This window comes from Moschus berezovskii, chromosome 12, assembly GCF_049115385.1.
Source record: "Moschus berezovskii isolate FMDL1 chromosome 12, NW_MosBer_1.0, whole genome shotgun sequence".
In the NCBI taxonomy this organism is placed as follows: Eukaryota; Metazoa; Chordata; class Mammalia; order Artiodactyla; family Moschidae; genus Moschus; species Moschus berezovskii.
This window is the reverse complement of record NC_142471.1, coordinates 2,556,430-2,694,012: the sequence shown is the minus strand read 5'-3', so window position 1 is coordinate 2,694,012 and position 137,583 is coordinate 2,556,430. Positions and strand designations below refer to the sequence as shown.

Below are 137,583 nucleotides of genomic sequence, written 5' to 3'. Positions count from 1 at the left end.
TTTCACGCTGCCTGTGCCTGACGGCAGGACGGGGCTGATCTGGGATGGGGGGCTTGGGGGCCGGGGGAGTGGAAGGTGGAGAGAGGGGAGCAGCGTCTGAGGTGGGACTGACTCCACGGGGCAGGGACAGCAGCTGTTTCTGGCCTGGGGGGGTCCTGCAGAATGGACCGTGTCTTGGGAGGACAGGGAGCCCCCACAGTCTGTACACAGAGGCTGTGTTTTCTTTGCCAGAGTGAGGTGGAGCTCAGGGGCAGGCCTGGTGTCCCGTGGGCGGGCAGGGCCTCACCTGCTTTGTCTTGCCCTGTCTTCCTGCCCTGCAGTGCCAGCGTGAGGCTCCCGGCCAGGTTGGCCAAAACAGGCCCGAAATTGGAGCAATACCACTTGGCCATACAGGTGAGCGGGCCGGTCCCTGGAGTGTGCTGGGCGTGCCAGGGGCCTCACCCTCCAGGGTCAGCGGCCTGTGCTCTCTGCTCCCAGAGACCAGAGTCCATCAAGTGTGCAAACCCGTTCCACACTGAGTTCCCCGTGGCTCCCGTGGATGTCACCAGCATGCGCCATCTCTTTGAGAAAGAGGTGGTGGGCCAGAGCCAAGAGGACCCGGCCTCCAGCCACAAGGTGAGTGGCTCTGGCCCACCAGGTGTCTGTAAGCCGCTGAGCCTGGGGTCTGCAGAGCTGGAGCCTGGGCGCTACAGGATATCTCCGTGCTTTCCTGCATCCATCTGGTGGAATTGAGGGCCGGGCCATGACTGTCGCTGAGCCCCCAGCCCAGCTGTGTACACAGATCCAGGGGAGGGTCCCGTGGCCTGGCCCTGTGGATGTGGTGAGGGGGTCCCTCTGGAGATGCCAGCCCGGCCCCAAGGTGTGAGCTCTCTTCTCAGGAGAACTTGCAGCTCTCAGGGGTGGTACGGTCGCGGCTCAACCTGTGGATCAGCAGGACCCAGGAGTCGGCACAGCAGGGCCAGCAGGTACCATACGCACCCTCTGCCCCCGATCTCCCTGCAGGCCTCTCGTAGTGGGATGACCCGTCAGGGGAGGGACAGTCCTAATGCAATGGAGATGCTCTGCACACAGGACAGCTGTAGGGAACCCTGTGGGTCAGAGGGCTGAAGGATGGGGGCCTGGGGTACTCCCCCAGGAAGGGGCAGGCCAGAGGGCTCTGCGGCAGCCTGAGCCTGGTTTCTGTCCCGATGCCCAAACCAGGAGACACAGAGGGAGTTGGCAGCTGGCAGGAGGCCCCAGTGGAGGAAGAAGCCAGAGCCCCTGCTGGGTGCTGAGGTGAGCAGGGGCCCAGGGGCTGGGGCGGCTGTTCCTGGAGTACACAGGCCAGCAGGCACCCACTCCTCCACCGCAGGCCTGGGCTTTTTCCCCAGGGGGGCCTGGGGAAAAAGGGGCATCCCTGCCCCGGGAACCCCCTTGTCCTAACCGCCCTCGGTCCCGCTGGTGTGAGGAGCCAGTGTCAGGCCGGCAGCCACGCCAGTCCCCTCTCCTGCCTGCTTTCCGCCCTGGACCCGGGAGGACGCTGGCCGGCATCCTCCCCACCCTGCTTGGGCAGGCGTGCCCTGTGGCTTGGCCGGCATCTTCCCCGCACCCCTGTGGGGACAGGCGTGCCCCACGCCCTGTCCGGCTGCGGGCACTGCACGTCTGCACACAGCCTCGCCACCCTGTCCACGCAGACTCCTGTTCTTCCTCCTCCTCCAGGACCGTCAGGTCGCACCGGTGTCTCCGTGCACCTCTCCCAGGCTGGCCCCCACCGTCCCTGCGCCACTAGTCAGGCTGGAGGAGCCGCGTTGACCCCTCCCAGGCCCTGCCTCACTCCCCTTCACGCCCCCCTGCTGCCCTGGCCAAGCCGTCCTGTGCCCCCTCCCCACTCTCAGGAAAGAGCTGATACACTCATTCACTTTCAGGTGTGACCAATAGTACCTTAAGAATCATTCTTTCCAGAAGCTTTGCTTTTCAGTGGAGGCTAAATGGTGTGGGGAGAATGTTTTGGCTGTGGGGGCCCGAGGGGGGCAGGCATTCGTCTGCCAGCAGCCTCTGCAGCCACAGCCCAGCACACCTGCCCCCAAACCCGGTTCTCCACTCCCCTGCCCTCCTGGGCCGGGGGAACGCTAAGCTGAGTCTAGACCAAGCAGCCAGAGCCAGCCTGGGGCCGTCAGCCCTGCGTGCTGGGTGTGGCTGAGGGTGTGTGTGGGTGGGGGCGTGCGTGAGTGTGTGCACGAGCGTGTGTTTGGCTCACACGCTTTCCCATCACTTGACTTACATCAGAACCCTGCTCTCAGGTGCCTGCTTGGGTTTCTCTGGAGTCAGTGACACCGCACACCCCCTTTGCCCCAGCCCCACTGTGGGCCTGGTCCCGAGGGAGGCTCCCGTCCCGCGTCCCGGGGCCAGGGACGGAAGGGCTTTGGGGCTCCGCCTGTGAGCCCAGACTGGCCCGCCTCCAGCAGGAGGTCTCACATGGCCGGCCCTGTGCCCGCCCGGAGCTGGGGACGGCAGGAACCGGAGGCCCTGGCCAGCCACGCCCACCCACCACCACACATGCAAGACCGGAGTTCCTGGATGGAGCCAGGAGGGCGGGGCTGGGTACCCCCAGAGAGGCAGGCCCCGCTCTGTGCTGCCCCTCCAGGAACTCGGTCAGCAAGAGACCGAGAGGTTCTGAGCGCTAGCATGCTACACTCGCAAAAGTCCCGGCAGGTGGCTTTGCCCAGCACAGCAGAGCCCTCCCTCCAGCATGGGGGTCTGAGAGGGGCGCGAGGGGTCTTGGCCCACCTGGCCCTGGGGTCTGGGTGTCTGGCGCTGCTGCCTCCGGGGGGAGTCCTCGGTACCTATCGGGGCTGCCTTTTCAGGGTGCAGAGGGCAGCACCACACCAACCACCCCCTTGCACTCGCTCATCCACACATGAAGGTCCTGCCCTCACTCTTCTGGGGAGACGCGTGCCCAGGGCGACCTCAGGGTGACATTTGAGGACAGCACGCAGCCTGGGCACCCGCTTGACAGGGGCCGCCCCGCTCCCTGTGGGGGCAGCACAGGCCCTCCTGCGCCGGACCTCCTGCGGGTCCTCAGGGCTGCGGGCACCGTCTCTGCATTCTCGTCCCTCCTCTGCTGTAAGCTTGCGGAGGTGACTTCACCTCGTGTGCAAGGGCAGGGCGTCTGGGGCAGGCCAGCTGTGGCGGCTGCAGTGACGGCCACCCACACTTTGACTCAGTCCATCCTGCCTTAGGACGGTCTCTGGAGGCCGCACACAGGCCACAGATGCCTGGAACATGCCAGGCTTTTCCTGTGGGGCCTCGAGTACCAAAGCCCTCTCCCAGGCATCCACACAAGCAAGTTCTGTCCCATTTGAAGGACTTTTGAGCTTACAAGGCACCCACTGAAGTAACTCAAGTTAAGGGAAGCTGTAGGAAAAGCGGTTCCTAAATTGTAGGAGATTTTGGGCCAGGAAACAAAGCCCAGCTGGGTCCCTGGGGGCCAGACCAGGAGAGCGGGTGGCAGCCTGGCCACTTACTGTCCCCCGGTGCCGGCTGCTGGCTCCTGGCTTCTACTGGTGCGGAAAGGGCCACTGAGCCTGGAGGAGGCGACTCAGGCCACTGGGCTCAGAGGCCCCTGGGGACTGTGGAAGGAGAGCCTCATCTGGGACCGGGCCAGGTCGATAGCAGAGCAGGTGAGGAGCGTGTGACAGGCCAGGCCTGGGGCTGCCCAGGCAGCGAAGTTGAGGGTGGTCGGGACGTGGGTCAAGCGATGGGGGAAGTGGGGAGAGGCTGTCTTTGCCCACAGAGAAGAGTGTGCATCACCCACAGGCAGCCCTTGGCAGGGCCGGGGCTCAGGGCCCAGGAGGAGTAGGGCAGGACGGGGGCCCAGAGAATTCCGAGAGCAGGCCTCCCCCAGGTTTGCTTCCTCTTCTTTGTCCCGTTCTGAGCAGGTTCCGGGCAGGATGGGCGCTCAGGGCCACGGCGGGACTGCGCCTAGGCCCGCAGAATGCTCGGAGGACCTCGGGCCACGCAGCACAGGCCGCGGCGGGCCCGAAGCCAGACACCTCGGGGGTACTTGGCCCTGAGCAGTGAACACGATGGGGGTTGGAGTGGGGCGAGGGGGGTGGGGTCGGCGGCCCCCGAGCTGGGGAGGGCCTGGAGGGTCCCAGGGTGGGATGGCGACGAGACCTCTGCGCCCCTCACCCCATCCCACACCCCACCCCAACCCCCTGTCCCGCACGCCCTGCTGAAGCCCTGTGGACCCCCGGGCCGGGCCAGGCGGGTGCGCCGGGGTGGCGGGGTGGCGTTGCCGGCCAGTCCGGTCGTGGGTCGTGCGGCCCGCGTGCAGCGCGCGCTCTGTGCAGAGCTGTGACCGGCTAGCCTGACCAGCGGGTCAGAGCGCAAGGCAGGCACAGCACAGGCTTCTTAGGCACCTGGCCGCAGCCGCCTCTGTCTACAACCATACCACCCTGAACGGGCGGATATCGGAAGCTAAGCAGGGTCGGGCCTGGTTAGTACTTGGATGGGAGGCCGTTGGGGAATACAGGGTGTTGTAGGGTTTTTTGCCTCCCCTCTCCTTGAGCCCCCGGCCCCTGGGGTGGCTGACACCGCAAGCTGCACCACCCAGCCAGCTGGCGCCTTCGCAGGCAGTGGCGTCCCAACTTTTGGGTCCCCGCAGCCCCAGCCCCTCCCTGGGCGGGTGCCCGGGGCCCCGACTTACGCCGCAGACCTGGGCTGCCTCCCGCGCCGCCCGCGAGCCCCTCTGCATTCAGCTTCCAGGAAACCAGATGACCCTTGGTCTCCGTCTGGGGCTCCCTTAGCACGCCTCAGGCAATCCCTGGGGCTGCCCCACCCCCAGCCCCATCCTCGCACGTGACCGCGCTTTTGCGCGCGCGAGCACACACACACACAGAAATACACACACACACACACCCCGCCGCCTGACAAGCCAAGAGCCGGAAACCGCAGGTAAGGGAGACGGAGAAAGAGGGAGAGAGAGACAGCAAGAGGACCACACAGGCTTCCCAACCCCAGGCCCCACACCCTCCCCCCTCCCTTCTGGGGATCCACCAGGGCCCCAGTCGACCCGTCCCCACCCTCGCCCACTGACACACTCACACACACCCACACTCTCACACTCGCAACCTCTGGCCTGGGGGCGGGGGATGGGTCTGGCCTTAGGTAGCCAAGCCGAAGGGGACGTCTGAGACCTAGGCTGCAAGGAAGTCTTGGGGACCCCCATGGGTGACTGCCAGCCCCAGGTCACTTATTTAACTTATATGCAGAGTACATCATGCAAAATGCCAGGCTGGATGAAGCACAAGCTGGAATCAAGATTGCAGGGAGAAATATCAATAACCTAGGATGTGCAGATGATACGCTTACAGCAGAAAGTGAAGAAGAACTAAAGAGCCTCTTGATGAAAGTGAAACAGGAGAGTGAAAAAGCTGACTTAAAACTCAACATTCAAAAAACGAAGATCATGGCATCCGGTCCCATCACTTCATGGCAAATAAATGGGGAAAGAATGGAAACAGTGGTAGACGTTATTTTCTTGGGCTCCAAAATCGATGCAGATGCTGACTGCACCCATGAAGTTAAAAGACGCTTGCTCCTTGGAAGAAAAGTTTATGACCAACCTAGACAGCATATTAAAAAGCAGAGACATTCCTTTACCAACAAAGGTCTGTCTAGTCAAAGCTGTGGTTTTTCCAGTAGTCATGTATGGATGTGAGAGTTGGACTGAAAAGAAAGCTGAGTGCCATAGAAATGATGCTTTTGCACTGCGGTGTTGGAGAAGACTCTTGAGAGTCCTTCGGACTGTAAGGAGATCCAACCAGTCCATCCTAAAGGAAATCAGTCCTGAGTATTCATTGGAAGGACTGATTCTGAAGCTGAAACTCCAATACTTTGGCCACCTGATGTGAAGAATTGACTCATTGGAAAAGATCCTGATGCTGGGGAAGATTGAAGGTGGGAGGAGAAGGGGACGACAAGGGTGAGATAGTTGGATGGCATCACTGACTGGTTGGACATGAGTTTGAGCAAGCTGCGGGAGTTGGTGATGGACAGGGAAGCCTGGTGTGCTGCAGTTCATGGAGTGGCAAAGAGTCAGACAGGACTGAGTGACTCAGCTGAACTGAACCTTTTTTTAGCCTCAAGTCTATTTGTCTTATATGAGTTTGGCTACACCCACTTTCTCTTGGTTGCCATTCATTTGGAGTATCATCTTTCACTCCTTCACTCTGAATCTTTGTCTTTAGAACTGAGATGAGTCTCCTGGAAAATGTAGGTAGGTGAGTCTTATTCTTTTTTAGGACTTTCCTGGTGTCTCAGACGGTACAGCACCTGCCTACAATGTGGGAGACCCGGGTTCAATCCCTGGGTTGGGAAGATTTCCTGGAGAAGGAAATGGCAACCCACTCCAGTATTCTTACCTGGAAAATTCCATGGACAGAGGAGCCTGGTAGATTACAGTCCATGAGTCGCAAAGAGTTGGACATTCCTTCACTTTGAATATTTGTTTGTCTTCAGAACTGAGATGAGTCTCCTGGAAAATGTAGGTAGGTGGGTCTTATTATTTTTTAATTCATCCAGCCACTCTGTGTCTTTTGACTGGTGAATTCAGTCTATTTACATCTAGGATGATTATTAATAGATAAGGACCTAGTACTTCCATTTTATCTTTTGCTTTCTGGCTGCTTTCTAGTTCCTCGCTTGTTTTCCTGTGTGTCTCTGCCATTTCGGTTTTGCGGTTTTCGACAATGTCTTCCTCAGTTTTTTCTTTGTGTGTCATGTCTCTGTCCTACATTTGTGTTTTGTGGTTACCACAAGGTTTGTGTGAAAGGTCTCAGATAAAATGGCCCTTTTTCTGATGACAGCATTTCATCTTCATTTGCCTCTAAGGGTTGGTTCAGTTCCTTTTCTCTTCTCCTTTTGTGTTTTGTTGTCTCTAATCATCCCTTTTTATGTTGTGAGTTCACTACCAATTTTAGTGACTTTAGTTTTACTGCCTCTTTCCGCATTTAACCTTTAAGCTCTAAGTGTTTCACAATTTATTCTTATGTAGAGTTGTAATTTTCTGATTTTCTCTGTCACCTTACTCAAAGTTTTATGTACTTTGCAGTTTTCATTTCAGATATAGAGTTCATTTCAACATTTCTTGTAAGGCAGCTTGGTGATAACGAACTCTCTCAGCTTTTGTTTGTCTGAGAGAGCCTGTATTTCTCCTTTGTATCTGAAGGATAACTTCCCTGGTTAGAGTATTCTTTGCTGACAGTTTTAAATATTTTATTATTTGAGCATATCATTCCACTCTCTCTTGGGGCGTTTATGCTCAGAAATCTGCTGATAGCCTAATGGTAGTTACTTTCTTTTTTCCTCTGGCTGCCTTTAAAATTCTTTTCAAAATTGTAACTTTTGACAACTTTAATATAACATGCCTTGGATAATGTCTTTTTACACTGAGGTCCCTAGGAGTTCTCTTAACTTCATTGACACGTATATCCAGTTCCTTCCCCAGTTTGGGAAGTTCTCAACTATTTCTTTCAATAACCTCTCAGCTTCCTTTTCCCTCTCTTCTCTTTCTGGGATAACCATTATCCTTATGTTGCCTTTCTTGATGGAGTCAAATAGTTCTTATAGAACTTCTTCATTAAAAAAAATCTTTATTTTCTGTCATCTTCTACATGAATCATTTCTATATTTCTGTTTTCAAGTTCACTGATTCTATCTTCCATTTGATCTGCTCTATTTCCAATACTTTATAATGCATCCTTCATCTTGTTAAATTCTTTAGCTCCAGAATTTCTATTTGATTCTTTTTAGAGTTCTAATCACTTTGGTTAAGTATTCCTTCTGTTCATTAATTTTATTCCTGAGCTCACTGAACATCCTTTCTGATTTTTCTTGTAACTTGTTAAGTTTCTTCATAACAGCTATTTTGCATTCTCTATCAGTCATATCATAAACTTCTGTGATTTTCAGTTTAACTTCTGGAGAATTGTCATTTTCTTTTTGTGATATAGTGTTGCCATGGTTTTTCATGGTGATTGATGCATTGTTCCTCTGAGGGTGCCTTCGAAATAGCCAAAACCTTTCCTATTTCGGTATCTTTTAAAAATATGCACATATTTATTTGGCTGTATTAGGCCTTAGTGGCAGCACGGGGGCTTCTTGTGGCAGTGGGCTCTTTAGTTGAGGAACCTGGGCAGGGCAGTTGTGGTGCAGGAATTCAGTTGCATTCTGGCATGTGGGATCTTAGTTCCCCCATCAGGGATCTGCGTCCCCTGCATTGGAAGGTGGATTTTTAATCACCGGACCACCAGGGTAGTCCCGGTAAATCCTTTTTCACATTGATGATCACATTTGAACAGCTTAACAATTCGAGGTCTTTCTTTGGTTTTCCAGTAGGTGGCGCTAGAGCACAAGGTTTTGGTTTCCCTACCTGTGCAGCCTCGCACTACATTTGAGAACTGGCACTTTGCACCCTCCCTGACCTCTGCCAGAGGTGTGACAGGTGCCTTTGGTGCTGCTGGTGTCGCTGTTGCCACTGGCATTGCTGCTGAGGGCATGGGATGTCAGGGTCCTCTGCCACACATGGCGTCCCTGGAGGCAGGCACTTCCCCACAGGGAGAGTAGTGGGAGAGAGGGGGACTTGGGGTTGCAGATGCCTTCTCCATGGGTGGGGGACTGGGTTGGCAGGCGCTGCTGAAGCTTGAGGGTCTGGGCCGCACACACTGTGGGCCCTGCCGCCACCACTGCCCAGTTCCCTGTGGCCATTGGTGTGGCTGTATCTGGGGCAAAGGGTGCTGAGCACTGCTGGCGTCTGCCCTCTCCATGTGTTCTATCACCCACCTTCAGATGCAGAGGTGTGAGGAACTCTCCAGTGTCTTGGTGTGCTGGGCAGAGGCACCTTTGTTGAGTTGTGGATGTTTTACTAGTTGTAGGTTGAAGGAGTGAGACAAAGGGAGCTTCTCATGAAACCATGGTGCTGACCCCACTAACACAGTGGTCATGATTAAAGGTAAAAATGTTTTAAACTACTCAAAGGCTTTATGAAATCTTTTATCTTCTAATTATCCATGTTATTCTTACCTGCTATTATGCTGTGTCTCCGACTCTTTGTGAGATGGACAGTCCATAGCGATTCTCTAGGCAAGTATATTAGAGTGGGTTTCTGTTTTCTCTTTCAGGGGAGCTTCCCAACCCAAGCATCAAACTGAGGTCTCTGGCATGCAGGTGGAGACTTTACTGTCTGAGCCACCAGGGAAGCCTGACAATACTGGAGTGGCCAGCCTATCCCTTCTCCAGGGGATCATACTGACCCAGGAATCAGACCGAGGTCTCCTGCATTGCAGGAGTATTTTATTTTTAACAACTGAACTACCAGGGAAGCACCTCCACCTCTACACCAGGGCAAAATATTACAGAAGACCCTGCCTTTCGCCTGCCACCCACTCGCATCCCTCTCCAGTACGAAAGGAAGAATCTATTAGGGCATAGAGACTAGAGATTTTAGTTTCTTGATTAGAGTCTGTGGTTTCTTGTTTTGCAGATGTTCCCGCTCTCTTTTTTTTGGCCTCAGTTCGGTTCAGTTCAGTCGCTCAGTCGTGTCCGACTCTCTGTGACCCCATGAATCACAGCACGCCAGGCCTCCCTGTCCATCACCAACTCCCGGAGTTCACTCACACTCATGTCCATCGAGTCGGTGATGCCATCCAGCCATCTCATTCTCTGTCATCCCCTTCTCCTCCCTCCCCCAATCCCTCCCAGCATCAGAGTCTTTTCCAGTGAGTCAACTCTTCGCGTGAGGTGGCCAAAGTATTGGAGTTTCTGAAATCAGTGTTTACAACATTTGTGGATGTGCCCTGACTTAAGAAAATCTGATATCTTTAAAAATTGAAACTTCAAAAGCAAAATAATTAGGGGCATGAGTATTTACTTAACAAAAGAGTGTTGTTAAAGTTTTTATTGAACAACTCTTACAATATCTAGCTCTCCTGACATTGCTGTGGGTTGGGAAGCACATGGCTGACCTGGAAAGCAGATGCCAAATGTTGCCAAGTCACCTCTGTGTCACTCCCTTCCTCCTTTTCACTAAAAAATACCACTCTTAATTGAAAAAAATCAAGCTTTCCAAATGCATTATAATAAATAACTGAAAAGTTGAATTTATTATTTTTATTTATTTTTTATTTACAAAAATTGAATTTATATATAACTTTGCAGAAGCACCCTCAACCCACATCCAGTGGGGCCTCCAACTACTCATGTAGATTTCACTCAGTGTTCAGTAAGGTGGGCTCAAGGCTTTTTAAATAGGGAAAGTTGAGCAAGATAATCATTGCCTTCAGTTCAGTTCAGTTCAGTTCAGTCGCTCAGTCGTGTCCGACTCTCTGCGACCCCATGAATCACAGCACGCCAGGCCTCCCTGTCCATCACCAACTCCCGGAGTTCACTCAAACTCATGTCCACAGAGTCAGTGATGCCATCCAGCCATCTCATTCTCGGTCGTCCCCTTCTCCTCCTGCCCCCAACCCTTCCCAGCAGAGTCTTTTCCAGTGAGTCAACTCGTCGCATGAGGTGGCCAAAGTATTGCACTTTCAGCTTTAGCATCAGTCCTTCCAATGAACACCCAGGATCGATCTCCCTTAGAATGGACTGGTTGGATCTCCTTGCGGTACAAGGGACTCTCAAGAGTCTTCTCCAACACCACAGTTCAAAAGCATCAATTCTTCGACACTCAGCTTTCTTCACAGGCCAACTCTCACATCCATACATGACCACGGGAAAAACCATAGCCTTGACTAGACGGACCTTTGTTGGCAAAGTAATGTCTCTGCTTTTTAATATATTATCAAGTTTGGTCATAACTTTCCTTCCAAGGAGTAAGCATCTTTTCATTGCCTTCAGTAATAATTAAACCTATGCGTTATTAATCCATGTCTTAATTAAAGCAATAAAGCCATAATCAAAGCTTTTCAGTAGCAACAATTATGAAAATAGGTTTAAGAAAAGGTGTTTTTGTTTATAATTTGAGTTCACACGTGACTTGGGATACACAGCATGGCTTGTTCTCTCATTGTGAACTGGCCTCAGCCTATCCATCTGCCATCAACAATAAGTTTCCAGGCTGGTAAACTTCAAGCCTCTGAGAATTTCAGTTTTATTTGGTCCCAAGATAGGATTTAATTGACTTGCAGTGTGTTAAAGGAAAATATTGAAAGATATTCAAGGAAAAGAAGATTGATAATCAGCTCAACTGTAGAAGTCACGTCATCATTTCAAACTAATAATTGACTTGAGGCTAACTGACAACTGTGCACGCTAAACAAAGCTGATTTTTGGATTATTTTCATGGAGGCATAATTGCCATATCACATTATGTTAGTTTCAGATGTGCAGCATTATGATTTGATATATACATACATTGAAAGATGACCACAGTATACCACAATATACCGAGTTAATCTCTTTCAGCATATGTAGTTACAATATTTTTTCTTGTGATGAGAACTTTTTAAGATCTATTCTCTCAGCAGTTCTCAAGTGTGCAGCACAGTATCATTAACTTTAGTCACCATGCTATACATCACACCCCCAGGACTTATTTTATTAAGTTGGTTAGCTAGACAACACCTTTTGACCACCTCCACCTCTAGGAGCCACCAATCTATTCTATTTCTATGAGTTCACATTTTTTTGTGTTTTTTTTTTTTTAATATTCCACATAAAAGTGAGATGATCAAAGACGATTTTTTCTATTTTCCTTTATTTGTTTAAATTGAAGGGTAGTTAATTTATAATGTATTAATTTCAAATGTACAGAACAGTGATTCAGTTATATAAGTGTACCAATGTATATATATTCTTTTTCAGATTTTTTTCATTATAGTTTATTACAAGGAATTGAGTATAGTTTCCTGTGCTATATAGTGGGACCTTATTGTTCATCAAAGATGATTTTTCAAGTTAACATTACCTATTACAAGGTAATTTTTTTTCCTCCAAGGACTGGTGATATATGAAAGCATTAGAATAATAGGATTTTAGAGCTGAAGGAAAAACAAACAAACAAACAAACTTTTCTACATGAAAGTTCAAAGATTTCTCTCATCTAGTGTCTGTGTTCCACAAATCAGTTTAGGCAAGACCATAAATCTACTCAGTGCCAGACCATATCTCAGAATTTGCAGTTTTGTGTTTTTTCCATTGCTCCACACTGCCCAGGATGAATATTTCCTTCCAGAAACTGTTTGCTCAGCTCCTCAGCTGGGAGGACACCCTCTCCTTGCAGTTCTGAGCTAGGTCTCTTCCCACACGCTGAGTGGATACTCTTACCACCAGCTTCTGCAGCAATCAGGCCAAGAATTCTGGACCTACATGTGGATACAGGAGACCATTCTATTCCTGATCTGTCTTATGATTAGGATAGTGCCCTGTTTTTTGTCTTACTTGCTAAGTGCCGAGTTAGGAAAATTATTTGGCACCTCAGTTTCTCAAGATACGAATAGAAGCAAAATGAGGAATATAAGTTGTAATAAATAAAAGCAAGGGAATATGGCAAGAGCAGGCATTTGGAATTTAAGAAAATAGTAATCAAAAAGCCTGTTTTGAAAAAGCTAACAGTTATAAAGTTGCTTTCCCCTGCTTTTATTTTTCAAAATTTTTGCATTATTGCATGTATTTTATATGAAAACTTAAAAACATGCTTTTAAAAAGCACAATCCCTTGTAAACATTTACTCTGAGACTTCTTCACATCTAAGGAAATTAACTTATGCTCAGCAGAGAGTTCCAAATATTAGATCCTATGTCTTCTTTTCCCCCTATTTCTTAATCATTAGCAGAGTAATTAAACTACAGAGAAAATTTCTATTACATGTTTGTTTGTTTTTTTCTCCCCTTGGAAGAAAGGTGCTCTGTGATCCATTATTTTATATTTGAAAACATTTTGAGTTAGTTGGCTTGTCTTCTTTTCTGTTTCTCTTCTTTCCTGTCTTTCTCCTCTAAATAGTTTACTGTCTGACACACACACAGGTTTTTAGATTTTATCTTTCATCATTCCCACAATATGTTAAAAATGATGTCTGGCATTACAGATGAGTTTAAGTAAAGGAAGTTGGCAAGTAAGAATAATAGCTGTTTTTTAAAAAAGTTTATGTATTTTAATTGAAAAATCATTGATTTGCAATGCTGCATTTCAGGTATACAGCAAAGTGATTCAGTTATACATATATATATATATTATTTTCATATTCTTTTCCATTATGGTTTATCACAGAATATTGAATATAATTCCTTATAGAGTCAGACCTTGTTGTTTATTCATCCTTTATATAATGGTTTGCATTTGCTAACCCCATCCTCCCATTCCATCTTCCCCCAACCCCGTCCCTACTGGGCTACCACAAGTCTGTTTTCTGCATCTGTACTCTGTTTCTGTTTTGTAAATAAGTTTCAGTTCAGTTCAGTCGCTCAGTCGTGTCTGACTCTTTGTGACCCCATGAATCGCAGCACGCCAGGCCTCCCTGTCCATCACCAACTCCCGGAGTTCACTCAAACTCCTGTCTGTCAAGTTGGTGATGCCATCCAGCCATCTCATCCTCTGTCGTGCCCTTCTCCTCCTGCCCCCAACCTTTCCCAGCATCAGAGTCTTTTCCAGTGAGTCAGCTCGTCGCATGAGGTGGCCAAAATATTAATTGTGTCATATTTTAGATTCTACACATAAGTGCCATCATATGGTATTTGTCTTTCTCTGTCTGACAGACTTCACTTAGTATAATGATCTCTAGGTCCATCCAAGTAGATGCAGATGGCGTTATGCCATTCTTTTTCATGGCTGAGTAATAGCCCAGTGTTGTAAAGGAGACAGGGACCAAGACCATCCCCATGGAAAAGAAATGCAAAAAAGCAAAATGGCTGTCTGAGGAGGCCTTACAAATAGCTGTGAAAAGAAGAGAAGCTAAAGGCAAAGGAGAAAAGGAAGGATACAAGCATCTGACTGCAGAGTTCCAAAGAATAGCAAGGATAGATAAGGAAGACTTCCTCAGCCATCAATGCAAGGAAATAGAGGAAAACAACAGAATGGGAAAGATTAGAGATCTCTTCAAGAAAATTAGAGATACCAAGGGAACATTTCATGCAAAAATGGGCTCAATAAAGGACAAAATGGTATGGCCCTAACAGAAGCAGAAGATATTAAGAAGAGGTGACAAGAATACACAGAAGAACTGTACAAAAAGATCTTCACGACCAAGATAATCATGATGGTGTGATTTAGAAAAAAGCATCACTCCAAACAAAGCTAGTGGAGGTGATGAAATTCCAGCTGAGCTATTTCAAATCCTGAAAGATGATGCTGTGAAAGTGCTGCACTCAACATGCCAGCAAATTTGGAAAACTCAGCAGTGGCCACAGGACTGGAAAAGGTCAGTCTTCATTCCAATCCCAAAGAAAGGCAATGCCAAAGAATGCTCAAACTACCACACAATTGCACTCATCTCACATGCTAGTAAAGTTATGCTCAAAATTCTCCAAGCCAGGCTTCAGCAATACATGAACCGTGAACTTCCAGATGTTCAAGCTGGTTTTAGAAAAGGCAGAGGCACCAGAGATCAAATTGTCAACATCTGCTGGATAATAGAAAAAGGAAGAGAGTTCCAGAAAACCATCTATTTCTGCTTTATTGACTATGCCAAAGCCTTTGACTGTGTGGATCACAATAAACTGTGGAACATTCTGAAAGAGATGGGAATACCAGACCACCTGACCTGCCTCTTGAGAAACCTGTATGTAGGTCAGGAAGCAATAGTTAGAACTAGACATGGAACAACAGACTGGTTTCAAATAGGAAATGGAGTACGTCAAGGCTGCATGTTGCCACCCTGCTTATTTCATTTCTTTGCATAAGGCTGGGGAAACTGGAAGAAAGGCCTACAGAAAAGCAGCTTTGGGTTCCAGCTCCAGGACACCAAGCCTGGGCTCCACCTCCGCCCAGAAGAATACCCTCCAGGCAAACCCCTCGAGGGTTCCAATCTGGTCTTCTGAGCTTGGACCTGCCTGGTGCAGGTGGAGAGTCTGCCTGGGATCCAGGTCCAGCCTTGTCCTGGCACCTGGATGAAGTGGCCACCCCTGTCCCCGCCCCCACCCCCCAGTTCATCCAGATTCTGAGCTCCTGATGCTCAGTCCCCGATGTGCAATTCTAGGTTTTCTTACAAATCTTCACAAACAAAGTAAATTAAAGCAATGATTTATCATTATCTTTCATAATTCTGTGGTTAAATATATATAATATACAATATGTCATTTTAACCATTTTAAAATGTGCAGTTCAGTGGCATTAAGTCTGTTCATGTTGTTGTGTAACCATCACCACCATCCATGGATCCACAGAACTTTCCACCTTCCCAAACAGAAACTCTATCCCCATTGTTAACTCCCCATCCCCTCTCCCTCAGCCCCCGACATCCACCATCTGCTTTCTGTCTCTGTGCGTTTGACAGCTCTAGGTACGTCATGTAAGTGAAATTATTGCGCTTCCCAGGTGGTGCTAATAGTAAAGAATCCACCTGCTAGTGCAGGAGACACAGGTTCCATCCCTGGGTCCAGAAGATGCCCTGGAGAAGGAAATGGCAACCTGATCCAATATTCTTGCCTGGAAAACTCCATGGACAGAGGAGCCTGGGGGGGCTACTGCTCCACTGGGTTGCGAAGAGTCGGACATGACTGAGTTAGCAGGCGTCCGCGCATGCACACACACAGAGCATTTGTTCCTTTGTGACTGAATTATTTCCACTAGCATAATGCCTTCAAGATTCATCTGTGTTGTAGCCTGAGTCAGAATTTCCTTCCCCTTTGAGGGTGAATAATTTTCCATAGTATGGACCACAGTTTTTCATCCATTTATCTGTTGATAGGTGGGCTTCCCTGGTGTCTCAGTGGTAAAGAATCTGCCTGCCAATGGAGGAGACGTGGGTTAGATCCCTGGGTTGAGAAGATCCCCTGGAGAAGGAAATGGCAACCCACTGTAGTGTTCTTGCCTGGGGAATCCAATGAACGGAGAAGCCTGGCAGGTTACCGTCCATGGGGTTGCAAAAGAGTCAGACATGACTGCGCAACTAAATAACAGCCATTTGGGTTGTTTCTATCTCTTGACTGTTTTTGGTAATTCTGCTGTGCACACTGGTATGCCAATATCTAGAGGAGTCCTTGCTGCTTCCAATCCCTTTGAGTAATGAATACCCAGGTGTGGGATTACCGAATCATATGGTAACTTTGTGTTCAATTTTCTGAGGACTCACCAGACTGTTTCTTAGCACCCTTTTACACCCCCCCAGCAATGCATCAGGGTTTCAATTTCATCATCAATTCAATTCAGCACCATCAGCCCTGAGACTGTCTCTGAGGCCAGTGGTGCTGGGCGAGGCCAGGGAGCGTGGAGCACACAGTGGATGAGGGAGTTGCTAGCCTTGCTTCAGAGTGAGACATGCAGGAACCACGGGGCACGGAGGTTCCGGGGGGTTCAGGATGGGAACCGAGGGCTGGAGCCCCTTGTGGTCAGGGGAGCTCAGCCTGCGAGAGTGGGGCAAGGGCACAGGGCAGCAGGCATCAGGGGGCGTGAGGTGGGGAGAGCTCTGTGAGAGAGCGGGGCGAGGGCACAGGGCAGCAGGCATCAGGGCCCGTGAGGTGGGGAGAGCTCTGCAGGCAGCTCTGGACGGACGGTTGGCGAGCAGAGCAGCTTGGAGCGGAGTCCACATGGAGGCCAGCTGGCTGGCGTGGCAGCATGGGAAGCAGGGTGGGGGCACCAGGGTCAGGAGGGCATCAGACCCAGGTCATGAGCCTTTCACGCTGCCTGTGCCTGACAGCAGGACGGGGCTGATCTGGGATGGGGGGCTTGGGGGCCAGGGGGGTGGAAGGTGGAGAGAGGGGAACAGCGTCTGAGGTGGGACTGACTCCACGGGGCAGGGACAGCAGCTGTTTCTGGCCTGGGGGGTCCTGCAGAATGGACCGTGTCTTGGGAGGACAGGGAGCCCCCACAGTCTGTATACAGAGGCTGCATTTTCTTTGCCAGAGCGAGGTGGGGATCAGGGTCAGGCCCGGTGTCCCGTGGGCGGGCAGGGCCTCACCTGCTTTGTCTTGCCCTGTCTTCCTGCCCTGCAGTGCCAGCGTGAGGCTCCTGGCCAGCTCGGCCAAAACAGGCCCGAAATTGGAGCAATACCACTTGGCCTTACAGGTGAGCGGGCCGGACCCTGGAGTGCGCTGGGCATGCCAGGGGCCTCACCCTCCAGGGTCAGCGGCCTGTGCTCTCTGCTCCCAGAGATCAGAGTCCATCAAGTGTACAAACCCGTTCCACACTGAGTTCCCCGTGGCTCCCGTGGATGTCACCAGCAAGCACCACCTCTTTGAGAAAGAGGTTGTGGGCCAGAGCCGAGAGGGCCTGGCCTCCAGCCGCAAGGTGAGTGGCTCTGGCCCACCAGGTGTCTGTAAGCCGCTGAGCCTGGGGTCTGCAGAGCTGGAGCCTGGGCGCTGCAGGATAGCTCCGTGCTTTCTTGCGTCCGTCTGGCGGACTCGAGGGCCCAGCCATGCCTGTCGCTGAGACCCCAGCCCAGCTGTACACACAGATTTGGGGAGGGTCCCATGGCCTGGCCCTGTAGAATGTGGTGAGGGGGGCCCTCTGGAGATGCCAGTCTGGCCCCAAGGTGTGAGAACTTGCAGCTCTCAGGGGTGGTAAGGTCGCGGCTCAACCTGTGGATCAGCAGGACCCAGAAGTCGGCACAGCAGGGCCAGCAGGAACCACGCGCACCCCTGTGCCCCCGGTCTCCCTGCAGGCCTCTCGTAGTGGGATGACCCGTCAGGGGAGGGACAGCCCTAACGCAGTGGAGATGCTCTGCACACGGGACAGCTGTAGGGAACCCTGCGGGTCAGAGGGCAGAAGGACAGGGGCCTGGGGTCCTCCCTGGGAAGGGGCAGCCACAGGGCTCTGTGGCAGCCTGCGCCTGGTCTGTGTCTCGATGCCCAAACCAGGGGATGCAGGAAGCTGGCAGGAGGCCCCAGTGGAGGAAGCAGCCAGAGCCCCTGCTGAGTGCTGAGGTGAGCGGGGGCCCAGGGGCTGGGGCGGCTGTCCCTGGAGTACACGGGCCCGCTGGCACCCACTCCTCCACCGCAGGCCTGGGGGAAAAGGGGCATCTATGCCCCATCCGGGGAACCCCCTTGCCCTAAGCGCCCTCAGTCCCGCTGGTGTGAGGAGCCAGTGCCAGGCCGGCAGCCGCGCCGGTCCCCTCTCCTGCCTGCTTTCCACCCTGGACCCGGGAGGACGCTGGCCAGCATCCTCCCCACCCCGCTGGGGCAGGCGTGCCCTGTAGCTTGGCCGGCATCTTCCCCGCACCCCTGTGGGGGCAGGCGTGCCCCACGCCCTGTCCGGCTGCGGGCACTGCACGTCTGCACACAGCCTCGCCACCCTGTCCACGCAGACTCCTGTTCTTCCTCCTCCTCCAGGACCGTCAGGTCGCACCGGTGTCTCCGTGCACCTCTCCCAGGCTGGCCCCCACTGTCCCTGCGCCACTAGCCAGGCTGGAGGAGCCGCGCTGACCCTTCCCAGGCCCTGCCTCGCTCCCCTTCACGCCCCCCTGCTGCCCTGGCCAAGCCGTGTCCTGTGCCTCCTCCCCACTCTCAGGAAAGAGCTGATATACTCATTCACTCTCAGGTGTGACCAATAGTACCTTAAGAATCATTCTTTCCAGAAGCTTTGCTTTTCAGTGGAGGCTAAACGTCATGGGGAGGATGTTTTGGCTGTGGGGGCCCGAGGGGGGCAGGCATTCGTCTGCCAGCAGCCTCTGCGGCCACAGCCCAGCACACCTGCCCCCAAACCCGGTTCTCCACTCCCCTGCCCTCCTGGGCCAGGGGGACGCTAAGCTGAGTCTAGACCAAGCAGCCAGAGCCAGCCTGGTGCTGTCAGCCCTGCGTGCTGGGTGTGGCTGAGGGTGTGTCGGGGGGGGGCGTACGTGTGTGTGTACACAACCGTGTGTGTGTGTGCACGAGCATGTGTGTGGCCCACACGCTTTCCCATCACTAGACTTACGTCAGAACCCTGCTCTCAGGTGCCTGCTTGGGTTTCTCTGGAGTCAGTGACACCGCACACCCCCTTTGCCTCAGCCCCGCCGTGGGCCTGGTCCCGAGGGAGGCTCCCATTCCGCGTCCCGGGGCCAGGGACGGAAGGGCCTTGGGGCTCCACCTGTGAGCCCAGACTGGCCCGCCTCCAGCAGGAGGTCTTGCATGGCTGGCCCCGTGCCCGCCCGGAGCTGGGGGCGGCAGGAACCGGAGGCCCTGGCCAGCCACCCGCACCCACCACCACACATGCAAGCCCGGAGTTCCTGGATGGAGCCAGGAGGGCGGGGCTGGGCACCCGCAGAGAGGCAGGCCCCGCTCTGTGCTGCCCCTCCAGGAACTCGGTCAGCAAGAGACCGAGAGGTGCTGAGCGCTAGCATGCTACACTCGCAAAGGTCCCGGCAGGTGGCTTTGCCCAGCACAGCAGAGCCCTCCCTCCAGCATGGGGGTCTGAGAGGGGTGCGAGGGGTCTTGGCCCACCTGGCCCTGGGGTCTGGGTGTCTGGCGCTGCTGCCTCCGGGGGAGCCCTCGGTGCCCATCGGGGCTGCCTTTTCAGGGTGCAGAGGGCAGCACCTCACCAACCACCCCCTTGCACTCGCTCATCCACACATGAAGGCCCTGCCCTCACTCTTCTGGGGGGACGCGTGCCCAGGGTGACCTCAGGGTGACATTTGAGGACAACACGCAGCCTGGGTGCCTGCTTGACAGGGGCCGCCCCGCTCCCTGCGGGGGCAGCACAGGCCCTCCTGCGCCAGACCACCTGCGGGTCCTCAGGGCTTCAGGCACCGTCTCTGCGTTCTCGTCCCGCCTCTGCTGTAAGCTCGCGGAGGTGACTTCACCTCGTGTGCAAGGGCAGGGCATCTGGGGCAGGCCAGCTGTGGTGGCTGTAGTGACGGCCACCCACTCTCTGACTCAGTCCATCCTGCCTTAGGACGGTCTCTGGAGGCCGCACACAGTCAGGCCACAGATGCCTGGAACCTTCCAGGCTTTTCCTGTGGGGCCTCGGGTTCAGAGCCCTCTCCCAGGCATCCACACAAGCAAGTTCTGTCCCATTTGAAGGACTTTTGAGCTTAGAAGGCACCCACTGAAGTAACTCAAGTTATGGGAAGCTGTAGGAAAAGCGGTTCCTAAATTGTAGGAGATTTCGGGCCAGGAAACTAAGCCCAGCTGGGCCTCCGGGGGCCAGACCAGGAGAGCGGGTAGCGGCTGGCCACTTACTGTCCCCCGGTGCCGGCTGCTGGCTCCTGGCTTCAGTCGGTCCCTCCCCAGATCTACTGGTGCGGAAAGGGCCACTGAGCCTGGAGGAGGCGACTCAGGCCACCGGGCTCAGAGGCCCGCAGGGACTGTGGAAGGAGAGCCTCAGCTGGGATGGGGCCAGGTCGATAGCAGAGCAGGTGAGGAGCGTGTGACAGACCAGGCCTGGGGCTGCCCAGGCAGCGAAGTTGACGGAGGTCGGGACGTGGGTCAAGCGATGGGGGAAGCGGGGAGAGGCTGTCTTTGCCCACAGAAAAGAGTGTGCATCACCCACAGGCAGCCCTTGGCAGGGCCGGGGCTCAGGGCCCAGGAGGAGTAGGGCAGGACGGGGGCCAAGAGAATTCCGAGAGCAGGCCTCCCTCAGGTTTGCTTCCTCTTCTTTGTCCTATCCCGAGCAGGTTCCGGGCAGGATGGGCGCCCAGGGCCACAGCTGGACTGTGCCTAGGCCCACAGGAGGCTCAGAGGACCTCAGGCTGCGGAGCGCGGGACGAGGCGGGCCCGAAGCCAGACACCTCCGGGGCACTTGGCCCTGAGCAGCGAAGGCGATGGGGGTTGGGGGGGGGGCGCCGAGCTGGGGCGGGAGTGGAGGGTCCCAGGGTGGGATGGCGACGAGACCTCTGCGCCCCTCACCCCACCCCACCACCAGCCCTACCACCACTCCTAACGCCCCCCTCCCCGCAGCACGGCCCCGCTGGCCGCTCCGGGTCCCTGAAGCCCTGTGGGCCCCCGGGCCGGGCCGGGCGGGTGCTGGCCGGGGGTGGGGGTGTGCGTGGGGGCGGGGCGGCCTCGGCCGGCCCGGAGTCCGGTCGCGGGTGGTGCGGCCCCTGTGCAGCTCGCGCTCGGTGGAGAGCTGTGACCGGCTGGCCCGACCGGCGGGTCAGAGCGCAAGGCAGGCGCAGCGCAGGCTTCTTAGGGCGCCTGGCGGCAGCCGTCTCCGTCTATGGCCATACCACCCTGAACGCGCCCGATCTCGTCTGATCTCGGAAGCTAAGCAGGGTCGGGCCTGGTTAGTACTTGGATGGGAGACCGCCTGGGAATACCGGGTGCTGTAGGCTTTTTTTCCTCCCCTCTCCTTCAGCCCCCGGGCCCCTCCCCCGCCCCCACCCCCGCAAGCCCCACCCGCCTCGGGCCCCTGGCATCCTACCGCGCTCAGAGCGGGTCGCATGCCTTCCAGCCCCTCCCCTCCCGGCCTGGGTGGCCGGCGCCCCGACTCCCGCTGCAGACCGGGATTGCCTCCGCGGGGCCGGCGAGCCCCTCCACATTCGCCTTCCAGGAAACCAGAAGACCGTCGTGGGGGGTTGGGGGGCGCGGGCTCGGTCTGGGGCTCCTTGGCAGGCCTCAGGCAATCCCTGGCGAGGCCCGCCCCAGCCCCAGCCCCACCCCCCCAGCCCCATCCTTGCAGGCGACCGCGCGGATTCCCGCACGCACGAGCGCTGGCGCACGCACAGCACACACACACACACACACACACACACACACACACACAGCACACACACACACACACAGCGCGGACTCCCGCACAAGCGCTGGCGCACGCACAGCACACACACACGCACAGCACACACACACACACACGCTGCAGCCTAGACAGTTCAAGAGCCGGAAACCACAGGTAACGGAGACGGACAATGAGGGAGAGAGAGACAGCAAGAGGACCACACGGGCTTCCCAAACCCCGGCCCCCACACCCTCCCCCCTCCCTTCCGGGGATCCACCCGGGCCCCAGTCGACCCGACCCCACCCTCGCCCACCGACACACTCACACACACCCTCTCCCACTCGCAACCTCTGGCCTGGGGGCGGGGGCTGGGTCTCGCCTTAGGTAGCCAAGGCAAAGGGGACCTCTGAAACCTAGGCTGCGAGGAAGTCTTGGGGTCCCCACGGGCGATCGCCAGCCCCAGGGCACCGCGTCCAGCCGGGCCCGCCCGGCCCGAGGCTGACGCCCCCTCCCCTGGGGAAGCAGCTGCTTCCGCGCGGCCTCTCTTTGTGGTGTGTCAGGGTCTGTGCCAGGGTGTCTGTGTCGGATCGGATGCCATCCTCTCCGAACCTCTTTAGCCCAGATCATATTTTTAACAGCTTTGCTTTCTTTCTTGGTGCTTCCCAAGGCCAAGCCAGGAGCGAGAACAGAGGCATTGTTTTCTATCTGAGGCAGACAGGAGGGACATTTAAAGGCTGGCTGGGTGATGGGAAGACAGCTGATTCAAGGACCCAGAGCGGGCTCTTTCTCACAAGCTGGTGGAGCATGAAGATGAATGGTGAGGTCAGAGCTGGGGGTTGGTCTCAGGAGGTCTCTCCCCACCCTGGTGAGACAAGTCTCACAGGCTAGGCTGTTCCAAGCAGCGCCTGAGTAAGGCTGTCTGCAAAAGGGGCTTCCAGGGGAGGCAGGAGCCGCCTCACTGCCCTCTGGCACTTTGGAGGAGGAGATGCCACCCGTGGGAACCTCAGTCCCACAAGCATCTCAAACACAAGACCACGTGGAATTAGAGGGTACACTCCATTGTGTCACAAGAGTTGAACATAACTTAGCGACTAAATCACCACCACCATAGAAATATGAGACTCCTCAATAGCCAGGCAATAGAGGCTTGTATGCCACTCAGAGCTAAAAAAAAGGGGGTAGGGTTCTGAGAGTTCAAAAAGGAGAAAGGCAATTCACAGGAAGATGGGAAGCACAAATGTTTGGTAAACAAATGTTTGCTAAGCCTGGGAAGGTTGTTTCTGATATACAAAGAGTTATCTTTGGTAACAGCTCTCTTCCTGGTACAGACTTCCTAACTAAATTCTTTTAGGTACTTAAGTGTTAGCCATTCAGCCTTGTTCGACTTCTTGGTAGTTACAGAGGAGGTAAAAAGTTATTCTCAAGTCTGTTGAATCTTGATTTTCTTCAGCTCAAAATAAGTGGTTTATTTTGGGACAACCTGCACTGAGCTCCATAAATACTTACCTATCATATAATTGGAATAAGATTTATGATGAGGGGAACATTTGAGGGCAAGCATTTGTTCATCATAAAAATCACCATGTTAATAATTACTGATCTGAATGCCAAATATGCAAACGCCTCCGACGTCCTGGGGCAGTCAGATCAGAACCTTCACCAAACATAAAGAGAACACTCGGCTTGTGCAGTGATAATGAGCGAAGTGATTCCTGGAAAGAACCTCCTTTAGCTTCAGGGAAAGGGAAAGATGAGGGTCTGGTGGGGGTGACTGAGAAGGTCAGTGTAGGAGCTTCACGGGCAGACGAGTGGAGGGTGGCCGCCTTCCCCACCGCTGGGCTCCCTGCAGTTACAAAGGTGAGCAGGCCTCTCCTTCTTGTCCCTGGGGCAGTCTCCAGTCTTTGTGCAGTGTCTGGCTGGACGAAGGACTGGAGGGGGAGGGACTTCCTGCCCTCTTTCTTCCGTCTATGCAACTTCTAGAACTTGCGGTCTTAAGGGACTCACTCACCTTCAAAAGTGGCTGATCTCCCTGGGAATTCCTTCCTCTGCTCCACACTGGGGTCAACCTGGGATGAACTCCAAGAGGTGGAGAATGAAGACAGCCAGAGGTGGGAGGAGGTCCCCAGACCTGGAGGGTGATGTGGGCCTGTGTTTCCCTGCTCTGCCCACTACAGCACTGTCCCCTTGAGCCAAGACTATGCTCTTTTTTTTTTTTTTCCTTTTGATGTGGTGCTAATAGTCATTGGGCTTCCCTAGAGACTCAGTGGTAAAGAATCCACCTGCCAATGCAAGGGATGTGGGTTTGATCCCTGGGTGAGGAAGATCCTCTGGAGAAAGAAAAGGCAACTCCAGTATTCTTGCCTGGAAAATCGCACGGACAGAGGTGTATGGCGGGCTACAGTCCATGGGTCACAAAACAGTCAGACACAATTTAGTGCCTAAACAACAACAACGAATATCCATTAATAATGACAGTCCATGAGAGTAACGATTCCTAATTAGAAGACTGTGGTCTTCTATTCACTCCCATCCCCAGTGCCTGGCACAGAGTGGGGCCTCCTCCTCCCTTTGTCACATGCTGAACGTGCGATGTGACCCCAATCTGCCAGGACGCTCCCCTGCTCCTCTTCTGATGTGAAAAACTCCAGCAACCTCACGATGGAAGAGGGAAACACTGGTCTGAAAGCTGGGAGAAGAATGCACTTGTGTGGTTCAGGAGACCGTGATAAACTATGAACTTGTTGCAGGAAGAAGGAGCTAACCCTGCGTGTGACCTTCAGCTCGATACCCAGAGGGCATCCGGATACCCACTGGGGGTTCAGGAATAGGTGCAACGTTGCAGAGGACCGGCCCTTCCCTCCGCCCTTACCAGAAAGCTCTCCTCTTCACCGAGCCGGGCCGCCCACCACCCCAGCCCCAGGCTGTATTTTCGATCCCAGGGGCTGTAAACCCTTTAGGTCTCCCATCCCCCCACCAGAAGCCGGCTGGCATCAGGACCGGACTGGCCGCAAGCGGTGCAGGAGGCAGGGTGTTTGGAACTTGCTGGGTCCTGGGACTCCGGGAACATCGAGGGCAGCGAGGACTGATGGGCGGGGGACCCTAGGAGCGCTGGTCCCCGGGGTCCAACATCCGGCAGAGCTAGCCCGGAAGGACGCCCCACGAGGAGCTTCTTGCACTAGAGGTGTTTCTCACCCTCTGGGGCTCCCTTTCACTCTCCAGTCTTCTCTTCAGCCGCGGACATCCTCCCCGCGTCCGCCCCTTAACCTCGGTCGGTTCCTGCTGCGGCTGGGGAAGCCCCCGAGTCGCGGAGCTGGCTCCTGCGCTTCTCAAATGGCTCCGGAGTTTACTCGTTGCCTAGCAACCCTGGCCGGGCCCAGGACGCGGGGCTGCGCGGCGCGGAAGGAAACCTGGAGCACGTGACCCTCCCAACTCATTAAGCCAGGTTGGAAGCGTCTCTGGTCCCTCCTAAATTAGTCAAGCACCGGTAACGATAAACGTATGTAGGAACTTTGCCAAGACACTTATTCAAGTCCACAAACATGCGTTTGGCAAGATTCTCAGAAAATGCAAAATGTACTCAGCGCTCCTTGGAGTCCTGAGCCCTGGGTGAGAGGCTCTGTTATTGATTTGCTCGTGATCCAGAAGGTCAATTCCACCCCTTCCTTCAGTTTTCTTGTCTGCTACATGGGAATTATAACCCCCAGCTTCCTCTCTGTTACCATAGCCCCTGCACATTGAATAATAAGCTTAAGTCTGAACCACTCGACCAGGAAGGAAACTCCTATAAGGTAGGAGCGGGGTGTTTCCACAGCGTAGCTCTTGGTTGCCGATGAATGAACGAATAAAATGAAATTTCTCCTTAGGTAAGACAATGAGGTGAAATAATGTAAACTAAAAGAACTGGATGTGGGGCTAGAAAACATGGGTTTGAATCCCAGCCAGGGGCTCAGATGGTAAAGAATCTGCCTACATGCAGGAGACTTGGGTTCAATCCCTGTGACAGGAAGATCCCCTGGAGAAGGGAATGGCAAGCCAATCCAGTATTGCCTGGAAAATCCCATGGACAGAGGAGTCTGGTGGGCTACGATCCGTGGTGTCGCAAAGAGTCGGACCGACTGAGCAACTTTCACTCACTCGCTTGGCTGTTTACTAACCAAGTGATGTTGGGCAGTTGCTTTCCTTTTCTGACTCGTGCTTAGTCCCGTGTGTGTGTGTGTGTGTGTGTGTGTGTGTTAGTCGCTTGGTCGTGTCCGACTCTCTGTGATCCTATGGACTGTAGCCCCACCAGTCTCCTCTGTCCCTGGAACTCTCCAGGCAAGAATATTGGGGTGGGTTGCCATGCCCTCCTCCGGGGGATCTTCCTGACTCAGGGATGGAACCCAGGCCTTCTGCATTGCAGGCCAGTTCTTTACCTTGTGTCACCAGAGAAGCCCCGCTTAGTTGCTCAGTCGTCTCTGACTCTGTGAGCCCGTGTACGGTAGCCCGCCAGGCTCCTCTGTCCTTGGGATTCTCCAGGCAGCAATAGTGGAGCGGTAGCCATTCCCTTCTCCAGAGGATCTTCCCGACCCAGGGATCTTCCTGACCCAGGGTGTCCTGGTAAAGAACCCAGGTGGATCCTTTACCGTCTGATCCACCAGACTCAACAATCCTCATTGGCCAAGGGAGGGGGCAGTCGCAGTACTCAGGATAACTGGGAGGACAGCGGAGCTGACGTGGCGGTGTGCCCAGGAGGGAGCTGACCACAGAACCTGCACGGAGGCCAGCTCTGTGCCTCCCACGGCCGGGGAGCTAACTTGAGTTCAGAGATGGCTGTTGGAGATCTGGACCTGGGCGGACCACGTGTCATACAAGAAGTGGGATTTGGGGTTGGAATGGAGCCTTGACAAATGGTTATGAGCTGCAGGGGGGAAGAAGAGGGGAGATGATTCCAGATTGAAGGGGAGGGCAGTAGTGTGAGCCGGGGGGAGGCGGTTGTCATGGAAGAAAGGCATTTTGGGGGGGTCCCTGCTGGGGCAGGGAAAGACGAGTTTACTGCCAGTCTGTGGGGATCTGAGAGGCACTGTAGGTTCTTGGCCAGCTTCTGGGGATTCTGCCAAAGGACAGGAGGAAAGCAAACATCCCTCCCTCAGGCTCCCCAGCTTCTCCGTAAATGTGCTTCACCACTACCTGGCCGGCGCAACAGAATTCCCCTTGAGATGGCGCTTTGCCCAACGGCACCAACCAAAGGCAAGCCCATGGTGACCGCTGCCATCAGCTGTCCCCTGGACTCCCGCCACCAGTTTCTCTGAGCCGAGGAGTCCCTCCGAGTGATGGGGGCTGGGCGCAGGAGCGTCTGAAAGCCCCCACTGAACCCGCTTTGTGTGGTCAGAGGCGACTCAGACACAAAGCGTCCGGAAGAAGCAGATCGGCTCCACCCTGGGGCACTGGCTGGCTGGGGCTGTGGTCACTGATGCCCTCCTCAGCCCTCCCCCAGCTCTGGGACGCTGAGGCTCCCTGCACGCAGGGAGGTGAGGGGGAGTGGGCGGAGAGGAGAAATAGAAAAGTCCAAAGGAAAACTGCAGCCTCCCTTCCCGTGTCATTGCGATGACTTACTGCAGGCTTCTCACCCACCCTCACTCAGAAAGCCTGCTTGCTGCCAACCGCCAGCGGGCAGCTCCGCTCAGTGAAAAACAGGCAGCACCCATGGGCGGGCCGTCTCAGTCACCCTGGGAAACCAGCAAGAGCATATAATTAGAAGTAAGAACGAGGGTCCATTTTTAAAAAACGGCAGCGTCTTCCGGATCTCCACTCAATCACAGCAGATCTGGCAGCTTTTTATATTTGTCGTTAAATGACCCAGTGACTTTAATCACCATCCAGATTCTTATTTATCTGGGCGTGCCACATCCTTGTTGTGGCAGGTGGGATCTTCAGTTGCAGCGTGTGGGATCTAGTTCCCTGACCAGGGATCGAACATGGGCTCCTTGCATTGGGGGCTCGGAGTCTTAGCCACTGGACCACCAGTGAAGTCCCGGCAACTGAAGTTCTCTGCTGAGAGCAGCCCCTGGCCCTGGCCATCCCCAAGGCCAGTCCACATTCCATTGCAATGTTGTCCCACCAACCTCTTTATCCCGTGTTTTATCGTGATAAAGTACACATAAAATCTACCACTTTAACTATTTTTAACTGCTCAGTTCAGTGGTGCTAAGAACCTTCATACTGTTATACAAGCATCACCACCATCTATCCCAGAGCTCTTTTCATTGTGCAAATCGAAACTCTTTTCCCATTAAATAATAAGGCCCTACTCCCCCTCCCCGAATTCCTGGCAAGCACAATCCTCCTTTCTGTCTCTGATTCTGACTACTTTAAGTACCTTGTAGAAGTGGAATCATGGGCCTTCCCAGGTGGTGCTAGTGGTAAAGAACCCATCTGCCAACGCAGGAGACGCAAGGGATGCTGCTTCGATCCCTGGGTTGGAAAGATCCTCTGGAGGAGGGCATGGCAACCCACTCCAGCAGTCTTGCCTGGAGGATCCCACGGACAGAGGAGCCTGGCGGGCTACGGGCCATGGGGTCGCAGAGAGAAAGATGAGACTGAAGCGACTGAGCAGCAGCCGCAGCAGCAGTGGAATCACAGTTTTCTGTTTTTTTGTAAGTGACTTATTTCACTTGGCAGAATGTTTTCTAGGTTCATTCATGTTGCAGCAGATGTCAGGCTTTCCTTCCTTTTTTAAGACTGTGTAAGATTCCATTGTGGACAGAGCACATTTTACTTACCTGTTCATCTATTAGTGGACACTAAGGTTGCTTCCACTTTTTCCTATTGTAACTAACGGTGCTATAAACATGGAGGTACAAGTATTGAGACCATTCTTTCAATTCTTTTGGGAAGTGGAATTGCTGAGTCATACGGCAATTCTATTTAATACAATTTATTAACTTCTAATTAAAAAAAAATTTTTTTAAACCTCCATACTGTTATCTGAAGCAGCCATACCATCCCTCATTCCCACAATGGTGCACTGGGGACCACTCCATCAGCTGCTCCAGAGGAATTGGCGTAAATAACAGCCTCAGGTGGGGTGCCCTCCCAGGCTGGCTCGGGTGTTCGCCGGACACACAAGATGCTGCAAGGAAGGACTGAAGGGCTCTGTGTGTCGTGGGAGCCCGGGCGCAGACAGGCAACCCGTGGAGGCGGAGAGTTTTGGAAGAGGATGCAGCAAAGACCTGCCGCCAAGCTGGGAGAGGTGGCCCGCCCTGTGACCCCACCCCAAGCCCGTGTCACTGCCCAGAGGTGCCCACCCGGGCTGTGAGGTACATACTCCTGGCTCTGACACGTGCACCAGCCAAGTCCTTTCTCTGCACACCTCTGGCTTTTCTATTTACAAAATGACTTGGGACAGTTCCTGGCACTTTGGAGGTTACTCAATAAATGCCATTAGTTATCAGCGACCCTAAAAGCAATCACCTCCAAGGGGAGATTTGGAGACTCAGGAAGAAAGGAGGCCCGACTTTGATTCTGAAGAGCAGCAAGTTGAGGCCCTGTCTCTCTTTATTTTCAACACCCAACCCCGCTCTGACCCCTCCCCGAGTATGACCCAGCCAGTAGGCGCCATCGGTTGCCGTCAGCATTCCTGAAGCGGAGCAAGTTGGACAAAGCGTGCGTTTTGGTACCAGTGGTTTATTTCTTCCCCAGGTGAGGGCGCACCTGTATTAAGCAGAGGCGTGCCCACCGGCTCCTCCAGGAACCACCCAAGGGAATCTAGTTTAGTTTACCTGCATTAAAAATAACTCTAGTGGCCCACGAGGAACGTTAAGAAGCACCACCTCGATGCTGCAGAGTTCCTGTCTGCGACACGGCCTCACGAAGGTGGGGTCACGGTACACGTATGTACAGGGGAATGGGGGAGACAAGAGTCCAGGCGGCCCGGTGGTCCTGTAGTTGGGGAGGCTTGGCTGGGGCCTGAGAACCATTCTGCTGTTCAGCCTTTTGACCAGAAGTGGTGCCCCGGTCCACAGCCACGCTGCCCCATGCCCCTGCTTTGGTGTGGGAGTCTGTGGGCCTCCCGGGCTGTGCGCTCTTTGTCGGCAGGAGGTTGGAAGCGCCAAAGACACTAACGCTGGATCCTCAGCGGAGAGGGTGGTGGGTCATTACTTCTTCCTGGTCCCCAGGCTCCTCCCTCACCCAGCAGGTACCGCTCAGGGGTGGGGACAGGATGGAGGGAGAGGTAGGGAAGATGCCCGTCTGTACATCAGGACACCATTTTGCTAAAACCTTTAGGACCTACTTGGAGATAGAAGCAGGGAGAGCTGATGTGGCTGTGCAGCCGGTCTCCGGGACCAGACTGTTCACGTTCAGACTTCCCTCCTAGAGACTTTATTCTCTCAAGATACGTCCATCCAGGTGGGATGAACACACATCCCCACAACCGGCAGCTAGGGACAGGGTGTCTCACTGACCTCTGTTTTGGTCGACAAATCAGGTGGGAGGGATCAGCCCCACATCTGCTGTAAAAACTGGCTTGTGGGATGAGTTTCAATTCTTTGGATAATCAAGAATCTTTAGAACACTGGCAAGAAAGAGAATCGCTTTTTCAAAGTGTCGGTGAATGCCTGAGACCGCCCCTACTGCCATGAGCAAACTCACAGCGGAGATTCTGGAATGGAGGTGAGGTGACAGAAGGTTGCAGAAAAGACAGGTCCGCCACCGCCACCTGGAAGCCCACCAGGCTGCAAGGCCTTGGAGCTCCTGGCCTCATAGGCAGAACCTGCCAAGGCCTTCCCTCCATGGCCTGGGAAGAGTCCACGGGGCACCAGGAAGCTGAGTTGGACAGTGTCTGGTCTCATCAGGGATGTCACCTTAAAAAGCATCTCCTGATCAGCCCATCTGCCTTTACCTGTGGGTAAATGGTACCCGTCTGAGCAGCCAGGAGGAGAGAGGTGACCCTGAGAATGGTCACCTGGGCTTCCGGCTGTGCCTGCAGGAGGCAGAGTCCTGGCAAGGGACACTTGAGCCTGACCCAGCCCCTCGTCGCTGCCCTTCCCCACCTGGCAAGGGGGTAGTCAGGGGCGAACTGAGCCAGGCTCCTAGCTTAGGGACGGCCAAGCACCTGGGGGCGTTTCCAGTGTGGAGAGGGAGTCAGCGGAGGGAGAGGGCTGGTCCAGCTCCCGGGGCTTCTGTCTGCCCTGGAATGTCAGCCAACCCCAGGCTGACTCTCCCTGAATCTCCAGTCGCTCCCTGGCGCTAGCCGGGAACCCTTCCGATCCTGCAGTCTCTCTATATGCCTTTGGTTTCTGTTAAAGAAACACACTTGCATTTGCCTTAGTTAAAAACCAAAACAGAGCCAGGAGGCAGGAACTCCGGGAAGCGTGTCAGGCTGGAAACTCATTCCCGTAGCGCCGCAGGTGTTCATCCGCCAGGACAGGTAGGTGGCCCGCATGCTGGGCGAGTACTGTGGGATGGGAGGGGGCAGTCAGGACAGGGTCACACGTCGCCCGTCACACCGGACACCGTGCTAGCAGAAGCGCCAGCTCTTCTGGGGGTGCTGGGCCAGCCGGGGCAGCTGGGCACCGAGTTTCAACGTCAAGGCCTCCTGGGGGTTATTGGAGGACAGTGGGGCTGGCCTGGGCAGGCTTCGTGTCTGCTGATGCTTCCAACCCTGGGGCCATCAAGACATCCGCTTCCTGAACTCAAAATGCACACCCGACCAGCCTCCCTAATGCACCGGCGCGCTAAGGAGCCCGCGGAGCCAGCAGGCTGATGGCACAGGCCCACTGACTCCGAGAGCCGGGCTCAAATCCCAGCCGTGCACCTTACTCATCCTATGACCTTGGAGGAGCTTCTCCAATTGCTCCTGCCTCAGTCTCCCCATCTGCACAATGGACCTAAGACGACTCAGCTCTTACATTGAAAGAACGGCCTAATATAAAGCAGGAAGACCCCTAACCCAGGGCTTCTCAAACCTGGCTGTGCATTAGAGACACTGCAGGGGTGGGGCTGGGGAGGGTTCCGAAAACATCCAGATACCCAGGCCGTACCCACCAGTATTTTTTTTTTTTGGAACCACTAGTATTTTTTAAATGCGATAAAATACACATAAAATAAAGCCTTTTGGGACTTCCCTGGGGGTCCAGTGGTTAAGAATCCACCAGCCAATGCAGGGAACAGGGGCTTGATCCCTGGTCTGGGAAGATCCCACACGCTACGGAGCAACTAAGCCTGTGCGCCCTAGGGATGGTGCTGCACAGTAAGAGAAGCACCCCAACGAGGCCCGCTCACCGCAACTAGAGGAAATGCACCCAGCAGTGCAGGCCCAGCGTGGCCATAAATGAATGAATACATACATGAAGCTTTTTTTAAGTGCCGCCTCTAATATTTTTATAATAAGTTCCTCCCAGTGCAGCCAAGTCGGAGAAAGACAAAGTTTGTGTGTTCGCAGCAGATGTTAGCCAGCTACTGCTCAGAAGTTAAGGATGTGGCTTCTGATGTTATTGCATCTCCCGTCAAATGTATGACCTGGGAGTCTGCACGTCTAACAAGCTCCAGGTGCTGCTGGTCTGCTGACTCTGAGGAGCGATGATCTACAGGACCTGACTGTCCTCTGGCCCCAGGGGTTCAAGTCTGAACCACTCACACCGGAGCCGGACAAAAGCTTCCGGCTGGGCGGGGGATGGGGGCCCGAGACTCCTTAACTCCTTGATTGACTGGGTCTCAATTTTGCCCTCCCGGGGACACCTAGAGGCACTTTAGTTGTTCTTCAGTTGTTAAGTCGTGCCCCACTCTTTCTGACCCCATGGACTGCAGCACGCCAGATTCCCTAGACTTCACCATCTCCTGGACTCTGCTCATATTCATGGCCATTGAGTTGGTGATGCTATCTAACCATCTCATCCTCTGCCTCTTCTTCTTTTGCCTTCAGTCCTTCCTGGGGGAAGGTTTATTCTGCCCTTCAGCCTTGCAAATAAGGTCAGTTTTCTGATTATCTCTGCTGAAGGCAGGGAGACTGGCCCTGATCTTTCACAACAGAAGGCAATCTGAAATTCATTTACAGTTGGCATTCCAGGGCCTTGAGTAATTCATGTGTCACAGCATCAGATTTCTCCTAATTACCTGTACTGAGATCAATATGAAAATCAATCTGCATTCCTGGGGCCACACACAGCAGCTGGCGGGAGGGAGCAGGAACCGAGAGGCTTCTTCTGGGTTAGAGGGAAGCCAGCTTGGGGTTTCAAAGGTGCCAACTCTGGAAGTAGGCCTGGACAGGCTGCTGTCCCTGCCTGGGGCTCCCAGGAGCGAGAGCAAGGCCCGGGTCGAGCACAGTCTATAAAGGACAGAAGGGAGGAGCTCTGGGCAAAACAACAGCAAGGTGGGGCCGGGCAAGGAGAGCCAGAGGGTCGGCTTGAGCAGGACACTGTGGACGCTTGGGGCTGATCATCCTGCGTGCGGGGGGCTGGCCTGTGCCCAGCGGTGCCCCTGGCCTCCACCCGCTAGAGGCTGGGAGCAGCCAACACCCCCCGCCAGGTGTGACAACCAAAGATGCCTTTAAGGGTAAAGTGAAAGTGTCAGTCGCTCAGTTGTATCCGAATCTTTGGGACCCCATAGACTGTAACCCACCAGGTTCTTTTGTCCATGGGATTCTCCAAGCAAGAATACTGGAGTGGTTCGCCATTTCCTCCTCCAGGGGATCTTCCCAACCCAGGGTTTGAACCTAAGTCTCTGACGTCTCCTGCCTTGGCAGGTGGGATCTTTGCCACCTGAGCCATGGGGGAGCCCAAAGATCCCTTGAGATGTGGCCACACGTCCTCTGGGGGAACAAACACGAGTCCCCATAGGGGAGACCCAGTGCTCCAAGGTAAGGCTGAAAGGTCACCTCCTCAGGCCCCGAAGAACAGTTCCTCCCCCTAGGGCCCATTACACCGGACAGCACTTACTATAGCAGCTTTCTGAGTCTCCCCACTGCAGATTACCCCACTTCCCAAAGAGAGGCTGGGTCCCTGGCTCTCTTTCCCGGGTCCAGCGCTGTGCTTTTCACTAACAGCACTCGCTGGACACCCTGAGCTGGTTCTCAAAGCCAAGTCTACGTCAAGGGTCTTGTGTCCTTGGGGCACCAGGGCTCCAGGTTCACCACCTGAATGTCTTCTTCCAAACTACCAGGATGGGCCAGGTGAAACGCCTTGCTAAGCCCAGTGAAGGCGACGGCTCCTTACCTGACAGACACCTGGCTCAAGAATGCAGACGTCCAACCTTGTCTCAGACCCCCTTCTTTCTTATAAATGCCAGGCTGATTTTTGTTTGTTTTCTGTTTTTTTGGCTGCACCACGCGGCATCAGGATCTCAGTTCCCCCATCAGGGGTCGAACCTGCACCCTCTGCAGTGGGAGCTTGGAGTCTTAACCACTGGACCTCCAGGGACGTACCGGCAGTCGGGTTCAATGCTTATCCAATAATAAAACCGTTTCGTTCTTGTTCTTTTCTACCTCTGTGGGAGGGATCCACTGGGTTCCCAGGAAGCTTTCTCTTTAACTGGCCCCCTCCCCGGCAGGGTTTGTGCCTTGGCCTGGGGAGCCCAGCTTACCGTGGGTGGAGGGGATCCTCTTCCGATGAGTGGCACGTTCTCCTAGCGCAGGTTCCCGCCGAACAGCGCGGCTTGGTTCCTGTGGGGTTGACAGGGGTGAGGAGTGCTCAGGGAGGGAACACAGGTGTGTGCCTGGGTTTCTGCAGGAGGGTCCCAGGGTGTGCATAAGGGAGATGGGATCGGACCACAGACAGAGGGGAGGGAGAAGCAGCAGAGAGTGGGTGATGAGGCCAGGGGAAACGCGGCTTGAGGCAAAGGCCCTGACACCTGCAGGGGCTCTTCCTCCAGCATGAGATGTCTGGGGTTGCGGGGGGTGGGGGGGGGTGGCCCGCACTCAGGTGTCCCGACTGCAGCCAGGGGACCAGCTAGCTTCGGACCCTTCCTCCCCGGCCTTGGTCCGCTGGACCCAAACATGCCCCCACCCGCAGACCCAGCTCCCCGAAGGCCAGGAAAAGTGCCACCACCCCAGCCTGGCATGTTGTAGGGAGGCCCCGGGAGCCCCGTTGTACATATACTCTGAGACGGGGGCGTTGGAGATGGTCTGGGCCAGGTGCAGGCTGCCCAGGCCGCTGCTATAGCTGCAGAAGCTGCGAAGCTGCCCCCGAGGCGGGTTGTGGGCGGTGATGCGCCGGGCCTGGGGGTTGAAGGGGTCGTCGATGTCCTCATAGTCCCTGTCCCTAGGATGACACGCAGGACACGGCCGTGAGGGGCGGGGGGTGGGGGGGTCAGGCAGTGGAGTTCTGGCCCACTTCCCAATCTTTCCTCCCAGGACTCCCCCTTGGCTGCAGGTGTCTCCTTGAGGTTCTCTGAAAGTATGGTCTTCAGCCCTGCCTTACACATATTACTCTGCTCCGTTCCCAACTGCACACCCACCTCCTCCAGGTAGCCCACCCTGCTGACCACCTGCACACTAACCCTCCCTACCCTGACTCCTTTTCTGATTACTCCCGAGACACTGAAACGCTCTCATGTCTGTCTCCTTGTGAGACTATAGGTGCCCTGGCAACAGAGCTACAATCTGTTCCTTCCGGTATTCTGGGGGCACCCCTCCCTGCAGCAGCATCACCCCGCCAACTCCTGCAGAGGAAGAGGGGACAAGCTAAGGAGGCCAGGCTGTGGCACGATGCCCTCATCATCCTTGGCCCTGCTCTGGGCCCCTCCAACCTCCTTCTGGAGTCCTGCCTGGACTTTCAGGGACACTGCAGCAGAAACCCAGCCAGCCTGTTGGGGTTGAATGCCTGGCCCCCCTGCTGCCCTTCTCCACCCCAGGCTTTCAGTTCTCAGCTCAGCCGGAGAGCAGAGCCTCCCGCCTCCTTCCCCAGGAAGCCCACCTTGTAACACAGTGCTTCCATGCCCCCAGTCCCAGGCAGATCATGACGGAAAAGGCCAGGGCAGCCAGGAGGGAGAAGAGGCCGAGGTACAGCAGGCCCTCGAGGCCGTCGTAGCAGATGCCGGCGAGGGCGTCCAGGTAGTCCTGGAGGAGGAAGAGGGACACGCAGCTGCAGGGGGAGAGCGGCACTGCCGGGGGTCCCAGCTGGTCTCTGGAAGCCCCTCTCTCCCAGCCTGGGCTCCCCTCCCCCATCCCAGGCACAGTGTATACCCACGAAGGGCCCACGTTCGGGACCCCAACACAACGGGGCGCTTCTTGGTTCTCTCTCTACGCATTTGCTGAAAATACCGCCTGTGTGCTGGGCTCGGAACAGGACAGATGACGAGCTTGCGGGTGGGGGAGTCAGAGGGCAGAGGGCATTTAATCTGAGGCCAGGACAGCAGGGAAGCGGAGCGAGCCTGCAGCCTCTGAGGCAAAGGGGCCAGGCTCGGCGTGTTCAGGAAGGACGGAGAGGTCAGTTGAAGACACACAAGATGACGCCAGGTGATGCTGGACCTCACAGTGCAGGCGAGGAGGAGCTTGAATATAACGCAAGGTGATGGGAAGACATGGGTGGGCTTGGGGAAGGAACGCTGTGATCCAATCCGGTTTTTAAAAGGCTGCTCTGGCTGCCTGTATGAAAGGTGGTGAGAGGGTGGGAGACAGTGGGGAGTGGTTAGGAGGCCATGGCTGTCACCCAGGGGAGCAGGGAGGTGCTTGGACCAAGGCGGGGGCTGTGGAGGGGACAGAATCGGATGGAGCAGGGTGGATCCGAGGGTACAGTTGTGAGCACTCGCTGAGGGATGGGGAGTGGAGATGGGGGAGGAAGGAAGGGTACTGGGGCCACCCCCTGCTCTCAGCTCTCAAGTCAGGCTGCCGGGGTTGGAAACCCAAGGCCTTGACTCGACAGCTCTGGAATCTCCGGTAAGCTACTTCATAGATAAAAAGATATATACATCTGTCCATCTGTCTATCCATCCATCCATCCAAATTCACACACAAATTGCTACCTATAACATTTCTCATGAAATATCAGGTATTTCACCGTCTGACAGTGAGGACTAAACGACATATCGGATGTACAGTGCGCAGAACGAGGTGGAAGACAGGGACCCAGTAAATTGCAGCCGTGATCATTATCATGACTGTTCGCGCGAAATCCACGTGGGATGTGAGAGCTTGTCCACATACACTGGCTTCCTGCTTTGGAGGCAAGGAGGGCTCACATGCGCCCAGCTTGCTCCCGGCATGGATGTCTGATACTGCAGATTCCTAGAGACGACCCTGGCAATGAGAGCGGGATGTCCACTGGCCACTCAGGAACCAGATGGGCTGACCAGATGGCTGGGGGTCTGTGCGCCAGGGAACAGCCCTCCTCATGCAGCTCAGGGTGCCCCAAAACAGACCCAACTCTCCGTACCCCCACCCCTGGTACCGTTCTCTGCGTCTCCCCGGCTCAGCCACTGGAGAGGATCTAGAAGCCAGACACTCTCCCACCCCATCCCCTGAGTCAGGCAATCACTCTCCCAGCCTCTGCTGGCTTCTCCCTGGGACGATGTGGCCTGCTGGGGTGACCCCCCTCACCCTCCGCCTGTCCCCCCGGGCCACCCCGCACCTTGTGCTGCCCCCGGCAGTCCAACAAGGCGGTCAGCTGGTGGAGGCCGGACTCGGATGAGTTGAGCAGGAGCTGGATTTCAAGCGGATTTTTCTGAAGCAGGAAGAGGCGGACATGCGGACAGACCGAGAGGCAGAGAGTGAGCGCGGGCGGCAGGGAGGGCTTGGGAGGAAACTGCATAAGGCAGCTTCGGCAGAGAGGCCTCTAAAGCCACAGGGAGGGGCTAGACAGCACAAGGAGGGGACCCGCTTTCTCTCCCCAGCCCGCCCCGAGAGGAGGGCCGGCCGCCTCACCTCTGCGGTGGGGAAGCGCGGCACGGCAAACGGCGGCACTCCTGCCACCTGGATCTGCATGGCGCTCAGCGAGCGCTGGAAGACGGCCAGGGCCTGGGGCCTGCGCCAGGAGAGACCGCAGCCCCACGTGAGGTTTACTCCCAGGAGCCCCCTGCTGCCTGCTTCCCCTGCGGCCCCCCCCCCCCATCGTCTGCAGCTGCAGTCACATCCCTGATCGGGGACGGCCCTTCCTGCTGGCAGGAGACTTTCCTTCAGCCCTCAGCCTTCCCGAGAGCTGCACCGTCCACCTGCTTCCTGCTACTCTAAGTGTCCTGCTGGGACAGCCTGGTCGGGGAGCTTGTGAGAAATGTGGAATCTGGGGCCTGCCCCAGACTTAAGCACAACCTCTGCATGGAAACCAGCATCCAGGGTGATGGATGGGTATGCAAGCTGACCAAGAGCCCCCTGCAGAGGACCCCAAAGCAACAAGGAACAGCCAGGCACCTCCACCTTCCTGGTCAGTGCTGCGGCTGACCACTGGGGGGCGCTGGGGGCAGGGTTAGAGCTGGGCCGGGGAGCAGTACCTGCAGGAAGGGGCTGCTTGTGCTCTGACTGCAGTACAGGTATTATCGGTCACCTCTGCAAGGCACAGACACTGGAGTCAGGCAGAAGCTCACACGTGACCCGTCTCATCCATCCTCCGTGGCCAGACTCGTCCCCGAGCTCCCGAAGGAGGCAGCTTCTAAGACGCGGCCCTTAGTTCGGCGGGACCTGAAGGACAGTGATGGGGTGTCTCTGGGTGACTACAGGACTGAAAGGGAAAGTAGGGCACCGTCTGGGCCTCCCTGGTGGCTCAGACGGCAAAGAATCCGCCTGCAGTGTGGGAGACCCCTGGGTGGGGAAGATGCCCCGGAGAAGGGAATGGCTACCCACTCCAGGATTCCTGCCTGGGGAATCCCATGGACAGAGGAGTCTGGTGGGCTACAGGCCACGGGGTCCCAAAGAGTCGGACATGACTGAGTGACTCACGCTTTCACTTTTTCTCAGGGGCACAGTCTGGCTGACCGCGGGCCTGGACCAAGCATCCCAGGCGGCTCTGATAAAAGCAGCTGAGATCCTTACCGGGGCGGACCTGGCCCTCTGTGATGTTCAGGATGAAGGTGTCTGGAGATGCGCAGAAGTCGCTGGTGCCCTGAGCCAGGGAGAAACAGGAGGGGTGGAGGAAAGTCACACACTCCCAGGAGCTCAAGCATGGGGACCCCACGGCTCAGACCCGGCTGGGGAAGAACTGTCAATGGCCAGTCACCCTGGGGTGGGTCCTGGCTTTGCCCCTGCCTGGCTCTCTTAACTTTATAGACAAGGGCTTAGCCTGGGTCTCAGCGTCTTCATCAATCACACAGGAGATATGCTCTTCTCCTAATGAATCAATCCACGCAGCGTACTCAGAAAAGTGACGGGCAGACAGACAGCAGGCACTCTGTGCTGTTACCTTTGATTTCTGAATGCCTCTCCTGGGAGGGATCCAGGTGAAGGAAGGGGATGCTACGGGATACTTTCCGGAGTTATCTGCACCACCACCTTGTCTGCCAGTCTCTCAAGCCCGCCCCTACTCCGGGGGGTGTCCATCTATGAAGCTTGCCCCAGAATCTCTCCCTAAAGAGTTACAGAGGTGCTGAGTCCATCTCTGAGCTTTTGGGTCCGGGTCTTGTCGTGATAAGATGGGAGGTCAGGACGAGCACAGGGCTGAGAGGGGACGCAGGCTCCAGGCTCTGCTGTGGCCACGTCGGGGCACCACCAAGGGCCCACGGGGCCGAGTGGCAGAAGGTCTGGGCCCTGGAAGAGGTGGCTGAGAGGACGCCGCCCTCTGAGCCAGGCCCTCCGCAGATCTGGCCTGGGGGTTGCGGTGGGACACTGGGTAGAGGGGGGTTTCAGGTCACCCTGTGACACTCCTAGAAAGGGAATAAACGTGCAGGAAAGCAATGGACCAGTGGGAAAGGTTGAAGGCAAAAGGAGAAGATGGCGGCAGAGGATGGGACGTTCGTATAGCATCACCGACCTCAACGGACAAGAACTTGGGCGAACTCCGGGAGATGGTGAGGGGCAGGGAGGCCTGGCGCGCCGCAGTCCGTGGGGTCGCAAAGAGTCGGACACGACTGAGCGACTGAACAAAAACAACAAACCAATGGACACTGACCACACGCCTCCCAGGGGCCCACCGATCCGTCTCACCCCATCAACAAGCCTTCTCGGAAAGTGCCGCTCTTCTGCCCATCCTACACAGGAGGAAATGAGGCCTGGGCAACTTCAGGAACGTTCCTGGGGGCCCCTGCAGAGGAGGGGGCATGCTCGGTGGCCAGAGCACCGGGGTGACCTGCCATCCTCTCCCAGAGGCCACTTCTCCCCGCTCCTTCTCCTTGGGCGCTGGCTTTCCTCTCTGCCTCACACTCCACACTGTACAGCGGGGTGGCCGAGCAGGCAGGGCTCAGTTACTCGGCTCCCACCTGCCTCCTCATCACGTTCTTTCTAAAAAATACTCATTTGACTGTGCGGGGTCTCAGTCGCGGTTCGCGCAATCTTTAGCTGGGGCTCGGGGACTCCAAGTTGCGGTGTGTGGGTTCTAGCTCCCTGACCAGAGATCGAACCCAGGTCCCCTGCACTGGAAGCTCAGAGTCTCAGCCACTGGACCACCAGGGAAGCCCCGGCACGTCCTTGGGGGGCAGTGCTCCTTCCTGGAGACCCTTTCTGGGGGGACAGGGGAGGGAGGGGGTGAGGCCACAGTGTTGGCGCTCTGCCCCACAGCTCTCAAAACAAAAACAAGAGCAGCCCCAAAAAAACAGGCTGGGTGGGCAGGGGCAGTGGCCACACAAAAGCTCCCCACAACAGCCTCGGAGGGCCTGGCTCCTTCTGCCCCACTTCCTATTAAAATGCAGCAGGAGCTGCAGCCCCGTCAAAGGCCCATTCATTGCCTCACACTCGCCCTCTCTCACACAAGGGCCTGATTATTCGAATTAGGGAGATGGCCTTTCTCTGCAGCTCCCTGGCCGCCTAGGGGGCCCTCAGCTGGGAGCTGCAACACAGAAGCCTGGTGAGAGGGAGGAGACCCCGCTGGGAAGTAGCCGGCTCCCGAAGGGGCGCCCGCGGTGGCCAGCTGGAGGCGCCCGGGGAGGGCCCGCCGTGTGCAAGCTTCCCTGAGTCACTCTTGTCCCCGGACAAGCGGGGCTGTCTGCCAGGCAGCTGTGCGTGTGGCCTCAGCCAGCAGCCACCCTCCCTGGACCCTGTTCAGCCCGCCTAGCTCCAGATGACGTCAGGATGCGTCTGACCGTGACCTGGGCCCTCCCGGTGGCTCAGACCGTAAAGAATCCGCCTGCCATTCGGGAGACCTGGACTCAATCCCTGGATTGGGAAAAGACCCTGGAGAAGGGAATGGCTACCCACTCCAATATCCTGGCCTGGAGAATCCCATGGACGGAGGAACCTGGCGGGCTACAGTCATCCGCAGGGTTGCAAAGAGCCGGACATGACTGAGTGACTTTCACTTGGACCCTCCTACTCTGCTCTTCCCTGTACCTGAAGGGGCCCCAGCCCTGGGGACGTAGGCTCCTGCCTGCCCAGGGCTCACTCACTGTGTGGTGTGGGGAGGGAGGACAAAGCAGCAGAGGCCCACCTCCTCCCTCTTCCGGACAAGCTCTGCCGAGAGCTACTCAGACAAGCAGCACCAGGGTCCATGCATTCTGGGGGCATCGTGGAGGCCAGGGTCACCAGCCGGCCCCATCACTGGGCCAGGCACGCGTTTGGGTAGAGGGCTTCCCATATGAGCACCCCCTGCTTTTTTTCTCCCAGATCGAAAGGGCAGAATGGACGCAGGTCACAGGTTTGCTCTGTGGCCCTTAAGTCAGATAAGGGGTTCTTTGAAATCCCCGTAAATCTGCCCCTCTGTCACAAACACACACACATACAGACACGCAGCCTGTACCACCACTGTGTCGATACACATGGGGCTGTGATGATCTGCCTATGAGCTGAAACTTAAGAGGAAACGTCCCGTTCTTCTGATTCTTCCATCTCCAGGCACCCACACCCCCGAGAGCCACGTAGCCGAACGTCGGATGAATGAATGAACGCTGTGCACACAGCTCCTCTGGAGCGTTTGGTCCACCAGAGACCAAGCGTACCTGCCTAGCTGGCTTCCGCCCACACTCCAGACACCCTGTGTGTGTGTCTGTTTCTCTTTGTTCTTTTAACATTTCAAGGTGCCACAACTGGAAACACACAGCACTGTGAACCGGACAGTGTGTGTGAGTCCAAGCGCAGGGGACAGGAGGCCACCTTCTGTTTTCCGGACGCCGGGGAGGAGGGCCCGGGAGTGCGCGCTGAGGCCCGAGGGCGCTTCCAGGACGGGGTCAAGCCCCGCCCAGTCCCACCATCTGGGGTCAGCGCTTCACACCCAGAGAAGGCCCCTGGTCCCTCGTCCCCAGCCGCACAGGCCGTGGCGGGTGGGTGAAGGATCAGGCTTCAGGCCTCTTATCTTGGCTCTGCCCCCAAATGCCTCGTGACCCTGGGGAAAGCCTCTTCCGTTCCCGGGGCCTGTGGCCCCATCAAAAGGGATGAGCCAAGCCCCTTTCGGTCCCAGACTCTCGGATTCTTGGTTAGGGACTGAGATCAGAAGCTGGCCCTGCCCTGGGGACACTGGACGGGACACATCGACGTACCACCAGACCGAAGACCACCTGGGAGGACCACCGGCACCCCCACGGCCCTCAACTCAGCACGGCCATGAAAGTGTCAGCAGCAAGGGACGTCCAGCTGAGGAGCAGGGCCAGCACCCCGCAGCAGAGCATCCTAGAGAAGCAGCTGCCGGTGGGGTCCCGGCAGAGGCCGGCAGGTGGGGGCCCCATGGTGGCTGCACATCCCCCAGCCTTCGGGGCCCTTCCTCTCGGCTACGACCTTGGCCCCACTGGTTCTCAGTGGCACCGTTGGCAGCCCCAGCCTGAGCCCTACCACCACCCCACTGACTGCTGGCAGAGGGATATGGACCGATGTCCGGGGCACAGGTCGCCAAGGGAAGAGATGGCAGCAAGGGCGCGAGCTGAGCGGCTCTAACGGCTCAGCTGCGGGACAGTCAGGCCCAGGAGGCAGGGGCTGGAGCGGGGAAAGCCGCCCCTGGCTTGGTGTCCAGACGGCAGGACGGTGGCTGCTGCCCCAGCCCCACCGCAGGCCGGGTGCTGACGAAGGGGAGGGAGGGGGCATCACGCTGCCCCTGCTGCCCACATGCCCCTGGCCCCCCAGGCCCTCATCCCTCTGAACGGTGGCACCATCACTCCCCACGCTTGGCCAGCTCTTCCCCCAGACCCAGAGGCAGGCTACTCACGAGGCCAGGAGGCACCTGGAGCGCTTGGCCAGACCCAGGCAGGCAAGGAGGCAGTGGACCAGATCCAGGATGAACAGCAGGAGGTAGGAGAGCCACCTGGGTGGAGCGGGAGGGGCGGTCAGGGGAGCACTGCCCGCCCAGGGCCCCTGGCCCGCTGGCCTGATCGTGGGACTAACTGCCCATAGCCGGTGGCTACGCTGATGAGACCGGGGGCCAGCCCTGCCCCGGACAGCAAGAACCCAGTGTGCACGGTGGACAGCCATTGGGGTTCAGGGGGCTGCACCGCGGCCTGTGCCTGGCCAAAGGAGTCACCCTCCCTCCCCCGGCTGTGTCTGAACCAGCACTGTCTCCTAGAACTTTCTGCAGCGATGGACACGGACCACCTACGCACTGAGCACTCTCTGCCGCTACCTACGCGTGGCTGAGAACGTGAAACACAGCTGATACAACCGAGGAAGCGAATTTCTCCTTTTACTTTCTTTTCTCCCTTTAGAATTGAAGCATAGTTGCAATACAATATTACGTAAGTCACAAGCGTATAAAAATGAGTCACAATTTTTAAAGGTTATACTCCATCTATAGTTACTATAAAATACTGGCTATACTCATGTTGTACAGTATGTATCCTTTTCCTTAGTTTTTGATTTAATGTTTACTGTGCACGGGAGTATAGCTGCTCTGCAACGATGTGACAGTTTCTGGCGAACAGTAAAGCCACGCAGTTATAACATACATGTGCCCACCCTTTCAGTTACTTTACCTTTTGCTGTGGGCCATGCGGGATCTTCCTCAACCAGGGGTTGAACCCGTGCCCCCTGCAGCAAAAGTGCAGAGTCTGAACCACTGGACCGCCAGGGAAGTCCCTCAGAGCCTTTGTTCCAACAGCCACGCGTGACCAGTGGCCACGCCATGGACGGAGCAGGTCTAAGCCATCTCTCGGCAGCCTCCTGGGAGGCATGTATTTGGACCCTGGTTCCCGTTGCTTCTAGAAGACACACACAGTGTCAGACCAGGCGAGGTCTGACGGATCTATGCCACGGATCATAGTTTTGAGGGATCACAGCCACGGATCTAAGAAAGCGCCTAAGAGGCCTGCGTCTTTAACAATGGCGCGACGCAAGGAAGAGTAGCTCCTGTTCTTCACAACGAGAGAAATTCTAACCCAGCACTGCATGGGAAGCCAATGCTCTTGGTAGAGTAAACCAGTGCTCGGAGTGGCAAGGGGATGATTAAATCACCCAGTTCTGGGGGTAAAAACAGTCCAAGAAGGGCTCCACAGGTCAGGACTCCCCATGGTTCATTAGCTTTCCAAGGGCCCCGCCCCCACAGGGCAGGGAAAGCATCGGGATGGTCAGGTGCACCTCGGGGAGCTTTCTCACCTGAGACTGAGGGGCGCAGCTGAGCAGTTTCTGAGCCCTGACTTCCTGGGGTGGGAGGGGTAAGCACAACTCTAAGTCTCTGACCTCTCCTGAGAGGGGCTCTGGGCAGAGACCTCAGGGTCCAGAGGAAAAGCGCTTTCCCCCCGGAGCTTGTTGACTGGTGTCAACCAGCGGGAGAGGAAGAGGGTGTGGCGCGAGGAGGGGACTTGGGTTGAACCTTAATCAGTGATGCGCTCATTCGCTCAGTCGTGTCCGGCCCTCTGCGGCCCCGTGGACTGCAGCCTGCCAGTCCTTTACCCGTGGGATTCCTCAGGCGAGAATCCTGGAGTGGGCTGCCATTTCCTCCTCCAGGGGATCTTCCTGACCCAGGGATCGAACCCACATCTCCTGCACTGCAGGCAGGTTCTTTACCATTAGCGCCACCCGGGAAGGGAAGCCCAGTCTGTCAGGATCACCCCACCTTTCAGACAAGGTCTAGTTTCTGCAACAGCCAACAAAACTCAAATGCGATTTTTATTGTTTAAAAGGAGTGGGGGGGGGGGCGGGAAGCGACTGCTCAGGAACAAAACTAGATTCCTTCCCACCCCCCAGCCACAGTAGGGGAAATGCCCATCGGCCCCTTCCCCAACCATCCAGCATGCCCTTGTCCCAGATGTGGGCCCAGGAGCCCTATCCCACTAACAGTCCCTCCCTGCTCCACCCCCGCCCCCCACTCCTCAGGCCAAGTCTGACTGCAGATCTTAGAGTAGAGTTTCGGCAACAGGAGTCTCTGCCCAGGGAGCCTTGGGATCCAGCGTTGGGAAGCCAGGGATTCCTGCCATCCAGGCCATGCCTCCTGGGCTCAGTTCCCCTTCCCGGTAGCACTGAAGGCACGGAAGTGTGGGGGGCAGGCGCCCCCATGATTCCTGGGTCCCAGGGGCCCCAGCTTTCTGAGATCCCGCGCTCCTGATGCCAGTTCTTCCACATCTGCCCAGCCTCCGTCTCCCTTTCCTGCCACACCCTATCAAGCCTTGGCGGGCAGGAGGGCCGGATCCAGGCAGGGCCCCTCAGTTGTGCTGGAAGCTTCCATCTTTGCCTTGGGTATTTGTGCCATAGGGCAGGCAGGGCATCTGACTAACCCGTCCGGAAACATCCAGTGGGTTGGAGGGGGCAGCGAGGGGGGAGGGGTCCTTGGGGCCTGCAATGGGGAGGGGCCAGGAGCTGTGCTTTAAGGCATGCCTCTCCATGCCCCTGTCATCACCCACAGTGGCTCTGAACTCCCTAGGGGCACCCCCCAAGAGGCCAGTCCCACCAAGAGTCTTCAGGAACCCTGTTTCCAGCAAGGGGCAGTCATAGGGTCAGGGAACTCAACCAGCCTCCTCCCTGGCCTGGCTAAGGGCTCCCCTCTCCCCACTGCAATTCCCCCCCACACTTGCTGGTACTCACCCAAGTTCTGGCACGGAGGGAGTTTGACCGTGGCCATAGGCAGCGTGGCCTTTCCCAGGGGCCGGATGGTAGGGGTTAGGTGCCCAATCACTGGCATCCTCTGGTCTGAGATGTGATTCTCCACAGGACGGAGCCCAGCAACGTGCATCTTGGGGCGGGAGAGCAGTGCTGGCTGGAGAGCCGGATGAGCTGGGATCTGCGTGGGGGTCTGAAACAAGGAGATGTTAGCTTCACTTGGGGGACACTCCATGGAGAGTGGTGCACAGCCAGGGTTACCCTGAGGCCTCTGGAGCAGCCCAGGCTTCAGAACCCGGCAAGGAGGGGGCCCTGACACCCCCAGCTCCTGTCCCCCTAGGCTCACCCCTTGTCCTGTGACTTCAAAGGACTGGGACTTCCTCTTCCTCTTTGCCTCCAGGGACTCCTCTCGTTTCTTGCTTAGGCTTTTCTTCTGGCCTTGCAGTGCGGGACAAGGGCCATCGCCATGACGCTCGACCGCCTGGGATGGCGCCTCGCCCGTGCTGCTAGACAGGCTGTCCTCGCTGGCAGTGTGCTGGAGGGTGGGGCTGGGCGGCCGCTTGCAGGCCAGCAGTCCGGGCAGCTGCATGTCATCAGTCTCGCCCAGCGAGTACAGGGACAGGCTGCTGTGCCTCATGGTGGGTGCCAGCAGTTGGCGCCCCTCGGCCCCCAGGGCCTGCAAGCGGTACCGGGCAGCCTTCACGGAGATGCCCTTGGTGTCGGTCGGGGTCTCCTTCTTCCCTGTGGCAGGACAGAGGGGCACCCAGCCCGGGATCAAGGCCACATTTTCCTCCCTCTCCTGCACCTCCAACACCCCTTTCTTTGCTGCAGCTCACCCCAACTTGCTTGCTGTTTGAGAAACTTTGGGCAAGTTTCTGAGCCTTCTTTTCATCTGTAAACTGACGATGGTAAAACTAACCCCAGAGGGTTGTGGAGATTGTTTTTTTTTTGGACCATGACACATGACATACGGGATCTTAGTTCCCTGACTGGGGATCGAACCTTCACCCGCTGCAGTGGAAGTGCTGGGTCTTAACCACTGGACCGCCAGGGAAGTCCCAGGTTCTGAGGATGCATTGCTCAGATAATGGGGGTCGCCTGTGGCCAGAGGGTAGGGAGGACTCGGACTCTATTTGCCATTACAACTATTTCCCAGTGGCAAGCGGAGGGGGCGTGATCCCAAGTGCCACGTGTTCCCCGTTATGGTTTCCGACTGTGTCCCCTGCTCTGTGTGGACAGAGCAGGTGGGTACTCTTCTCTGGGCACCGGTGCCTGTCTTTCTAGAATGATGCCTGGGTGTGTTCAGCAGCGGAGAGGGAAGGAAGGGGCTTCGTGCTGGGTGCTCTGAGCTGTTGAGATGATTCCAGGCTCAGGCTGATGAGGGGGTGGGGGGAGGCAGGGGACACACCTTTGCAGGTCAAGGGGATCTCCGACAGATTCTCGATGCTTTCAGGGGAGGAGTTGATCTGGCCGTTCAGAGCAACCTGAGTGGTGGCCTGTGAGATGAATGGGTTGGGAAGAGAAGCCATTGGACCCTGGGACCCTACGTCCTCAGAGGGCTGTTTTGGAAAAGTTCCATCCCAACCATTGGGTGTCCCCCCCCGGGTACTCCCACCCACATCAGGGGAGCCCGGGGGGCCCGTGGGGCCTGCTGCTCACCTCCTGTGTCACCAGGTTGCTGGCCGGGATAGGGGGTGGGGTGGGCACAAAGGAGCCCTTCGCTTGCCAGGCCCGGGAGCTGGCCTTGAACAGTTGGTTGGCTTCACTGAGGTCAGCAGAGGAGGACGGGCAGCTGTTGCCCAGGCTGGCACCACAGGAGTCCCACGCCCACCCCTCCTGAGAACTGTTGCATTGTGGGAAAGAGGACCCCAAAATACGGCTCCAGACCTGTGCCCCCTCCCTGCCTTCCGTTCCTGCTCCATCCTCCCTGGGAAGCCAGGTCTGGGATGGCATCTCTGTGACACGGCCCGGTGTCTCAGGCGGGCTGGATGGCCGGAAGTGGTCCTCAGGCTCACCTCTCAGTGCTGAGCAGAGGGAGGAAGCTTCTGTGCTGCTGGGGGAACTCGGAGTTCGGCATCTTGACGTTCTCTAGGTCAGACTCCTCCGGGGTCGGCACGGTTCCTGGGGGGCTAAACTTGGGCAAGGTGCTATCCTGGGGAGGGGAAAGGAGGGAGAGGGGAGTCGGAAGACTTGGTCTCGGACCGAGTAAACAGCCTGCTAACACAGGCACACAGTATGTCTGTGGCTGTAATCAGGGCTGGGAGCCCCAGAAGACAGGGGGGCTCGTGTTCTGAGTCCCAGGGGCCAGCCGTGGTCTGCTAGGCATCCCCAGTGGCACCGCCTGGTGGCCTGGTCTCCTGGGAGGCATCTGGGGCCCTTAGTGCTATCTCAGATGGGCAACCCTGATCCTTAGACCCTGGACGGGGACACATGCCGGAGAAGACCACCACAGGAGGGGAGCCTGGCAACGCTTTGGGTTGAATAACAAGCAGAAGGAGAAGCCAGCTTTCCGGGGATCAGCCAGCTGGGTCCCGAGGCCACCCTAGGTGCTGGCAGGTGCCGCCCTGGTCCTCAGCCCCGCCCTTAGTCATGTGCGCATGGTCCGGCCCGGGCACCCGCCTGCAGGGCCTGAGAGGCCAGGCGGTCCATCATGGTGGCGCGCTCCAGGCTGCCCTCCTCCTGCTCCCGCTGGTACACTTCGTACAGCTCCTTCAGGTGCTGCGGGACGGCCAGGTTGCAGTCTGCGGCGGGGGAGCGGAGAGGCAGGGCTCAGCGCGGGCCCCGGCCCCCGGCGGGTCGGACGCGCGGGGCGGGGCCCCTACCCTGGAGGAGCTGCCGCTGGGCGCGGATGATCTCCTCGCAGAGGCTGCGGTGCTGCTCCACGTGGCGCAGGACCTCGCGGCAGTCGCGGAGCGCGCCGGCGTGGAGCAGGGCATGCGGCTGTAGCTCGGCGTTCCGCAGCTCCAGCTCATGCACCCGGCAGAGCAGGCCAAGCACCTCGCGCCCCTCCTCTGACCTGACGCGCCGCGGCAGCGTCTCCTCCAGGCGGCGGCCCCGCCCGCGCAGCTCTTGGCACCCCTGCTCCAGCGCCAGCTGGGGAGCCGAGCGGGCCTTCAGCACCAGGTGGCTGGAGAGGGGCCACCCGCGCCCGCCGCTGAGCGGGTCCTCGGCCCTCCAAGGCCCTGGACGCTGGGAAGCCGGCTGAAGCCCCACTCCGATGCCCGCTTTTCGAACCTGTGTCTTGAACTCTGCAACTGGGGACTGATCCTGGGTGACCCCTCTGTGCCTGCCTTCTTGCAACCCATCCCTGAAACAGGCTCCGTGCAGGGAAGTCGCTCAGTTCTGCCCGACTCTGTGTGGTCCCATGGACCGCAGCCCGCCAGGCTCCTTCTCCCATGGGATTCTCCAGGCAAGGATACTGGAGTGGGCTGCCATTTCCTTCTCCAAGGGATCTTCCCGACCCAGGGATCGAACCTCGGTCTCCCGCATTGGCAGGCAGACCCTTTACCATCTGAGCCACCAGGGAATCCAGGGAAATGACCTCCGTGGACCAGCTCAACCCCAGCTCACCTGATGCCCTCTGGACTGGTGGACCCTGAAGCCCCCTGGTATGGTTATACTCCAGAACAGAGAAGGGCAATCTGGGAAATCCTAATTAGAATGTTGGCTACCCGTTTTCTGAGTCTTTAATATGTGAAAGGATGTATTTACTCTTCTCATCAACCCCACTAGGGTTGAACACTCCCATTTTAAAGATGAGTTCTTGCCTGGAGAATCCCATGGACAGAGAAAGCTGGTGGGCTATATAGCCCATGGGGTAGCAAAGAGTCAGACCCAACTGAACACACACACAAAGCGTTAGTCCCTCAGTGGTGTCCGACTCTGTGACCCGCCAGGCTCCTCTGTCCATAGGGATTCTCCAGGCAAGAATACTGGAGTGGGTAGCCATTTCCTACTCCAGGGGATCTTCCCGACCCAGGGATCGAACCGGCATCTCCTGCATTGCAGGCGGATTCTTTACCATCTGAGCCACCAGGGAAGCCCCAGATGCGAAAGAGAGACTCAAAGTCACAGGGAACTGGGGCCTGAGAGCCCAGGTTTCACGCCTCCCACAGCCCCTTCCTGCTGAGTCTCTCAACCACCCTTGCCCAGCCCCCCGAGCCCCAGGGACCATCTGCTTTCGCAGCTTCTTCTGCTCAGTCATCAACGTGGCGATGCTTTTGCGGGCGGACACCACCTCAGCAGGCTCCTTGATGTCTGGCTGGCCGTCCCCGGTGTCCAAGTCCTTCCCGGTGTCATCCTTAGTGAAGGACTCCTTCCGACGCTCCTCCCGCCACTTGAGTGCCTGGCGTGACTTCTTGCGCTTCCAGCTGCCGCAGCCCCAACCCCAAAGGAGACGGGGGATTCAGGCCATGGGGGGTGGGGGGCACAAGGTGCGGCTCCAGCTCCTGGCTCCCATCCCAGGCCAGCGGTGCTTACCTGGCGATGGTGAGCAGGTGGCGGGAGATGTCCATCTGCAGCTCCATGCCGCGGTTCTCCAGCTCGAGCAGGCGTCTCCGAATGTCCATTTCCTCCTGGAAGGTGCTGATCAGCTGCTCACGAAGGTGTTCCATCGCAGCCTGTTCACCCCGCCCGCTGTGCAGCTGGACCTCGGCTGCCCATTGAATGGTAAGTGGGAGAGGTCAGCGGAGGAGGAATGGTCAGGCCAGGAAAGTCTGGGTCCGCCTGGGCCCTCCCCTCTTTCTCCCCAAAAGACTTCCGTGCAACCACCTCCTCCAGGAAGACCTCCTAGATTACCCCCTGCCACATCCCACGTCTACACCGTCTTCAGGCGGTGACCCAAAGGTGACTCCCAGCCTCCCTGTATGAACTGGGCTTCCGCCAGCCTTTAGAGCGCCTTTCTGTCAACTAGTAAAAGGCACCCCTTAGACACTGTACTGCCATGTGCTGCAAAATCGTCAAAGCAAGTACAGAAAATCTGTAAGGGAACCGTATCCCTTCTGGTGATGCCGGGCGCAGTCTCACAGCCCTCACTGCAATCCCCAGAGTGAAGCCCGCACACAGCTAAACGCCCAGGTGGCTCTCACTCTGATACCACCGAATTCTGGGGTCAGGTCTCTGAGGCAGAGATCGCGATTCTGTTTGACAGCTGAAGGACGGAAGGCTTAAAGGCTGCTCAGTCAGAAAGAGCCCGGCTTTGAAGCCAGCGCTGTCTGACCACAGAGCACCCCGAGGCAGCCTGGAGGGGCTCCGGGAGACGGGCTCCCCCTCACGCACGCACGCACCCTGGATGTGGCGCCTGTCGCCCCGCTCTAGCTGGGCTCGGTTCGGGCTCCACCCGCCCTGCTCCTCGATCTTGCACCTGAGCCTCTGGATCTGGCCCCGGAAGTCAGCGATGATGTTCGTGTACTGGGCGATGTGGTAGGAGACGCTGAGCAGGTTCTGCTTCACCTGGGGAGGGGGCGGGGTACAGTCACCTGGAGGCCAGGGCCTGCCCTCGGGGACCCCCTTTTCCTTTCTCCTGGATGACAGCAATGACCTCTCCGCCTCCGACTGTGTGCTGTGCTTAGTCGCTCAGTTGTGTCTGACTCTTTGCGACCCCATGGACTATGGCCCGCCAGGCTCCTCCGTCCATGGGAATTCTCCAGGCAAGAATGCTGGAGTGGGTTGCCATGCCCTCCTTCAGGGGATCTTCCCAACCCAGGGGTGGAACCCAGGTCTCCCTCACTGTGGGCGTCTTCTTTACCATCTGAGCCAGCAGGGAAGCCCAATACTGGAGTGGGTTGCCATGCCCTTCATGGGGGATCGTTCCCACCCAGAGAGTGAGCCCAGGTCTCCCGCATTGCAGGCAGATTCTTTACCACTTGAGCCACCAGGGAAGCCCTGCCTCCAACCCTACAACCTATCAAACTACATGCCTCCACCAGAGGCATACTCCTAAAATCGTGCCCCCGCCCCAGCCCCGGCCCCTGCGCCACTCAACCTTCCTTGGCTCCTGACTGCGGGGGAACGCCCTGATTCCTCATCTGGGGCTGAGGGCGCACTGCTCTCTCTGGTTTCATTCAGCTCACTCAGCCGAGGAACCGGTCCCCTCGCCCCCTCCGCGCGGACACCTCCTCCTCCCTGCCTTGGGAGCCTCCGTCCTTACTGCTCCCTCCTTTCGGCAGTCCCCTCTTCATCCTTCAGAGTCCCACTCACCGGCTCTAAAGAGGTTAGTGGGAATCCCACTGGCCTCCCTGCTCTTGGTGTGATTTCCTGCTATTAATAATACTCTGAACTATCAATTCGCTCTTTTAAGGGTCTCTTCCCACCATTAAGTTCCTTAATGGAGAGAGCAGAGAGAACGCATCCAGCTCCCGAAACAGTCACCGGACAACTGAAGTGTTAGGAGAATGCTGGTTAGGTTCTTAGACTCTTGACACGGGTGGGCCCAGATGACCTCATAGAGAGCCAGGATTCTAACACACTGACCGACGGGGCAGTGACGGGGCAGACCTCAGTGCCACTCCTACCCAACTGGGAGGCCACTTAGCTCCCTCCAGCCTCACTTTCCTCAACTGTAAAGTGAGGACAGAAGTAACGGCTGCCTCGTCTGAGGATCACACGAGATGAACTGATAAGGGGTTCACAGTAGAAGCACTCATAAGTCACCAACACTGTCACTGTTGGCAGTAAAGGTCTGAACGAGCACCTCTTAAGAGGAAACAGGAAGGGGCTGGGGGCCAGACCTTGGGGATGAGCACGGACTCTGAACCGGTGGAGCACAGGGACTTCCCTGGTGGTCTGACGGTCAAGCGTCTGCCTGCCCATGCAGGGCACGTGGGTCCAGTGTCTGGTCTGGGACGCTCTCACATGCCACGGGGCAACTAAGCCCGTACAGCCACCCTTACGGAGCCCACACGCCCCAGAGCCCGTGTCGCACAGGAGAATCCACCAGTCACCACTGTGAACTCGGGAGGAGCCCCCGGTTCGCCGCAAACAGAGAAAGCCCGCACCCAACAACAAGGGCTGATCACGGCCAGATCAAGTTAGAAAAGAGAAGGGGACCCTCGGAAGCTGTGGGCTCCCTGGCAAGTTACGGGGGGCCAGAGCAGGGTGGCTAGGTCCAGTGTGTGTGTTCAGGGGGCTGGGGGGTGGCAGGACCTGGAATCAGTCCAGGGGGCTTGAATCTTGGCCCAGAAAGGCGAGTCCTGGGGGCACACAGCAGGGGCCCCCTCACCCGGGTCTTGATGTTCTTGGCCCGGCCGGCGTAGGTCAGGGTGTTCCGGGACTCCTCGAAGGCGCTGCTCGCAGGGCGATCATCACGTGCGGCTGTTTCCCCCCAGGGAGTCCTGGACGGGCCGGGGGCGGGCGGCGGTCAGCAGGGGGCCGCCTCCCTGGACCTGCTCCCGCCCGTGATGCCCTCGTGGGAGCTCTCTCACACACACGCACGGGTGCTGGACCTGAGCTCCCCGAGGCCCCTCCCCGCCCCCTCTGCCATCTCCCCACTTCTTCTCTCCCAGTTTCTTCTCCAAAGTTCGTGTTTGAAAATTTCCAGCATCTGAGTCAGGGTCTCCCAGCTCTCCTTCTCCCCGCCTCATATCCATGAGGATGAGGAAACGTTGGTTGGAACCAGAGCGGGAAGAGCTCTGAAGGGTCCTGGGCTTCTCCGCCATCTCCTTGGGCCTTCCAGGTCACCCCCTTTGCTGACAGTGGAAGGCGCCTTTGTCTTGGCCGGAGAGAGGCTGGTGATGGAGTGAACTGGGCCTGTGGCCGCCGCCTGCCTTGCCCCGGGCTTGCCCTGCCCTCTTCAACGGAGAGAGTACGGGGCTCCCGGGACCTGGGGGCAAAGCCCTCGGGCGCGGCAGTGACCAGCTGAGCGACTTCAAGCAAGCTCCTTCACCTCCCTAACCCTCGGCTCCCTCGGGTTTCTAGGTGGCAGGAGCCAGCTCTCGTACCCACAGCCTGTAGGTGCAGTGATGCTGGCGGGCTGATGCCCAGCGTCAGGTCACCTGCAGCTCTGCCATCAGCCCAGCCAGACCTCTGCTGGGGCCCCACATCCAGCACTTACTGCCGTGAGCCCTTGGGGAGGTTACTTAGCCTCCCAGTGCCTCAGTTTCCTTGTCTGCAAATGGAAATAATGACCCCCTAACTCAGATACGCTAACCCGATAGAAACAACTGCCGAGAATTCCCTGGCCGTCCAGCAGTTAGGACTCCATGCTTTCACTGCTGAAGGCCCGAGGTTCAATCCCTCGTTGGGAAATTAAGATCTCACAAGTCATGCAGAATGGCTCCCTCCTCTCCAAAAAGGAGCTGGGTGTGGCGGGGGGTGAAGCACTGCATTCAGAGCCCAGCCAGGAGCTTGCCCCAACCCCACAACAGCAGCCTCTGGGAGCCACGAGACTGACTGTCCACCTGAACCCCCAAATCCAGATGACTCCCAGTTCCCTCAAACCCACAGCCCTGGGGCTGGCGGGAGGGGGGCGGTCAGATGCTCAGATGCAACCTCTTTCCCTCCCTGCTGTTCACAAACAGGGGCCTGCGAGCGTTTGCTCAGTCGCTTCAGCCATGTGTGACTCTTCCAGACCCCGTGGACCGGCTCCTCTGTCCATGGGATTCTCCAGGGAAGAGTTCCGGCATGGGTTGCCACGCCCTCCTCCAGGGGATCATCCCCAACCCAGGAATCAAACCCACGTCTCCAGCATCTCCTGCATTGCAGGCAGATTTTTTTTTTTTTTTTTTTTTTTTTTACCCACTGAACCACCTGGGAAGCCCTAACACACAGGACACCCAGTTTAGATCTGAAATTTGGATAAATGAGTGGGCTGTTTTTAAAGCATAAGCATGTTCCAAAGATGGCATGGGACATACACAGTGACACCCAAACCGGATGCTGTTATTTATCTACTATTCACATGCAGCTGGGTGTCCTGTATTTTCGTCTGCGAAGCTGGCAGCCCCACCCCGGGTGCCCAGGGCCCAGGCCCGGTGGCAGCTGGTACCGTCAGGAGGCGGTGAGCTTGCTGTCGCGATAGTTGATGTACTTCTTGGTACCCTTGTCGCTCAGCGCGTTGATGCAGCTGCCCAGGGCCAGCAGCGAGCGGTTGATGTGGGCCCCCTCTTTCATGCGCTGCCCACGGTTCTGTGTCTGGGGGGCGAGCAGCAGGTATGACTGCCCACCCCAGGCCATCCTGGCTTGTAAACCCCCTCCCCGTCCCCCAGGGCCCTGCAAGGAAGAGACGCTGAGGACCTGGTCTGCCCTCTGCCCAGGGAGAGCATTCCAGAAGGTCAGAGAACGAGAAGGTCTCTGGACAACAGTGGGGCTTCCTAGGTGGGCGCTGGTGGTAAAGAACCTGCCTGGCAATGCAGGAGACACAGGAAACGCCGGTTCGATCCCTGGGTCTAGAAGATTCTCTGGAGGAGGGCATAGCAACCCACTCCAGTACCCTTGCCTGGAAAATCTCATGGACAGAGGAGCCTGGCAGGCTACACTCCATGGGGTCACAGAGTTGGACACGACTGAAGCAACTGAGCATGCACGCTGGACAAGAGCAGGGGACAGGAGGCTCCCAAGGAGGCCTGAGAGCCTGGCTCTTCGTCTCCCTGGGGACCGACCCGCTGGCACAGTTAAGGGCAGCGCCGAGGGCGAGATGGAGGGAGGTCGAGACTTCCCAGGCAGCTCGGCTGGGAGCCAGCACAGCCGTGGGCTCCCCGCTCTAGAGAGAGAGCCAGGCTCCGGAGGGGAAGGACGGAAGTTTGTGTGTATGCGGGAAAGGGCGTGTGGGCATGTGTGAATTGCATGTGTACATGGGACAGCGTGTACATCTGTATAAGAAGGTGTGTGAGGAACCCCCTGGTGGTCCAGGGGCTACGACTCCGCGCTCCCCATGCAGGGGGCCTGTGTTCGATCCCTGGTTAGGGAACTAGGTCCCACATGCCACAGTTAAGAGTTTGCATGCAGCAACTAAAGATTCCATGTGCCATAACTAAGACCCAAAGCAGCTAATACATAAATAAATAAATAATAAGGAAATATATATATTTAAAGCGTCTGTCTCCAACGCTGGAAGATCCCCTGGAGAAGGAAACGGTAACTCACTCCAGTATTCTTGCCTGGACAATCCCATGGACGGAGAAGCCTGGTAGGCTACAGTCCACGGGGTCGCATAAAGTCGGACACGACTGAGAGACGGAACGGAACGAAATATATATATATATAAAAAGAAGCCTGTGCGTTAGGAAATGCATGGATTTGTGTGTGAATGGATGTGAGAACAGGACAGGACCGAGTCCCAGGAGGCTCTGCCACCCTCGGGAGACGTCTCTGCCCAGCCTGGTGAAGCTGGGACCCGGCGGCTGCAGGGCACACCCTCTCCCCACTGGCTGCTGCCCGCCCCCTTCCTCCAGGGAGCCCTCAGGCCTTTATGGAAAGACAATGTGTTTCTCCCACTCCACCCTGTTGAAACCAACCCCACATATTCCAGCACGAAGCCCTTGTGACTTCTCCCTGGTGCTTGCATTTGCCTTAGTGCTAATGGTGAGATGCCCATGGATGCAGGTGACCACAAAACTTCTGAATTTGCCCACAAGAGGGGGCCTGGGCCCAGGTCTAGGTGGCAGGGCCGGGCAGATGGCGATGGAGGGGGACGAACACTGAAAAGTGGGTGGCGGGCCCTTTTCTCTCCCTGATGTGGTGGGCAGGGTCCCCCTCATCAGGGGACATCGTCTCCGTGGGGCCCCAGCTCCTCACCGGGCCCATTCATTCTCCTAGCTTTTTCCCCACGTCCTCCGGGACCTGCACTGTCTCCTTCCCTGGAGAGACCCTCACACTCCCAGGCCTCTTCCCACAAACAGCCCCTGGGGGGGTCTCCCTGGGGTACCCCAGCCCAGCCCAGCCATCCTTCCTGTCCTCTGTGCCATCCCTCACTGCCCTCCCCTCCGGAGCACCCCCACTCCCGCCCTCCCTGAGAGAGTCCCCACTCCGCCCCCTGGGGAGCGGAGTGGGCCAGCCTCCCTGCCCGGCCCCCCAAGCTCTGCCCCCAGTCCCAGGGGGAGCCGGCCTCACCTGGGAGGCCCAATCAGAGCCAGCCAGGTTGCTTATGAAGCGGCGGCCTTGCTACACTTCCTGCAGGACGTCCCTGACCCAGCTGCGCTGACGCACAGCCACCTGGAGCACAGCGTGGTAGCGCGAGGACGCCTGGTTGGCGGCCGTGGGCTCCTGGGTCCTCTGCCACTTCCCCCTCATCAGCAGCTGCATGATCTGGGTGGGCGGGGCAGAGCAGGGAGGCCACTCCTGGGGGCCCGTGGGCACACTCCCCAGTCCTGTCTCTGTGAGGTTGGGAAGGGGCCTAAGGCAGGACTGGGTCAGCTGCCCGTGTGCTGTGGGGGCCGAGAGGTCAGGGCCTGTCTGTCAACTGGAAGGCGGGGTGCCTGGCCGGTCCCCAGGGTCAGCGTGGCTGCAGGCGTGTCATCCAGGTCCTCTGTGCCTGCCCCAGCTCCAGCCCAGCTGAGCCGTAGAGGCTCCCTGGGTGCAGAGTCCTGCCGCCTCTGGTCACAACCCAAAGACACACACACAGGTTAGTGTCCTCCACTACCCTGCTGGCTGCACAAGACTCGCCTCTTTGGCATTGATGGTGGAGACCTGGGTGATTCCGGCCACCTGGATCACTCCCTTGGAGTCTTCCCTCAGCTCCAGGTACCCCAAGGCACGGTTCAGCAGGTCCTGGATCATCTCATTGTAGATCTGATGGGACCGGTTAGAAGGGGCAGGGGACAGACATTAACGGGAGACCAAGAGCAGAAGGTTCAGGCAACGGCTGGGCTCTCCATCCCTCCCGAGAGCTCCAGGCTCCTCTCAGGAAACCCGGGGTTAAGGAGATGATCGCTTTCCTTCCTTCCTATGGGGTGGGCATAAGGGGGCTTCAGCATCCAGGGGGGAAACATGGGGCTACCAGAGCCAACAGCACAGAAGGTAGCAGGCCGGCCAGGCACCGGGCAGAGGATGGGACCTAACCCATGGCCAAGCCCTGGTGGTTACCAGGCAACCCTTATGGTACCTTCACCCAGCCTCGCCAACCACGGCCCCCGAAGTGCATCTTGCTGGCTAAGTCAACATGACGCTGGCTGGAGCAGGTGCTGGCAGCAATGCCTCGCTGCCCCTCCTGAGCTGTCACCCAGGAGATTATCAGCTTCCAGAGGGAGCCAGGGAGGCCAGGAGCCAGACGGAGCGGAGCCCAGGGTCTCTCCTGCCGCTTCTGGCCTCTGTGGGTCCCCACCCCCGCTGATCTGCTATTGCCCAGTGATAGCACTCCCACAGGTGGGCATCCGGGGCTGTGTCAAGGTGGAGAAGGCTGGCAGGTCTAAGCTGTCCGTGTATGTAACGTTCTCACCTGTACCTACATATACAGAGTGCCTGCATGTAGCCCGGCAAAGCAAACAGGGTCGGCTCAGTCGTGTCCGACTCTCTGCGACCCCATGGACTGTAGCCTGCCAGGCTCCTCTGTCCATGGGATTCTCCAGGCAAGAATGGAGTGGGTTGCCATTTCCTTCTCCAGGGGATTTTCCCAAGCCAGTATCGAACCTGGGTCTCCTGCATTGCAGGCAGATTCTTTACCATCTGAGCCACCAGGGAAGCGAAGGAGTGGGTCCAGAGGATGGCCTCTGGGAGGGTGGCTGAGGTGCTCAGTGACCAGGTCCTTTGGAGTAGCCAAGTGGGCAGGGCTCGACTCTAAAGCCCCAGGGTCGTGAGTTTGAATTCCTGTTCCCCCACTTGCTGTGTGACCTCGGGACTGTGACTGTCTAGTTGCCTAAGCTCTCTGAACCTGAGTTTTTATAAAATGAGGCCGACCACACGCACATGGGAAAGCAGCGGTGATGAGCACCCCCAGGAGACTGCCCCCTGACCTGACCCCCAGGAGGCAAACCAGCCCGGTCCTGTGGACCTCATGGCCCAAGCCCACAGGACACCGAGGACCGAGGGCTCACCTCCAGGTAGGACACGGACACCTCGTCTTCCATGTCGTCGCTGGTCTCCTCGATGGCACGGAAGTGGTCGTTGAGGGTCCGAACGTGGATGCCGGGCTCGTGGTCTGTGCCCAGCATGGTGGAGTTTTTCCCGCAGCCTGGGGCAGAGCAGGGGGAGGGGGTGAGCAGCACGGAGACTGGGAGTGCAGGGACCCCTGGCAACCCTGGGTCTGTCCTCAAGGCTGGAGCCTCCCAGGAGGCCAGGAGGTGGGGGGAGGGGAGAAGATGGCATCCTTGGCTGGGGGTGGGGCTTTGGGTCCAAAGGGCTCTGGGAGAGGGCAGTTTCAATCAGCCACATCCTTGGTTCCTGCTCCGGCCTGGGCCAGATGAGCTCGGAGGCGGAGGGTGAGGAGCTTGATTTCGGGGGCACTCGTGCTCACCTGTGGGGCCGTAGGCAAAGACAGTGGCAATGTAGCCTGAGATGACACCTTCAATGAGGCTCCGAGCACCCGGGGCACGGCCAGAGCAGAGCCCACAGGCCCAGGGGACCACCCTGACCCCCAACAGAGGCAATTTCCTCCCTGGAGCCCTTGGGCCCTGAGAAGAGGGGGTGGAAGAGGGGATGGGTGTCTCCGCTTTCCCCCCACAGGTTGGGGGGTGGGGAATGCCAGCCTGCAAGGGTGCTCAGGACACCTGAGACCCTCCCCACTGGCAGCTGGCTCCCGGCCCCCAGCCCAGAGGACGCCTCACGCCTGCTCCTTGGAGCGTCGACAGATGGGTGAGACGGGGTCCCTGGGAGGGTGTCAGTTTCCCCGAGGTGGCCCTCCCAGCACCAGGTGGGCTTCAAGCACCTTCCTGCAGCTCCCCTAGGGGCCACCTGTGGGGAGGGCTGTGTGGGTCCCCGTGGAGGGTGGCATCTGTGTGCTGACCGTGGTGTGTCCACGAGAAGGCTCTGTATGCGCCACACAGGCTCACACACGTGTGTGCATGTGGGGACACGGCAGGGAGAGAGTGAGTGATGGAGGGACGCCTGGGGCTCGGGACCGGGGTCCCCTAAGGGCTCCCTCCTAAGTCAGTCAGAGGGCAGAGAGGGGATCCTGTGTGTCCCTAGGCCCAGGCGCCCCCTCACCTGGGTGACAGTGAAGTCAAAGGCCACGTCGAACAGGAAGGACTTCTCCCAGGAGCGGTGCGCCCGCAGGATGTCATCGAGATCCTCCATTAGGTCCATGAGAACCACCATCTGCAAAGGTCCCAAGGCGAAGCGGCCAGTCACCCGGGAGCCCCAGGCCTGCCCCGATGCCCACATTGACCACTGGCCTCACCCCCAACTCAGGATGCGGGGAGGAGCGAGTGGGGCCAGCGGAGACTCGGCGACCGGGAGTGCCAGGGTCAAGGCCAAGCAAGTCCCACCACAGGACAAGACGCTGAGCGGATGGGCTGTCCTGGGAGCACCCCCAGGTCTCAGAGCTCCTTTCCGGGGTCAGCAGGGGAGTCAGGGCCAGTGTCAGCCCAAAGAGAGCTTGAGAGGAGACAAGGCGGGAGGGTGGCCACCGGGGGGCAGACAGAGGAGGCTGATTTGGGAGCCCGGTCCAATACCGTGGACTCAGGAGATGTATGGGTTTGTGTGTGGTTTGTGTGGTGTGTGTGTGCGTGGTGTGTTTATGTGCATGGTGTGTTTGTGTGTGTGTGGTATGTGTCTGTGTGGTGTGTTTGTGTGTGTGTGGTATGTGTGGTGTGTGTGTATGTGGTGTCTGTGTGTGTTCTGTGGTGTGTGTGCCGTGTGTGTGTGTGGTGTGTGTTTGTGTGTGGTGTGTGTGGAGTGTGTGGTTTGTGTGTGTTCTGTGGTGTGTGTCTGTGTGGTGTGTTTGTGTGTGATGTGTGCGTGTGTTGTGTGCAGTGTTTTTGTATGTCTGTGTGTGGTCTGTGTGTATGTAGTGTGTGTGGTGTGTGGTGTGTGGGTGTGTGGTGTGGGTGTATGTTCTGCGGGGGGTGTGCGTGTTGGTGTGTGTGGGGTGTGTGTGGTGTGTGTGTGTATCTGGTGTGTGTGGTGTGTGGGTGCGTGGTGTGTGTGTGTTCTGTGGGGTGTGTGTGTGTGTTGGTGTGTGTGTGTGTGGTTTATGTGTGTGTGTGCTGTGTGTGGTGTCAGTGGTGTGTGTGTGTTTGGTGTGTGTGATGTGTGTGTGTGGGGTTGTGGTGTCTGTGTGTTTGGTGTGTGTTGGTGTGTGTGGTGTGTGTGTGTGGTGTTAGTGTGTCATGTGTGTGTCGTGTGTGTGTGGTGTGTGTGTGTGTGGTCTGTGTGTGGTGTGTGTGTGTGTGTGGTGTGTGTGTGGAGTGTGTGGTTTGTGTGTGTAGTGTGTGTGTGGTGTTAGTGGAGTGTGTGTGTGGTGTGTGTGTGTGTGGTATCTGTGTGTGGTGTGTGTGTGGTGTTAGTGATGTGTGTGTGTGGTGTGTGTGTGTTGTGTATGTGGTGTGTGTGTGTGATCTATGTGTGTGTGTGTGTGGTGTGTGTGTGTGCTGTTTGTGTGTAGTGTGTGTGTGTGGTGTGTTTGTGTGTGTGTGGTTTGTGTGTGTGCTGTGTGTTTGCTGTGCGTGTGTTGTTTGTGGTGTGTGTGTGTTTTATATGTGGTGTGTATGTGTGTGGTGTGTGTATTTGTGGTATGTGTGTGTGTTGTGTGTGTGCGTGTGCTTTGTGTGTGTTGTTTGTGGTGTGTGTGTGTTGTGTGTGTTGAGTGTGTTGTGTGTGTATCAGTGTGGTGTGTGTGTGGTGTGTGTGTGTTTGGTGTGTGTGGTGTGTCTGTGTGGTTTGTGTTTGTGTGTGGTCTGTGTGTGTGTGGTCTGTGTGTGCTGTGTGTGTGGTGTGTGTGTGTTTGGTGTGTGTAGTGTTTGTGTGTGGTGTGGGTGTCTGTGGTGTGTCTGTGTGGTTTGTGTTTGTGTGTGTGTGTGGTCTGTGTGTGTGGTGTGTGTGGTGTGTCGGTGTGTCGTGTATGTGTGGTTTGTGTGTGTGGTGTGTCTGTGTGTGGTGTGTGTGCTGTGTGTGTGTGGTGTGTGTGTGGTGTATGTGGGGGATGTGTGAAGTGTGTGTGTGGTGTGTGTGGTGTGTGTGTTGTGTGTGGTGTTTGGTGTGTGTGTGGTGTGTGGTGTGGGTGTGTGGTGTGTGTGGTATGTGTGTGTGTTCTGTGGTGTGTGTGTGTGTGTGTGTGTGTTTGTGTATGGACTTCTATATCCTGGTGCAATCCTAGAGCTCTGAAACAACACACAGAGCCATCCGAGAGGTTCCACTCCCCTGGCTTAACCCCCAGGGACTCTTTCAACCTGGGATGTGAATTCCTGGTCCATCCCTTATTAGGTACTTCACAAAGTATTTTATCAGAATACCATATTCCTCTTCTCTTGGACAAAGGTTTTCCAACCAATGTGCCAAGAATTAATTAGGGATGTGCTGAAATACTGACCCCCCCACACTCCCTGGCCCCCTCAGCTTTCAGGGAGCCAGGGAGTCTGCCATACAAATAATCATTTTACGTGTGCCACGATGCAGAAAAGTTTGGAAATCTTGCTCTAACACACTATCTCATGTTGGCAGAACGTTGGAGCTGGCAGCTTCCTTCCTCTAGATGATTTAGGTCTCACCACCAATTCTGTCATTCTTACGATTCTGCTTCAAAGACAGTGGTATCACAGTTCTCCCAAAGGATCAAAAAGGATAAACCCTGAACATCAGGAGCTGCGAGTCCAACGCCACACAGATACACAAAGAATGAAACAAGAACTCTCAGGTGACAATATGGCAGAGATGCTACCAAATTTTCACAAAACATTTGGGCAATCTCCAGCAATACCTGCCTATAACTATTTTAAGGCAAAAGTTTAGAAGTAATGGAGGAAAGATGAAAGAGAAAGTCACACAGGAAAGAGAAAATGAAAATGTGTACTTTTGTAGAGAACAGCTGAGGATTTGTAAGAGCTATTCAGTGGCTTCCATGACTGGCTAAAGTTCAGTTCAGTTCAGTTCAGTTCAGTCCAGTCGTGTCCGACTCTTTGTGACCCCATGAATCACAGCACGCCAGGCCTCCCTGTCCATCACCAACTCCCGGAGTTCACTCAAACTCATGTCCATAGACTCGGTGATGCCATCCAGCCATCTCATTCTCTGTCGTCCCCTTCTCCTCCCGCCCCCAACCTTTCCCAGCATCAGAGTCTTTTCCAGTGAGTCAACTTGTCGCATGAGGTGGCCAAAGTACTGGAGTTTCAGCTATAGCATCAGGCCTTCCAGTGAACACCCAGGACTGATCTCCTTTAGAATGGACTGGCTGGATCTCCTTGCAGTCCAAGGGAGTCACTATAGAGAACAAGACTGTTTTCAAGTTCCTCTGTTTTATACTCCTTTTTTTCATACTTCCTAGGACTAATGCTGGTGAATATCTGACTTTTAGACCGCTACAGTCCCTAAGTCATCGTCATCCATATTTTGTGGAACTACTCTTTCCAGTCTGTACATGTATCATTAGTTTTTCATCCATAACCATATTCTCTTAAATTCCCTATTCAATGTACTTACTCCATCCTGATTTATTCCTTACCCCTTCCCAAATTCATCATTCTGGAATGTATTTATACCTCCAGACTCTTCCAATGCCAAGTCTATGACTTAAAGCCTGTATTTTCACATTTTCCACTCCTCATGTCACCTCACACACACACACAGATTTATATCTACCCTGTAGGAAAACTATCAAATAACACTCCGTAGGCCTCCTCCAAATTCATTTCTTTTTGTCATACTTTTTGATGTGATATGAAATCAGGTGTTCAATTACTGAAAATTAATAAATGTCTGAGAGAAAATCAGGTGAGATACCTCCAACTTGTACCAAAGAAGATGTACAGAAAATATGCGAGCAGCAGTCTGGAGTAGCAGTTGTCTCGATTCAGTAGCTCAGTCTGGATTCAGATAACCCAGGTTCCATCCTGCCTCCACCAGTGTAATTCTGAGCAGATTCGCTTCAGTTAATCATTTAGTTCCAATTTCTTTATCTGTGTGTGCGCGCTCACTCAGTCGTGTCCGACTCTTTGCAACCCCATGGACTGTAGCCCACCAGGCTTCTCTATCCATGGAATTCTCCAGGCAGAAATACTGGTGTGGGTTGCCACGCCCTCTTCCAGGGGATCTTTCCAACCTCAGCATTGTGTCTATTACATCTCCTTCACTGGCAGGTGGATTATTTACCACTGTACCACCTGAGAAGCCCTCTTAATCTACAAAAGTGAAAAGTTTAGCCAAGTTATAAGGCTGCTTTGAGGATTAGATGAGATAAGATAATCACATAAAGTACTTAGCATAATGCCTGGCACACAAATGTTATGATGTCAGATATCAATCTTCTGGCTTCCTCATTTCCTTAGAAGGAAACGTATTTAGCATGATTGATTTTTTTTATAAAGTTATGTTTTCTGTCGCCCCCCCAAGTAAGGATGCTAGATAGAGGGAAAATTAATTTTTCAGCAGAAGACACTAGTCACTCTATGTGGACTAAGATGAGCTGTATAGTTCTCTTCAAGTTTAAACATTCTATAAAATAGGTGTTAAACATTTTAGAAGGTCAACCCTTGACCAACAAACACTTCATCAAATCAGCAAATTTCAATATGCACTCTAAACCTACATTAAGTTTGGAAGGACACTAACTTATTCACAAAAGAGAACTATCATTATATTCTTCATCTAGAGGTAACATGGAGAGAAAGGAGATGTCAAGATGAGCAGCAGCATGACAAAGACTTAGGGACCACACCACCGGAGCATGCTTTGCCCTTCGAAATAAGCCGAAGCCCACGATACCTTAAGTGAAAAATAAGAAAATGAAAACAAAGTACAGTAGAAGTTTAAACTTTTACTCTGAGCTGTACACAGTGAGTTGGTGGTATTTAATATGCATTCGATAATCATAAACATACCAATTTATAAATCCACTGGATCTCTACAACACTGGCCACAAATAGCTATCCCTAAAAAGAAACCTCAAAACCGCAAATCAGGAGCTAAATAAGTAGGCAGCCTTACTTCCTTCTCTAGGTCTAGGAAGGAATTTAGAAACACTGAAATTCTGAAGTACCTAGAGATTTCATCACTATAAAGCTAGAATCTCTGCATTCTACTCTCCATGGTGCCCAAACAAGCAATGTAGAGTTTGAAAAGAAAAAAAAAGCTCCACAAAAAAAAAAAAAAAAAAAGGTTTTCATTAACTTCAAGAAGACACTGCCTAAGGAGTGGTTTTTAATCTACTGAAGGTTATATATCTCATTTAAGAATTTTCTTCAGAGGGGAGAAAATGCACTGAAACAAAACTTTGCCCATAATTTCGGGGGTGGGGATGAGGAAGTCCCCTGAAAATCACAGACCATGTACTCCCTAAGGCATGACCCAGGATTTAGGCAAACTAATTTATCAATTTGAAAAAGAAGGAAAGTAAGTGAGGCAGAGATTTTAATCCAAAAAATAAAATAAGATTAGAAATATTTGCTGTTTTCTCGGCTAAGGAGTGTTAGACCCGGTGGCTGGGAGGAAGGGTTGACCAAGGAAAAACAAAAGTGGGATTAAAACAGTACCGACGTGTAATCTGTTGTCTTCAAATCGAAAGAGCAGCAATAAAACAGCCAACTCCTGCAGCCTTAACACAGGAAGGATTTAACATAACCAATTCTTGTGCACATTCCCACACCGGTGAGGTTAATTAAACAGCACACGGGAACACACACACACCTGCCACTTTTCCCAGGTGAAAGCACAAGTTTAACAAAAGTCCTTCAAATCTTCCATCTTTTTCTTCCTTAAGAACCGACTTAGAGAAATTACATGCTTTAATCTAGGAGAAAAGGAAGGGAGGGGGACAGAAATCCTAAAAGGAGGTGATTAAAAGGATGTGCAGCAAGTGGAAACTACAAACTTTGAGATCAAAGGGCTCAAGAGAGCGGATAAGAACACAAAGGAAGTAATAATAAAATTAAGTAAAAGGGAAAAGCGTCTAGAAACTGTTCTTAAAAAAAACAAAAAACAACAACAACCTCTTTCCTTTTTCCTAGACACTTAAACAGTAGTAACTCGGCAAAGAGGCACGGACCAGACGACAGCACAACTTCCTTCCCAAACTCCAGCATTCCTCGGACGTCCTCGCCAGCACAGTCAGGCTTGGGACATTTCCTAGGCAAGGCTCCTCCCTGCACCACAGCCTGAGGAGCCTCTAGCAGGGACCGTCGCTGCGGGAGAGAGGAAGTGCCGGATGCAGGGAAAGATCAGCAACACAGGCTGGCCGCCAAACCCGAGGGCGGCCCACTCGGAGACTCAGGTCGAAAAGACCCGGATCCTGCAATCCCCTTCCCCACTCATTGCACTCACAACCGGGAGGGTGCCGCGCCGGGAGGGCCGGTCCTGCCCCTCCACCCGGCCGTTTCGGGGGCACGCTCAGGGTGACGAGAGGGACGAAGGGGCAGAAGTCCAAGGCCGAGCACCTGGGTACAGAGAGCCGGCACACACAGTCTAAGGACAGAAGGGCCCCGCGGAAGCTCGGAACGGCGACCCCAGAGGCAACGTGTCCGGCCGGACAACCACCGCCAGGCCGCCTTCCCCCGCCCCCCTCGCAGCCGGCCGGCTCCGCCCTCACCCGTCTGCAGGGAAGCCGGCGGCCTCACGTCGAGGGTTATCCCTGCCTCTGCTCCAGGGAGTCGCCTCGGCCCTGGCCAGAAGTGAGCGGAAGCGCGACCTGGGCCTCTTCCTTCTTCCCCTCCCGCCGCGCACCTCGGCTCCTCGGGGCGGGAAGCAACTGCAACTGCCACAGCCTCACACGGACCCGCCTCCGAGGACACTCGGACCGCCAGCCGCCCCACCGGCGGCCTACGGCTCCGCACCCGGAGCGGCGGAGCCGGAAGTGCGGGGGCCGGAAGCAGCGGTGTCCGTGGGCCTGGACGGCCTCTCTCTCCCTCAATCTGGCCGGCCCGGCCACGTCTCGACAGTGCCGGCGCACCTCCCGCGAGGGCCGCTCTCCGGGGGGCGACCACGCCCCCGCCCACTGCGGCCCTAGCAACCGCATCCGGGACTCAGCCGGCGAACCTCCCGCGAGGGCCGCTCTCCGGGGGGCGGCCACGCCCCCGCCCCCGCCCCGCCCACTGCGGCCCTAGCAACCGCATCCGGGACTCAGCCGGCGCCGTTGCCGGGCAGTTTTCTGGCTGCGGCCAGAGAGGTGTGAGCGCGGTCCGGAAGCACCTGCCCGAGCTTGCCCCAGGGCGCGCGGGCCTGGTCTGGAGTGGTCGGAGGTCCAGGAGCCCTTAGCATAACTTTCTCACTCACACACCCCAGCCTCACGCGTTAGGCTTTCCCCCAACATATGGTGAGCCGGTGGCGGGAGTCCTCGCAGTCCCAGGAGAGCCAAAGCTGCTTTCTCGGCTGCCGGCGAGCACGCGGAAGGTTATTCCAGACCCGCGGGCGTGGAGAGGGTGGCGGGAATGCGGGGTTTAGGGAGCAGACGGGATGCGGGTGCCTCGCGCGCCTTCCCCAGTGCCCCCGGCTGTCCACTCACGCCCACCCACTTCTGGACGACCCCGAGTTATGATTTGCTCTGTCTTTGTCATCACTTTCTGCTCTGCTTGCTCGCAGAGAGTGAATCCGTGATACTTTTCTCTCCTGCTCCTCTTTACTCAGACGACCGATTTCTGCTTTCTTTGCTTGCCCCATCACTTAATAGATCACTGTCCTGTCTACAGAGAGCGCCGAACGGTCCTCTCGGATCCCGTTGTAGTTTCCTAAGTGAAGGCTCCAACCTGCACTACGGCTATTCTGCCTGTCCCCGCACAGTACGGCTCAGCAGTGGTGCTAGACACCTGAAGCTTATTTGCATACAGTACGGACCGGTGATCCTGCCGCGCCAGGCTCCCTTCCAGGTTCCAGACTGCGTTTGCTTTGACAGCCCGGTCACTTGCAGAAATGCCAAAGGTAACAGCGCACTCCGTGGAATCTGCCCCTCTAGACCATACTTCTCACCTGCCTTGTCACATTAGCTGACAAGACGTTTTGAATGGCTAAGTGCCCGAAGGCAGAATTCTGCCTCTCCGGATTTGTAGGGAATTTGACCATAGTGAACCGTACATCCCTGTACAAATACCTATCCCATATCTGTGAAGAGTGAATACACCACAAGTGTTTCAAAAGTAAATACCAATATTTATTGTCTGAGATTTCCAGGACACCTTCTCTGACAAAAACCGTAATGAAATCCCAAAACATAAATCTGTGGTTGCATGTTGAATCGCTTCAGTCGTGTCCGACCCTTTACTATCCCATGGACTATAGCCCCCCAGGCTCCTCCTCCATGGAGATTCTCCAAAAGATTCAAGAATACTGGAGTGGGTTGTCGTGCCCTCCTCCAGGGGAAATGGATGAATATATGTATTCATTCACTTAGCTTTAGTTCTACAGTTTACTGAGGATTTTCAGGTTCAAAGCATTCCTGTTAGTCTTCTCAAGTATAAGAGAATGATCCCCATCTAGAATGATTACTGCTTTTATTATATAGGAACAGAATGGAACTTAGTAGCAAGTACAAGGATTAGAGTTTCAGAAGGACGACTAGGAAGAGGTGGGTGACAGTGATCAGTGCTGCTAGAAGGATGTGTACTAAACTGTTTGGGCTGGCTGGGGCTGTAAGGGTTCCTGCTAGCTGTCTCTTGAGTTTGGGGACATTTAACTAAAGTTATGTATTAGACCGTTAGGCTCAGACGTATTTCTGATATTAAAAAGGTAGACAGTTGGTTTAGTTATTTGTCCTTCGCTAGATCGTTTTCTTGGCAGCTGCTGGTTTTGATAGAAATTCATATGTGGTTGGAACTAATGCTAACTTCTACTTGGTGAGGGTGCTGTGAATCATTTTAGGTACTCTCTGGTCCAGTGTGATTCTGCTGGTGTGCACAGTTAGTCCTTATATTAATACATAGTGTTATTCTGTGCAAGGCTATACACAGGATTAATCCTCCTATGATTTTTGCTCCCCCCAGGGAAATCAGAAATTAGGAAGGCCTGAAGGACACACTGGAAATTACTTCAGCTGGTGATGGAAAACAGTGAGAGTCTATGCACTTTCTTTGGGAAAAAGGAAGTAGTAGCTATTATTCTTGGGTTTGGGGAAATTTTTTCATGCTGACTGAAAAGACTATTTTAAACCTACTCCTGCCTAGATAGAGATTCTCTCTCACTCTTTGCTTCCCTCCCTCCCCCTTTCCCTTGATCCCTCCCTCCCTCTCCCTTGCTTTCTCTCTCCCTGTTTCCCTACAGCTTGGGAAATTCTTCCTGACCATTCTCCATGGGAAGAATAGGTTACTATTTTAATTGGCATTGTGTTTGGAGAAGTATAACAAGAAGGGAATAGCTGCCTGCCATATATGCTTATGACAGGAGGCTTATCTAATCACTTACCTTTGCTCTGCTATTGGCTATTATTCAACTTTAGAAAAATCCGGCACCATTTATTCGCTTGGCTTATGGGGGAACTGTAGCAGCCTATTTTTTATTTATTGACCAGGAAGAAAAGCAGGAATGGGTTAAAGGATATTGTTATTTTCTCTTTACAAGTGAATTCAGTGGGCATAATCTTTTCTCTTTGCTTCAGATGTTGAGTACTGTATTCTGCTCATCAATGTTATTTCCCCAAAAGAGAGAAGAGAGGGGCACCTTTAGGTCTTTTCTAGAGGAATTCTGGTAGTGTCACAGTAATTTCATCACTCTTTATCAACAGCTTCCTTTTCATGAAGACATATTTAGTTACTGATTGCACAGTGTGATTCTCTGAAAGTAAACCCTTTATTAAAGGGTACTGATTAATGCAATATTTAATAAGCCCATGAAAAGTAGAATGGGTAGAATATAAAGTAGAAATTGTTTTCACTACAAAGGAAAAAACTTATAATTCCATTGTTTATAGTTAACATCAACATTTTGGTCAATATCTGATGCAAATATTTTTTCTTCATTTATTTAACAAATTGTTATTGGGAACCTGCAGTTAGCTGGGCACTAAGCACTGTAGGAATAGCCATGAGCCTCTGCCCTCAAGGAACTTTCAGTGAAGGTTGTATTTGTTGACATGCAACTTTGTATTTTGCTTTTCCCACTTAATATTGACATATTATGAAATTTCCCTCATATCATTAAACATTCTCCTTCTCAATAGTATTTTAACATATAGATATTCCTTAAGTTATTTATCTAATCCTTTTTTACAGATTTGGATTACTTTAAGTTTTCTCTATAATTATAAAACAGCCATGTAGGAAATAGTCTTGTGTGGTATAATTCTAAGATGAATTCCAATGATTTTCACCTTGTATAATTCCTTCCTCTGCGAACATGATAGGATATCATTCTATGATTATGTTATATTATATGCAAGAGGAATTTTGCAGATGTAATTGAAGTAACTACTCTGAGTTACTCAAAACGAAGTTAATCTGGCTAGTCCTAAACTGACTACATGAATCTTATATTTTATTTATTTTATTGAAGTATCATTGAATTGCAATGTTATATTAGTTTCAAGTGTACAAAATAGTGATTCAGTATTTCTATAGATTATACTCCATTTAAAGTTATTGCAAACTAATAGCCACATTTTCCTGTGCTGTACAGTGTGCCCCTGTTGCTTGTTTGTTTTATACACAGCGGTTTGTGTCTCTTAACCGCATACGCCTGTCTCGCCTCCCCCTTCCCTCTCCTCACTGGTGATCACCAGGATGTTCTCTGTGTCTGTGAGTCTGCCTCTGTTTTGTTATATACATTCCTTTGTTTTAGATTCTGCATGAAAGTGTTAACAGAGTGTCTGTCTTTCCCTGATTTATTTCACAAAGCATAATACCCTCTAGGTCCATCCACGTTTTTGCAAATGGCAAAATTTCGTTCTTTTTTGTGGCTGAGCAATATTCTATTACGTCTTTATACAACATCTTTATCCATTCACCTGTTGATAGACACTTAGGTCGCTTCCATATCCTGGCTATTGTAAGTGATGCTGTTATTAACAGTGGGGTGCGTGTATCTTTTCAAATTAATGTTTTTGTTTTCTTCACATATATATATACCTAGCACTGAATTGCTGGATCATATGGTAGCTTATTTCTAGTTTTTTGAAGAACCTCCATACTATTTTCCATATTGTTGCACCAGTTTACGTTTCTGCCAGCAGTGTTCAAAGGTTTCCTTTCTCCAGATTGTTGCCAACGTTTGTTATTGTTTTTGGTGACAGCCTTTCTGACAGGTATGAGGTGATATCCTATTGTGGTTTTGATTTGCATTTTCCTGAGGATTATGATGTTGAGCATCATTTCATGTGCCTGTTGGCCGTCTGTGTATCTTCTTTGGAAAAATATCTAATCATATCTTCAGCCTATTTTTAACTGGGTTGTTTGGGTTTTGATATTGAGTTGTATAGGCTATCTATATAGTTTGGATATTATCCCCTTCTTGGTCACATCATTTACAAGTAAACTGTCTTTTCATTTTGTCGATGGATTCCTTCGCAGTCCAAAAGCCTTTAAGTTTAACTGGGTTACATGAACTTTTTAAAAGCATAGAGTTTTCTCTAGCTGATGGCAGCAGAGGATATTAGAGAGATCTGAAGCTTGAGAGAGATTTGATGTGAGAAAAGTTCCCTGTTGCTGAAATAAAGAGGACCCCAGGCCAGTACCTGAGAGAGGCCTCCAAGAGCTAAGGGTAATCTCTGCTCACAGTCAACAAAAAGCCAGGGACCTCAGTCCTACCACCACAGAGGTCTAAGTCCTTTACCAGCTGAGCCACAGGGCAGGCCCATGAATACTGGAGTGGGTAGCCTGTCCCTTCTCCAGCGGGTCTTCCCGACTCAGGAATCAAACCAGGCAGATTCTTTATCAACTGACCTATCAGGGAAGCCCACGAATAACCTGAATGAACTTGGAAGCAAATTCTCCCCCAGCTTCTAGATAGAGCCGAGCCTGACTGGAATCTTGATATCAGCCCTCTAAGACCCTAAGCAGAGGACTCAGTTAAGCCCACCTGGACTTCTGGCTAGTTCTGTGAGATAATAAATGGATATTGTTTTAAGCTACTAAACGTCTGTTAATTTGTTACACAGCAATAGAAAATGAATATATTTGTAAGATAGGTTATTTTTAAATCTATAATTTTGAGGGAGATGGAATAAAATGGTAGGTATGGACTTACTGGATAAAAAGTTATGCACATTTTTAAAGTTTTCATGTTATATTGCTAATTTGCCCTCAGCAAGCTTTGTACCAATTTATGTGCCTCCTAGCAATATATGTTACTGCATCCCAGCAAACCCTAGCTACTGCTGTTTTGGTAAGCAAAACCAAAAAGGTAGCTCCTGTTTTGAAGGAAGATTCGCATTTCTCTCCCTTCAGTAGGATGGACAGTTGTCTCCTTCATTTGGAGGTCCGCTGGTAAGTCTGTTCTAGTGAGCTGCCTAATCTAAGTCTTTGGTTAGCTTTACCGCTGGCAGAGAAAGTAGTTCCAAACTACTAATAAGTAGGACAGCGTTTCTCTACTGTAATATCTTCAAGGGGTTGTTGTTTTGTTCAGTCGCTAAGTAGTGTCTGACACTTTGCGACCCCATGGGCTATAGGACACCAAATTCCTCTTTCCTCCACTGTCTCCCGGAGTTTGCTCAAATTCATGCCCATCTTCAAGGAGTAGCATGATTGAGAGAATTATTACTTCTAAGAAATATTAGCTGCTGCCATTCAGTTCAGTTCAGTTCAGTTCAGTCGCTCAGTCGTGTCCGACTCTCCGCGACCCCATGAATCACAGCACGCCAGGCCTCCCTGTCCATCACCAACTCCCGGAGTACACTCAAACTCATGTCCACAGAGTCGGTGATGCCATCCAGCCATCTCATTCTCCGTCGTCCCCTTCTCCTCCCGCCCCCAACCTTTCCCAGCATCAGAGTCTTTTCCAGGGTGTCAGCTCGTCTCATGAGGTGGCCAAAGTATTGGAGTTTCAGCTTTAGCATCAGTCCCTCCAATGAACATCCAGGATTGATCTCCTTTAGAATGGACTTGTTGGATCTCCTTGCAGTATAAGGGACTCTCAAGAGTCTTCTCCAACACCACAGTTCAAAAGCATCGATTCTTCGGCGATCAGCTTTCTTCACAGTCCAACTCTCACATCCATACATGACCACGGGAAAAACCATTGCCTTGACTAGACGGACCTTGGTCGGCAAAGTAATGTCTCTGCTTTTTAATATACTATCAAGGTTGGTCATAACTTTCCTTCCAAGGAGCAAGCGTCTTTGAATTTCATGGCTGCAATCAGCATCTGCAGTGATTTTGGAGCCCAAAAAAACAAAGTCTGACACTGTTTCCACTGTTTTTCCATCTATTTGCCATGAAGTGATGGGACCAGATGCCATGATCTTTGTTTACTGAATGTTGAGCTTCAAGCCAACCTTTTCACTCTCCTCTTTCACTTTCATCAAGAGGCTTTTGAGTTCCTCTTCACTTTCTGCCATAAGGGTAGTGTCACCTGCATATCTGAGGTTGTTGATATTTCTCCCAGCAATCTTGATTCCAGCTTGTGCTTCTTCCAGCCCAGCGTTCCTCATGATGTACTATTATTCCCTGCAAAAAACAAAAAACCCAGCCACTGGACTGTTCAGTTCAGTCGCTCAGTCGTGTCTGACTCTCTGCAACCCCATGAATCACAGCACGCCAGGCCTCCCTGTCCATCACCAACTCCCGGAGTTCACTCAAACACATGTCCATTGAGTCGGTGATGCCATCCAGCCATCTCATTCTCTGTCGTCCCCGTCTCCTCCCGCCCCCAACCTTTCCCAGCATCAGAGACTTTTCCAGTGAGTCAACTCGTCGCATGAGGTGGCCAAAGTATTGGAGTTTCAGCTTTAGCATCAGTCCTTCCAATGAACACCCAGGATCGATCTCCCTTAGAATAGACTGGTTGGATCTCCTTGCAGTCCAAGGGACTCTCAAGAGTCTTCTCCAACACCACAGTTCAAAAGCATCAGTTCTTCGGTGATCAGCTTTCTTCACAGTCCAACTCTCACATCCATACATGACCACGGGAAAAACCATAGCCTTGACTCGACGGACCTTGGTTGGCAAAGTAATGTCTCTGCTTTTTAATATATTATCAAGGTTGGTCATAACTTTCCTTCCAACGAGTTAGCGTCTTTTAATTTCATGGACTGTGGGAGAATGGAAAAGTCCCATTCTCAATGAATTCAGCTTCATTGATTAGGCAGTATTGCCTAATTTTGCTAGGGAACAAGCCTAGCTTGTCTGATTTGGCGTTGGAAAGTTGGTTGTTTCAGGAATAAAGATGTACTTCATCTTCCCATGGGAAACTGTAACTTTGACAACTGTTTTAGAAGGAAATATATACTGTTAACTCTCAGGAAAAAAATCCTACTATCTTCCTAAAAAAGTATCACTATTTTCAATTTGATCAAGATAATCATCTCTGATTGTGTGTATTATATTGCTTTATTTGGGATAGGATATGGGAGAAAGTTCAAGTAACTTTTTCTGTAATCCTTATTGTTTGAGATAATACTTTTTTTTATACCTGACAAATGAAATAAAATGGAAGGAAAGAAGAGGAAGAAAGAAAAAAACAAAAACAACCAAACAGAAAGAAGGAAGAGATTCCCTTTTACTCTTGAAGGGTAGTTTTGCTTGGTTTTGACTTTTCTTAAAAAATTGGTTCTTGCTCCCTAAATTTCTGGAGGTTGGTATCCTTCCTAAAAGAGGAAGATATTTTTAATTTTTTATTCTGAAATAATGGTATATTTATAGGATATAGTAGAAAAATATGCAGGTAGTCTTCAATATATAAGAATTATTTTTAGTTGAATGGTCAAATCTTATTTACTTAAAAAGTCAGCTCACCCTAAAATTGGATATGGGGTATGGTTTCTGTTTATGTCCCTGGAATTCATAGTGGCTGTTCTCCTGTGGAAACCTTATACTGCCTTTTGGGGTATATGTGGAGGGGGAGAGGTTTGGAAAGGCATTGGAAACTCTGTCTTTAGCTTGGTGCTGGAGGCATAGAATGTGTAACTATTAGAGGAGCCATGCCATGTGTAAAAAGAATGGTGGACTTGACCTTGAAAAGCCTGGATTCTGGACTGCATTCAACCATGTTATAACCGTATGAGCTCTGAAATCCAGTTTCACCTTCCTCCTGAGTTGTTTGGAATACAGGAAGTAAAGCAGTTTGGAAATTAACACCCTAGGCTCTCATAATTATTATTAAGATCTTTTTTGCAATAACAGCAACAACAAAAAAGATTCCTGTACTGGTTTTATTTCTATAATAAAAATTACTTGCTTTGGACAACAAAGGCAGAGGAATTTTGATAAAGTTTTGTGCAAAAAAAAAAAACAAAAAAAAAATTCATGTGTTATCTTGAAACCTCCAAGGACAGAGAGGAAAACTAGAGGAATGGAGTGTCTACCCTCTCACATGGAAGGAAGTAACCCTTCCCCCAAACCCGCCACCCCCGTTCAACAGATTAGCTTGTTTCCTTGGCCTGTAGGAGGCCCAAAGCTTGTGGATTCTAGTGGGGGAGATGGTACTTGGGAAGGCTGGGACCAGCCCGTGTAGGGTGACCATTCTCACTGCACTATTTGGCTTAAGAAGTGTTCTGCTTTCAGTGTATATTTAAGGTGGGATTCTTGCTATCATTTGAAGTAGGATTTCATGAAATCTCAGAATTTTGTAGATTGACACAGCGGAAGGGCACATTAGAGGGAAGATAATGATGATGAAAGTGAAAGGGAAAGTCGCTCAGTCATGTCCCACTCCTTGCACCCCATGGATTTTACAGTCCATGGAATTCTCCAGGCCAGAATATTGGAGTGGGTAGCCTGTTCCTTCTCTAGTGGATCTTCCCAACCCAGCGATCGAACCCAGGTCTCCAACACTGCAGGCGGAGTCTTTACCTGCTGAGCCACAAAATGATGATGAGGTCATCAAATATTTATTGAATACTTTGTAAGGTGCTAAATACTGGGCTATGTGCTTTACATGCTCTCACTGAATCTCACTGAATGTGCCATTACTCCATGAGGTACATGCTGTAGTTACCTTTATTCTACAGAAAAGGGGGCCAAGGCTTCAAAAGCTTAAGTGAACTACCCAGGATCACCTTAAGTGCTAAGTGGCAGAGTCACTTGTCAATTCAGGTGTGTCTGGCACCAAGGCCCATCTCCTCCCACTGTGATACGCCCTTTATTTTACAGATGAAGTAGAGGTCCTGAGAGGTTGAGACCATGATCTCTCTCCTTCTTTTGTTTCTTTCTACATTATATCTTCTCAGTAATTTGTTTATTCCCATGCATTTTGACAAGTATTTTCTGGCCTCCGTGCATCTGGCCAATGTGTCAAAGTGATAAAAAGTTACTAGATTTTTAAGCAACTAGAATGAGATTTCAGTTTTTAAAATTTGTAATGGAATCACTTGATTGGATTTTTAGTGAAGCATTTTCTACCAGACTCCTATAAAGGAGACCCTGTCTCCCATGTGCTATTAAAAGCTGGACCTTGTGACCACTGTCTGACTGTGTTTTTCTTTTAGAGAAGCCACAGGGGCAGCCTGTGACTTCATGGGAAAAATAGCCACCAAAGATCTACCCAGCATCATTTTTAGTTCTTTAATTTTGGTAAGCTCACATTTTTAAAACAGATTAAATTTGTCTGATTTATTCCAGAAGTATATATTACAAAGCATTCAAAGGCAAGTGAGAACTCAAGGGGTCAGAGCGGAGCTCTAGAGCTTTTCACAGAGACACCATTTGGGAGGTAAGCATTTCTTCTGGAAGCTTCAGTTACTGTATTTTTAGAAACATGTTCCCATTCTTTTCATGATTATTAAAAGCATAACTAATTAGTACAAATATTTTTTATATTAAATTGACATATCATCACTAAAATTCCTCTTTTTTTTTTTTTTTTTAAACGTTTCAAGTGATAGAGGATATTGTCGAGTCTTAGAAGGGTTCTACAATTTTCTTCTCCACCCTAAAGAGACTTGGAAATTAGCATCTGACATTTGCATGCAATTTCTGGATGCTTTTCTTCTTATCGCTGAGGCCTTCTGTGGAGAATTAAGAGGAGGTTGAATGTGCACATGGATAAAATGGATCATCTTAAAGGATTGAAGTTCCAAAAATACATCAGCAGGACTGGACAGGTTTGACATAATGAGATTTCTATTTTAGCTTGACTTCTGGAACTCCGAATAAACTGAACTGCACAAGGTCCTGGGGAGGAGATTTCTCTTCTAAAATATTCTAGCTGCAGATAATATTTTTCTTATTCAGATCCTTTGAAGAAATGTATTTATTCATCCATTTCCACACAAATAAGACTATTAGACACTGACCAACTTTTAATATACGCAGTGGCATAGAAAGCAATTTGTATCATACTGAAAAATAAAGTTTCCTGAAGAAACAGACCCAGAGAGAGACGACATCTCCTCATAAGCTCAGGGTGAGATGGCAGAAGCTCCTGTGGATGCCTCAACTCTGCCTGTAACTGTGAAGAAAAAGAAAAGTCTCTCCATTGAAGAAAAGATCGACATCATAAATGCAGTAGAAAGCGGTAAGGAAAAAGCAGAGATTGCAGCTGAATATGGAATAAAGGAAAATTCGTTGTCTTCGATTATGAAGAATAAAGACAAGGTTCTGGAAGCCTTTGAATCACTGAGATTTGATCCAAAGAGAAAAAGACTGAGAACTGCTTTTTACACAGACCTGGAGGAGGCACTGATGAGGTGGTATCGAATCGCTCAGTGTCTGAATGTGCCAGTCAGTGGTCCAATGTTGCGGCGAAAAGCTAATGATTTTACCCAGAAACTGGGACGTAATGATTTTAAGTGCAGCAATGGTTGGCTGGACCGTTTTGAATCCAGGTATGGTCTAGTATTCAGAGCTCAACCTGTAGAAGCCACAGGTGTACCAGTAGACCCTTCAGCTGTCTGACACCAAAACATACTTCCTTATTATTTAAATGATTATCATCCTAAAAATATTTTTAATGTAAAAGAGACTGGGCTGCTTTATCGAATGTTGCCTACAAATACCTTTGCATTTAAAGGAGAAACCTGTTCAACTGGCAAGTTATGCATTGACAGAATAACTCTGGTGGTTGGGACAAACATGGACAGCTCAGAGAAACTTCCTCTGCTTCTCATTGGAAAAAACAGAAATCCACATTGCTTCAAAGGCATAAAATCATTGCCTGTGTATTATGAAGCTAACAAAATGGCATGGATGACTGCAGATGTATTTGAACTGTGGATGGACCTCGCCTGGTCTGACACTGTGTGTGTCTTCTAGAAGCAACGGGAACCAGGGTCCAAATACATGCCTCCCAGGAGGCTGCCGAGAGATGGCTTAGACCTGCTTCGTCCATGGCGTGGCCACTGGTCACGTGTGGCTGTTGGAACAAAGGCTCTGAGGGACTTCCCTGGCAGTCCAGTGGTTCAGACTCTGCAGTTTGCTGCAGGGGGTGCGGGTTCAACCCCTGGTTGAGGAAGATCCCGCATGGCCCACAGCAAAAGGTAAAGTAACTGAAAGGGTGGGCACATGTATGTGTATAACTGCGTGGCTTTACTGTTCGCCCGAAACTGTCACATCATTGCAGAGCAGCTATACTCCCGTGCACAGTAAACATTAAATCAAAAACTAAGGAAAAGGATACATATTTTACAACATGAGGAGGATAGCCAGTATTTTATAGTAACTATAGATGGAGTATAACCTTTAAAAATTGTGACTCATTTTTATACGCCTGTGACTTACATAATATTGTATTGCAACTATGCTTCAATTCTAAAGGGAGAAAAGAAAGTAAAAGGAGAAATTCGCTTCCTCGGTTGTATCAGCCGTGTTTCACGTTCTCAGCCACACGTAGGTAGCGGCAGAGAGTGGTCAGTGTGTAGGTGGTCCGTGTCCATCGCTGCAGAAAGTTCTAGGAGACAGTGCTGGTTCAGACACTCAGCCAGGGGAGGGAGGGTGACTCCTTTGGCCAGGCACAGGCCGCGGTGCAGCCCCCTGAACCCCAAGGGCTGTCCGCCGTGCACACTGGGTTCTTGCTGTCCGGGGCAGGGCTGACCCCCGGTCTCATCAGCGTAGCCACCGGCTATGGGCAGTTAGTCCCACGATCAGGCCAGCGGGCCAGGGGCCCTGGGCGGGCAGTGCTCCCCTGACCGCCGCTCCCGCTCCACCCAGGTGGCTCTCCTACCTCCTGCTGTTCATCCTGGACCTGGTCCTGTGCCTCCTCGCCTGCCTGGGTCTGGCCAAGCGCTCCAGGTGCCTCCTGGCCTCGTGAGTAGCCTGCCTCTGGGTCTGGGGGAAGAGCTGGCCAAGCGTGGGGAGTGACGGTGCCACCGTCCAGAGGGATGAGGGCCTGGGGGGCCGGGGACATGTGGGCAGCAGGGGCAGCCTGACGCACCCTCCCTCCCCCTCCTCAGCCCCCGGCCCGGGGAGGGGGTGGGGGCAGCAGCCACCGTCCTGCCATCAGGATACCAAGTCAGGGGCGGGTTTCCCCCCTCCAGCCCCTGCCTCCTGGGCCTGACTGTCCCGCAGCTGAGCCGTTAGAGCCGCTCAGCTCGCGCCCTTGCTGCCATCTCTTCCCTTGGCGACCTGTGCCCCGGACATCGGTCCATATCCCTCTGCCCGCAGTCAGTGGGGCGGTGTCAGGGCTCAGGCTGGGGCTGCCCTCGGGGCCACTGAGAACCAGGGGGTACAAGGTCGTAGCTGAGAGGATGCACCCCGAAGGCTGGGGGCGGGCAGCCACCATGGGGCCCCCACCTGCCGGCCTCTGCCGGGACCCCACCGGCAGCTGCTTCTCTAGGATGCTCTGCTGCGGGGTGCTGGCCCTGCTCCTCAGCTGGACGTCCCTGGCTGCTGACGCTTTCACGGCCGTGGTGAGTTGAGGGCCGTGGGGGTGCCAGGTGGTCCTCCCAGGTGAACTTCGGTCTGGTGGTGCGTCGATGTGTCCCATCCGGTATCCCCAGGGCAGGGCCAGCTTCTGGTCTCAGTCCCTAACCAAGAATCCGAGAGTTTGGGACCGAAAGGGGCTTGGCTCATCCCTTTTGATGGGGACACAGGCCCCGGGAAAGGAAGAGACTTGCCCCAGGGTCACGAGGCATTTGGGGGCAGAGCCAAGATAAGAGGCCTGAAGCCTGAATCTTTACCCACCCGCCAAGGCCTGTGCGGCTGGGGAGGAGGGACCAGGGGTCTCCTCTGGGTGTGAAGCGCTGAGCCCAGATAGTGGGACTGGGCGTGGCTCGAACCCCGTCCTGGAAGCGCCCCTGGGACTCAGCGCGCAATCCCGGGCCCTCTTCCCCAGCGTCCGGAAAGCGGAAGGTGGCCTCCCGTTCCCTGCGCTTGGACTCACACACACTGTCTGGTTCACAGTGCTGTCTGTTTCCAGTTGTGGCACCTTGAAATGTTAAAAGAACAAAGAGAAACAGACACACACACAGGGTGTCTGGAGTGTGGGCGGAAGCCAGCTAGGCAGGTACGCTTGATCTCTGGTGGACCAAACGCTCCAGAGGAGCTGTGTGCACAGCGTTCATCCATTCATCCGACGTTCGGCTACATGGCTCTCGGGGGTGTGGGTGCCTGGAGATGGAAGAATCAGAAGAACGGGACGTTTCCTCTTAAGTTTCAGCTCATAGGCAGATCATCACAGCCCCATGTGGATCGACACAGTGGTGGTACGGGCTGCGTGTCTGTATGTGTGTGTGTTTGTGACAGAGGGGCAGATTTACGGGGATTTCAAAGAACCCCTTATCTGACTTAAGGGCCACAGAGCAAACCTGTGACCTGCGTCCATTCTGCCCTTTCGATCTGGGAGAAAAAAAGCAGGGGGTGCTCATATGGGAAGCCCTCTACCCAAACGCGTGCCTGGCCCAGTGATGGGGCCGGCTGGTGACCCTGGCCTCTACGATGCCCCCAGAATGCATGGACCCTGGTGCTGCTTGTCTGAGTAGTTCTGGGCAGAGCTTGTCCGGAAGAGGGAAGAGGTGGGCCTCTGCTGCTTTGTCCCCCCTCCCCACACCACACAGTGAGTGAGCCCTGGGCAGGCAGGAGCCTACGTCCCCAGGGCTGGGGCCCCTCCAGGTACAGGGAAGAGCAGAGTAGGAGGGCCCAAGTGAAAGTCGCTCAGTCATGTCCGGCTCTTTGCAACCCTGCGGATGACTGTAGCCCGCCAGGTTCCTCCGTCCATGGGATTCTCTAGGCCAGGATATTGGAGTGGGTAGCCATTCCTTCTCCAGGGGCTTTTTCCTATCCAGGGATTGAGTCCAGGTCTCCCGAATGGCAGGCGGATTCTTTATCATCTGAACCACCGGGAGGGCCCAGGTCACGGTCAGACGCATCCTGCTTCACCAGGCTGGGCAGAGACGTCTCCCGAGGGTGGCAGAGCCTCCTGGGACTTGGTCCTGTCCTGTTCTCACATCCATTCACACACAAATCCATGCATTTCCTAACGCACAGGCTTCTTTTTATATATATATATATATTTCGTTCCGTTCCGTCGCTCAGTCGTGTCCTACTCTATGCGACCCCGTGGACTGTAGCCTACCAGGCTTCTCCGTCCAGGCAAGAATACTGGAGTGAGTTACCGTTTCCTTCTCCAGGGGATCTTCCAGCTTTGGAGGCAGACGCTTTAAATATATATATTTACTTATTATTTATTTATTTATTTATGTATTAGCTGCTTTGGGTCTTAGTTATGGCACATGGAATCTTTAGTTGCTGCATGCAAACTCTTAACTGTGGCATGTGGGACCTAGTTCCCTAACCAGGGATCGAACACAGGCCCCCTGCATGGGGAGCGTGGAGTCTTAGCCCCTGGACCACCAGGGGGTTCCTCACACACCTTCTTACACACATGTACACGCTGTCCCATATACACATGCAATTCACACATGCCCACACGCCCTTCCCCGCATACACACAAACTTCCGTCCTTCCCCTCCGGAGCCTGGCTCTCTCTCTAGAGCGGGGAGCCCACGGCCGTGCCGGCTCCCAGCCGAGCTGCCTGGGAAGTCTCGACCTCCCTCCATCTCGCCCTCGGCGCTGCCCTTAACTGTGCCAGCGGGTCGGTCCCCAGGGAGACGAAGAGCCAGGCTCTCAGCCCTCCTTGGGAGCCTCCTGTCCCCTGCTCTTGTCCAGCGTGCATGCTCAGTTGCTTCAGTCGTGTCCAACCCTGTGACCCCATGGAGTGTAGCCTGCCAGGCTCCTCTGTCCATGAGGTTTTCCAGGCAAGGGTACTGGAGTGGGTTGCCATGCCCTCCTCCAGAGAATCTTCTAGACCCAGGGATCGAACCGGCTTTTCCTGTGTCTCCTGCATTGCCAGGCAGGTTCTTTACCACCAGCGCCCACCTAGGAAGCCCCACTGTTATCCAGAGACCTTCTCGTTCTCTGACCTTCTGGAATGCCCTCCCTGGGCAGAGGGCAGACCAGGTCCTCAGCGTCTCTTCCTTGCAGGGCCCTGGGGGACGGGGAGAGGGTTTATAAGCCAGGATGGCCTGGGTGGGCAGTCATACCTGCTGCTCGCCCCCCAGACACAGAACCGTGGGCAGCGCATGAAAGAGGGGGCCCACATCAACCGCTCGCTGCTGGCCCTGGGCAGCTGCATCAACGCGCTGAGCGACAAGGGTACCAAGAAGTACATCAACTATCGCGACAGCAAGCTCACCGTCTCCTGACGGTACCAGCTGCCACCGGGCCTGGGCCCTGGGCACCCGGGGTGGGGCTGCCAGCTTCGCAGACGAAAATACAGGACACCCAGCTGCATGTGAATAGTAGATAAATAACAGCATCCGGTTTGGGTGTCACTGTGTATGTCCCATGCCATCTTTGGAACATGCTTATGCTTTAAAAACAGCCCACTCATTTATCCAAATTTCAGATCTAAACTGGGTGTCCTGTGTGTTAGGGCTTCCCAGGTGGTTCAGTGGGTAAAAAAAAAAAAAAAAAAAAAAATCTGCCTGCAATGCAGGAGATGCTGGAGACGTGGGTTTGATTCCTGGGTTGGGGATGATCCCCTGGAGGAGGGCGTGGCAACGCATGCCGGAACTCTTGCCTGGAGAATCCCATGGACAGAGGAGCCAGTCCACGGGGTCTGGAAGAGTCACACATGGCTGAAGCGACTGAGCAAACGCTCGCAGGCCCCTGTTTGTGAACAGCAGGGAGGGAAAGAGGTTGCATCTGAGCATCTGACCGCCCCCCTCCCGCCAGCCCCAGGGCTGTGGGTTTGAGGGAACTGGGAGTCATCTGGATTTGGGGGTTCAGGTGGACAGTCAGTCTCGTGGCTCCCAGAGGCTGCTGTTGTGGGGTTGGGGCAAGCTCCTGGCTGGGCTCTGAATGCAGTGCTTCACCCCCCGCCACACCCAGCTCCTTTTTGGAGAGGAAGGAGCCATTCTGCATGACTTGTGAGATCTTAATTTCCCAACGAGGGATTGAACCTCGGGCCCTCAGCAGTGAAAGCATGGAGTCCTAACTGCTGGACGGCCAGGGAATTCTCGGCAGTTGTTTCTATCGGGTCAGCGTATCTGAGTTAGGGGGTCATTATTTCCATTTGCAGACAAGGAAACTGAGGCACTGGGAGGCTAAGTAACCTCCCCAAGGGCTCACGGCAGTAAGTGCTGGATGTGGGGCCCCAGCAGAGGTCTGGCTGGGCTGATGGCAGAGCTGCAGGTGACCTGACGCTGGGCATCAGCCCGCCAGCATCACTGCACCTACAGGCTGTGGGTACGAGAGCTGGCTCCTGCCACCTAGAAACCCGAGGGAGCCGAGGGTTAGGGAGGTGAAGGAGCTTGCTTGAAGTCGCTCAGCTGGTCACTGCCGCGCCCGAGGGCTTTGCCCCCAGGTCCCGGGAGCCCCGTACTCTCTCCGTTGAAGAGGGCAGGGCAAGCCCGGGGCAAGGCAGGCGGCGGCCACAGGCCCAGTTCACTCCATCACCAGCCTCTCTCCGGCCAAGACAAAGGCGCCTTCCACTGTCAGCAAAGGGGGTGACCTGGAAGGCCCAAGGAGATGGCGGAGAAGCCCAGGACCCTTCAGAGCTCTTCCCGCTCTGGTTCCAACCAACGTTTCCTCATCCTCATGGATATGAGGCGGGGAGAAGGAGAGCTGGGAGACCCTGACTCAGATGCTGGAAATTTTCAAACACGAACTTTGGAGAAGAAACTGGGAGAGAGAAGAATTGGGGAGATGGCAGAGGGGGCGGGGAGGGGCCTCGGGGAGCTCAGGTCCAGCACCCGTGCGTGTGTGTGAGAGAGCTCCCACGAGGGCATCACGGGCGGGAGCAGGTCCAGGGAGGCGGCCCCCTGCTGACCGCCGCCCGCCCCCGGCCCGTCCAGGACTCCCTGGGGGGAAACAGCCGCACGTGATGATCGCCCTGCGAGCAGCGCCTTCGAGGAGTCCCGGAACACCCTGACCTACGCCGGCCGGGCCAAGAACATCAAGACCCGGGTGAGGGGGCCCCTGCTGTGTGCCCCCAGGACTCGCCTTTCTGGGCCAAGATTCAAGCCCCCTGGACTGATTCCAGGTCCTGCCACCCCCCAGCCCCCTGAACACACACACTGGACCTAGCCACCCTGCTCTGGCCCCCCGTAACTTGCCAGGGAGCCCACAGCTTCCGAGGGTCCCCTTCTCTTTTCTAACTTGATCTGGCCGTGATCAGCCCTTGTTGTTGGGTGCGGGCTTTCTCTGTTTGCGGCGAACCGGGGGCTCCTCCCGAGTTCACAGTGGTGACTGGTGGATTCTCCTGTGCGACACGGGCTCTGGGGCGTGTGGGCTCCGTAAGGGTGGCTGTACGGGCTTAGTTGCCCCGTGGCATGTGAGAGCGTCCCAGACCAGACACTGGACCCACGTGCCCTGCATGGGCAGGCAGACGCTTGACCGTCGGACCACCAGGGAAGTCCCTGTGCTCCTCCGGTTCAGAGTCCGTGCTCATCCCCAAGGTCTGGCCCCCAGCCCCTTCCTGTTTCCTCTTAAGAGGTGCTCGTTCAGACCTTTACTGCCAACAGTGACAGTGTTGGTGACTTATGAGTGCTTCTACTGTGAACCCCTTATCAGTTCATCTCGTGTGATCCTCAGACGAGGCAGCCGTTACTTCTGTCCTCACTTTACAGTTGAGGAAAGTGAGGCTGGAGGGAGCTAAGTGGCTTCCCAGTTGGGTAGGAGTGGCACTGAGGTCTGCCCCGTCACTGCCCCGTCGGTCAGTGTGTTAGAATCCTGGCTCTCTATGAGGTCATCTGGGCCCACCCGTGTCAAGAGTCTAAGAACCTAACCAGCATTCTCCTAACACTTCAGTTGTCCGGTGACTGTTTCGGGAGCTGGATGCGTTCTCTCTGCTCTCTCCATTAAGGAACTTAATGGTGGGAAGAGACCCTTAAAAGAGCGAATTGATAGTTCAGAGTATTATTAATAGCAGGAAATCACACCAAGAGCAGGGAGGCCAGTGGGATTCCCACTAACCTCTTTAGAGCCGGTGAGTGGGACTCTGAAGGATGAAGAGGGGACTGCCGAAGGGAGGGAGCAGTAAGGACGGAGGCTCCCAAGGCAGGGAGGAGGAGGTGTCCGCGCGGAGGGGGCGAGGGGACCGGTTCCTCGGCTGAGTGAGCTGAATGAAACCAGAGAGAGCAGTGCGCCCTCAGCCCCAGATGAGGAATCAGGGCGTTCCCCGCAGTCAGGAGCCAAGGAAGGTTGAGTGGCGCAGGGGCCGGGGCTGGGGCGGGGGCACGATTTTAGGAGTATGCCTCTGGTGGAGGCATGTAGTTTGATAGGTTGTAGGGTTGGAGGCAGGGCTTCCCTGGTGGCTCAAGTGGTAAAGAATCTGCCTGCAATGCGGGAGACCTGGGTTCAGTCTCTGGGTTGGGACGATCCCCCGAGAAGGGCATGGCAACCCACTCCAGTATTGGGCTTCCCTGCTGGCTCAGATGGTAAAGAAGACGCCCACAGTGAGGGAGACCTGGGTTCCACCCCTGGGTTGGGAAGATCCCCTGAAGGAGGGCATGGCAACCCACTCCAGCATTCTTGCCTGGAGAATTCCCATGGACGGAGGAGCCTGGCGGGCCATAGTCCATGGGGTCGCAAAGAGTCAGACACAACTGAGCGACTAAGCACAGCACACAGTCGGAGGCGGAGAGGTCATTGCTGTCATCCAGGAGAAAGGAAAAGGGGGTCCCCGAGGGCAGGCCCTGGCCTCCGGGTGACTGTACCCCGCCCCCTCCCCAGGTGAAGCAGAACCTGCTCAGCGTCTCCTACCACATCGCCCAGTACACGAACATCATCGCTGACCTCCGGGGCGAGATCCAGAGGCTCAAGTGCAAGATCGAGGAGCAGGGCGGGTGGAGCCCGGACCGAGCCCAGCTGGAGCGGGGCGACACGTGCCACATCCAGGGTGCATGCGTGCGTGAGGGGGAGCCCGTCTCCCGGAGCCCCTCCAGGCTGCCTCGGGGTGCTCTGTGGTCAGACAGCGCTGGCTTCAAAGCCGGGCTCTTTCTGACTGAGCAGCCTTTAAGCCTTCCGTCCTTCAGCTGTCAAACAGAATCGCGATCTCTGCCTCAGAGACCTGACCCCAGAATTCAGTGGTAGCAGAGTGAGACCCACCTGGGCGTTTAGCTGTGTGCGGGCTTCACTCTGGGGATTGCAGTGAGGGCTGTGAGACTGCGCCCGGCATCACCAGAAGGGATACGGTTCCCTTACAGATTTTCTGTACTTGCTTTGACGATTTTGCAGCACATGGCAGTACAGTGTCTAAGGGGTGCCTTTTACTAGTTGACAGAAAGGCGCTCTAAAGGCTGGCGGAAGCCCAGTTCATACAGGGAGGCTGGGAGTCACCTTTGGGTCACCGCCTGAAGACGGTGTAGACGTGGGATGTGGCAGGGGGTAATCTAGGAGGTCTTCCTGGAGGAGGTGGTTGCACGGAAGTCTTTTGGGGAGAAAGAGAGAGGGGAGGGCCCAGGCGGACCCAGACTTTCCTGGCCTGACCGTTCCTCCTCCGCTGTCCTCTCCCACTTCCCATTCAATGGGCAGCCGAGGTCCAGCTGCACAGCGGGCGGGGTGAACAGGCTGCGATGGAACACCTTCGTGAGCAGCTGATCAGCACCTTCCAGGAGGAAATGGACATTCGGAGACGCCTGCTCGAGCTGGAGAACCGCGGCATGGAGCTGCAGATGGACATCTCCCGCCACCTGCTCACCATCGCCAGGTAAGCACCGCTGGCCTGGGATGGGAGCCACGAGCTGGAGCCGCACCTTGTGCCCCCCATCCCTCATGGCCTGAATCCCCCGTCTCCTTTGGGGTTGGGGCTGCGGCAGCTGGAAGCGCAAGAAGTCACGCCAGGCACTCAAGTGGCGGGAGGAGCGTCGGAAGGAGTCCTTCACTAAGGATGACACCGGGAAGGACTTGGACACCGGGGACGGCCAGCCAGACATCAAGGAGCCTGCCGAGGTGGTGTCCGCCCGCAAAAGCATCGCCACGTTCATGACTGAGCAGAAGAAGCTGCGAAAGCAGAAGGTCCCTGGGGCTCGGGGGGCTGGGCAAGGGTGGTTGAGAGACTCAGCAGGAAGGGGCTGTGGGAGGCGTGAAACCTGGGCTCTCAGGCCCCAATTCCGTGTGACTTTGAGTCTCTCTTTCGCATCTGGGGCTTCCCTGGTGGCTCAGATGGTAAAGAATCCGCCTGCAATGCAGGAGATGCCGGTTCGATCCCTGGGTCGGGAAGATCCCCTGGAGTAGGAAATGGCTACCCACTCCAGTATTCTTGCCTGGAGAATCCCTATGGATAGAGGAGCCTGGCGGGTCACAGAGTCGGACACCAGTGAGGGGCTAACGCTTTGTGTGTGTGCTCAGTTGGGTCTGACTCTTTGCTACCCCATGGGCTATATAGCCCACCAGCTTCCTCTGTCCATGGGATTCTCCAGGCAAGAACTCATCTTTAAAATGGGAGTGTTCAACCCTAGTGGGGTTGATGAGAAGAGTAAATACATCCTTTCACATATTAAAGACTCAGAAAACGGGTAGCCAACATTCTAATTAGGATTTTCCAGATTGCCCTTCTCTGTTCTGGAGCATAGCCATACCAGGGGGCTTCAGGGTCCACCAGTCCAGCGGGCATCAGGTGAGCTGGGGTTGAGCTGGTCCACGGAGGTCATTTCCCTGGATTCCCTGGTGGCTCAGATGGTAAAATGCGGGAGACCGAGGTTCGATCCCTGGGTCGGGAAGATCCCTTGGAGAAGGAAATGGCAGCCCACTCCAGTATCCTTGCCTGGAGAATCCCATGGGAGAAGGAGCCTGGCGGGCTGCGGTCCATGGGACCACACAGAGTCGGGCAGAACTGAGCGACTTCCCTGCACGGAGCCTGTTTCAGGGATGGGTTGCAAGAAGGCAGGCACAGAGGGGTCACCCAGGATCAGTCCCCAGTTGCAGAGTTCAAGACACAGGTTCGAAAAGCGGGCCTCGGAGTGGGTCTTCAGCCGGCTGCCCAGCCTCCAGGGCCTTGGAGGGCCGAGGACAAGCTCAGCGGCGGGCGCGGGCGGCCCCTCTCCAGCCACCTGGTGCTGACGGCCCGCTCGGCTCCCCAGCTGGCGCTGGAGCAGGGGTGCCAAGAGCTGCGCGGGCGGGGCCGCCGCCTGGAGGAGACGCTGCAGCAGCGCGTCAGGTCGGAGCAGCAGCGCGAGGCGCTCGGCCTGCTCTGCCGCGTGCATGAGCTGGAGCTGCGGAACGCCGAGATGCAGCTGCATGCCCTGCTCCGCGCTGGCGCGCTCCGCGACTACCGCGAGGTCCTGCACCACCTGGAGCAGCACCGCAGCCTCTGCGAGGAGATCATCCGCGCCCAGCGGCAGCTCATCCAGGGTAGGGGCCCCGCCCCGCGTGTCCGACCCGCCGGGGGCCCCGGGGCCCGCGCTGAGCCCTGCCTCTCCGCTCCCCCGCCGCAGACTGCAACCTGGCCGTCCCGCAGCACCTGAAGGAGCTGTACGAAGTGTACCAGCGGGAGCAGGAGGAGGGCAGCCTGGAGCGCGCCACCATGATGGACCGCCTGGCCTCTCAGGCCCTGCAGGTGGGTGCCCGGGCCGGACCATGCGCACATGACTAAGGGCGGGGCTGAGGACCAGGGCGGCACCTGCCAGCACCTAGGGTGGCCTCGGGACCCAGCTGGCTGATCCCCGGAAAGCTGGCTTCTCCTTCTGCTTGTTATTTGACCCAAAGCCTCGCCAGCCTCCCCTCCTGTGGTGGTCTTCTCTGGCATGTGTCCCAGTCCAGGGTCTAAGGATCAGGGTTGCCCATCTGAGATAGCACTAAGGGCCCCAGATGCCTCCCAGGAGACCAGGCCACCAGGCGGTGCCACTGGGGATGCCTAGCAGACCACGGCTGGCCCCTGGGACTCAGAACACGAGCCCCCCTGTCTTCTGGGTCTCCCAGCCCAGATTACAGCCACAGACACACTGTGTGCCTGTGTTAGGCAGGCTGTTTACTCAGTCCGAGACCAAGTCTTCCGACTCCCCTCTCCCTCCTTTCCCCTCCCCAGGATAGCACCTTGCCCAAGTTTAGCCCCCCAGGAACCGTGCCGACCCCGGAGGAGTCTGACCTAGAGAACGTCAAGATGCCGAACTCTGAGTTCCCCCACCAGCACAGAAACTTCCTCCCTCTGCTCAGCACTGAGAGGTGAGCCTAAGGACCACTTCCGGCCGTCCAACCCACCTGAGACACCGGGCCGTGTCTCAGAGATGCCATCCCAGACCTGGCTTCCCAGGGAGGATGGAGCAGGAACGGAAGGCAGGGAGGGGGCACAGGTCTGGAGCCGTATTTTGGGGTCCTCTTTCCCACAATGCAACAGTTCTCAGGAGGGGTGGGCGTGGGACTCCTGTGGTGCCAGCCTGGGCAACAGCTGCCCGTCCTCCTCTGCTGACCTCAGTGAAGCCAACCAACTGTTCAAGGCCAGCTCCCAGGCCTGGCAAGCGAAGGGCTCCTTTGTGCCCACCCCACCCCCTATCCCGGCCAGCAACCTGGTGACACAGGAGGTGAGCAGCGGGCCCCACGGGCCCCCTGGGCTCCCCTGATGGGGGTGGGAGTACCCGGGGGGGGGACACCCAATGGTTGGGATGGAACTTTTCCAAAACAGCCCTCTGAGGACGTAGGGTCCCAGGGTCCAGTGGCTTCTCTTCCCAACCCATTCATCTCACAGGCCACCACTCAGGTTGCTCTGAACGGCCAGATCAACTCCTCCCCTGAAAGCATCGAGAATCTGTCGGAGATCCCCTTGACCTGCAAAGGTGTGTCCCCTGCCTCCCCCCACCCCCTCATCAGCCTGAGCCTGGAATCATCTCAACAGCTCAGAGCACCCAGCACGAAGCCCCTTCCTTCCCTCTCCGCTGCTGAACACACCCAGGCATCATTCTAGAAAGACAGGCACCGGTGCCCAGAGAAGAGTACCCACCTGCTCTGTCCACACAGAGCAGGGGACACAGTCGGAAACCAGAATGGGGAACACGTGGCACTTGGGATCACGCCCCCTCCGCTTGCCACTGGGAAAAAGCTGTAATAGCAAATAGAGTCTGAGTCCTCCCTACCCTGTGGCCACAGGCGACCCCCATTATCTTAGCAATCCATCCTCAGAACCTGGAACTTCTCTGGCGGTCCAGTGGTTAAGACTCAGCACTTCCACTGCAGCGGGTGAAGGTTCGATCCCCAGTCAGGGCACTAAGATCCCGTATGTCATGTGTCATGGTCCAAAAAAAAAACAATCTCCACAACCCTCTGGGGTTAGTTTTACCATCGTCAGTTTACAGATGAAAAGAAGGCTCAGAAACTTGCCCAAAGTTTCTCAAACAGCAAGCAAGTTGGGGTGAGCTGCAGCAAAGAAAGGGGTGTTGGAGGTGCAGGAGAGGGAGGAAAATGTGGCCTTGATCCCGGGCTGGGTGCCCCTCTGTCCTGCCACAGGGAAGAAGGAGACCCCGACCGACACCAAGGGCATCTCCGTGAAGGCTGCCCGGTACCGCTTGCAGGCCCTGGGGGCCGAGGGGCACCAACTGCTGGCACCCACCATGAGGCACAGCAGCCTGTCCCTGTACTCGCTGGGCGAGACTGATGACATGCAGTTGCCCGGACTGCTGGCCTGCAAGCGGCCGCCCAGCCCCACCCTCCAGCACACTGCCAGCGAGGACAGCCTGTCCAGCAGCACGGGCGAGGCGCCATCCCAGGCGGTCGAGCGTCATGGCGATGGCCCTTGGCCCTCACTGCAAGGCCAGAAGAAAAGCCTAAACAAGAAACGAGAGGAGTCCCTGGAGGCAAAGAGGAAGCGGAAGTCCCAGTCCTTTGAAGTGACAGGACAAGGGGTGAGCCTAGGGGGACAGGAGCTGGGGGTGTCAGGGCCCCCTCCTTGCCGGGTTCTGAAGCCTGGGCTGCTCCAGAGGCCTCAGGGTAACCCTGGCTGTGCACCACTCTCCATGGAGTGTCCCCCAAGTGAAGCTAACATCTCCTTGTTTCAGACCCCCACGCAGATCCCAGCTCATCCGGCTCTCCAGCCAGCACTGCTCTCCCGCCCCAAGATGCACGTTGCTGGGCTCCGTCCTGTGGAGAATCACATCTCAGACCAGAGGATGCCAGTGATTGGGCACCTAACCCCTACCATCCGGCCCCTGGGAAAGGCCACGCTGCCTATGGCCACGGTCAAACACCCTCCGTGCCAGAACTTGGGTGAGTACCAGCAAGTGTGGGGGGGAATAGCAGTGAGGGGAGGGGAGCCCTTAGCCAGGCCAGGGAGGAGGCTGGTTGAGTTCCCTGACCCTATGACTGCCCCTTGCTGGAAACAGGGTTCCTGAAGACTGTTGGTGGGACTGGCCTCTTGGGGGGTGCCCCGAGGGAGTTCAGAGCCACTGTGGGTGATGACAGGGGCATGGAGAGGCATGCCTTAAAGCACAGCTCCTGGCCCCTCCCCATTGCAGGCCCCAAGGACCCCTCCCCCCTCGCTGCCCCCTCCAACCCACTGGGTGTTTCCGGAAGGGTTAGTCGGATGCCCCGCCTGCCCTATGGCACAAATACCCAAGGCAAAGATGGACGCTTCCAGCACAACTGAGGGGCCCTGCCTGGATCCGGCCCTCCTGCCCGCCAAGGCTTGATAGGGTGTGGCAGGAAAGGGAGACGGAGGCTGGGCAGATGTGGGAGAACTGGCATCAGGAGCGCGGGATCTCAGAAAGCTGGGGCCCCTGGGACCCAGGAATCATGGGGGCGCCTGCCCCCCACACTTCCGTGCCTTCAGTGCTACCGGGAAGGGGAACTGAGCCCAGGAGGCATGGCCTGGATGGCAGGACTCCCTGGCTTCCCAACGCTGGATCCCAAGGCTCCCTGGGCAGAGACTCCTGTTGCCGAAACTCTACTCTAAGATCTGCAGTCAGACTTGGCCTGAGGAGTGGGGGGCGGGGGTGGAGCAGGGAGGGACTGTTAGTGGGATAGGGCTCCTGGGCCCACATCTGGGACAAGGGCATGCTGGATGGTTGGGGAAGGGGCCGATGGGCATTTCCCCTACTGTGGCTGGGGGGTGGGAAGGAATCTAGTTTTGTTCCTGAGCAGTCGCTTCCCGCCCCCCCCCACTCCTTTTAAACAATAAAAATCGCATTTGAGTTTTGTTGGCTGTTGCGGAAACTAGACCTTGTCTGAAAGGTGGGGTGATCCTGACAGACTGGGCTTCCCTTCCCGGGTGGCGCTAATGGTAAAGAACCTGCCTGCAGTGCAGGAGATGTGGGTTCGATCCCTGGGTCAGGAAGATCCCCTGGAGGAGGAAATGGCAACCCACTCCAGGATTCTCGCCTGAGGAATCCCACGGGTAAAGGACTGGCAGGCTGCAGTCCACGGGGCCGCAGAGGGCCGGACACGACTGAGCGAATGAGCGCATCACTGATTAAGATTCAACCCAAGTCCCCTCCTCCCACCACACCCTCTTCCTCTCCCGCTGGTTGACACCAGTCAACAAACTCCGGGGGGAAAGCGCTTTTCCTCTGGACCCTGAGGTCTCTGCCCAGAGCCCCTCTCAGGAGAGGTCAGAGACTTAGGGTTGTGCTTACCCCTCCCACCCCAGGAAGTCAGGGCTCAGAAACTGCTCAGCTGCGCCCCTCAGTCTCAGGTGAGAAAGCTCCCCGAGGTGCACCTGACCATCCCGATGCTTTCCCTGCCCTGTGGGGACGGGGCCCTTGGAAAGCTAATGAACGATGGGGAGTCCTGACCTGTGGAGCCCTCCTTGGACTGTTTTTACCCCCAGAACTGGGTGGTTTAATCATCCCCTTGCCACTCCGAGCACTGGTTTACTCTACCAAGAGCATTGGCTTCCCATGCAGTGCTGGGTTAGAATTTCTCTCGTTGTGAAGAACAGGAGCTACTCTTCCTTGCGTCGCGCCATTGTTAAAGACGCAGGCCTCTTAGGCGCTTTCTTAGATCCGTGGCTGTGATCCCTCAAAACTATGATCCGTGGCATAGATCCGTCAGACCTCGCCTGGTCTGACACTGTGTGTGTCTTCTAGAAGCAACGGGAACCAGGGTCCAAATACATGCCTCCCAGGAGGCTGCCGAGAGATGGCTTAGACCTGCTCCGTCCATGGCGTGGCCACTGGTCACGTGTGGCTGTTGGAACAAAGGCTATGAGGGACTTCCCTGGCGGTCCAGTGGTTCAGACTCTGCACTTTTGCTGCAGGGGGCGCGGGTTCAACCCCTGGTTGAGGAAGATCCCGCATGGCCCACAGCAAAAGGTAAAGTAACTGAAAGGGTGGGCACATGTATGTGTATAACTGCGTGGCTTTACTGTTCCCCCGAAACTGTCACATCGTTGCAGAGCAGCTATACTCCCGTGCACAGTAAACAGTAAATCAAAAACTAAGGAAAAGGATACATACTGTACAACATGAGTATAGCCAGTATTTTATAGTAACTATAGATGGAGTATAACCTTTAAAAATTGTGACTCATTTTTATACGCTTGTGACTTACATAATATTGTATTGCAACTATGCTTCAATTCTAAAGGGAGAAAAGAAAGTAAAAGGAGAAATTCGCTTCCTCGGTTGTATCAGCCATGTTTCACGTTCTCAGCCATGCGTAGGTAGCGGCAGAGAGTGCTCAGTGCGTAGGTGGTCCGTGTCCATCGCTGCAGAAAGTTCTAGGAGACAGTGATGGTTCAGACACTCAGCCGGGGGAGGGAGGGTGACTCCTTTGGCCAGGCACAGGCCGCGGTGCAGCCCCCTGAACCCCAAGGGCTGTCCGCCGTGCACACTGGGTTCTTGCTGTCCGGGGCAGGGCTGGCCCCCGGTCTCATCAGTGTAGCCACCGGCTATGGGCAGTTAGTCCCACGATCAGGCCAGCGGGCCAGGGGCCCTGGGCGGGCAGTGCTCCCCTTCCGCCGCTCCCGCTCCACCCAGGTGGCTCTCCTACCTCCTGCTGTTCATCCTGGACCTGGTCCTGTGCCTCCTCGCCTGCCTGGGTCTGGCCAAGCGCTCCAGGTGCCTCCTGGCCTCGTGAGTAGCCTGCCTCTGGGTCTGGGGGAAGAGCTGGCCAAGCGTGGGGAGTGATGGTGCCACCGTTCAGAGGGATGAGGGCCTGGGGGTCAGGGGCATGTGGGCAGCAGGGGCAGCCTGACGCCCCCTCCCTCCCCCTCGTCAGCACCCGGCCTGGGGTGGGGGTGGGGAAGCAGCCACCGTCCTGCCATCAGGACACCAAGCCAGGGCGGGTTTCCCCCCTCCAGCCCCTGCCTCCTGGGCCTGACTGTCCCGCAGCTGAGCCGTTAGAGCCGCTCAGCTCGCGCCCTTGCTGCCATCTCTTCCCTTGGCGACCTGTGCCCCGGACATCGGTCCATTTCCCTCTGCCAGCAGTCAGCAGGGCGGTGTCAGGGCTCAGGCTGGGGCTGCCCTCGGGACCACTGAGAACCAGGAGGGCCAAGGTCGTAGCCGAGAGGAAGGGCCCGAAGGCTGGGGGATGGGCAGCCACCACGGGGCCCCCACCTGCCGGCCTCTGCCGGGACCCCACCAGCAGCTGCTTCTCTAGGATGCTCTGCTGCCGGGTACTGGCCCTGCTCCTCAGCTGGACGTCCTTGGCTGCTGACGCTTTCGCGGCCGTGGTGAGTTGAGGGCCGAGGGGGTGCCGGGTGGTCCTCCCAGGTGGTCTTCGGTCTGGTGGTGCGTCGATGTGTCCCGTCCGGTATCCCCAGGGCAGGGCCAGCTTCTGGTCTCAGTCCCTAACCAAGAATCGAGAGTCTGGGACCGAAAGGGGCTTGGCTCATCCCTTTTGATGGGGACACAGGCCCCGGGAAAGGAAGAGACTTGCCCCAGGGTCACGAGGCATTTGGGAGCAGAGCCAAGATAAGAGGCCTGAGCCTGATCCTTTACCCACCCGCCACGGCCTGTGCGGCTGGGGACGAGGGACCAGGGGCCTCCTCTGGGTGTGAAGCGCTGACCCCAGATGGTGGGACTGGGTGGGGCTCGAACCCCGTCCTGGAAGCGTCCTCGGGCCTCAGCGCGCACTCCAGGCCCTCCTCCCCAGCGTCCGGAAAGTGGAAGGTGGCTTCCCGTCCCCTGCGCTTGGACTCACACACACTGTCCGGTTCACAGTGGTGTGTGTGTCCAGTTTGTGGCACCTTGAAATGTTAAAAGAACAAAGAGAAACAGACACACACACAGGGTGTCTGGAGTGTGGGCGGAAGCCAGCTAGGCAGGTACGCTTGATCTCTGGTGGACCAAACGCTCCAGAGGAGCTGTGTGCACAGCGTTCATTCATTCATCCGACGTTCGGCTACGTGGCTCTCGGGGGTGTGGGTGCCTGGAGATGGAAGAATCAGAAGAACGGGACGTTTCCTCTTAAGTTTCAGCTCATAGGCAGATCATCACAGCCCCATGTGGATCGACACAGTGGTGGTATGGGCTGCGTGTCTGTATGTGTGTGTGTTTGTGACAGAGGGGCAGATTTACGGGGATTTCAGAGAACCCCTTATCTGACTTAAGGGCCACAGAGCAAACCTGTGACCTGCGTCCATTCTGCCCTTTCGATCTGGGAGAAAAAAAGCAGGGGGTGCTCATATGGGAAGCCCTCTACCCAAACGCGTGCCTGGCCCAGTGATGGGGCCGGCTGGTGACCCTGGCCTCCACGATGCCCCCAGAATGCATGGACCCTGGTGCTGCTTGTCTGAGTAGCTCTGGGCAGAGCTTGTCCGGAAGAGGGAGGAGGTGGGCCTCTGCTGCTTTGTCCCCCCTCCCCACACCACACAGTGAGTGAGCCCTGGGCAGGCAGGAGCCTACGTCCCCAGGGCTGGGGCCCCTCCAGGTACAGGGAAGAGCAGAGTAGGAGGGCCCAAGTGTAAGTCGCTCAGTCATGTCCGGCTCTTTGCAACCCTGCGGATGACTGTAGCCCGCCAGGTTCCTCCGTCCATGGGATTCTCCAGGCCAGGATATTGGAGTGGGTAGCCATTCCCTTCTCCAGGGTCTTTTCCCAATCCAGGGATTGAGTCCAGGTCTCCCGAATGGCAGGCGGATTCTTTACCGTCTGAACCACCGGGAGGGCCCAGGTCACGGTCAGACGCATCCTGACGTCATCTGGAGCTAGGCGGGCTGAACAGGGTCCAGGGAGGGTGGCTGCTGGCCGAGGCCACACGCACAGCTGCCTGGCAGACAGCCCCGCTTGTCCGGGGACAAGAGTGAGCTCAGGGAAGCTTGCACACGGCCGGCCCTCCCCGGGCATCTCCAGCTGGCCACCGCGGGCGCCCCTTCGGGAGCCGGCTTCTTCCCAGCGGGGTCTCCTCCCTCTCACCAGGCTTCTGTGTTGCAGCTCCCAGCCGAGGGCCCCCCCGGGTGGCCAGGGAGCTGCAGAGAAAGGCCATCTCCCTAATTCGAATAATCAGGCCCTTGTGTGAGAGAGGGCAAGGGTGAGGCAGTGAATGGGCCTTTGATGGGGCTGCAGCTCCTGCTGCATTTTAATAGGAAGTGGGGCAGAATGAGCCAGGCCCTCCGAGGCTGTTGTGGGGAGCTTTTGTGCAGCCACTGTTCTGCCCGCCCAGCCTGTTTTTCTGGGGCTGCTCTTGTTTTTTTTTTGAGAGCTGTGGGGCAGAGTGCCAACACTGTGGCCTCACCCCCTCTCTCCCCTGTCCCCCCAGAAAGGGTCTCCAGGAAGGAGCACTGCCCCCCAAGGACGTGCCGCGGGGCTTCCCCGGTGGTCCAGTGGCTGAGACTCTGAGCTTCCAGTGCAGGGGACCTGGGTTCGATCCCTGGTCAGGGAGCTAGAACCCACACACCGCAACTTGGAGTCCCAAGCCCCAGCTAAAGATTGCGCGAACCGCGACTGAGACCCCGCACAGTCAAATGAGTATTTTTTAGAAAGAACGTGATGAGGAGGCAGGTGGGAGCCGGGGAACTGAGCCCTGCCTGCTCGGCCACCCCGCTGTACAGTGTGGAGTGTGAGGCAGAGAGGAAAGCCAGCGCCCAAGGAGAAGGAGCGGGGAGAAGTGGCCTCTGGGCGAGGGTGGCAGGTCACCCAGGTGCTCTGGCCACCGAGCATGCCCCCTCCTCGGCAGGGGCCCCCAGGAACGTTCCTGAAGTTGCCCAGGCCTCATTTCCTCCTGTGTATGATGGGCAGAAGAGCGGCAATTTCCGCGAAGGCTTGTTGATGGGGCGAGACGGATCGGTGGGCCCCTGGGAGGTGTGTGGTCAGTGTTCATCGGTTTGTTGTTGTCGTTCAGTCGCTTAGTCGTGTCCGACTCTTTGCGACCCCACGGACTGCGGCGCGCCAGGCCTCCCTGCCCCTCACTATCTCCTGGAGTTCGCTCAAGTTCATGTCCGTTGAGTCGGTGATGCTATCTGACCGTCCCATCCTCTGCCACCCTCTTCTCCTTTTTCCTTCAACCTTTCCCACTGGTCCATTGCTTTCCTGCACGTTTATTCCCTTTCTAGGAGGGTCACGGGGTGACCTGAAAGGTGGGAGCCCCCCTCTACCCATTGTCCCGCCGCAACCCCCAGGCCAGAGATGCGGAGGGCCTGGCTCAGAGGGCGGCGTCCTTGCAGCCACCTCTTCCAGGGCCCAGACCTTCTGCCACTCAGCCCCGTGGGCCCTTGGTGGTCCCCCGGCTTGGCCACAGCAGAGCCTGGAGCCTGCGTCCCCTCTCAGCCCTGTGCTCGTCCTGACCTCCCATCTTATCACAACAAGACCGGGACCCAAAAGCTCAGAGATGGACTCAGCACCTCTGTAACTCTTTAGGGAGCGATTCTGGGGCAAGCTTCAAAGATGGACACCCCCCCGGAGTGGGGGCGGGCTTGAGAGACTGGCAGACAACGTTGTGGTGCAGATAACTCCGGAAAGTGGATGCAGAAGCTGGATGAGAGATTTCAAGCTCAGCAAAGAAGAGTGGTGATTTTTGTTGAGTCTTCTCCTGCACACCCAGAGGTAAAAAACCTGAAGTCCATTGAATTAGCGTTCTTTCCATCATGTTTATCTTCCAAATTTATAACTATGAAACAAGGTGTTATTCAGTTCAGTTCAGTTCAGTCGCTCAGTCGTGTCCGACTCTCCGCGACCCCATGAATCACAGCACGCCAGGCCTCCCTGTCCATCACCAACTCCCGGAGTTCACTCAAACTCATGTCCACAGAGTCGGTGATGCCATCCAGCCATCTCACTCTCCGTTGTCCCCTTCTCCTCCCGCCCCCAACCTTTCCCAGCATCAGAGTCTTTTCCAGTGAGTCAACTCGTCGCATGAGGTGGCCAAAGTATTGCAGTTTCAGCTTTAGCATCAGTCCCTCCAATGAACATCCAGGATTGATCTCCTTTAGAATTAGAAGCCTTAAAATCAAATATCGACATTGTCTTCTTAAGAAATTTCTGAGCTCTGTTGAAGGCAGCAAAGAATTTACCTTTTTCCTTCTAGATGCAGTTGATACATTGCATCTCTCTTGGAGGGCTGTCACCCCAGAGACCATTGATAAAAGTTACGAAGAGGCAGGATTCAAATCTCAAAGGGGACAAAGTTACTTTATCTTTTGCTGTGGGCCATGCGGGATCTTCCTCAACCAGGGGTTGAACCCGCGCCCCCTGCAGCAAAAGTGCAGAATCTGAACCACTGGACTGTCAGGTGTCTGAGGTGCTCAGTGACCAGGTCACTTTGGAGTAGCCAAGTGGGCAGGGCTCGACTCTAAAGCCCCAGGGTCATGCGTTTGAATTCCTGTTCCCCCACTTGCTGTGTGACCTCGGGACTGTGACTGTCTAGTTGCCTAAGCTCTCTGAACCTGAGTTTTTATAAAATGAGGCCGACCACACGCACATGGGAGAGCAGCGGTGATGAGCACCCCCAGGAGACTGCCCCCTGACCTGACCCCCAGGAGGCAAACCAGCCCGGTCCTGTGGACCTCATGGCCCAAGCCCACAGGACAGCGAGGACCGAGGGCTCACCTCCAGGTAGGATACGGACACCTCATCTTCCATGTCGTCGCTGGTCTCCTCGATGGCACGGAAGTGGTCGTTGAGGGTCCGAACGTGGATGCCGGGCTCGTGGTCTGTGCCCAGCATGGTGGAGGTTTTCCCGCAGCCTGGGGCAGAGCAGGGGGAGGGGGTGAGCAGCACGGAGACTGGGAGTGCAGGGACCCCTGGCAACCCTGGGTCTGTCCTCAAGGCTGGAGCCTCCCAGGAGGCCAGGAGGTGGGGGGAGGGGAGAAGATGGCATCCTTGGCTGGGGGTGGGGCTTTGGGTCCAAAGGGCTCTGGGAGAGGGCAGTTTCAATTGGCCACATCCTTGGTTCCTGCTCTGGCCTGGGCCAGATGAGCTCGGAGGCGGAGGGTGAGGAGCTTGATTCTCGGGGGCACTCGCGCTCACCTGTGGGGCCGTAGGCAAAGACAGTGGCATTGTAGCCTGAGATGACGCCTTCAATGAGGCTCCGAGCACCCGGGGCACGGCCAGAGCAGAGCCCACAGGCCCAGGGGACCACCCTGACCCCCAACAGAGGCAGTTTCCTCCCTGGAGCCCTTGGGACCTGAGAAGAGGGGGTAGGAAGGAGGGATGGGTGTCTCCGCTTTCCCCCCACGGGTTGGGGGGTGGGGAATGCCAGCCTGCAAGAGTGCTCAGGACACCTGAGACCCTCCCCACTGGCAGCTGGCTCCCGGCCCCCAGCCCAGAGGACGCCTCACGCCTGCTCCTTGGAGCGTCTGCAGATGGATGAGACTGGGTCACTGGGAGGGTGTCAGCTTCCCCGAGGTGCCCCTCCCAGCACCAGGTGGGCTTCAAGCACCTTCCTGCAGCTCCCCTAGGGGCCACCTGTGGGGAGGGCTGTGTGGGTCCCCTTGGAGGGTGGCATCTGTGTGCTGACCGCGGTGTGTCCACGCAGAAGGCTCTGTATGCGCCACGCAGGCTCACACACGCGTATGCATGTGGGGACATGGCAGGGAGAGAGTGAGTGATGGAGGGACGCCTGGGGCTCGGGACCGCGGTCCCCTAAGGGCTCCCTCCCAAGTCGGTCAGAGGGCAGAGAGGGGATCCTGTGTGTCCCCAGGCCCAGGCGCCCCCTCACCTGGGTGGCAGTGAAGTCAAAGGCCACGTTGAACATATAGGACTTCTCCTGGGAGCGGTGCGCCCGCAGGATGTCATCGGGATCCTCCATTGGGTCCATGAGAACCACCATCTGCAAAGGTCCCAAGGGGAGGCGGCCAGTCACCCGGGAGCCCCAGGCTGCCCCGATGCCCACACTGACCACTGGCCTCACCCCCCACTCAGGATGCGGGGAGGAGCGGGAGGGGCCAGAGGAGACTCGGCGTCTGGGAGCGCCAGGGCCAAGGCCAAGTAAGTCCCACCATAGGACAAGACGCTGAGCGGATGGGCTGCCCTGGGAGCACCCCCAGGTCTCAGAGCTCCTTTCCGGGGTCAGCAGGGTAGTCAGGGCCAGTGTCGGACCAAAGAGAGCTTGAGAGGAGACAAGGCGGGAGGGTGGCCACTGGGGGGCAGACAGAGGAGGCTGATTTGGGAGCCCGGTCCAATACCGTGGACTCAGGAGATGTATAGGGGTCCCTTTTGCACCCCCATCCGGCACCAGGATGCAGAGCCCCTGGTGCTGGGAGGACCTAAGCTTTGAGGCTCCCACCAGGCCCCTCCCAGTAGGTACACACCAGTGCTCACTGCATCTAAACTGGTCTAAGACCCCGACCACCACCCCCGCTTCCCCAGGTCCCAGCAGGGCCCTTCTCTGAGATCTTCAGTGGAGGGAAGAAGGAAGAGGTTAGACAGCTTCCCAGGAGGCCCGAACCCAGGACCCTCACGCTGAGGTTTTAACCAGTCAGGTGGGATTCCAGGGGAGCCACGAGAGGGGACGCCCCAGACAGGCTGGACTGGGGCTCTATGCAGGGAAAGGAGGCCATTGCCCCGGGCCCCCCTCACAGGCTGCTAAACGCTGGGTGGCCACAGCGAGCTGAGTGTAGGGCGCTGGGGCCTGCAGTGTACCTGGCGTGCACACCTGTCTCCAGCCACCTCCTCCGGGCTTCAGCCCAGGGCTGTGTAAGTCTCTCCCAGGATCCAGTTCCTGACTCGGGCCCTAATACCAGCAGCAGGAGCCCTGATCAAGTGTCAGACCCAAACGAAGAAATATCCGCCCACAAGTCCCCAGGCGTGGGTCCCAGAAGAGGGATGCAAGGGAACCTGACCAGCTGCACGGCTCTCACCCTTGGTGTCAGAGCTCCTGGGCACACCGGCAGCACCAGCGGCCCAAGGGGCACCCTCTGGGGGCTTTCAGTGCAGGGGAGGGTGAGCAGCCTGCACGGATGCCCGTCACCCACTCACTGATCACCTTCAGATGACCTCTGGGCACTGCCAAGTTCATGGGCACCGTGGGCAGCTGATTACTTTGACATCCAGCCTCCTGAATCAGGACATTATCAACACGGCTGCCACGAACCCCTCTTAAAAGAGGGCTTTGTCTGGATCTCCATCTGTCTGGACCCCAGCCCGCACCCTACTCTTCAGAGCATTACCGCCTTCCCTGTCCACTCAGGCACACAGTGGAGCCCTTGTGCCCCTCGGCCAGGTGAACTGGAGCTGAGCTGTGGAGGGCTGGGGTGAGGGTGGGGTGCTCACGGCAACACGGAGGCAGCACAGGGAGGTCAGGCCGAGTGGCCACAACTGCTGGGCACCTTGCATGTAACCCAGGCATTAAGTGATACCCTCCGGGTCAGAGACAGATGTGATTTCCTGCCTGACATTCAGAGTACAGTGTGGAACAGACCATTTTAATAACAAGCGCTGGGCTCCGGGAGGCAGGCAGAGTGTAGAGAAGGGGCACACGATCCAGCTTTTCCACTACAGGAAGGCTTCCTGGAAGAGGAGTTACCAGCACTTATTTATTTTTTTAAATAAGATATTTAATATGGTTCCCTGTGCTATACAGTAAATCCTTGTTGCTTGGTGGTTTAGTTGCTAAGTTGTGTCCGACTCTTTGTGACCCCATGGACTGGAGCCCACCAGACTCCTCTGTCCATGGGATTCTCCGGGCAAGAATACAGGAGTGGGTTGCCATTTCCTTCTCCAGGGGATCTTCCTGACCCAGGGATCGAACCAGGGTCTCCAGCATTGCAGGCAGATTCTTTACCGACTGAGCCATCAGGAAGTCCTTATCGTTTATCTGCTTTATATTTTAAAAATTTCTGGCATGCCATGAAGCAAACAGGATCTCAGTTCCCCTACCAGGAATTGAACCTGTGTCCCCTGCACTGGAAATGCAGAGTCTTAACCACTGGACCACCAGGGAAGTCCCAGCACCAAGTCCTCAAGGATGAGCAAGAATTGGCTGAGGAACGTGAGGTGGGAAAGCAAACACCAGGACCACACGAGCGAGACCGTGATGTGAGAGGCAGGCCGTGGGCAGGTGGCCTCAGCTCAGAATCACCAGCAGTTCTCGTGAGAAGGGCAGGGTTGGAACGAGAGCTCAGGAACTTTCCCTCCTGTTCTCACTGCCAGGAATCCCGCGAGCACAGACCCAAGATGGCCACAGAAGGAGACGTAGGGGCCCCTCTGTGAGCACGTATTGCCCCCCACCAAGAAGCTCCTGTCCACGCTAAAAGTCACCCAGACTGACACCGACATTGGCCCAGGGAATGTTTTCTTTTTTTCTGGCTACATCTCACGGCATCTGGAACTTTCCTGACCAGGGATTGAACCCACGTCCCTCTGTAGCGGAAACACAACAGTCCTAATCACTAGACGACCAGGGAAGTCCCCAAGGAAAGCTTTCTAAATAAAGCTGCACTGGGGCCATGTGCAGTGATAAATGCTTTGCACACTTTCTCATTTTCTCCGACAACTTAGAGCAGGCCCTCATTATTGCAAGATTGTAATGAGGAGTCAGATTGGTACCCCAGGCTGCACTGCCAAGTACAGAGCTCGGTGGATACAAAGCTACTGGGTTCCAGAACCCAGGCTTCTAATCAAGCCTCCTGCCCCCGCCTCTGGACCAACAGCGGCTTGGCTGGGGGGATGCTCATGTTTGGGTGAGCTGTGCCCCACCCCCCAACCCAGATTTAAATGTTGAAGTCCAACTCCCCAGCCCCTCCGAGTATGACCTTATTTGGAAATAGAGTTGGTGCAGATGTAATCAGTTAAGTTAGGATGTGGTCCTTTCATAAGGTGGTGGCATCCTTATAAAAGGGGGCTATTAGGACACAGACACATGTGGAGGGAAAGAGATCCAACCAGTCCGTCCGAAAGGAAATCAGTCCTGAACATTCATTGGCAGGACTGATGCTGAAGCTGAAACTCCAATAGTTTGCCCACCTGACTTCTTAGAAAAGACGCTGATGCTGGGAAAGATTGAGGGCAGGAGAAGGGGATGACAGATGAGATGGTTGGATGGCATCACTGACTCAATGGACATGATTTGAGGGAACTCCGGGAGATGGTGAAGAACAGGGAGGCCTGGTATGCTGTAGTCCATGGGGTCTCAAAGAGTCGGACATGACTGAGTGACTGAACAACTGTGGTATTTTGGTCCAGCAGCCTTGGAAATTGATGCATCACCCTCCATCCCTCCTGCCCCGAGGCAGGGCCCTCCCTCAGCCTGGATGTGGTGGGCTCAGCCTGGGAGTTTCCTTTCACAAAATCCCAGAGTCTTAAGTGTCCATGTTCAGCCTGTTATCATGCTGGACACCTGCCTCTGGGAGGTTTCAAGGGTGACGTTGACCACACAAGATGCACAGGCCCCCCACACACACACACTGGCAGGGGGTGGGGTGGGAGGCGTGGCTGGTGCTGGGCCAGGTTGCAGCACACGGCAGGACCCTGTCTCCACTGATCCAGGCCCCCTGACTCTGCAGAGGCCCCGGCTTGCCCTCTCCCTGCCCTCACCGCCCCACATCCAGACCTGTTCTTGACTCAAGACCAGTTGTGACCTTTGCACAGTCCCGGCCCCACAATTTGGGCCGGGAAACCCAAGATCCACTGGGGAGCGGTTGGCGGGGGGCGCTCAGACTCGGGGGAGGTGGGTGTCATCCGTAGATGGGCCACAGAAGGGACCAGGCTCCTCATCCCCACCATCTCCTCAGTGAGAAATACCAGGAACAAAGAATGTGGGGACTTCTTCCTGCTGAGCAGCGCTAGGCTGCCGGGCTTTGATCAGCTGAGCAGCGCTAACCGTGTCTTTCTGGCCTCTGGATGGCTCAGGGTTTCCCAGTCTTGGCACTACTGATGCTCTGGGCTGGACTGTTGTGAGCGGGAACTGTCCCGGGCGTTGCAGCAGGGTTGGCAGCAGCCCTCCGGCACCGGAGGCCACGGCACTGCCTCCTCCCACAGTGACACTGCTGCACACCCCCCGCTTGAAAACCTCTGTTCCCCCTCAAACTGCCAAACTGGCAGCGAAGTGCTCTGAGCGGGGGGGGGGGGGGCGATGTGCAAATTGGGTACAGGCTCCAGACTGCTGGCTGACCCCAAGAAGACTGCACCACCTCTCTGAGCCTCATGTTCACCCCGGCCAGAAGTCAGGCAGGACCCACAGGGCCACAGCCTTGAGAGAAGAAATCACCCCATCACCCCTCGCCTGCTCGGGAAGCCCCAGCAGAGAACAGCAGTGTGAGGGGGTGCCCAGCTCAGGAGACGTCCTTTCTAGTCCAGGTTGCTGAGCCCACAGCTCCTTCTGTAAGGTCGCAGAAACGGGCGTCTCAAGCTGTAAGGAAATAACCCAGACACCAAGGGAAAGTAACAGGCTTTATTTCGCAGTGCGCTCCCGGGCAGAACCCACTGACCGCAAGAACGGCCACGAGTTCTGCCCCAACAAAGGCAGGGTGCGATTTTTATGCCTTTGGGGCAGGAAGTGGTATCATACAACCTGGACAGGCCCAAGATAATGTAAAGCTCGGGAATGCGGGATTGTGAGTGGTCAGCTAGACCGGGTTGGTCACTCTGGAGGCCAGGAAGCGGGGGACAGATCTCGGCAGAGGGTTATTACGTCAGAAATTCCTCAGCGGTTTGGCGGGACTTTTTCCCTCAGGCGGGGGATGGAGAGGGGAAGAAGGAGCCAAGATAGCCACCGGGAAGGGGAAGCCAAGAAGGCCACCAGGGTCCGACCTTACACCTTCATTCTCGGGCTGTAAGCAAGACACAGCAAAACAAAAGCCGGATTGCAACTGGATGTCGCCTCTGTCAAGCCGTTTCTGGATTTGTTTGCTTCTTCTTTAAGATGGAAAATTTGTGGCTAGTCAGATTTCTAGTTGTATCATCCTGTGGGTACTCAAGAAAGGAGATTTTGATCCCAGGAAGGGTGTTACAGGGCCCTGACAGCCCTGAGGCTAGATGAAAACAGATTAGAATGCTGAGCTCAGAAAGCCACCGAGGTCCAGCCAACTGCTCTGAACAGGTGTGGCTGATATCCTGGCCAGGTGCCCTCTTTCCTACAGGACTCAGGACCCAGGTAAGCAGAGGCATGACCAGGGCTGCCTTTCTCATGGGTCTGCTGATCCCTTCATCACCGTCTTCCTGGGAGCCTCTGAAATGCAGATTCCCAGCACTGCCCAGATGCACTGAATGAGAATCTCTGGCGAACGGGGCCCACAGATCTGCCTTTTGAACCATCGCCCTTGTGGCTCAGTGGTAAAGAATCCATCTGCCAATGCGGGAGGCGCGAGTTTGATCCCTGGGTCTGGAAGATCCCCTGGAGGAGAAAATGGCAACCCACTCCAGTATCCTTGCCTGAAGAATCCCACAGACAGAGGAGTCTGGCAGGCTACAGTCCATGGGGTCCCAGAGTCAGAGATGGCTGAGCACAACAGTGCAACACACATCATGCCGTGTACCCATCCAGGCGCTGAGTGTAAACATTCTTGCCTCCTGGCAGCATTATTCATAACAGTCCACAGGTAGGAAACAACCCAAATGTCCATCAACTGAGGAGAGGTCGATTAAATGCAGAGTAGCATGAAATACTATCCAGCCTCGAAAAGGAATGACACTCTGACCCAGGCGACAACGTGGATGAACCCTGAAACATAATGCTCAGTGAAACAAGTCAGACATGAGGAACCACAGATTGCAGGGTCCCGTTTCCTCGAACTGTCCAGAGCAGGCAAATCTATAGAGATGGAAAGTGGTTGCCTGGGGCCGGGAGGGGGCTGGGGAGATGCGTGGCGGTGTGGCTAAGGGTGGAGGGAAAGGCTCCCAGATTCCTCTCCCAAGTCACCCTCCACCAGGCTCAGCCCTCCAGGACCACAGAGCCGGGAAGCATCCAGGCGGTGGGCGGGCAGGGAAGCCCCGGCCCCGAGGCAGTGAGCGGACTGAAGATGCCCTGGCTCCCCAACAACACTCACAGATTCTGTCACCTTATCCTTTATTTATCTTTCACAATAGCCTCACCCTCACAGGATTGCTCTAATCCTCTCAACAGCTCCAGGGCCTGGCAGAGCGATTAACAACATCCTGCCTTCTGAGGAGAAAATAGAGACCAGGAAGCTCCTTGCCTGACTCCTGAGACAGGACCCCCAGGGGCACAGGGAGGTTGACAGCTGGGCTTTGAGGCTAATTATGGGATTATGCATATGGACAGGTGACTTAAATCCTGCAGATAAACACAGTCTGGGAGGCTGGGGGAAGGGGCAGCGGGCTGTGGGCTCTGGCGGGGTGGGAAGGAAGCGCTTTGTTCTGGGAGCTTCTGTTTCCAGCCTTGGGACTCCTGGGCCCCACCGGCCTCTCAGGCTGCCCTCCTCCATTTTACAGTCATCAGGGGCACTCCCTGAAGGGTCTGGCATCAGAGTCTAGTCCCTACCCCCGATGCTAGGAGACTGAGCTCCTACTGAACTCTTCCCCAAACATATATATGTGGCAGTGATCAACTGGGGACCACCAGACAGAAAGCCCTGAAGCCAGAAGCGGGTGAACAGGAGGTGGGCCAGGGTCTCACTTATCTCTGGGGCTTGAAACCATCCTGACTGTCAGCCCTTGACACAAATGAACATCTCTTAAACCCAATGCACCAGGCACTTGGTAAGCACTGGGCATCCAGGAACCCATGGAGGCGTCTATGTATGCATACTAAACCGCTTTGGCTGTGTTGGACTCTGCGAACCTATGGACTGTAGCCCGCCAGGCCCCTCCGTCCATGGGATGCTCCAGGCAAGAATACTGGAGTGGGTTGCCAAGCCCTCTTCCAGAGGATCTTCCCGACCCAGGGCTCGAACCCGCATCTCCCAAGTCTCCTGCATTGGCAGGCCAGTTCTTTAACACTAGCGCCACCTGGGAAGCCCTGGAGACATCTCAGAAGGCACTGTGTTGGCAGCACTATGATGATGGTCCTGAATCAACCGTCAACCCAAATCAACCCCCCGTGGTCGCTGGGTGGGGCAGGTAAGACCACAGGCACCCGAGTCTCCTCTTCACAAATCCAAACCTTGCTCCAGCTCCCTCAGAATGCAGGCACCGCTCTCTGGTCCGCAGAGGACACCCTGCCCTGTCCGTGTCCACCTCTGCAAAGCCGGGGGAACACGGACTCCCTCAGCCCCAGGAGAACAAAGCCCTGCTCCAGGCAAGGCTGTCCTGGGACCCCTCACGCCAGCAGGTGACGGACGCCTCGGTCTACCTCTCCCCACTAGGACCACTGACTGGTGGGCTTTGACAGCACGGCCTCCCTGCTGACCACCAAGGGCCGGCTTCAGTAGTGTGACCTCTGGGTTGCTCCCCACCCCCTGGCCCTAGCAGAGGGGCAAGTAACTCCTCCATCACAGAGGGAAGAAAGAGCCCAGAAGCCCAGCCCAGGACAGACTGGGCTGGGAGCCCCTCTGTGGGGCTGGATTGTGAGGAAGGGCCAGTGGAAGTCTCTGGGTCAAAGGCAGGTCTGCTTTTTTCAGAAGTCTCTTTAGCAGAGGCAGGGCATTGTGCAGGCTGCCTGGGCCAGCGGCACCTTTGCTGGAGAGCGGCTCCATGGCCGTGTTATGCTGGGGTTGCTCCCACACTCACCCTGCCAGTCACTGGGCTCCAGACCTCAGGAAGGAGGAGCTGAACAGCTGGCCCATCAGTGAGGCTGGTCAAGACTGCAGCCCTGAGCCCTCTCAGGGTCAATGATGCAGGCCTGGGGGGCCAGGGCCATAGACGAACTCTGGGGGTCACCAGAGAGCAAAAGAGGCCAGGGTGCAGGGCCTGGCCAGAGTGGGAGGTTGCCCTTTTCTTATTTTTTGGCCTCAAGGCATGTGGGGTCTTACCTCCCCAACCAGGAATTGAACTCATGTCCCTTGCATTGGAAGGTAAAGTCTTAACCACCGGACCACCAGAGAAATACCCCATTTTGCTTCTTGGACTCGTGTGTCTTTACCTCCTGCCGGCCAGGGTCTTACTGGTCAGAGGAATGGAGCATTTGAGTGGTGGTTGGTTTTTGAGAGGTGCCCAGCCTGCCATGCACTGTGGCTTCTCCCAAACTGCAGGCCAGGCAAGTGAATCCTTGTTTTATCTTAGTTACCTGACCAGAGATCAAACTCCTACCAGGGGAAGTGCGGAGTCTTAACCACCGGACTGCCAGGGAAGTCACAGGCAAGTGAATCTTTGAACCCAGTGGGGAGAGACGATGCTGAGGGCAGAAGCCTAGCGTTCTCCCCCTGCAGGGCCCGGAGTCCGTGTTGAGAGCCCTGGGTCCACGCTGCTCAGACCACCCTCTGTATGTCTAAACCAACAAAAAAGCAGGCCCATCGGCACTGCCCAGTCCAGGACCTTCTCAGAGGCGCAGCCCAGCCTCCTTCTCCACTGTCAGGGACAGAAAGAAGCCAGTGTTTGCCATGTGTGGGCACACAATGGGCTGTGCCCTGGACCAGAGCATTTCCATCAGCATAGGTTAATATCTCTCAGCCCTCAGTCCGGCTGGGAGCCAGGAGCAGCTCAGAGAGACAGCATCTTTGTCCCTGACAGCCCTGGGGACAAGCAGGACAAACAGGGAGTGGCTCTGCGGGGAAGGAGTGTTCTCCTCTGGAGTTCCCTGGCCCTTCACGGATGGCCCCTCTCATCAGGCAGTCCAGCAACCCTGGGCACTTTCTCTCACTAATCCAGTAAGCCCCCTACACTGAACCTTCACGGTGCAAACATTCAAAGTGGCCGAGGTGCACCTGGTTCCAGCAAGGACCTGGGGCCTGTGCCAGCAGCGTCAGGCGTGTGTGACACTGCAGCCTGCCCTCCGTCTCCTTTTGCTGACGATCCTTCAGCTCCTCCGTCTCCCTCCTCACCCCCTCCAGCCAGTAACTCTTCTTGCTTGTTCACTCCTCACCAGCCCCTGTATGCACTGCTGTCCTTTTCAAGGTACTGTACTGTAAGATGAAAAAGGCTTTCTTTATTTTTTGTGTTTGTTTTTAAATATGTTATTTGGTTAAAAAGCAGCATAAACCTATTACAGTACAGTACTACACAGCCAGTGGTGTTAATTGGGTACCTAGGCTAAGGCTGCCGGACTTACACACAAAGTAGACTTCCAAACGTGCTCTCAGAATGGAACTCCTTAGTAGGCAGGGAATTTATAGTAGACGATGTGTGTGTTTCTTGCTCAGTCGTGTCCAACTTTTTGCAATCCCATGGACTAAGTAGCCCGCCAGGCTCCTCCCTCAGTGGAATGCTCCAGCAAGAATACTGGAGCGGGTAGCCATTCCCTTCTCCAGGGGATCTTCCCAACTCAGGGATCGAACTCAGGTCTCTCCTGCACTGCAGGCAGATTCTTTACCGTCTGAGTCCTCAGGAAAGCCCAGTAGATGATAATTCACAGCTATTAAATGCCTACTGCGTACCAGGATCTGGGGAAGCACTGTGCACACATTAGTTCCCTAAAGACTCTTTAGGGAAGGCATTATGGTTACTGTCCCCAGTTACAGAGGAGGCAATTGAGGCTTCTGGAAGCAACCTGGCCAAGGCCACACAGCTGGTAAAAGGCAGAACCTACCCTGAACCACTGTTGTGTGTGTACATCCTGCTCTCGCTGAACCTTTAGGTGGGTCTTCCCCTAAAGGGGAACCTCCCCTCCCGCTGCTTTCCCTGAGGTCTTTGAGGAAGGCTACCCTTTTCCAAGGGGGAACAGAGGAAGAGAAATCAGGAGGCCAGTGCCACCCAGTTCCGCCATGCCCACAGCTCGTCAGGGCTGAAGGAAGAGCCTGGGGCAGGCACCTGCCTCAGGGAACCCCAGAAGCAGGCTGGAAGCTCATGCTGTGTTGCCTGCCTGTGGTCTTCTCATCACGGCCGTCAGGCTTCCTGAGTCCAGTCTTCCAGGATCAAGGGTGGCAAGTGCTCACTTTGCATCTCTCTCTGCACCACGCTGGCACACCCCGACTCCTCTGACCGCTCCCCCAGCACACGCTGCCGCCTTGAGGAGCCCTGGAGCTCAGGAGAAGCCGGCAGCAGCAGCCAAGGAGCGGAGGCAAGTGGCTGCTTTCAGGGTTCCCATAGGCTAGAGCAGCATGGTGCTTCTACCCAGGCACCAAGACTGCCCTTGCTGCCCCCACCACGGTGCCCACCCCCAGCCCACGCTTGGATCCTCAACTGCCTACCCCAAAAAACATCCTGGCTGGGACTTCCTTGCTGGTCCAGTGGCTAAAAATACACCTTGCAATGCAGGGGACACAGGTTTGATCCCTGGCTGGGGAACTAAGGTCCCACGGGCTTCAGAACAACTGAGCTGCAACAACTGAGCTGCAACTGCTGAGCCCTGGGGCCACAGCTAGAGAGAAGCCAGCACTCTACGATGACGATCCCACAGACCAAAACTAAGACCCGATGCAGCCAAAAAAAAAAAAAAAAACAATTTAAGAGATTGAAATGTCAAAAATAAAACCTTCCTTTAAAAGCAAGCAAGCAAACAAACAAAAAACACCCCGGCCGTGGGGGACAGTGTGGCCCCTGCCCGCACCTCCAGCTTCCTCTTCCTCCTCTCTCCCCTTCTCGCTCCAGCCTGAGCCACGCGGGCCTTCTCTAAGTTACCCATGGGCATCACCACCCCTCTCACCCCAGGGCCTTTGCACACGCAAGTCCCTCTGGTTGAGATTCCCCCTTCAGCACACTCCTAAAGAGCTCCTCTTCATCCCACATGTTTCAAGCATCCTTTCTCAGGGAAGTCCTCCCTGACTCTGGGACAAGGTCAAGTTCCCTCTTACTCCCACAGCAGCATGCATTTCTTTGCAGCCCTTGCTGGCTACACACCCAAACCTTTCATTACAAGAAAGCCATGGAAGGAAGGCAGGGTCTTCTCTGCTCACCGTGGTTTCCTGGCTCCTAGCACTACCCCCAGTGTGTTGTGGGTACTTGATAAATATTTATCAACCCTAGGAACACATGCTCTATGGGGAGCAGATCCATTAAGGCGGGGAAGTTAAGTCACGAGTACATGGAAGGTGTGTGAATTTTTTCAGGGCTGGATGAAAGGGCTCAGCTCACTTCTGCCTGGACCAGGGACGCTTTTAGCTCTCTTTGGATCAATCTAGGGAGGCTTCCTGGAAGGAGGACGGTGGTTTCCTTGATGATGCAATCAATAGTACAACCAAGAGTTCAGAGGGTAGAGGAGGGGTCATTCCTGCCTCCAGCAGGTGAGTAGGTACATGCCCCCACGAGGTGAGAGCAGACCCCTGCCCTGCTCTGCAGCTCCCGGCCACAGCCCCCAAGTACCTGCTCGTTCACTTTTGGGCGATGAGGGTGGCTCCTTCTTCCAGCTCCGCCACGCTGATGGGCCGGACCCGGAGAGCCACCTGGGAGGGAAGGTCAGACCCCCAGGATTAGATGCAGAGGCTGTGCCAGGCCCCCGAGAGAAGGATGAGAGAACCCCAGGATCCTTCCCTCAGACAAGCCCCGGGGGTTCCACTCTGATCAACCAGCCAAGCCCGGCTCATCTTAAGGGAAACTCGATGGTTCAAGGCAACCATCCAGGGCGAGGGCACTGGGTCCACAGCGTGCGGGTTGTGTCTGTGTCTATGAATTTCCCAGGAGCCTGTGCCCCAGAGGAGGGCTCCAGAGGACATAGCTGTCTGCTCCTCCCGGCTGCATCAGTCACACGCCTGAATTAAGCACCTGCAACTCCCCTGGGCTTTGAACGTGGAGCCTTTGGCACCGGGGCAGCCTGTCTGTGCGTCTGTGAGTGAAGCGCTGCACATGGCAGCCGGGTGGTGGGACGGAGGCCCAGGGAACCTCCCCTCCTCGTGCTGACTGCATCCGTACCCCAGGACAGCCCCATCAGGGGCTCCCTCCTCTCTTGGTCCTCCAGCAAGAGAGAGATGGTAGGTCCCCATCCTGGACGTGGGTCTCCCCAAAAGAAGGGGAAGCGATTTCTTCTTCTGATCAAGGGGAAACACCTGCTGGGCGGATGGGTATAACTAGCCATCCTCAGGCCCGGTAAGAAGTCTTCACTCTCAGAGGCACCTCACTGTCAGAGTGACCCCCTGCCTCCTCAGTCAAATTCCACGGATGGGAGGGTTGGTCCCTCTGTCCACACATGCCAAGGCAAGCCATGTGCAAAGAGACAATTCTAAACTGCCAGACAGGATGTTCCAGAGCCCTGGGCATGCTGGGGGGGGCCTGAGGCAGAGGTACGTCTTCGGAGCAGAGAGCTTGCCCTACCTAGAGAGGCAGGAGTCTCTGGGGTTGCCTTATCCTCCGGTTACATCATCACCCACACGCTGGTGGTGGAGGAGCTTCCCCAGATCTCAGAAGTTAGGGGCTGGGAGGGTGCATCGGCCTTGGGATCACTGAGTCTCCCCCACCCCCATCAATCTGACCTGGCCCTGTTGATAATCAGAAATCTGTCTTTGTCTCTAGCTGCTTCTTGGACCCCCATTTACACCTCCTCCTCTGCCCCAGGCCCCAGGGCCCTTGCGGGCCATCTCTGTGGCTTCCAGCACTTCTCTGAAATATTTAGAGTCCTGACACGGACAGCAACTCAATAACCAGCCACCCTCAATCCTGTGCCCGCTCCTCTGGCACGTGGGGACTCTTGCCCACCTATGGTCCCCCAAACACTCTAACCTCCTGACCCCACCAGTCCCGGGTACCCTCATTCACCAGGGAACCTCCACTTTCCTTTTCCAGAAGATGGGTCAGGCGCCCCCTGCCCCTGTCTCTTCGGGATCAGAAAGCAATCTGGCCGCGGAGGGTGTCCCCTGGTGGGAAGGTGTAAAGGGGGTTGGGACTGAAGCCTGGCCAATTTCTCAGGTCTTAGCAGGGTGGCCAGGATGCCTTCCTTCTTGATATCCACGACTTGGGAAAGTTGCTCTGGACCGTCGCCGAGCCTGGTCTTAAGTGTCCTCTTAGTGGAAACACCCAAAACCGTCTGGGGGCCGCCGGCTGGTTCTGGGTTCTGGGGGCCGGAGATGGGGTCGAGGAGGAGGAGGAGGCAGTTGACCGGGTCTCACCAAGAGTTGCTGGTCCTTGGAGTCCCCGCTGTCCTTCATGCCTGCGGCGGGCGGAAGGGCTCAGGCCGAGATGGCGGGCATGGCCGAGCCGCACGCCCACCGCCGCCGAGGCCCGCGCGGCCGCTGCCTGACAACCCGAAACCAACAAGGCGCGCGGCCGAGGGCGCGGACCGGGGCGGGCGGGGCCTGCGGCGGCCCCGACGGCGACCCGCCCCCCTTGCGCTGCCAGCGGGAGGTGGCTGTCTCCGCCCGGGAGGCCGCCGAGCCTGCGCCGCTTTCCCGGCGAGCGTCGGCCTGGGCCACCCCCGGGCCGTCGGCGCGGCACTGCATCCGCCCGGTGGGCGCCCGCGCTCCCTGCCTTCCGCCCGCTCGGGCCACGCGCATCCGCTGCCCCGTCCGCCTGCCCGTCCGTCTGTCCGACTCTGAGCGTCCCCCGGGCAGGGGCGGGCAGCCTGATGTTTCCATGGGCGCTGCGGGCACCGTGGCTGAGGCTCGTGTCGCTGGCGCGGTGTCTTCACCAAGTGTCCAGTGACAGAGCAGGTGAGGAGGATGCCCGGGCTGCCCGCTGGCGCACGTGCAGGGGAACGCCTGTATCACTTGGGTTGTCACAGAAGAGCCCCTTTAACAAGACCTGATGGGTAAACCCAGCGTCTAGGCCAAGATGGGTGGGTCTGTGTGCCTTCTGGCTCCCTGCCTGCTGTAAGACCCAGTGTTGCTGTTGAGTCGCTAAGTCGTTTCGAACTCTCTTGCAACCCCATGGACTGTAACCCGCCAGGCTCCTCTGTCCCTGAAATTTTTCAGGCAAAATACTGGAGTGGGTAGCCATTCCCTTTTCCAGGAGATCTTTCCGACCCAGGGATCGAACCTGTGTCTACTGGCATCTCCTGCATTGCAGGCGGATTCTTTACCGCTGAGCCACCAGGACAGCCCAAGAGCCATACTGTGCAAGAACGAGCAGGTCAAACACTGTCGTCCCCATCCTCGGTGGGAACAACAGTGATTACAGCTGCAGGGAGCACAGTGGAAAGATTCCTGGCCTCAGGAGGCCCCGGGAAAACAGGATTCTGGTCCCACCTTGAATCCAACACGCTGAACCTCCTGGAGCTAGGTTTCCTGTCCCACCTGGGCCTTAGTTTCCAGGGTGATGGTGGAGCTCCACCCACTTCTGATGGAAGAAGTCCCCATCTTTCCTGTCTTCTCCTGAAGTTGAGCCTGGCAGCCCCGCCCCCGCAATGACTGGGCGAGGGACGTCCAGTGAGGTTCATTCCCCCTTTAAGGAGCAGGGGAAGGAAGAGCCGCTCATCCCCCGGGACTGTCTCAGACGGCCTGGCACACATCCAGAACATGATGCCAGCCTGTGCTCTGGGACTGGCTTCCCTGGCTGCCCCCGAGGAGCTTGTGTTAGGTACAGTTATTAATAAACAGTGTCAGGGACCTGCCTTGGAGTTGATAAATAGATAAACCGAGGATAGCCTGGTAGAAACCAAACACTCCTGCAAGGGCTCCCAAGGTTTCGTCCCGTTCTCTGGCCCAGGCTGCTCCTGGGACTGTGCACAGAAGCTGGCTGGTTTGCAAGTGGGTGAGCGGCCCTGAGAAGCAGGTACGTTTGAAGATGGATCATCTGGATCAAAAACACTTTCCAGGGAGTTTCCTGGTGGTCCAGTGGCTAGGACTCTGTGCTTTCATTGCTGAGGGCCAGGTTCAACCCCTGGTAGGAGAACAAAGAGCATGGCGAGGGTGAAAAAAAAAAGGAAGATCCAAAATGTGTTGAAAGAAAAAAAAAAAAAAACCACCATCTAGGCTTGCGTTTCAGACCCCCTGAATCGTATCTGTTTGGATCTGTAAGAGAGGCCTCTAATTAATTACACTATAGCTATTTTTCTCTCTTTTCTTTTCCTCCTCATGCACAAATCCCACCCAGGATGGCCCATGCTCGTCAAAATAGAGGAGCTTCTAAGCAGGCACTCCCAGCCCATCCTACTTGCATCCTGACTCATCACAAAGTCCTCTCTATTCTCGGACGTTCCCTGCTTGACTCTGGTATTTCTGTCAGCGACACCGCTGTCTTCGAGGGCCCTGCACCTCTAAGTCGTCTTTGATTTCCCCTTCCCTCTCATCCTCTCCATTCATTTTCTTTACGTAAATATATATTTTAAGTGTATTTATTTGTGGCTGTGCTCGGTCTTCATTGCTTTGCGCGGGCTTTCTCTCGTCGCTCTGAGTGGGGGACATCCTTCGTTGCAGGGCTCAGGTTTCTTCTCTTGTTGAGGGACACAGACTCCAGGTGCAGTGGCTCCAGTAGTCGTGGCCCGCAGCATGTGGGATCTTCCCGGAGCAGGGATAGAACCCGTGTCCCCCAGATTGGCAGGCAGAGACTTATCCACTGTACAACCAGGGAAGTCCTCTTCTCTTTCTCTTTCGACTACACCGTGTGGCATGCGGGATCTTAGTCCACGGACCAGGAATCAAGCCTGGGCCCTTGGCAGTGGAAGCACCGAATCCTAACCCAGACTCTACTCTGATCCTGGCGGTTCTACTTCTGCAAGTATTTCTCCTCCTTATCATCTCCTGGCCGCATGCCCTGGGCTCCAGCTTTTACCTCTTCTCACCTGGACGGCATCATGGCCTCCTCCCTGCTGTCTCCCCCACTTTTCAAAGATATGCTCCAACCTGGAAGCAGAAGCAGGCTTCTGTTTCTGGGAGACAGAGAACAGCCCTAAGTGGTTTCCTAGCGGCCCCCCTTTGCCTCCCCTGGGGCTAGTGCCATCTCAGGGGCCTCTGGACTCTGGGGGAGCACTTGGTTTCTAACAAAGGGCAAGGAGATCCTTCTTCAGAGTCCTGCCCTGGGGCCCACAGAACCCAGTTGCTCCGCAGAAGGGACCGTGGGGCCATGACTCCCCCGGAGCGCCCAGGGCTGCCATGGCGGCAGCTGTGCATCGTTGGCCAGCGGTATCGTAATCGTTCAGGTTGGCAGAGAGGAACACAGGTTCAAGAGGAAGCAGACTCTCCCCCAGGTGTGCATGGACCCGGGGTGGGGGGGCCTTAACTTCGTGGACACACCGGTCCGGCCGCTGCTTCTGCCACCCTCCCGTCCTGCTTGGTCCCCACACCCAGGCGCCATCATCCACGTTCCACGCCCACGTGCCAGGTCTTTCTAGCGGCGTCTGGGTCTCCAGTGATGCAACATAGTTTTGTCTTGCTCCCCATTGGGGAAGACTAGGCAACAGGCTCCAGAGGAGGCTGAGGAAGGAGAAGGCGGATGGTCGTCGATGAGGACGGGAGGTGACGGGTGTTGCATTCTCAGAGCCCACGACGCCCTTTACCCCGTGGTGTGCGCGGGGACCTCTCTCCGTTCCGGCACCCGTTCCTCAAATGCCGTCTGGCACCACGGCACGTCTGCACCAGAGTGAAGGGCTTGAGACTGCAGAGGTGGCCCACCCTGGCCAGCACCAGCCAGAGGCCCAAATTCTGGTACAGCGAGGGAATATGCTCCCTGGGAGTTCATCGGCTGAGCATCTCACGCAGCGTCAGTGTGCCCAGGGCCAGTGCAGGGAGCTCCGACTTTCTCCAGGAGATTTCATTTGGGCAGATTGTTTTCCGTAAGTGAGGGTTTCTTGACCTTGCGCTGTTGACATATTGGGGGGTATGATTCACTGTGGTGTCGACTGTCTTGTGCACCCTAGGATATTTAGTAGACGCGAGAGACACCGGCCCGGCGGCGCAGACGCGAGAGACGCCGGCCCCGGCGGCGCAGACGGCGCAAGCGACCAGGCAAAGAGGCGGAGCAGAGAGGAGCTACCCCACGCCTGAGGCCAGGCCCAGCGGCCGAGAGGAGCTGCCCCACGTCCAACAGGCGGTGGCTGTGCGGGCGCAGGAGGGCCGAGAGGAGATACCCCTCATCCAAGGTAAGGTACAGCGGCTGCACTTTGCTGGAGCGGCTGTGAAGAGATTTTCCACGACCAAGGTAAGAGAAATCCAAATAAGACAGTAGGTATTGCGAGGGGTCATCAGAGGGCAGACACACTGAAATCATAATCACAGGAAACTAGTTGATCTGATCACATGGACCACAGCGGAACGTGGTCCACTGGAGAAGGGAATGGCAAACCACTTCAGTATACTTGCCTTGAGAACCCCATGAACAGTATCAAAGGGCAAAATGATAGGATACTGAATGAGGAATTCCCCAGGTCGATAGGTGCCCAGTATGCTACTGGAGATCAGTGGAGAAATAACTCTAGAAGGAATAAAGGGATGGAGCAAAAGCAAAACCAATACCCAGATGTGGATGTGACTGATGATAGAAGCAAGGTCCAATGCTGTAAAGAGCAATATTGCATAGGAACCTGGAATGTTAGGTACATGAATCAAGGCAAATTGGAAGTGGTCAAACAGGAGATGGCAAGAGTGAACGTAGACATTCTAGGAATCAGTGAATTAAAATGGACTGGAATGGGTGAATTTAACTCAGATGACCATTATATCTACTACTGTGGGCAGGAATCCCTTAGAAGAAATGGAGTAGCCATCATGGTCAACAAAAGAGTCCAAAATGCAGTACTTCGATGCAATCTTAAAAATGACAGAATGATTTCTGTTTGTTTCCAAGGCAAACCATTCAATATTACAGTAATCCAGGCCTATGCCCCAACCAGTAACGCTGAAGAAGCCGAAGTTGAACAGTTCTATGAAGACCTACAAGACCTTTTAGAACTAACACCCAAAAAAGATGTCCTTTTCATTATAGGGGACTGGAATACAAAAGTAGGAAGTCAAGAAACACCTGGAGAAACAGGCAGATTGGGCCTTGGAGCACGGAATGAAGCAGGGCAAAGGCTAATAGAGTTTTGTCAAGAGAACACACTGGTCATAGCAAACACCCTCTTCCAACAACACAAAAGAAGACTACACGTGGACATCACCAGATGGTCAACACCGAAATCAGATTGATTATATTCTTTGCAGTCAAAGATGGAGAAGCTGTATATGGTTAGCAAAAACAAGACCAGGAGCTGATTGTGGCTCAGATCATGAACTCCTTATTACCAAATTCAGACTGAAATTGAAGAAAGTAGGGAAAACCACTAGACCATTCAGGTATGACCTAAATCAAATCCCTTATGATTATACAGTGGAAGTGAGGAATAGATTTAAGGGACTAGATCTGATAGATAGAGTGCCTGATGAACTCTGGACGGAGGTTCGTGACATTGTACAGGAGACAGGGACCAAGACCATCCCCATGGAAAAGAAATGCAAAAAAGCAAAATGGCTGTCTGAGGAGGCCTTACAAATAGCTGTGAAAAGAAGAGAAGTGAAAAGCAAAGGAGAAAAGGAAAGATATAAGCATCTGAATGCAGAGTTCCAAAGAATAGCGAGGAGAGATAAGAAAGCCATCCTCAGTGACCAATGCAAAGAAATAGAGGAAAACAACAGAATAGGAAAAACAAGAGATCTCTTCAAGAAAATTAGAGATTCCAAGGGAACATTTCATGCAAAGATGGGCTCGATAAAGGACAGAAATGGTATGGACCTAACAGAAGCAGAAGATATTAAGAAGAAGTGGCAAGAATACACAGAAGAACTGTACAAAAAAGATCTTCATAAGCAAGATAGTCACGATAACGTGATCACTGATCTAGAGCCAGGCATCTTGGAATGTGAGGTCAAGTGGGCCTTAGAAAGCATCACTATGAACAAAGCTAGTGGTGGTGATGGAATTCCAGTGGAGCTATTTCAAATCTTGAAAGATGATGCTGTGAAAGTGCTGCACTCAATATGCAAGCAAATTTGGAAAACTAGGCAGTGGCCACAGGACTGGAAGAAGTCAGTCTTCATTCCAATCCCAAAGAAAGGCAATGCCAAAGAATGCTCAAACTACCACACAATTGCACTCATCTCAAACGCTAGTAAAGTCATGCTGAAAATTCTCCAAGCCAGGCTTCAGCCATATGTGAACCGTGAACTCCCAGATGTTCAAGCAGGTTTTAGAAAAGGCAGAGGCACCAGAGATCAAATTGCCAACATCCGCTGGATCATGGAGAAAGCAAGAGAGTTCCAGAAAAACATCTATTTCTGCTTTATTGACTATGCCAAAGCCTTTGACTATGTGGATCACAATAAACTGTGGAAAATTCTGAAAGAGATGGGAATCCCAGACCACCTGACCTGCCTCTTGTATGCAGGTCAGGAAGCAACAGTCAGAATTGTACATGGAACAACCGACTGGTTCAAAATAGGAAAAGGAGTGCGTCAAGGCTGTATATTGTCACCTTGCTTATTTAACTTCTATGCAGAGTACATCATGAGGAATGCTGGGCTGGAAGAAGCACAAGCTGGAATCAAGATTGCCGGGAGAAATATCAATCACCTCAGATATGCAGATGACACTACCCTTATGGCAGAAAGTGAAGAGGAACTCAAAAGCCTCTTGATGAAAGTGAAAGAGGAGAGTGAAAAGGTTGGCTTGAAGCTCAACATTCAGAAAACAAAGATCATGGCATCTGGTCCCATCACTTCATGGGAAACAGATGGAAAAACAGTGGAAACAGTGTCAGACTTTATTTTTTTGGGCTCCAAAATCACTGCAGATGCTGATTGCAGCCATGAAGTTAAAAGATGCTTACTCCTTGGAAGGAAAGTTATGACCAACCTTGATAATATATTAAAATGCAGAGACATTACTTTGCCAACAAAGGTCCGTCTAGTGAAGGCTATGGTTTTTCCCGTGGTCATGTATGGATGTGAGAGTTGGACTGTGAAGAAAGCTGATCGCCGAAGAATTGATGCTTTTGAACTGTGGTGTTGGAGAAGACTCTTGAGAGTCCCTTGGAATGCAAGGAGATCCAACCAGTCCATTCTAAAGGAGATTAATCCTGGGTGTTCATCGGAAAGACTGATGCTAAAGCTGAAACTCCAATACTTTGGCCACCTCATGCGACGAGTTGACTCACTGGAGAAGACTCTGATGCTGGGAAAGGTTGGGGGTGGGAGGAGAAGGGGACGACCGAGAATGAGATGGCTGGATGGCATCACCGACTCAATGGACATGAGTTTGAGTGAACTCCGGGAGTTGGTGATGGATAGGGAGGCCTGGCGTGCTGTGATTCATGGGGTCGCGGAGAGTCGGACACGACTGAGCAACTGAACTGAACTGTGGCTTCTATCCACGGGATGCCAGTAGCGCCCTCTGAGTGGTTATGTCAATCTGAAATGTCCCCAGGACTCCTCTGGTGGTTCCGTGGTTACAAATCTGCCTGCCAGTACAGGGGGACATGGGTCTGACCCCTGTCCCAGGAAGATTTCGCATGCTGCAGAGCAACTGAGCACTGCTCTGTGCCCTATGTTGTTGTTCAGTCCCTCAGTCATGTCTTTGCGACCCCATGGGCCGCAGCAGGCCAGGCTTCCCTGTCCATCACCAACTCCCGGAGCTTACTCAAACTCATGTCCATTGAGTCGGTGATGCCATTCAACCATCTCATCCTCTGTCGTCCCTTCTCCTCCCACCTTCAATCTTTCCCAGCATCAGGATATTTTCCAGTAAGTTGGCTCTTCCCATCAGGCGGCCAAAGTATTGGAGCTTCAGCTTAAGCATTGGTCCTTCCAATGAATATTCAGGGTTGATACCCTTCAGGATGGACTGATTTGATTTCCTTGCTGTCCAAGAGACTCTCAAGAGTCTTCTCCAGCACCGTAATTCAAAGGCATCACTTTTTTGGTGCTCAGCCTTCTTTATGGTCCAAGTCTCACATCCATACATGACTACTGGAAAAATCATAATTTTGACTATATGGGCCTTCATTGGCAAAGTGATGTCTTTGTTTTTCAATGCACTGTCTTGGTTTGTTATAGCTTTCCTTCTAAGGAGCAAGCATCTTTTAATTTCATGGCTGCTGTCACCGTCCACAGTGATTTTGGAGCCCAAGAAAATAAAATCTGTCGCTCCTTCCACCTTTTCCCCATCTATTTGCTATGAAGTGATGGGACTGTATGCCGTGATTTTAATTTTTTGAATGTTGAGTTTTAAGCCAGTTTTTTCACTCTCCTCTTTCATCCTCATCAAGAGGCTCTTATTTCCTCTTCACTTTCTGCCATAAGGATGGTTCACTTCAGTTGCTCAGTCGTGTCCGACTCTCCACGACCCCATGAATCACAGCACACCAGGCCTCCCTGTCCATCACCAACTCCCGGAGTTCACTCAAACACATGTCCATTGAGTCGGTGATGCCATCCAGCCATCTCATTCTCGGTCGTCCCCTTCTCCTCCCGCCCCCAACCTTTCCCAGCATCAGAGTCTTCTCCAGTGAGTCAACTCGTCGCATGAGGTGGCCAAAGTATTGCAGTTTCAGCTTTAGCATCAGTCCTTCCAATGAACACCCAGGATTGATCTCCTTTAGAATGGACTGGTTGGATCTCCTTGCAGTCCAAGGGACTCTCAAGAGTCTTCTCCAACACCACAGTTCAAAAGCATCAATTCTTCGGCACTCAGCTTTCTTCACAGTCCAACTCTCATACATGACCACGGGAAAAACCATAGCCTTCACTAGACGGACCTTTGTTGGAAAAGTAATGTCTCTGCTTTTTAATATACTATCAAGGTTGGTCATAACTTTCCTTCAAAGGAATAAGCGTCTTTTAATTTCCTAGCTACAATCAGCATCTGCAGTGATTTTGGAGCCCAAAAAAATAAAGTCTGACACTGTTTCCACTGTTTTTCCATCTGTTTCCCATGAAGTGATGGGACCAGATGCCATGATCTTTGTTTTCTGAATGTTGAGCTTCAAGCCAACCTTTTCACTCTCCTCTTTCACTTTCATCAAGAGGCTTTTGAGTTCCTCTTCACTTTCTGCCATAAGGGTAGTGTCATCTGCATATCTGAGGTTGTTGATATTTCTCCCAGCAATCTTGATTCCAGCTTGTGCTTCTTCCAGCCCAGCGTTCCTCATGATGTACTCTGCATAGAAGTTAAATAAGCAAGGTGACAATATACAGCCTTGACGTACTCCTTTTCCTATTTGATACCATAAGGATGGTATCCTCTGCATAACTGAGGTTGTTGGTATTTCTCTTGGCAATCTTGATTCCAGTTTAGGATTCATCCAGCTGCATTTTGCATGATGTAGTCTGCATATAAGTTATAGACATTCAAGTTAGTATAGTCTGCATATAAGTTATAAGGGTGATGATATACAGCCTTGTTGTACTCCTTTCCCAATTTTGAACCAGTCCATTGTTCCATGTCCAGTTCCTACTGTTGCTTCCTGACCTGCAACTGGATTTCTCAGGAGGCAGGTAACGTGGTCTGGTATTCCCATCTCTTGAAGAATTTTCCACAGTTTGTTGTGATCCATACAGTCAAAGGCTTTAGTGTAGTCAATGAAGCAGAAGTAGATGCTTTTCTGGAATTCCCTTTCTTTATTATCCAGAGGATGTTGGCAATTTCATTTCTGGTTCCTCTGACTTTCCTAAGCCCAGTTTCACAATGTGGAAATTCACAGTTCACGTCCTGTTGAAGCCTAACTTGAAGGATTTTGAGCATAACCTTAGCAGCATGTGAAATGAATGCAATTGTCCAGAAGAACATTCTTTGGCACTGCCCTGGGCCTTTGGGTACTGTATATTCATTCCTGGGGCTTTACCCGCCCCTCTGGGAGCCTGACCTCCAGCCCTCCTGTCCTTCTCTCCCTTTCCTTCTCTTAAGAGGGGTAGCTCTTTGTTTGGTGGAGATAATGTTTCTCTTGGGCTGGGGGTTGTGGTTGGGGGGGGTGCCCAGGTGGGTGGACCCCCGTTCCAGTGGGGGTGCGGGGGTGCCCAGGTGGGTGGACCTCGGTTCCAGTGGGGATGCAGGTCGCCCAGGTGGGTGCACCTCCATTCCAGTGGGGGTGCGGGGCACCCAGGCGAGTAGATCCCCCGTTCCAGTGGGGGTGCAGGGTGAAGTCCGGCCTGCCGCCCCCCTTCCCACAATGTCGGCCGCGGGGACGCTCTGGGCGTCACCCTGAGGCTGCGCTGACCCCCCCGTCCCCACCAGCCTGACCCGGCAGTGGACCCTGGAGGACGAGGAGGAACAGGAGCGAGAACGCCGGCAGCAACACCGAAACCTGAGCTTTGCCATGGATGACGAGGACCCACCGGCCACCAAGAGGTGCGGGTGGGAAGTGGGACCCCAGTGAGGATGGACCAGCCGCCCCTGCCCGGGGAGCAGGCTGACCTTCTGCGGGCCCCACCCTGGTCAGGAAAGCAGTCAGGACCAGTGTGGGTGAGCTGGGCCGCTCTTGCTGGGCATTTTATAAGCATAGCTCATCCTTCCACGCTCCTGAGAGGGTGCTAACCTGCATCAGGTGTGGGCAGCGGTCAGACAGCGCGCGGCTGATGCACCGGGGACAGGGCCGGGGCTCGTCGAGCCCTGGGCCGACCATGCCCATTCAGCTTGGCCCCCTCCCGCTAGCGGACCCCCGTGGTCTCTGAAGGGAAGGAGGTGCCGCTGGTCTGACCACTAGCCCTGAGGCCGAGCACCCTAACACGCCTGTCCGTGGGGATGAGGCCTACTCGGGGGATGCGTCTCCACTCGCCTCCGAACAAGCCCAGTTCGCAGATCTGGCAGCAGGTTCAGCCAGCGAGTGAACTCACCAGAGCCGTGGCAGGCGGGTGGAGGCGCAGGAGGGGCCCCTCTGCTGCAGGCCGGGTTTGGGGCAGCCTCCTGTGCGGCTCCCCAGCTCCTGGAGAGGGGGCCACAGGGCGTGTGGCCTGAGCTACACCCACGTGCCCGCGGAGGCCTGGGCACCACTCCCGGCTCCCTGGCCGTCACCCTGTGACTCAGGTCAGCTCCCTGCCCATCTCTGCTCCTCATCTGTAAGTGGCAGGGCCTGATTCAGGAGAGGTGATTGTTGAACATGGAGTGGTTGCATCTTACAGGTGTTTATAATTTTCTTTAAAGCCTCTTGTGCTTTATTCAGAGGATACCTCAGAAGCCTGATGGGTAAAGCAGACGAAAGCGATCCTGATTTAAGGGAGAGTGGCTCAAGGGGTTGGGAGGGCACCAGGTGCCCCGAAGCATCCCCCTGGGTCGGGTGCTCCCGGGGTTTTTCCCACCTCTGACTGTCTCCCACCATCTCCCTTCCGAATCAGATTGCTGAGCGTGGAGGAAGCAGAGGGGCCCCGGCCACGGGCCCCTGACTCCAGAGATGAGGAGGATGTCTGGGCCATCCTGAGGATGCGTCAGGAGCGGAGGCAGAGGCGCCGGGAGGCCCCTGTCCTGGAGCCGCCGGAGGCCAGGTAGCCACCCCCAGAGCCCGAGGTGCAGGTACAGTTGCCATCCTGCCGGAGACTGAGGCCGGAGCATGGCTCTGCTGAGGAGGGGCGCCTGGCGGGCAGGGCGCCTGCGGGCTCCGAGAAGCCGCCTGCTGCAGGGAAGACACTTGAACCAGAAGTGAGCCTGGACCCTAAGGTCCCCAGCCCCAGCCTCAGTAAATGGTCCATGTCCCAGAAGATCGCTGTGCTGGAGGAGAGAGCCGTCGCAGCAAAGAGGGCGGTTCCAGGCAAAGCCAGCGTCTCGGAGAAGAGACTGGTGTCTGAGAAAGCCACGGTCTTCGAGAAGACCCAGGCCCCAGAGACGCAGCCGGCCCCAGGCCCGGAAGCACCCAGCCTCAGCGGAGCGCCCGTCCAGCCCCAGGAGGCAGTGGGGCGCTGCGCCTGAGAAAGAGGCCGAGTCCTCAGTGGGGCCTCTGCCCCGGGCTGGCCGCCTCCCGCCCGTCACTCTGCAGGTGCGCGGTGCCCCCGCCTACCCCCGCTCCCCCCGCCGTCTCCAGTCCTCGCGGCGTCTCTGGCAGCCTCCCCATCTCCTGTCCTCCTGTCTCCCGTCCTCCCGGCGTCTCTGGCGGCCTCCCCGTCTCCTGTCCTCCCGTCTCCCGTCCTCCCGGTGTCTCTTGCGGCCTCCCCGTCTCCTGTCTTCCCATCTCCCGTCCTCCCATCTCCTGTCCTCCCGGCGTCTCTGGCAGCCTCCCTGTCTCCTGTCCTCCTATCTGCCGTCCTCCCGTCTCCCGTCCTCTCTGGCGACCTCCCCGTCTCCTGTCCTCCCTCCAGGTCGGCCCCAGCTGTGTCTCCTCTCCCCACCGGCTCCGCCACCCACAGGACAGGGGACTGGGTGGGGGTCTCACTTGGCATCCACACCACACCCTCATCACCAGCCCAGAATCCAGGGAAGCCTCAGATGCTTCTAGAAGCCCCTGCCCTCGAAAGCCCTGTCCGCGGGCCTGGCCCTGGTGCTGTGGCCGAAGCCCCACAGCTGAGGCAGCAGGCGGGAGCAGAGGACAGGCCTGCTGCCACTGCCCCGGGGCTGCTGGGGTGAGCCGGCCTGTGGGGGCTCTGGGCTTCCCGTCCTCCCATGTGACTCGTCCCCTGCTCCATCCAGGTGAGGACCCCCAGCATGGAGGCTGAGGCCAAGGCCCCCTCGCCAACATGGGCCTCGCCCACCTTCAGCAACGTCCTGCACTGCTCCAGCCCCCGCACCATCTCCTTCCCAGTGAGACTGGCTGCTGTGGGCAACCCCTGCAGGGCTTGGGGCAGTGGTCAGGCAGACAGGAGTCACCCCGAGAAGATCTGAGGGCATCAAAGGGGGGCTATTGACCTGGCTTGTTGGGAGGGGCCGTGCCCCAGGGCCAAGGCAGGCCTTTCATGGGGGTGTGGCTGGGGTCTGTGCAGAGTGGGGTGGGGGAGGGAGAACCCAGGGCAGGCTGAGTACTGAGAGCCCAGTCCTCCCTTATGGAGGCCACGGCTGCAATGCACCCCGCACTGGCACCTTTCTTGTCTTTCCAGATGAGCCCCCGGAGAGACAGCTCAGAGGCGGCCTTAACCTGCAGGTCAGGGCCTGGGGGCCCCGGGGCTCCTCTGACGTGGGGCTGAGGCCTGAGGTGCAGCAAGGGGAGGGCCCGGCGGCCTGGAGGGGACAGGCAGGAGGGGCCATCCTGAGCCACGGGGTGCCAAGGGTGGGAGAGTGGCTGCGCCGGGGTCGTTTGAGTCAAGCATTGGGGATTCATGCATGCAGGTCACACCATCTGTCCTGAGACTGTCTCTGAGGCCAGTGGTCCTGGGTGAGGCCGGGGGACATGGGGCACCCAGTGGATGAGGGAGTCGCTGCCCTTGCTTCAGAGTGAGACGTGCAGGAACCACGGGGCACAGAGGTTCCGGGGATTCAGGACGGGAAGCAAGGGCCAGAGGCCCTTGCAGTCAGGGGAACTCAGCCTGTGAGAGCGGGGCAAAGGCACAGGGCGGCAGGCATCAGGGGCCGTGAGGTGGGGAGAGCTCTGCAGGCAGCTCTGGACGGACGGTTGGCGAGCAGAGCAGCTTGGAGCGGAGTCCACATGGAGGCCAGCTGGCTGGCGTGGCAGCATGGGAAGCAGGGTGGGGGCGCCAGGGTCAGGAGGGCATCAGACCCAGGTCATGAGCCTTTCACATTGCCTGTGCCTGACAGCAGGACGGGGCTGATCTGGGATGGGGGTCTTGGGGGCCGGGGGGGTGGAAAGTGGAGAGAGGGGAGCAGCGTCTGAGGTGGGACTGACTCCATGGGGTAGGGACAGCAGCTGTTTCTGGCCTGGGGGGTCCTGCCGAATGGACTGTGTCTTGGGAAGACAGGGAGCGAGGTGGGGCTCAGGGGCAGGCCCGGTGTCCCATGGGCAGGCAGGGCCTCACCTGCTTTGTCTTGCCCTGTCTTCCTGCCCTGCAGTGCCAGCATGAGGCTCCCGGTCAGCTTGGCCAAAATAGGCCCGAAGCTGAAGCGATACCACTTGGCCTTACAGGTGAGCGGGCTGGTCCCTGGAGTGCGCTGGGCGTGCCAGGGGCCTCACCCTCAAGGGTCAGCGGCCTGTGCTCTCTGCTGCCAGAGACCAGAGTCCATCAAGTGTGTATACTGAGTTCCCCGTGGCTCCCGTTTATGTCACCAGCAATCGCCACCTCTTTGAGAAAGATCTGGTGGGCCAGAGCCAAGAGTGCCTGGCCTCCAGCCACAAGGTGAGTGGCTCTGGCCCACCAGGCGTCTGCAAGCCGCTGAGCCTGGGGTCTGCAGAGCTGGAGCCTGGGCGCTACAGGATAGCTCTGTGCTTTCCTGTGTCCATCTGGCGGACTCGAGGGCCCGGCCATGACTGTCGCTAAGCCCCCAGCCCAGCTGTGCACACAGCTCCCGGGGAGGGTCCCATAGCCTGGTCATGTGGATGTGGTGAGGGGGTCCCTCTGGAGATGCCAGCCTGGCCCCAAGGTGTGAGCGCTCTTCTCAGGAGAACTTGCAGCTCTCAGGGGTGGTAAGGTAGCGGCTCAACCTGTGGATCAGCAAGACCCAGGAGTTGGCACAGAAGGGCCAGCAGGTACCATGTGCGCCCCTCCACCCCCGGTCTCCCTGCAGGCCTCTCGTAGTGGGATGACCGATCAGGGTAGGGACAGCCCTAACGCAGTGGTGATGCTTTGCACACAGGACGGCCGTAGGGAACGCTGAGGGTCAGAGTGCGGAAGGATGGGGGCCTAGGGTACTCTCCCAGAAACGGGCAGGCCAGAGGGCTCTGCGGCAGCCTGAGCCTGGTCTCTATCATGATGCCCAGAACCAGGACACGAAGACAGAGTTGGCAGCTGGCAGGAGGCCCCAGTGGAGGAAGAAGCCAGAGCTCCCGCTGGGTACTGAGGTGAGCAGGGGCCCAGGGACTGGGGTGGCTGTTCTAGGAATACGCGGGCCGGCAGGCGCCCACTCCTCCACCGTAGTTCTGGGCTCTGCCCAGCGTGGGGGACCTGGGGAAAAGGGGGCATCCCCGCCCCGCCCTCCCCGCCCCGCGAACCCCCTTGTCCTAAGCGCCCTCAGTCCCGCTGGTGTGAGGAGCCAGTGTCAGGCCGGTAGCCGCGCTGGTCCCCTCTCCTCCCTGCTTTCCACCCTGGACCTGGGAGGACGCTGGCTGGCATCCTCCCCACCCCGCTGGGGCAGGCGTGCTCTGTGGCTTGGCCGGCATCTTCCCCGCACCCCTGTGGGGGCAGGCGTGCCCCACGCCCTGTCCGGCTGCGGGCACTGCACGTCTGCACACAGCCTCGCCACCCTGTCCACGCAGACTCCTGTTCTTCCTCCTCCTTCAGGACCGTCAGGTCGCACCGGTGTCTCCATGCACCTCTCCCAGGCTGGCCCCCACCGTCCCTGCGCCGCTAGCCAGGCTACAGGAGCCACGCTGACCCCTCCCAGGCCCTGCCTCGCTCCCCTTCACGCCCCCCTGCTGTCCTGGCCAAGCCGTCCTGTGCCCCCTCCCCACTCTCAGGAAAGAGCTGATACACTCATTCACTCTCAGGTGTGACCAATAGTACCTTAAGAATCATTCTTTCCAGAAGCTTTGCTTTTCAGTGGAGGCTAAACGGCATGGGGAGGATGTTTTGGCTGTGGGGGCCCGAGGTGGGTAGGCATTCGTCTGCCAGCAGCCTCTGTGGCCACAGCCCAGCACACCTGCCCCCAAACCCGATTCTCCACTCCCTTGCCCTCCTGGGCCGGGGGGACTCTAAGCTGAGTCTAGACCAAGCAGCCAGAGCCAACCTGGTGCTGTCAGCCCTGAGTGCTGGGTGTGACTGAGGGTGTGTGTGGGTGGGGGCGTGAGTGAGTGTGTGCACAAGATGTGTCTGTGCATGAGCGTGTGTGTGGCCCACACGCTTTCCCATCACTTGACTTACGTCAGAACCCTGCTCTCAGGTGCCTGCTTGGGATTCTCTGGAGTCAGTGACACCACACACCCCCTTTGCCCCAGCCCCCCTGTGGGCCTGGTCCCGAGGGAGGCTCCCATCCCGCCTTCCGGGGCCAGGGACGGAAGGGCCTTGGGGCCCCGCCTGTGAGCCCAGACTGGCCCGCCTCCAGCAGGAGGTCTTGCATGGTCGGCCCTGTGCCCGCCTGGAGATGGGGGCGGCAGGAACCGGAGGCCCTGGCCAGCCACCCGCACCCACCACCACACATGCAAGACCGGAGTTCCTGGATGGAGCCAGGAGGGTGGGGCTGGGCACCCCCAGGAAGGCAGGCCCCGCTCTGCGCTGCCCCTCCAGGAACTCGGTCAGCAAGAGACCGAGAGGTGCTGAGCGCTAGCATGCTACACTCGCAAAGGTCCCGGCAGGTGGCTTTGCCCAGCACAGCAGAGCCCTCCCTCCAGCATGGGGGTCTGAGAGGGGCGCGAGGGGTCTTGGCCCACCTGGCCCTGGGGTCTGGGTGTCTGGCGCTGCTGCCTCTGGGAGAGTCCTCGGTGCCCATCAGGGCTGCCTTTTCAGGGTGCAGAGGGCAGCACCACACCAACCACCCCCTTGCACTCTCTCATCCACACATGAAGACCCTGCCCTCACTCTTCTGGTGGGACGCGTGCCCATGGTGACCTCAGGGTGACATTTGAGGACAGCACGCAGCCTGGGCACCCGCTTGACAGGGGCCGACCTGCTCCCTGCGGGGGCAGCACAGGCCCTCCCGCGCGGGACCTCCTGCATGTCCTCAGGACTGCGGGCACCGTTTCTGCGTTCTCGTCCCTCCTCTGCTATAAGCTTAAGGAGGTGACTTCACCTCGTGTGCAAGGGCAGGGGGTTTGGGGCAGGCCAGCTCTGGCGGCTGTAGTGACAGCCACCCACGCTCCGAGTCTGTCCATCCTGCCTTAGGACGGTCTCTGGAGGCCGCACACAGTCAGACCACAGATGCCTGAAACCTGCCAGGCTTTTCCTGTGGGGCCTCGTGTGCCAGAGCCCTCTACCAGGCATCCACACAAGCATGTTCTGTCCCATTTGAAGGACTTTTGAGCTTACAAGGCACCCACTGAAGTAGCTCGAGTTAAGGGAAGCTGTAGGAAAAGCGGTTCCTAAATTGTAGGAGATTTCGGGCCAGGAAACAAAGCCCACCTGGGCTCCTGGGGGCCAGACCAGGAGAGCGGGTGGCAGCCTGGCCACTTACTGTCCCCCGGTGCCGGCTGCTGGCTCCTGGCTTCAGCCGGTCCCGCCCCAGATCTACTGGTGCGGAAAGGGCCACTGAGCCTGGAGGAGGCAACTCAGGCCACCGGGCTCAGAGGCCCCTGGCGACTGTGGAAGGAGAGCCTCATCTGGGACAGGGCCAGGTCGATAGCAGAGCAGGTGAGGAGCGCGTGACAGACCACGCCTGGGGCTGCCCAGGCAGCGAAGTTGACGGAGGTCAGGACTTGGGTCAAGCGATGGGGGAAGCGGGGAGAGGCTGTCTTTGCCCACAGAGAGGAGTGTGCATCACCCACAGGCAGCCCTTGGCAGGGCCGGGGCTCAGGGCCCAGGAGGAGTAGGTCATGACGGGGGCCCTGAGAATTCCGAGAGCAGGCCTTCCTCAGGTTTGCTTCCTCTTCTTTGTCCTATCCCGAGCAGGTTCCGGGCAGAATGGGCGCTCAGGGCCACGGCTGGACTGCGCCTAAGCCCACAGGAGGCTCAGAGGACCTCAGGCTGCAGAGCGCGGGAGGAAGCGGCAAGAAGCCAGACACCTCCGGGGCACTTGGCCCTGAGCAGCGAACGCAATGGTGGTTTGGGGGGATGGCGTAGGGGGTGCGGCGGCGTCCGCCGAGCTGGGGTGGGACTGGACGGTCCCAGGGTGGGATGGTGCCGAGACCTCTGCACCCCTCACCCCACCCAACATCCCCTACCCCCATATGCAGACCCCGCTTGCCACTCCGGTTCCCTGAAACCCTGTGGGCCCCAGATCACTTAATTTCAAATACGTGTTTCAAACCATTGAACTCCTCATTCTAGCGAATATTAATGGATAAGAGCTCATCCAAAGACGTCCATCCCTACAGTGAAACCAAGCACTATCCCAGAACCAACAAGTTCCATAGGAAGCGATAAGACACTAATTCTCCAGCAATATAGATACATTGCTCTGTGCTTCAATATAAAGGCTGCCCAAAGTCACACCAAACCCACAGACATCTTAAAACTCAGTATTTGACACTTCATTGCACTCCAGGGAGAAGAAATTCAGCTCTACCTGCCAGAACACCAAAGGAAGCTTCCATAACCAGGAAACCTTGACAACCCACTCATCCAACCCCACCCACAGTGAGGAACCTCCAGGATAAAGAGGAACCACAAACTGCCAGAATACAGAAAGGCCACCGCAAACACACCAATGTAAACAAGATGAAAATGCTGAGAAATACTCAGCAGGTAAAGGAACACGATAAATGCCCACCAAACCAATCAAAAGAGGAGATAGGGAGTCTACCTGAAAAAGGTTTCAGAACAATGATAGTAAAAATGATCCAAAATCTTCAAAACAAAATGGAGTTACAGATAAATTGCCAGGAGTCAAGGATTGAGAAGATGCAAGAAAGGTATATGAAGGACCTAGAAGAAATAAAGAAGAGTCAATCAATAATGAATAGTGCCATAAATGAGATCAAAAACACTCTGGAGGGAACCAAAAGTAGAGTAATGGAGGCAGAAGGTAGGATAAGTGAGATAGAAGATAGAATGGTAGCCATAAATGAAACAGAGAGGAAAAAAGAAAAAAGAATTAAAAGATATGAGGACAATCTCAGGGACTTCAGGGACAATGTTAAATGCCCCAACATTCGAATCATAGGAGTCCCAGAAGAAAACCAAAAGAAAGGCCATGAGAAAATACTTGAGGAGATAATAGTTGAAATCTTCCCTAAAATGGGGAAGGAAATAGCCACCCAAGTCCAAGAAACCCAGAGAGTCCCAAACAGGATAAACCCAAGGCGAAATACCCCAAGACACATATTAATCAAAGGAACAAAGATCAAACACAAAGAACAAATATTAAAAGCAGCAAGGGAAAAACAACAAATAACATACAAAGGGGTTCCCATAAGGAGAACAGCTGATCTTTCAATAGAAACTCTTCAGGCCAGAAGGGAATGAAAGGGCATACTTAAAATGATGAAAGGAAACAACCTACAACCCAGATTACTGTTCCCAGCAAGGATCTCATTCAAATATGAAGGAGAAATCCAAAGCTTTACGGACAAGCAAAAGCTGAGAGAATTCAGTGTGACCAAACCAGCTCTTCAATAAATGCTAAAGGATCTTCTCTAGACAGGAAACACAGAAAGGGTGTATAAAGTAATTGGTAATGGGATCATATTTATCAATAATTACCTTAAATGTAAATGGGTTGAATGTCCCAACCGAAAGAGAAAGACTGGCTGAATGGATACAAAACCAAGACCCATATATATGCTGCCTACAAGAGACCCACCTCAAAACGAGGGACACATACACACTGAAAGTGAAGGGCTGGAAAAAGTTATTCCACGCAAATGGAGACAAAAATAAAGCAAGAGTAGCAATACTCATATCAGATAAAATAGACTTTGAAATAAAGGCCTTGAAAAGAGACAAAGAAGGACACTACATAATGATCAAAGGATCAATCCAAGAAGAAGATATAACAATTATAAATACATATGCACTCAACATAGGAGCACCACAATATGTAAGGCAAATGCAAACAAGTATGAAAGGGGAAATTAACAATAACACAATAATAGTGGGAGACTTTAATACCCCACTCACACCTATGGATAGATCAACTAAACAGAAAATTAGGAAGCAAACACAAACTTTAAACGGCACAGTGCACCAGTTAGACCTAATTGATATCTATAGGACATTTCACCCCAAAACAATGCATTTCACCTTTTTCTCAAGTGCACATGGAACCTTCTCCAGGATAGATCACATCCTGTGCCATAAATCTAGCCTTGGTAAATTCAAAAAAAAAATTGAAATCATTAGAAGCATCTTTTCTGACCACAATGCAGAAAGATTAGATATCAATTACAGGAAAAATAAACATTAAAAATTCCAACATATGGAGGCTAAACAACATGCTTCTGAATAACTAACAAATCACAGAAGAAATCAGAAAAGAAATAAAAAATATGCATAGAAACGAATGAAAATGAAAACATAACAACCCAAAACCTATCAGTTCAGTTTAGTTCAGTTGCTCAGTCGTGTCCGACTCTCCATGACCCCATGAATCACAGCACGCCAGGCCTCCCTGTCCATCACCAACTCCCAGAGTTCACTCAAACTCATGTCCACAGAGTCGGTGATGCCATCCAGCCATCTCATTCTCTGTCGTCCCCTTCTCCTCCCACCCCCAACCTTTCCCAGCATCAGGTGGGACACCGTAAAAGCAGTTCTAAGGGAAAGGTTCATAGCAACACAGGCATACCTCAAGAAACAAGAAAAAAGTAAAATAAATAACCTAACTCTAAACCTAAAACAACTAGAAAAGGAAGAAATAAAGAAACCCAGGGTTAGTAGAAGGAAAGAAATCTTAAAAATCAGGGCAGAAATAAATGCAAAAGTAATAAAAGAGACCATAGCTAAAATCAACAAAGCTAAAAGCTGTTTCTTTGAGAGGGTAAATAAAATTGACAAACCATTAGCCAGACTCATAAAGAAACAAAGGGAAAAGGATTAAATCAACAAAATTAGAAATGAACATGGAGAAATCACAGCAGACAACACAGAAATACAAAGGATCATAAGTGACTACTATCAGCAACTATATGCCAATAAAATGGACAACTTGGAAGAAATGGACGAATTCTTAGAAATATATAACTTTCCAAAACTGAACCAGGAAGAAATAGAAAATCTTAACGGACCCACCACAAGAATGGAAATTGAAACTGTAATCAGAAACCTTCCAGCAAACAAAAGCCCAGGATCAGACAGCTTCACGCAAATTCTACCAGAAGTTTTGAGAAGAGCAACACCTATCCTACTCAAACGCTTCCAGAAAATTGCAGAGGAAGGTAAACTTCCAAACTCATTCTATGAGGCCATCATCACCCTAATAACAAAACCAGACAAAGATGCCACAAAAAAAGAAAACTACAGGCCAATATCACTGATAAACATACATGCAAAAATCCTTAACAAAATTATAACAAACAGAATCCAACATCATGACCAAGTGGGCTTTATCCCAGGGGTGCAAGGATCCTTTAATATCTGCAAATCAATCAATGTAATACACCACATTAACAAATTGAAAGATAAAAACCATATGATTATCTCAATAGATGCAGAAAGCCTTTAACAAAATTCAACATCCATTTATGATAGAAACCCTCCAGAAAGCAGGCATAGAAGGAACATACCTCAGCATAATAAAAGCTATATATGACAAACCCACAGCAAACATTATCCTCAATGGTGAAAAATTGAAAGCATTTCCCCTAATGTCAGGAACAAGACAAGGGTGCCCACTCTCACCATTACTATTCAACATAGTTTTGGAGGTTTTAGCCACAGCAATCAGAGAAGAGAAAGAAATAAGAGGAATTCAGACTGGAAAAGAAGAAATAAAACTCTCACTGTTTGCAGATGACATGATCTTCTACAGAGAAAACCCTGAAGATTCCACCAGAAAATTACTAGAGCTAATCAATGAATATAGTAAAGTTGCAGGATATAAAATTAACACAGAGACATCCTTTGCATTCCTATACACTAACAATGAGAAAACAAAAAGAGAAATTAAGGAAACAATTCCATTCACCATTGCAACGAAAAGAATAAAATACTTAGGAATATATCTACCTAAAGAAACAAAAGATCTATATATAGAAAACTATAAAACACTGGTGAAAGAAATCAAAGAGGACACAAATAGATGGAAAAATATACCATGTTCATAAATTGGAAGAATCAATATAGTGAAAATGTGGATACTACCTAAGGCAATCTATAGAATCAATGTAATCCCTATCAAGCTACCAACAGTATTTTTCACAGAACTAGAACAAATAATTTCACAATTTGTATGGAAATACAAAAAACCTTGAATAGCCAACGCAATCTTGAGCAAGAAGAATGCAACTGGGGGAATCGATCTGCCTGACTTCAGACTATACTACAAAGCTACAGTCATCAAGACAGTATGGTACTGGCACAAAGACAGAAATATAGATCAATGGAACAAAATAGAAAGCCCAGAGATAAATCCACACACCTATGGACACCTTATCTTTGACAAAGGAGGCAAGAATATTCAATGGAGAAAAGACAATCTCTTTAACAAGTGGTGCTGGGAAAACTGGTCAACCACTTGTAAAAGAATGAAACTAGAACACTTTCTAACACCATACACAAAAATAAACTCAAAATGGATTAAAGATCTAAATGTAAGACCAGAAACTATAAAACTCTTAGAGGAAAACATAGGCAAAACACTCTGTCACAGCTGGATCCTCTAAGACCCACCTCCAAGAATAATGGAAATAAAAGCAAAAATAAATAAATGGGACCTAATTAAACTTAAAAGCTTTTGCTTATCAAAGGAAACTATAAGCAAGGTGAAAAGACAGCCTTTGGAATGGGAGAAAATAATAGCAAATTAAGGAACAGACAAAGAATTCATCTCAAAAATATACAAGCAACTTCTGCAGCTCAATTCCAGAAAAATAAACGACCCAATCTAAAAATAGGCCAAAGAATAAACAGACATTTCTCTAAAGAAGGCATACAGATGAATAACAAACACATGAAAAGATGCTCAACGCCACTCATTATCAGAAAAATGCGAATCTAAACCACAGTGAGGTACCACCTCTCGCCGGTCAGAATGGCTGCTATCCAAAAGTCTATAAACAATAAATGCTGGAGAGGGTATGGAGAAAAGGGAACCCTCTTACACTGTTGGTTGGAATGCAAAATAGTACAGCCACTATGGAGAACAGTGTGGAGGTACCTTAAAAAACTGGAAATAGCAAACCCACTGCTGGGCATACACACCAAGGAAACCAGAATTAAAAGAGGCACATGTGCCTCAATGTTCATCACAACACTGTTTATAACAACCAGGACATGGAAGCAACCTAGATGTCCATCAGCAGACGGATGGATAAGAAAGCTGTGGTACATATACACAATGGAATATTACTCAGCCATTAAAAAAAACACATTTGAATCAGTTCTAATGAGGTGGATGAAACTGGAGTCTATTATACAGAGTGAAGTAAATCAGAAAGAAAAACCAATACGGTATACTAATGCATATATATATGGAATTTAGAAAGATGGTAATGATAACCCTATATATGAGACAGCAAAAGAGACACAGATGTATAGAACAGTCTTTTGGACTCTGTGGGAGAAAGTGAGGGTGGGATGATTTGAGAGAATAACATTGAAACATGTATTTTATCATACGTGAAATGGATCACCAGTCTAGTTTCAATGCATGAGACACAGTGCTCACGGCTGGTGCACTGGATGACCCTGAGGGATGGGATGGGGAGGGAGGTAGGAGGCGGGTTCAGGATGGGGAACACGTTTACACCCATGGCTGATTCATGTCAATGTATGGCAAAACCCACTACAACACTGTAAAGTAATTAGCCTCCAATTAAAATAAATAAATAAAAAAACAAACTATTCTGTATGATTCTCAAAAAAATAAAAATAAAACCCTGTATTTGTACTCTATGATCCTCATGATTACTGGTTTTGATATCATATTTTACATCTAATTGTTTTTTGTATCACAGAACTGCTCATTGTAGTTATGGATGATTTTACTACTTTTGTCTTTCAATAACCCTACTGGTTTTTTTGAGTGGATGCTCTCCTACCTTTACTATATGTTTGCCTTTTCAGATAAATTATTTCCTTCCATAATTTTCATGTTTCTGGTCATAGTCTTTTCTCACTTAGATAAGTTCCTTTTAACATTTGTTAAAGCTCTTTCAGCTCTTGCTTGTCTGTGATGCTTTTAATCTCTCTATCAAAGATCTGAAAGAGAACCTTACCAGGTAGAATATCCTTGATTGGAGGTTATTCTCCTTTATTATCACTTTAAGTATATCATACCCCTCCCTTCTGGCCTGCAGTTTTTGTTAAAAAGTCAGCCTTATAGGAATTCCCTAATTGTTACCTATTGCTTTTCCCTTGCTGCTTTTATATTTTCTAATTTTTTTTTTAAAGCCTCTATTTT

General features: G+C 54.8%; 6 protein-coding genes, 1 long non-coding RNA gene, 1 other non-coding gene and 1 pseudogene across 18 annotated transcripts; 4 read left to right on the top strand and 5 right to left on the bottom strand.

The window, feature by feature from the left end:
• The first annotated feature begins 21,263 nt into the window (after positions 1-21,263).
• Positions 21,264-21,382, top strand: LOC129556065 (5S ribosomal RNA). Its single transcript, XR_008685905.1, has one exon. It is a non-coding gene; the product is annotated as a 5S ribosomal RNA (ribosomal RNA).
• Positions 21,383-28,719: 7,337 nt separating this feature from the next.
• LOC129555892 (protein tweety homolog 2-like) lies at positions 28,720-38,664 on the bottom strand. 5 transcript variants are annotated; one of them, XR_016038714.1, is made up of 8 exons: positions 38,606-38,664; positions 38,161-38,215; positions 37,598-37,697; positions 37,305-37,397; positions 35,652-35,794; positions 34,830-34,997; positions 31,559-34,399; positions 28,720-30,267 (listed from the first exon to the last, which is right to left on the bottom strand). XR_016038714.1 is itself a non-coding variant. In XM_088841829.1 (8 exons), the coding sequence occupies exons 3-7, from the start codon at positions 37,655-37,657 to the stop codon at positions 34,363-34,365; spliced, it is 501 nt and encodes a 166-aa protein (XP_088697955.1). In that variant the 5' UTR covers positions 37,658-37,697; positions 38,161-38,215; positions 38,606-38,664; the 3' UTR covers positions 28,720-31,198; positions 34,321-34,362. The 5 variants fall into 5 exon arrangements, 2 of the variants coding, with proteins under 2 accessions (XP_088697955.1, XP_088697956.1); XR_016038715.1 differs by having other exon boundaries at positions 28,720-31,198; positions 33,954-34,399; XR_016038716.1 differs by having other exon boundaries at positions 34,836-34,997.
• Positions 38,287-66,506, bottom strand: LOC129555207 (kinesin-like protein KIF19). 3 transcript variants are annotated; one of them, XM_088841826.1, is made up of 16 exons: positions 66,366-66,506; positions 59,837-59,947; positions 58,729-58,865; positions 57,362-57,487; positions 51,049-51,214; positions 50,243-50,417; positions 49,935-50,133; positions 48,586-48,856; positions 48,383-48,504; positions 47,779-47,915; positions 47,423-47,528; positions 47,172-47,259; positions 46,110-46,504; positions 45,749-45,956; positions 42,945-43,040; positions 38,287-38,768 (listed from the first exon to the last, which is right to left on the bottom strand). In XM_088841826.1, the coding sequence occupies exons 3-16, from the start codon at positions 58,843-58,845 to the stop codon at positions 38,695-38,697; spliced, it is 2,280 nt and encodes a 759-aa protein (XP_088697952.1). In that variant the 5' UTR covers positions 58,846-58,865; positions 59,837-59,947; positions 66,366-66,506; the 3' UTR covers positions 38,287-38,694. The 3 variants fall into 3 exon arrangements, with proteins under 3 accessions (XP_088697952.1, XP_088697954.1, XP_088697953.1); XM_088841828.1 differs by lacking the exon at positions 38,287-38,768 and adding an exon at positions 43,705-43,759 and having other exon boundaries at positions 42,970-43,040; XM_088841827.1 differs by lacking the exons at positions 38,287-38,768; positions 42,945-43,040 and adding an exon at positions 44,818-45,500.
• On the bottom strand, positions 65,797-66,793 carry LOC148775914 (uncharacterized). Its single transcript, XM_088841831.1, has 2 exons — positions 66,500-66,793; positions 65,797-65,961 (listed from the first exon to the last, which is right to left on the bottom strand). The coding sequence occupies exons 1-2, from the start codon at positions 66,789-66,791 to the stop codon at positions 65,906-65,908; spliced, it is 348 nt and encodes a 115-aa protein (XP_088697957.1). The 5' UTR covers positions 66,792-66,793; the 3' UTR covers positions 65,797-65,905.
• On the top strand, positions 66,784-78,102 carry LOC129555912 (tigger transposable element-derived protein 4). Its single transcript, XM_055425867.2, is given in 4 exon segments — positions 66,784-67,165; positions 67,443-67,690; positions 76,471-76,561; positions 76,728-78,102. A coding segment is annotated over 1 exon segment (843 nt). The 5' UTR covers positions 66,784-67,165; positions 67,443-67,690; positions 76,471-76,561; positions 76,728-77,259.
• A 192-nt stretch (positions 78,103-78,294) lies between these two features.
• LOC129555208 (kinesin-like protein KIF19) lies at positions 78,295-94,306 on the top strand. Of its 5 annotated transcripts, none has more exons than XM_088841822.1 (14): positions 78,295-78,326; positions 78,997-79,092; positions 84,141-84,252; positions 86,020-86,185; positions 86,821-86,995; positions 87,105-87,303; positions 88,368-88,638; positions 88,722-88,843; positions 89,312-89,448; positions 89,621-89,804; positions 89,969-90,056; positions 90,724-91,118; positions 91,272-91,479; positions 94,188-94,306. In XM_088841822.1, exons 1-14 carry the CDS (start codon positions 78,310-78,312, stop codon positions 94,289-94,291), a joined length of 2,274 nt encoding a protein of 757 aa, XP_088697948.1. In that variant the 5' UTR covers positions 78,295-78,309; the 3' UTR covers positions 94,292-94,306. The 5 variants fall into 5 exon arrangements, with proteins under 5 accessions (XP_088697948.1, XP_088697947.1, XP_088697950.1 ...); XM_088841821.1 differs by lacking the exon at positions 94,188-94,306 and adding an exon at positions 91,728-92,362; XM_088841824.1 differs by lacking the exons at positions 78,295-78,326; positions 78,997-79,092; positions 94,188-94,306 and adding exons at positions 79,989-80,489; positions 82,344-82,489; positions 91,728-93,098 and having other exon boundaries at positions 84,141-84,328.
• LOC129555896 (uncharacterized) lies at positions 93,742-95,462 on the bottom strand. The gene is made up of 3 exons (XR_016038717.1): positions 95,155-95,462; positions 94,201-94,999; positions 93,742-93,928 (listed from the first exon to the last, which is right to left on the bottom strand). It is a non-coding gene; the product is annotated as an uncharacterized LOC129555896 (long non-coding RNA).
• Positions 95,463-95,470: 8 nt separating this feature from the next.
• Positions 95,471-114,077, bottom strand: LOC129555209 (uncharacterized). The gene is made up of 6 exons (XM_055424340.2): positions 113,784-114,077; positions 113,613-113,739; positions 111,877-111,956; positions 100,304-100,414; positions 99,193-99,329; positions 95,471-95,580 (listed from the first exon to the last, which is right to left on the bottom strand). The coding sequence occupies exons 1-6, from the start codon at positions 114,075-114,077 to the stop codon at positions 95,535-95,537; spliced, it is 795 nt and encodes a 264-aa protein (XP_055280315.1). The 3' UTR covers positions 95,471-95,534.
• Positions 114,078-116,502: 2,425 nt separating this feature from the next.
• Positions 116,503-127,754, top strand: LOC129555210 (uncharacterized; annotated as a pseudogene).
• Positions 127,755-137,583: the final 9,829 nt, after the last annotated feature.

Bases quoted from the DNA above. Each gene is read 5' to 3' on its own strand.
- LOC148775914 (XM_088841831.1), bottom strand. From the start codon at position 66,791: ATGCGGTTGCTAGGGCCGCAGTGGGCGGGGGCGTGGTCGCCCCCCGGA. The intron at 65,962-66,499 runs GTGCGCGGCGGG...TCTCTCCCGCAG, and splicing joins TCCCGCCCCGAGGAGCCGAG to CGACGGTCCCTGCTAGAGGC.
- LOC129555892 (XM_088841829.1), bottom strand. From the start codon at position 37,657: ATGCAGATCCAGGTGGCAGGAGTGCCGCCGTTTGCCGTGCCGCGCTTC. The intron at 34,998-35,651 runs GTGGGCTTCCTG...GTGTCATCCTAG, and splicing joins TGGAAGCACTGTGTTACAAG to GGACAGGGACTATGAGGACA. The intron at 34,400-34,829 runs GTACAACGGGGC...TCAACCCCACAG, and splicing joins GCCCCCGTCTCAGAGTATAT to GAACCAAGCCGCGCTGTTCG.
- LOC129555207 (XM_088841826.1), bottom strand. From the start codon at position 58,845: ATGCTGGGCACAGACCACGAGCCCGGCATCCACGTTCGGACCCTCAAC. The intron at 57,488-58,728 runs GTGAGCCCTCGG...CGGTCCCATCAG, and splicing joins TGTCCGTGTCCTACCTGGAG to ATCTACAATGAGATGATCCA. The intron at 51,215-57,361 runs GCGAGTCTTGTG...CCCCCTCCCCAG, and splicing joins CCACCATCAATGCCAAAGAG to GTGAAGCAGAACCTGCTCAG.
- LOC129555208 (XM_088841821.1), top strand. The intron at 84,253-86,019 runs GTGAGGGGGCCC...CCCCCTCCCCAG, and splicing joins CCAAGAACATCAAGACCCGG to GTGAAGCAGAACCTGCTCAG. The intron at 91,480-91,727 runs GTGAGTACCAGC...TCCCCATTGCAG, and splicing joins CCCTCCGTGCCAGAACTTGG to GCCCCAAGGACCCCTCCCCC.
- LOC129555209 (XM_055424340.2), bottom strand. From the start codon at position 114,077: ATGGAAACATCAGGCTGCCCGCCCCTGCCCGGGGGACGCTCAGAGTCG. The intron at 100,415-111,876 runs GTACTTGGGGGC...GGACCTTTGCAG, and splicing joins GCCCAAAAGTGAACGAGCAG to ATGGTGGTTCTCATGGACCC. The intron at 99,330-100,303 runs GTGAGGGGGCGC...GCTCTGCCCCAG, and splicing joins TTGACTTCACTGCCACCCAG to GCTGCGGGAAAACCTCCACC.